Raw genomic sequence first — 144,179 nt, 5'->3', positions numbered from 1 at the left:
GTGTGCTGTCTCATTAGGGGGAGAGCAACTAGGAGTATATAGCAAGGTGTATATAAATTTTTGTATGAGAGACTGGCTTGAATTGTAAACTTTCACTTAAAGCACAATAAAAATTAAAAAAAGAAAAAATGCATGATTAGAAAAATTAGCATAGTTAGGTTAATGCTGATTCTGAACCAATTCATGATACAGAATGTAAAATCACCTTTCTGGATTTTTGTACTTAAGTGATAATATCAGCTTTTGATATTTACACTTAGCAAAAGCAGTAATATCAATTGATGTCAATGATAATCTCCAATAGCAGATGATAAAATAAAAGAGCCACCTCAGTGGTATCAGGCTTTGAAAAATATTGTATGAGTTATTTTATAATAGCCTTGCCTGCCTGATTCTTAGTTTTCTTAAGTTAATATTAAAATTCCACTGTTACTATTTCAGCACACACAAACTGAAGGTGGAGAATTGGGTCAGACATATTGGCAGAAAGGAGCCCCTGAGGGTAAATGTTACCCTCAGCTACAGGACTGGCAACAGACACAATCAGGCTTCACCTTTGTCTTCTTGCCGTTCTTTTCCATATCAGCCTCGCCTCAATAACCAGTCGCTGTCATCGATTGAATTATATACCCCCCAAAATGAGTGTATTAAATTGGTTAGGCCATGATTCCCAGTATTGCGTGGTTGTCTTCCATTTTGTGATTGTAATTTTATGTTAAAGAAGATTAGGGTGGGATTGTAACACTACCCTTACCCAAGTCACCTCCCTAATCCAATGTAAAGGGAGTTTCCCTGGGGTGTGGCCTGCACCACCTTTTATCTCTCAAGAGATAAAAGGAAAGGGAAGCAAGCAGAGAGTGGGGGACCCCATACCACCAAGAAAGCAGCACCAGGAGCACAGTGTGTCCTTTGGACCTGAGGTCCTTCCGCCTGAGAAGTGCCTCGGCCAGGGGAAGATTGAGGACAAGGGCTTTCCGCCAGGCCGACAGAGAGAGAAAGCCTAAATTTGGACTTTTAATCTATTATATTAGACTGTGAGAGAATAAATTTCTCTGTTAAAGCCATCCACTTGTGGTGTTTCTGTTATAGCAGCCCTAGATGACTAACACAGTTGCCATCAAGTCAACTCCAATTTACGGTGACCCCATATGTGCCAGGGTAGAACTGTGCTCCACAGGGTTTTCAATGGCTGATTTTTCAGAAGTAGATTGCCAGGACTTTCTTCTGAGGTACCTCAGGGTGGACTCAACCTCCAACCTTACGGTTAGCTGCGGAGCACGTTAACTGTGTGCACTGCCCAGGGACTCCGTCAGCCATCATAGGGATATTTACAATTTATTTTCACCTTTCCCATTCATACCTCCTTCAAAATAATCATTGCCTGTAGGGCTGGAGTTAGCCATATATGACAGTCTAGCACTGCAGTTAAAAGGGTGGGTGTTGGAATAAAGCCGACCTGGTTTGTTCTCCAATCCTCTTTCTAGGCTGTTACTTACCCTCTCTAAGCTTCAGTTTCCTGATCTATAAAACTGGAATCCTGAAACCTCTTAGCCCACAGGAATGTGTGACAATTAGGTGAGCTAATGTATGCAAAGCTCTTGGCACAGTCAGTCAGCCTTAACTATTATTATCACAGGTAACGGGAGAATAACAGAACTGAGCTGCGGTAGCTTAGCCAATCACGTGCCCGAATCCCTTTAATCATTACCTTCTCTTCTCTCTCCTGCCAGTTTAATCATGAAAAACAGTTCTAATGAAGTTCCTCTTTTGTTCAAAAACCTGTGACTGAATCAAGTTCACACCCTGTTAGTTAGCATGGCCTTTAAAGCGCCTCCCGAGGGCTTCACTCTCCCCACCTCTGCCCCCTTGTCCCCACCCCCAGCCACTTGTCAGCCCTATACTCCAGGCCCCCAGAAATCATTTCCCATTTCCTGAATGAGCCAGATACCATAAGGCCTCTCTGTGATTTAGCTTTTGAATTTCCTCAACCACAATGCCTTTTCTTCCCATCTCTGCCCAGAGACTAGTTCTCATCAAAACCGATTGAAACTGGAGGCCATTTCTCGTGGGGTGGTCAGTCTCCTGATGCTTTCTTGTGCCTTCATTACAGCACTTACCGTGCTCACTTTGTATTAGGCCTCCTGTGTTACCTAACAAACTCTTTGAAAATTGAAACTAGATCTTGTTCATTTTTGTGTTTCCTGTAGCACTTTGCAAGCCATTTTGCACATAACCAAACAGAAAAGGTTGGCTGGACTGAATTGAAAGATTGACTCTCTAAAGGATTATTGTCAGTAAGTCAATACAGGACAATAGAAAGAAGACTTGGTTGGGGTCAGAGGAACTGGCTACACACACACACACACAACTGTCTACACACACACACACACACACACACACACGCCCCTTGTTAGCTCCTGTCAAGTTGGCCCCGACAAGGTGGCCCCATGCATAACAAAACGAAACGCACCCGATCCTGCACCATCCCCATGATCAGTTGTGGATTGGACCATTGTGATCTATAGGGTTGTCCTTGGCTGAATTTCAGAAGTCGATTGCCATGCCTTTCTTCCTAGTCCACCTTAGTCTGGACGCTCTGCTGACACCTTTCAGTATCATGGCAAGAAGCAAGCCTCCGCTGACAGATGGTTGGTGGTTGCCCATGAGGTGAATTGGCCAGGGATTGAATCTAGGCTTCCACATGGAAGATGAGAATTCTACCACTGAACGTACAAACCTAGATTTCTTCATCTGTAAAACTGCCTATATGATGCTGAGTTACTGGCCTTTATGTCTTTACACTACACTTTTAAATATTATAGAACAACCCGGGCTCTACCATCTAGAGCCAGAGGGACTTGACTAGATGGGTGGGGAGTCAGCAGGAGCTGTGTAAAGTGTGGGACACCAGCTCACCCTCTGGCTCACACAGGCCTTTCCCAGTGGAAGCCACAGTAGACTCTGCTGTTTTATCCAGCCTTGCTTCTGAAGTCAGAATTTTGAAGTCTATTTTTTTTGCATTGTGCCACTTCTCATATACTTTATAGTATTTCCCCACTATAAACAGGCCATGATTTACAAAGTCATCATTTCCACCAAGAATCATGAGCTTTTCCAAGTATTAGAACAAATGTAGATTTTTTTTCCCTTGTATGTAGTTATTTATCATATAGCATTGTTTGCAGAGCTTATCAATATATAAAATTAAATACCTGTTCATGTGTTAATTATTCCTCTCCCAGTAAAAGGTAATCTCCATGAAGGCAAGGATTTTCTTTTCATCTTATTCATTGTCTCCTAGGACAGCAACTGGCACAGAGTAGGTTCTCAGTATCGTCGTTGTTGTTAGGTGCCATCAAATCAGTTCCAACTCATAGTGACCCTACGTACAGCAGAACAAAACACTGCCCAGTCCTGCTCCATTCCCACGATTGTTGGTATGTTTGAGCTCATTACAGCCACTGCCCCAATCCATCTCCTTGAGGGTCTTCCTCTTTTTTGCTGATTCTCTACCAAGCATGATGTCTTTTTCCAGGAACTGGACCCTTCTGATAGCATGTCCAAAGTACATAAGATGAAAACTCGCCATCCTCACTTCTAAGGAGTATTCTGGCTGTACTTCTTCCAAGACAGATTTGTTCATTCTTCTGACAGTTCACGGTGTATTCAATACTGTTGGCCAACATCATAATTCAAAGGCATCAATTCTCAGGTCTTCCTTATTCATTGTCCAGCTTTTGAATGCATATGAGACAATTGAAAATACAAGAGTTTGAGTCAGGCACACCTTAGTCCTCAAAGTGACATCTTTGCTTTTAAGAACTTTAAAGAGATCTTTTGCAGCAGATTTGCCCAATGCAATATGTCGTTTGATTTCTTGACTGCTGTTTCCATGGGCATTGTTTGTGGATCCAAGTGAAATGAAATCCTTGACAACTTCAATATTTTCTCTTTTTATCATGATGTTGCTTATTGGTCCAGTTGTGAGGATTTTTCGTTTTTTTTTTTTATGTTGAGGTATAATCCATACTGAAGGCTGTGGTCTTTGATCTTCATCAGTAAGTGGTTCAAGTCCTCTTCACTTTCAGGAAGCAAGCAAGGTTGTGTTGTCTGCATATTGCAGATTGTTAATGAGTCTTCCTCCAATCCTGATGCTGTGTTCTTCTCATACAGTCCAGCTTCTCAGATTATTTGCTCAGCATACAGATTGAATAAGTATGGTGTGATGGTTAAGATTTTGTGTCAGCTTCGCTGGGCCATGAGCCCCAGTGGTTTGGCAGTCATATGATGGTGTGATCACGCCCATGATAGGATCTGCTGTGAGTAGCCAATCAGTCGAAAATGAGCTTCCTTGGGCCTGCGGCGTGCATCGAATATAAGTGGACATTCTGGCAAGGCTTTTGCTCACTTTGGATCCTACAGCTGGCTCCTGTTCGTCTAGCCTCTGGTTCTTGGGGCTTGAGCTAAGAGCTTACCTGTGGTCTTGCCTTCCAATCTTGGGATTTGTTGATCTTCTCAGCCTGTGAGCAACAGCCCTGCTCTCTAATCTGCCAATCTTGGATTCTCCACACCTACGGCTACATGAATCAGGAGAAGCCTCTAGCCTGACCCACAGACTTGGGATGTTCCAGTCTCTACAATTGTGTGAGCCATTTCCTTGATATTAATATCTCTCTCTATATATTTATACACTTGACTGGTTTTGCTTCTCTAGAAAACCCAGCCTAAGACATATGGTAAAAGGATACAACCCTGACACACACCTTTCCTGACTTTAAACCACACAGTATCCCCTTGTTATTTCTGGATGTCTGCCTCTTGGTCTATGTACTTGTTCCACATGAACACAATTAAGTGTTGTGGAATTCCCATTCTTCATAATGTTATCCTTAATTTGTTATGATTCACACAGTTGAATGCCTTTGCATAGTCAATAAACATCTTTCTGGTATTCTCTTTCATACAAGATCCATTTGACATCAACAATGATATTTCTTGTTCCATGTCCTCTTCTGAATCTGGCTTGAATTTCTGGCAGCACCCTGTCAATGTACTGCTGCAACTGTTTTTGAATTATCTTCAGCAATATTTTACTTTTGTGTGATATTAATGACATTTTTTGATAATTTCCACGTTCTGTTGGATCATCTTTCTTTGGAATGGGCACAAATATGGATCTCTTCCAGTAAGTTGGCCAGGTAGCGGTCTTCCAAATTTCTTGGCATAAACTATTGAGTGCTCCCGGTGTTGCATCCATTTCACGAAACACCTTAGTTTGTATGCTGTCAATTCCTGGTGCCTTGTTTTTCGCCAGTGTCTTCAGTGCAGCTTGGACTTCTTCCTTCAATATTATCAGTTTTGATCATATGCTGTCGCCTGAAATGGTTGAACATCAACCAGTTCTTTTTGGAATAGTGTCTGTGTGTATTCCTGAGATCTTTTTAATATTTTGCCCATAGAATTCTTCAATATTTCCTCTCAAGGCTTGAATTTTTTCTTCAGTTCTTTCAGGTTGGGAGATGCCAAGCATGTTCTTCCCTTTTGGTTTTCTAATTACAGGTCTTTGTACATTTCATTATAATACTGTCTTTTCGAGCTGCCCTTTGAAATCTTCTGTTCAGCAATTTTGCTTCACCATTTCTTCCCTTCCCTTTAGCTACTCCACATTCAAGAGCGAGTTTCAGAGTTTCTTCTGACATCTGTTTTGGTTTTTTCTTTCTTTCCTGTCTTTTTAATGAGCTTTTGCTTTCTTCATGTATGATGTCCTTGATGTCATACCACAACTTGTCTGGTGTTCAGTCATTAGTGTTCAGTGGGTCAAATCTATTCTTGAGATGGTCTCTAAATTCAGATAGAATATACTCAAGGTCATACTTTGTCTCTCGTGGATTGTTTTAATTTTCTTGAGCTTCAACTTGAACTTTCAGATGAGCAATTGATAGTCTGTTCCTCAGCTGGCCCCTGGCCTTGTCTTGACTGATGATTTTAGCTTCTCCATCATCTCTTTCCACAGATGTAGTCAATTTGATTCCTGTGGATTCCATTCAGTGAGTACCATGTTTATATTCACTGTTTGTTAATATAAGTATTTGCTAAAGAGGATTATAATTCATGTCAAGAATTTGGGACTAAATAAGATCTATTCAAAAAGCGTCTTAGTTTCCTTGTGCTACCTTCGCACAAATACCACAAGTGGGTGGCTTTAAAGAGCAGAAATGTATTTTCTCATAATTTTGAAATCTAAAAGCCAAAGCAGAGTCTCAGCCGTATTGAATCCTTCCCTGTTGGTAGCCCCAGGCATTCCTTGGTTCCTTGGAGATCCTCACATGGCATCTATCTGCCCTTGTATGTCCATGCCTCTCTGTGCTTATAACTCTGTGTTTTATACTCAGAGGTGATTAAATTTAGAACTGACCTTACTCAGTTATCTAATTCACATGGCAAAGAAAATCCTATTTCCAAACAGGATTATATCCACAGGTACAGGAGCTAGGATTCTAACACATGTTTGGGAGCAGGAGGTACAATTCAATCCATAACAAAAAGTAAAACTATTTAACAAGTGAAGAAAACTCATTCCAAAAAGAGAGCAAAGCCTGAGGCACAACTACTTGATTGAGTTGAGGGGAAATAAGAGGAATGAGAGTCTTTTCCCCTGACTTGTTTAGAAGAAAAATGGAATGAGACAGAAAAGTTGGGGATCTCCTGAAGTTTTTGAAATGATTAAGTGAGCCCTTTCTTTTGTAATGATGTTTGGGAGATAGAGTATGAGAATAGTTGAGAATAAGTTTAGGTTTCATTTTCCCCATTTTAAAATAGTTTTCTTTAAAAAGGAAAGAATAAAAAAATAGAAAGGTTGAAGATTCAGAGGAAATCTATGGAAGAGATGACAGAAAAAGAATGGGTGGAAGGTAAACTAAAAACTCCAGAAGACCAGGTAGCTTTCCTGGAAGAAGAGTAAGCACGGGTGCAGCTGTGAGGCTATCCGGGAAATCAGGTGAAGGAAACAGGGAAAAGATGAAGAAAATCATGTTGCTAAGCAAAGAATCACAGATGCGATTCACTTGGCAACATAAGCTCCAACTTGAGATGCAACGGTTTAAAACGGGAAGTGTTTTGGACGGAAGTCGTAAGTGGACCAAATAAGGAGTAAGTGGGTGGAATTTTAAGATTGAAGATTTCATAATGATGAACTATCGAACTGTAAAAACTTTTGAATGGCACTTGTCTTAGTTATCTAGTGCTGCTATAACAGAAATACCACAAGTGGGTGGCTTTAATAAACAGAAATTTATTTTCTCACAATTTAGGAGGCTGGAAACCCTGGTGGTATAGTGGTTAAGAGCTATGGCTGCTAACCAAAAGGATGGCAGTTTGAATCCGCCAGGTGTCTCTTGGAAACCCTATGGGACAGTTCTACACTGTCCTTTAGGGTCACTATGAGTCAGAATAGACTTGATGGCAATGAGTTTAGTTTTTTGGTTTTTAGGAGGCTAGAAGTCAGAATTCAGGGCGCCAGCTCTAAGGGAAGGCTTTTTCTCTCTGTTGCCTCCGGAGGAAGGTCCTGGTCTTTGAGCTTCTGCTTCTGCGGAATTTTTATGTGGCTTGGCATCTCTCTTCCCCATCTTTGCTTCTTTAGCTTGCTTGTTTAATCTCTTTTCTATCTCAAAAGAGATTGATTTAAGACACACCGTACACTAATCCTTTCTCATTAACACAACAAAGACAACCCATTCCCAAATGCGATTATAAAATATAAAATTATAAAATCAAACCCAATCCATTGCTGTCAAGTCGACACTATAGGGCAGAGTAAAAAACTGCCCCACAAGGTTTCCAAGGAGTGGCTGGTGGATTCCAGTAGCTGATCATTTGGTTGGCAGCTAGGCCCTTATGAATCCATCCGCAACAGCACTTAAAGAGAGTATGAGTCATCCCAGAGACTAAAGAAATTTTATAAGAAGGTGTGCACATTTACTCATCCTCAACTAGGCACATGGGATACAGAGGAATCAGGCCAAACACAATCCCTGCTTTCTTGGAGTTAACAGATGAATAAATCAGATAATCTCCCTGATGAAGACACAAGTACATATTCAAGTAGGTGCTCTACCCAGCGGGAAGGAATTCAGATGAAAGAGGTAATAACAAAGGAGCCAGGACTAGATGGTGAGGAAGGTGGAGGGCATCAGGAAGCCTTACCAAGGAAGCTGCCTTTGAGCTAGATCTGCAGGGTGAGCAGGAGGTGGCTAGAAGAGAGGGAAGGGGTGAGGTGGAAGAATCTTTCCAGATAGAAGGAACACCACATGCAAGGTCCTGTGGGGGAAGGATCATGACACCTTCAGGAAACAGCAGGAAGTCCAGCATAGCTGGAGAACAAAGAGTGGGTGCAATGGTATGAACTGAGGCTGGAGTGGTGGACAAAGCCACAGCAAGCAGCCCTGAGGGCCACGGTAATTATTTGGGGTTTTATCCCAAGAGCAATAGGACATCATCCAGTCCAGTCCAGTTGCTGCAGAGTTAACTCTGACTCATAGCAATCTCACGTGCGACAGAATAGAACTATGCTCATAGGGTTTTCAATGGCTAATTTTTCAGAAGTAGATTGCCAGGCCTTTCTTCAGAGGTGCCTCTAGTTGGACTCGAACTTCCAACCTTCGGATTAGCAGCGGAGTTTGTTAACCGTTTGCACCACTCAAGGTCTCCACAGACATCATAAAAAACTCATTGCAGTCAAGTCGATTCCAACTCATAGTGACCCTATAGGGAAGATTAGAACTGCCCCATAGAGTTTCCAAGGAGTGGCTGGTGGATTCAAACTGCCATCCTTTTGGTTAGCAGCCATAGCTCGTAACCACTGTGCCACTAGGGCTCCATAAACATCATAGGGTACTATAATGTCTTGCTGAATGAGATGTGACCAGTAACTTGAATCTCCAGATAACTGAAAGCCACCTATGTGTGTGCCAAAGCTGTTTATATTTTTACCACCTTGGGTGGACAAATGTCTGGATTAGGTTTGCTCATTGTTATGAATTGAATTGCATCTCCCAAAAATACGTGTTGGAATCCTAACCCCTATACAGGCAGTCCCCAGATTTTGAACAAGTTCCATTCCTAAATCTGTCTTTAAGGTGAATTTGTACGTAAGTCAGGACAGGTATGGTCCATTTGTCTTAGTATGTAGTATAGAGAGTAACTTTCTACGTATAAAATAAACACTTCCAGATACCCTCAAACATCTTTAATATAACAACACAGTAATAACAATAATAATGTTTTGATGCATGTCTCAAAGTAGCGCCTGTTTGTTACCTGGAACCAGTGCAATACCTCAAATTTTTAATATAATAGGTTTTACGGGGGTGTTGGTTTGTAAGTACGGGTTCTATGTAAATCAGACATTTATAACCTGGGGGCTCCCTATACCTGTGGATGCAAGCCTCCTTGCATAGGGTTTTCCTTGTTATGTTAATGAGGTTGTATCAGTGTAGGCTGTATCCCAAACCTAATCACTTCTGAGTTACAAAAAGAACAGATTAGACACAGGAGCCAGTACAAACAGGAGGAAGACAGATGCTAATGACGATCGTCAAGGATCTGAGCAGCCCTGAGGCTACAGAAGCTGAAAGAGATAAGGGCCTTCCCCCAGAGCCAAAAAAGAGAGTCTTTCCCTAGACCCAGTGCTCTGAATTCTGGCCTCTAGCCTCTTAATCATGAGAAAACAAATTTCTGTTCTTTAAAGCCACCCATTTGGTGGCATTTCTGTTACAGCAGCACTAGGCAACCAAGACACTCATTTTCTCTCTATCTCTTTCTGAAGACTATGTCCTTGAACTAATCATTTTCTTGATGGCCCAAGGCATCACATACTATACTTTTGAGGTATAAAGTCTGCTTGTCCTTATACTCCATAAACCTAGGCTGTTTTGCTTTTTTGAGTTCTACTGTGTTTTCCAACTTTTTTGGGTTGCTGCCATCATACCTTCTTCTTCCTAGTTGGGTGCTTCTAATCTAGTATAGGATAAGAACCAAATTAATAGATTTCCAGTGAGCTGTAGTATATGGGCTTTGTAACAATTTCTCATGGTCCCCTTGTGCCTGTTGGGATTCCTACTAGCCCTTTGGGAGCCTTGGTAGTGCAGTGGTTAAGCACTTGGCTGATGACCAAAAGGTTGGTGGTTTGAACCCACCAGCTACTCTGGGAGAGAAAGATGTGGCAGTCTGCTTCCCTAAAAATTACAGCCTGGAAACCCTATGGGGCAGTTCTACTCTGTCCTATAGGGTTGCTGTGAGTTGGAATTGACTCAATGGCAAAGAGTTCAGTTTGGTTTTCTAGTCTTTTTAGCACTAAGTTTGGTCTGACCCAAGCCATGGTATTTTCAATTGCCTCAAACGCATGCGAAAGCTGAACAATGAATAAGGAAGACCCAAGAAGAATTGATGCATTTGAATTACGGTGTTGGCAAAGAATATTGAATATACCATGGACTGCCAGAAGAACAGACAAATCTATCTTGGAAGAAGCATAGCAAGAATTCTCCTTATAAGCGAGGATGCCAAGATTTTCATCTCACCGATTTTGGACATGTTATCAGAACGGACTAGTCCCTGGAGAAGGACTTCATGCTTGGTAAAGAAGAGGGTCAGAGAAAAAGACGAAGACCCTCAATGAGGTGGATTGACACAGTGGGTGCAACAATGGGCTCAAACATAGGAATGATTGTGAGGATGGCACAGGTCCAGCCAGTATTTTGTTCTACTGTACATAGAGTCACTGTGAGTTGGAACCGACTCAACGGCACCTAACAACAGCAACAACATCTAGTCCTCACTGGTGCTTCAGGTGGTCGAGGTTTCTAGACTGAGCTCCATATATCTTACAACTGGATACTGGTACAATAAGTAACCCCTAGCCACATGTGGCTATTTAAATTAATTAAAATTAAATAAAGCTAAAAATTTAGTTCTTTCATCACACTAGTCACATTTCAAGGGCTTGCTGGCCACATGTGATTGGTGGCTACCATATTAGATAGTGCAGATCAGGACATTTCTATTAGTACAGAAATATTTGTGGAATAGGACTGTCTGAGTGTATTGGTGGAGACCACAAGCCAGACGATCTACATTCTTGTCATTCATATTGTTAAACGCCTGTTTGATAGCAACTCTAGGCATGCATGCACCAAATACAGCTTTGGGTCTATTTGTTCCACTACAGCTTACAAAAATACATCTTATAAATTATTCCTTTTAGAATTATAATACTATTGACGAAATGCTCAGAGATTTGCTATTTCCAGCAGAGAAATGGACTCAGAGCTAATTAAAATTCCACAGTTGCTGGCTGGAAAAGCTGAGTTCTTGCTTGATTCACCTTCCCACCGTGTCTCCAAATAGATACAAGCCTCCTTCATGTCATGCAGCCTTAACAATCTACTTGAGAATTTCTATGACACCAGCTAAGCCTTTGTCAACTCATACCTCAACTCGAAGACCAGGTACATTTCAGAACTGGAGGCTTTGGTACAAAGAAATTTTTTTTTTTCAAATATGATTAGCTCATGGAACTGATGAGCTGGTTATCCTATGTTCTGAGCTCAGAATAGCAAATGAAGAGGAAACAGATCGAAGATATTCTGGCTGAATGTTATATAAAAGTCATGTCAAGGTGTGATGAATAATGCATTAGTGATGCCTTCCTTGATTTTCATTTATGTGCCAGCTTGAGAACATGATCTCTGCCTGTAAGTTTTTTATCATAACTGTAATAGCACTTACACCTTATCACTAGCCCCTGTAACAATTCTGCAAGGTAGCTAGTGTTTTCCACATCTTAAAAAACCGGTTACTGTTGAGGTAACTCTGACTTACGATGGCCCTGTGTGTGTCAGAGTACAGCTGTGCCCCATAGGGTTTCTGATGGGTGATTTATCAGAAGTCGATTGCAAGCCTTTCTTTCGAGGCACCTTTAGGTGGACTTGAATCTCCAACTTTTTGGTTGGTAGCTGAGTGAGTTAACTGCACCACGCAGGAACTCAGTCTTACAGAGGAGGAAACTGAGGCTCATGGAGGTGGGGTAGTGATATAGTGCTCAGCACTAGGCCGATCTGAGTTTGTATTACATCCATAGCTTAAGAGAGTAACAGCGATGCTACCGATGTTATTCTGCAGACCCATACCCTCTGTTCTAGCACCTTTGGTGGTGGTGAAGGCTGGAGAGGGTGGGTGATGAAGATGCAGTGAGACAGAGCAGCAGGGTGAGGAGACCTTCATCGCCCAGGCTGTTCAGTTCTTTCTACCAGCTTCTCTACACACTAGCTCTGCTGGGGAATGCGTGAGCTGCTCATGTGGATGGAATCTTGACTTTTACTGACAAGGCAAAAAAGTGGAACAGAGATTTTTTTTTTTTTTTTTCCTGACTGTTGTGGTCAACATGACACGAATTTCAAAGAGTAGTTCCACTTTCCTTAAAAACAAACAACTAAGGAAAGAGAAACAAGCAAAAGACCTGCAAAATGTCTGTAGGATGAATGGCAACAGCTTGACTCTGACTACTTTGGTCATTTTTTATTACCACTGCTCCATCCAAGGATAAAGTACTTTCATGGTGAGCCTGGACTCACAGTCTCCCGTAAGGTTTCTCCCCTGGAGAACCTCAGCTGTAACCTACATATTTCCCAAGGGCCTCTCATGTGCCATGCTCTCATGATCCAAAGATGAGTGAGATGCAGTCCCTGCCTCCAAGGAGCTTGTAGTCTGACATAGGAGACCAGCAGGTCAGTAAATAAGTAAGAGACAGCAAGGTGAATGCTATGATACAGGGACGTATGAAGTGCAAACAAGTGGAGAAAGAATGTACAATTTCAACCCAAAATAAAAGGTTATGGAAGATCTGATGGGAACAGAAATGGGGAGATAGAGATGGAACTGAGGCAACACAGACAAGATGCCTGGGACACTCATTATCAAGGCCACAGGTCCACTGGTCAGACTGGCCCAGGAATTAATTTAGGACAATAGGTAAAAAACAAACCATGATTCACCAGCGGTAGAATCAGCTTTAATAATTGGCTGCTAAATATTATCAGGAAACTGAACTAAGAGAGACCAAATGGGCAACTCCTGACCAAAAGCAAGACGAGAAGGCAGGAAGGGACAGGAACTGGACGAGTGGACACAGGAAACCCAGGGTGGAAAGGGGGAGCATGCTGTCACATTGTGGGGATTGCAACCAATGTCACAAAACAATATGTGTATAAATCTTTGAATGAGAAAATTAACTTAAGCTGTAAACTTTCACCTAAAGCACAATAAAACTAAAAAAGAAAACACAACTAGAAGTGAAGAAATGGGTCAGGAATCAGAAAATAATGCCAAGAGATGAGAGCCTTGGCCTCATCCATCAGGGGCAGAATTGGGAACAGCAAGTGCAAGACAGGGCAATCTGACACCCAGGGGAGAATGAGGAGGGAACCCAGAGTTCTGGGGCAGTGGAGGGTGGACATTGAGTTCGTCCGAAGACCACAGGGAACACTAGGGAACGGAATGAAGAAGGTACGCTCAAAGGACTCAGAGCCACAGACAGCTGTTGGTGCACCAGCTGAAGCCAGACCAGGATGAAATCTGAATCACGTGGTCCAACATCCCACTCAGGCAATTTGAGTAAAACTCATTTCTGATGAGAGCTCCATGTTCTCCTTTGTACTCTCTAATGGAGGAGTTGTGTGCTTGTTTCAGAGAGGGTGTGGGAGGAGGAAGAGATGGGAAAGTACTGCACACCTCAGAGAGATGAGGGGAAGAGAACTTTGGGCAGGAGATGGGGTAATGAATATGACAGACAGTGAGTGGGCTGGACCTGTGAGGTGTGTGGGAAAGAGAGAAGGTAGGAGTGGGCAGCTGGTTTTTAAGAAGGCTAAGAATGGTGCCTTAATTTACAGCAGTAAGAGAAACTATTTTTTTCATGAGGCCATCATCCAGCCCCCAAGGACGGCCTAGGTGAGAATGCAGGTAGTAGCCATGCGCCTCTGCTCCCAACAAGCATCTGAGTTGAATTGTCCTTCCAGCAGCCCATGGGGCCTGTGAGTCTGACTTGTTCATCTTCATAATCTAGCTTGCGTGTTGCTATGATGCCAAACAGGCTTCAGCACAGCTTCCAGACTACAACAGACTAGGAAGTAAAGCCTGGAGACCTACTTCTGAAAATCAGCTATGAAAACCCTACGGAGCACAATGGCCCAATCTGCAACCTGTCACGGGGATGGTGCAGGATTAGGCAGTATTTTGTTCCATTTTGCATGAGGTCTTCATGAGTCAGGGCCAACTCAATCTATCTAACAACAGCATCAATATTTCATAGTAGACCTCCAACCAAAAAAACCAAACCCTTTGCCATCGAGTCGATTTCGATTCATAGACCCTCAGATTGACATCAATACTAGTGATGATAAAGCAGGAAGGCAAGTTCCAAATAACTTCCTATAACAACCCAAAAGTAAGTATCACATTCTTTCCTTTCATTTGGCAGCAACCATCTCACACTTGGACCCCTGGTGGCATAGTAGTTAAATGTTCCGCTGCTAACCAAAAGGTTGGCAGTTCGAATCTACCAGCCACTCCTTGGAAACCCTATGGTGCAGTTCTACTCTGTTCTTTAGGGTTGCTATGAGTTGGAATCAACACGATGGCAATGGGTATCACATACTCAGTAAATTCTCATAGGGCCTAGCGCAGGGCTGTATAATAAAGACAAATCCATGAAGGGCCTCTCTTAGTTTCCTAGGACTGCTAACGAGGTACCACAAAGCGAGTGGCTTGTTAAGAACAGGAATTATCGTCTCACAGTCCTGGAGGTCAGGAATCCGAGATCTGGGTGTCGCTATGTTGATTCCTTCTGAGGCTCTGAGAGAGAATCTGGTCTATGCCTCTGTCTAGCAGCTGGTAGCTTTGGGCATTCCCTGGCTTGCAGCTGTGCCATCACGTGGAGTTCTTACCTCCCTCTCTCTGTGTCTCTTATCCTCTCTTACAAGGTGTCACTCAGGCTGGATTCGGACCCACCCTGCTCCAGTACAACCTCAGCTTAACTTAATTGATCACATCTTCAAAGACCCTATTTAAAAACAAAGTTTTGTTCACAGGTACCAGGGTTAAAGATTTTAATATTTATTTTAGTAGGACACAATTCAATCTATAACGGGCTCTAACCTTTTCATAACAAGATTCCCACCCTCTCAGGTGGGGACCTAATTATTGCAAGCCAGAGTCAATAAACCAATATTCCACACAACCACAGAGTTTAGAGTTTACCTTGGAGACTCTTACAGAAGAACATTTACCTGCAAACACTTGCTGAATCTCTAAGCTGTAACTCTACCCCTGGGGTCCCCTTGGCTCCAGGGCAGCCAACAAGAGTTAAGGCCTAAATACCAGAGTGCTGCTCCCCTAATAAATCAAAGCTGCACTCGAGGGCCTAGAGTTCAGGAGCCATTTGCAGGTGCTCAGGAATGGAGAGCACTGAACCAAAAACCCAACCAAACCCATTGCTCTCGAGTCAATTCCAACTCATAGCCACTCTGTAGGACAGAGTAGAACTGCCCCATAGGATTTCCAAGGTGGAAATCTTTACGGAAGCAGACTGCCACATCTTTCTCCTCGGAAGACACTGAGCGATCCTGTAATAGACACCCGTCACTGTCTCAGCAACCACCCAGGCGTGCCCTCTATTTGTTGGGAGCGGTGAAGGGAACCAGGTGTGGGCTTTATGGTGTCTTATGCCTCTCCACAGGCAGCTCACACACACCAGTGATTTCACCGAAATGCCATTTCCAAGCTGTGCAAACAGACATGGGAGCACTGAGGTGGAGGGCAGGGGGCTTGTAAGCACATGAACACCAAAAGGTTGTTGTTACAGAATCAGATGCCCCTTGGATCTGTGTGGAAGAACTAGGAGACGATCTATGGGTTTTATCCACATTTAAGCCATACCCCATGTGAGCAGAACCTCAGATATGGCTGAAGGTAGAAGAAAAAAAAAAAAAAGAGATGCCTTTTATTACCTGCTCTAACTATCTTCGCAGACAGCTTAGCTCCTTCACATCTCAAAATCCAAAAGTACCATAGACTCAACATCCAGGAACTTTGCCAACTGGCAAAGTGTCAATTCTCTATACAGCATATATCCTCCATTATCTTTTTTGTTGTGGTTGTTGTTGTTAAGTGCCCTCGACTCTACCCCTGACTCAGGGCAACCTCGTCTACAATGAAACCAAATGGTGCTCAGTCCTGTGCAATCCCTATGATTGCTTGCGGATCAGACCCTTGTAATCCATGGGATTTTCATTGATTGACTTTCAGAAGTAGATTGCCAGGCCTTTCTTTCTAGTCCCTCTTACTCTGGAAGCTCTGTGAAAACCTGTTCAACATCATAGCAACAGGCAAACCTTCAGTGACAGAGGGTGGGGGCTGCGCATGAGGTACATTGGCTGGGAATCAAACCCAGGTCTCCAAAACGTCTACTTTCAGGCTAAAACCCATGACTTACTTAGAGCATCTTTACATCCTTTTCATTGTCAAATTAGCATGATTATTTCGCTTTCCTTTAGGGAACTTTCTCCACCAAGACACAGTTTATTTTTCAAGCACTTCACAAGAGTGACAAAGTGTGAGTTGAAATGTCGATACTCGGCAGTGAGCTAGGCCCATTCACTGGCTAAATGACTTGTTCTCGCCCTCAGCCATCATGGTCACCCCATTCCAATCTGTGCCTCAGTAGAAGTACAAAGTATTGTGTGTCCCAGCTTTAGGGATTGTTCACAATAGTGAGAACTAGGAACACAAAAGCTTCAAGTAAGCTTCTGATGCCCGGACTCCAGCACCATTATCCATGTCGCTCGACTCTTTCTGCCAGTAGGAAGGAAAACACTTCCTTCTTGAAGCCTCCAAGACGTGGAGCCACTAAGCCATTCATTGCGCAGCTGTGTTATACACAGCATTGCACTTCGTGCTTCATGGTGAGGCTTTTGCCCATGATGTCATCCACATGAGAGCAAGTGTCTCTGAAAGGAGACATCAGGTGTTTCTTCCCACAGGGGTAAGCTAAGTACCAGACTTGGGGTTGCTGGCTCTTATTTGCAGAACCTAGGGCTGGATACAAGGGGTTGTGATTGTTTGACAACTATGGAAGCTCCCAGCTGCTTTGCTTTGCTTTGCCTGACATCAGTTGCCAGGGGCTGCCACTTGGCACCAACATTCAGATATTTGTCTTCAGCCCACCCTACTGCTTTTGATTTACTCGAGTTGCCATACACGACCTGCTTGGACAACCCACTGCCCACCCTCTGTTTCTATCCTCTTCCTTCTCCTTCTAGAAGATTCCTGTGTGCTATAGACTATGTTGTTGCTCTTAATTGGTCTCAAGTGAGCTCCAACTCCTGGCAACCTTATGTATATAAGAAAATGAAATGTTACTTGGTCCTGCACCATCTTCATGATCACTGGAATGTCTGAGCCCATGGTAGCTTTGCGTAGTGCCTACTAACCTAGGGAGCTCATCTTCCGGTGCTATATCAGACAATATTCTGTTGTGATCTATAAGGTTTTCACTGGCTAATTTTCAGAAGTAGTTTGCCAGGCATTTTTTCCTAGTCTGTCTTCCAGAATAACTGGAAGCTTCACTGAAACCTGGCCAGGTGAACCTACTGGTATTTGAAATACTGGTGGCATGGTTTCCAGCCTCACAGCAACACACGAGCCACCACAGTTCAACAAACTGACAGATGGAAGGTGGTAAGGACATTGACTTTGGGCCTAACATTGACTGACTTTAAAGAACTTGGACAGAGTTTAAAATATAGTTATTGCCATCATGAGGATTTTCGAGCAGCTGATAAAATTGTCTTTTTGCATCTTTCCACCTTCTTAACTCCTACATCTCTGTAGGAAAGCCTGACGTCAGTTCCCATGAGCTAGGACCCACTGTCTTTAACTATACTCTCAGCCCTGTTTTTGACAGGAACTTCCTCTAAAGATAAATTTAAGCAGAAATTCCTATTAGAATCTCATCCAGAATCACATCTATTTTTGAGAAGTTTTTTCTTAGCTCTGTTCAGTGATCTTTTAATTATGCCAAACAACTGTCAGCAATCAGATGGCAAAGCTTCTCGCAAACCTACCAGTAAGTCTCCTTTTAGCCACCAGATTGTTGCTCCTGTGGATTTCAATGGTTTTATTTAGCCATGAAGATTAAGAGATGCCTGTGCACCTGTGGTTGGAGTCCCTGGGTGGTGCAAACTTTCAACGCACCTAACTGCTAACTGAGAGGTTGGAGGTTCGAGTCCAGCCAGAGGCACCTTGGAAGAAAGGCCTAGAGATATAAAAAAAAATCAGCTACCGAAAACCCTATGGAGCACAGTTCTATTCTGACACACGTGGGGTCTCCATGAGTCAGAATCAACTGGATGCAACTGATCCTTTTAACGTGCCTGTGGTTAGTGGGTCTGAAAGGAGATTCATGAGCTTGGACACCCTGGCTCAGCAAGTCAGGAGTGAACGTGGGGCATGTGCTCCATGTTTTCCAAGACTGTCTCAGCATCAGGCTGGCATGTCTAATCTTGTCCAGCTGTCTGGCTCTAATTCCCTCCCTGCCCCCACCTGATTTATCAACAGGGTGTGAATTACAGCAGATGTTCCGCAGACAATGAGCTCACAGTGGCCCATCTTTCTGCCTTGCGACTCCTGTCGCAGAGGTCCAGTTGCCCTACATTCTACAGTGACTTGATTTCCACTTTCCAGGGTTCTGCTTGTCATGGTCTGATAGGACTTCTGAATGAATATGGAAGAGGGTTTTGGGGCAGACAAGGAAGAAATCTAGAATTTCATATTTTTCTTCTCTTAGCCACCTAGTCTACCCACCTGCTCTCCAGTGGATGCCTATGTCTTGTGTATATATTTTCTCCTTAAAAATCCATCAAGAAATTGGCAAGTAAGCAGACAGTGTGACCAAAACCAAACCTGATGCCGTTGAGTTGGTTCCAACTCACAGTGATCCTATAGGACAGAATAGAACTGCCCCATAGGGTTTCCAATGAGCAGCTGCTAGATTTGAACTACCAACCTTTTGGTTAGCAGCCAGGCTCTTAACCACTGTGTTACCAGGTGTCATAGATTGAATTATGTCCCCCCAAAATATCTGTCAACTTGGCTAGGTCATGATTCCTAGTATTGTATGATCATCTACCATTTTGTCATCTGATGTGATTTCCCTGTGTTGTAAATCCTATCACTGTGATGTAATGAGATGGATTAGTGGTAGTTAGATAGTGTCTTGAGCCAATCTATTTGGAGATACAAAAGAGAGAAGCAAGCAGAGACTTGGGGACCTCATACCACCAAGAATGAAGAGCAGGAGCGCACATCCTTTGGAACCACGGTCCCTATGCTGAGAAGCTCCTCGACCACGGGAAGATTGATGACAAAGACTTTCCTTCAGAGCTGACAAGAGAAAGCCTTTCCCTGGAGCTGATGCCCTGAATTTGGACTTGTAGCTTACTAGGCTGTGAGAGAATAAATTTCTCTTTGTTGAAGCCATTCGTTTGTGATATTTCTGTTAGAGCAGCATTAGATAACTAAGAAGCAGGGCTCCAGATAGTGTCCAGGAGTTTTGAACCTTGCCTTTTTTTTTATTAACTGTCATAGATTGAATTGTGTCCCCCCAAAATGTGTCAACTTGGTTAGGCCATGATTCCCAGTATTGTGTGATTGTCCTCCATTTTGTAATTGTAATTTTATGTTAACAGGATTAGGGTGGGATTGTAACACCACTCTTACTCAGGTCACCTCCCTGATCCAAGGTAAAGGGAGTTTCCCTGGGCTGAGGCCTGCACCACCTTTTATCTGTCAAGAGATAAAAGGAAAGGGAAGCAAGCAGAGAGCAGGGGACCTCACACCACCAAGAGGGCAGGACCAGGAGCAGAGCATGTCCTTTGGCCCCGGGGTTCCTGTGCCTGAGAAGCTCCTTGACCAGGGGAAGTTTGAGGACAAGGAATCTTCCTCCAGAACAGATAGAGAGAGAAAGCCTTCCCCTGGGGCTGACACCCTGAATTTGGACTTGTAACTTACTGGACTGTGAGAAGATAAATTTCTCTTTGTTAAAGCCATCCACTTGTGGTATTTCTGTTACAGCAGCACTAGATAACTAAGACATTAACTATCCAGCACACTTAACCAGTTGTCATTGAGTGGACTGACTCGCGACAACCTCATGTGTGTCAGAGTAGAACTGTGCTCCATGGGGTTTTCAGTGGCTAATTTTTCAGAAGCAGACTTGCTTCTGAGGTGCCTCTGGAGTGGACTCCAGCCTCCAACCTTTCAGTTAGCAGCTGAGCGTGTTGACTGTTTTTACCACCAGGGGACTCTTCCAGTATTCTTAGGCTCTTTTTAATGTCATAAGCTTTGGAAACAAAGGAATAAACATAACCCCATTTATCACATTGCTGGGCTCGGCAGATCTTTTGGGGATAACCCCTAAATTAAAGATGATAGCACTTAGTTAAATAAGCATTAATTGGATTGAGAAGGAAAATGTCAGTATATTCCCTAGTGGTTGGGGAAGGTTAACCAGGTTATAGCTCAGGCGCTAACTGAGACATACACCTGCTTTCTGATCATTTTGATAAACATAATTAGGAATGAAACCAGCCAACCATTTCAGATTTATTTTAAACAGATGGGTGTGTTTATGTATGTGTGAATAACTTTTATACAGCGCAGCTGAAGAGTGTGCATGCACTTTAAAAACCTCAAAATGCACAAAAGCCTTGCTGTTTGCTAGACACACAGCAGCTGCCGCTCTATTCTGAGGGATTAACTCATCCGCAGCAGCTTCTTAGCTCTTTGGATGAATAAGACAGCCTCTCTGGCCACAGGAATGATGGCAGTCATCCTGTATTCTATGCAACCAGGATCTTTTGAACTCCAGATATTTTTACGTTTCAGAAGGGACTCCCAAAAAAGGTCTTCCAAACTTCCCATCCCTAGACAGCCATCAGCAGCAATTAAAAAAATTGGAAGAAGCATCGGCATTTCACACCCTTTATCCCTGATGTTCCACTGAGATTTGACAGATGGACACACGGCAGTAGTTTCGGGAGTGGCTGCCAAATAGGGCAACCAGACCAGGTGGGAAGAGGGGAGGAGCTGCTCAAGAGGCTGAAAAGACTGATGTTCCTCTCCCAGCCCCTGCTTGCTCTCAGGTAGCCATTCACTGAGCCTCCGCCATTCATGTCCCTTGCCAGCTAAACAGGGCTTGAGCTGGGAGGTCCACCCTCACCACCAATGGAAGGAAGCTTCTTAGCCCCTTCATTTTACAGAGGAAGAAACCAAGACACAGAGAGGGGCCATGGTTTCATCAAGGATACAGAATGGTTTGTAAGGGGACTGGCCTAGAATTCCAGCTTCTTATCTCCCAGCCCAGTGCTCATTCCATCCCTCCCCAGTACATCATCTTCACTGTTGAACAGAAACGGGGGTTTAGGGGCCGTAAACCCTTCTGTCATCACTGGTTTCTGAAATTTGACCTGAAGAGTGAAAGTAAAACTTCTCTGTTTTGGTTAATGAGCACTGTTTTTGCCCCTAGCCTCCCTCCTTGGGGTACAGATCAGTTGCCTGTGCTTTGCCTTCTTTTCTTCCCAAACCAAGGCTTTGAAACCCAATGGACTTCATCCAGTTCCTGCCTTTTGGGTCACTGTCATTCTGAACCTTATTATTTTTTTAAAAGAGAAAGACTCTGAAATGGAATCAGGGCTTTCATCTGGCTATCTCCCAAACGATTTGATTTAAAACCTGAACACTGAGCTAGCAGATCTCTCTCCAAGTGAACAAGTAGTCCGAGAGGTGGGGTCTGCAGGCAGAACGAGGATTCCTCCAGCTCTGGTGCAGACCCACAGACTTTGAGAACAGGGGTGTGTTCTGGGACTCCTAAGAGTGGCATTTTATCCTGCATTTCCCATGGGGATAATGACTGCCCTGTAATCTACTCTAATGCTAATGATCTATCTCTGGGAATCTGAAGCTGGATCAACCCTCAAACTGCCTTTCTATTTATAATTTTCACACTCAGCCTACTCCATTTTTTTCACCAGACACACTCTCCATCTGCACTCATTTTAAACAAAACTTGCTGAAGACCAGCAAGGTGCCAGGTACTGTGCTGGGCCTTTTCACATACATTATCTGGGACAAACAAATAACAGTCCCCTTTCCCCTTCCCAAGTTAAGAACCAATTGAATCAGGCAAATTATTACTGATAAAATGATATCATATCGGGGGAGACATTGCTTCAGTCTACTGGCAAAGTGGGCTTGCTAATACCATGCCCTTAGAAACAGGAGTCTCTGGGTAGCCCAAATGGTTAAGCACTTGGCTGCTAACCAAAACGTTGAAGGTTCAAGTCCACCCAGAGGTGTCTTGGAAGAAAGGTCTGGTTATCTACTTCCAAAAAGTCAGCCATTGAAAATGCTAGGGCACAGAGTTTTGTCTAATACACATGGGGTTACCATGAGTCAGGGTTGACTTGACAGCAACTATTATTTGTTTTTGTTTTTTTTTTTAATTAGATATACTTTCACAGCCATTGACAGTGTCACTGCTGAACAACACAGGTCTCCCACCTTGAGAACTGGCTGAGAATGTGTGCTGACTGATAGATTCAGAGGGAGGGAGGAAGGTGCTGGGCCGAAGGTGATCAACTTCTTGTTCCAAACTTAACAATGAGAGGCCACTTCTCCTCCTCGTCTGGGGGTGGAGTGTGTGAAGGAGTTTAGAAGAGCGTGGAATGTTACTCTATGTCTTGAGTGAGAAATAAAGGTCTCCCCTATAGCATATGTGTTCCTCATTGGCCCCAGGTTATGGGGCTATCTTTTGGCAGAGCCACGCTTCACACCCAAGGCTCTGGACCTCAAACCTGGGGCTCATCTGCTATACCTATCACTCTTATTCTGACAGGTAACAATGGGATTCTTTAGCAAGAAACAAAAATGTACCAGACTCAAGAAATTTGCTCTATACTTTCAAAAAGAGAGAGAACTGTATCAGCATACTATTTATGACTTCTGGGGGTTGATATAATTTCTTTGCTTGTAAGAAGTATACAAATATTTTTAAATCATATGCCTTGGATGGGAAAGAGGTCAGGTCTACTGGTTTGAAGAAGGTTGGTGAACACTCCCACCACCTCTTCATCCAGTGCATGAGTGATTGGAGGTACCGTAGCTACAAAAATAAGGATAGCTTTTTATCAGTTGGAACAAAGCATTGAAGAATTATTTTCGATAGGATTGGACTTCCACCCACACTGGTAGAAACTAAAGATCTGGATTTGTGATGTGGCTTTCAGCAGGCAGAATTCACTGTTGAAATCCCAAAATTAAGGTAAGTGACACAGTCCAAGCATAGACAGAATTTCCTACCTTGGGACATAGTCCTCCAGGTGGCTGCGAACAAAAAGAAGTAAACTCTTGATTGTATTGTCTCATTCAGCTCATTGCAAACTCAACAGTGGACTCTGTTTTCTGCCCTGTCATTGCAATGCATCCTGTGGGTTAATGCCCTGGACAACCAGCAGGCCATTTACACTGACTTGCCTGCCAAAGTTGTCGAGGGGAAAAGTTCAATACACAAAAAGAGGGCACACAGTACATAGACTTTGTTTCTAGCTACTTTTCTGGATGGTTTATTGGTAGTGCACTTTGTACATTCCATTTTTACTTGAGAAAAATCCTTTAAAAAAATTAATACACTTTTATTTTTCAGTGATGATTTAATGCTGAAAAAAATTCTCAATTTCCCACTTTCAAAGGAGTCAGTAGAGTTATAGAGTTTTATAAATATTGTCTACAACCCACCAATTTGCCACATAATTTCAAATTTTAACATTTAAAACAGCTCATTTAAACAAACAGATTTTCTAGAGACAATACCAGATTAGGTTTAGAACTTGACTAAACCGAACTCTCTCTGACGTCATAGATCCCTGCTGTGCAGATGAACGGGAGATGCATTAGAGTCCCATGGACAGGACAATATCACCTTTAGTTCATGAACACACTTAAATAGAACAAGTGAACCAAGCCATCAGTATGCCAGAAATTAGGCTTCTAGAAGGCAACTAGATGACTAGAGACATCTTCAGCATCAATCCATCACTCCCCAACCTCCATTCTCAACCCCCACATACAATTTCCAACTTGCAAATTTGGGTTTTGAATACGGGCATACACTTCTCTGGCTTACAACTCTTATTGCCCCTCACTGGAAAGCTCTTTCGTCTTCCCTTTCCCCATCCTGTAAGGGCACTTTTTCTCCTGCATGCAGCCTTTCCTGACTATACAGCTCTTGTTGGCCTCTGCCTTCTCAGAGTGCCTGCAAAACCTGTGACCCACACTGCAATCGAGTGTGACTTCTAACTAGACGATAAATTTATGGAAAGCGAGAATCATGTCTTTTACTCATTACGGAATTTCTGAGCTAGAAGAAATATTATGGTGCAGACTAACTGACAAATGCAAAAATACCTTTGGGATGTAAAGACCAATACAAGGTCATATAAAAAATAGTGGTAAATAACTCCTATTTAACATTGCACTGGAAGTCCTAGCTAGAGTGATAAGGCAAGAAAAATAAATAAAAATAAAATACTTGGGAATAAATCCAATCAGGGATTTAAAAGACCTATACAAAGAAAACTACAAAATACAACTGCAAGAAACCAAAAGAGATCTACATGAATGGGAAAACATACCTTGCTCATGGATAGATAGACTGAACATTGTGAAAATGACAATTCTACCCAACGTGATTTACAAATACAATGCAATCCCTATCCAAATACCAAAGAGATCAAAAAACATATCATTTACTTTATATGGAAAGGAAAGAAGCCCCAGATAAGTAAAGTACTACTGAAGAAGAAGAATAAAGTAGGAGGACTTGCACTGCCTGACCTCACAATGTACTACACAGCTATGGTAGTCAGAACAGCCTGGTACTGGTATAATGACAGAAACATTGACTAATGGAACAGAATTGACTACCCAGATGTAAACTCATCCACCTATGGTCGCCTGATCTTCAACAAGGGTCTAAATTCATCAAACGGGGAAAAGACAGTCTTTTTAACAAATGGTACTGGCAAAACTGGATGTCCAGCTGCAAAAAAATGAAACAGGAACCATATTTCACGCCATATACAAAAACTAATTCAAAATGGATCAAAGGCCTAAATATAAAGCCAAAAACTATGAGGTTCAAAGAGAAGAAAACGTAGGATCAATGCTAGAGACCCTAATACACAGCATTAACAGGATACAAACCACAACCAGCAACACATAAACTCCAGAAGATAAGCCAGATAACTGGGATCTTCTAAAAATTAAATACTTAGGCTCATCAAAAGACTTCACTAAAAGAGTAAAAAGAGAACATACAGACTGGGGAAAATTTTTTTTGGCTATTACAAGTCAGACAAAGGTCTGATCTCTAAAATCTACAAGAAAATCCAACACCTATACGACAAAAAGACAAATAATTCAATTAAAAAATGGACACAGGAAATGAACAGATACTTCACCAAAGAAGACATTCAAGTGGCCAACAGATACATGAGGAAATGCTCACAATCACTAGACATTAGAGAAATGCAAATTAAAACTACAAGGAGGTAACATCTCACCCCAGCGTTACTGGCACAAATATTAAAAAAAAAAAAAAAAAAGGAAATAACCAATGTTGGAGAGGCTACAGGGAGATGAAACTCTTATGCAATGCTGGTGGGAATGCAAAATGATACAACCATTTTGCAAAACCCTATGGCCCTTCCTTAGAAAGCTAGAAATAGAAATACCATATGATCCAGCAATCTCAGGAATCCTAGGAATATATCCTAGGGAGATAAGAGCCATCACACAAATAGACATACGCACACCCATGTTCATTGCAGCATTTTTCACAACAGCAAAAAGATGGAAACAACCTAGATGCCCATCAACAGATGAATGCATAAGCAAACTATGGTACATACACACAATGGAGTACTGTGCAAAGATAAAGAACAATGATGAATCTGTGAAGCATCTCATAACATGGATGAATCTGGAGGGCATCATGCTGAATGAAATACGTCAGTCACAAAAAGACAAATATTGTATGAGACCACTACTATAAAAACTGGTAGAAAGGTTTACACACAAAAATAAACAATCTTTGATGGTTACCAGGGAGGGAAGGGGTGGGGATGGAAAAACACTAAATAGACAATAGATAAGTGGTAACTTTAGTGAAGGGTAAGACAGTACACAATACTGGGGGAGGCAGAACAACTTGTACAAGGCAAGGTCATGGAAGCTCCATAGACACAACCAAACCCCCCGAGGGACCGAATTGCTGGGCTGAGGACTATGGGTACAATGGTCTCTGGGAACATCTAGCTCAACTGGAATAACATAGTTTATAAAGAAAAGTTCTACATTCTACTTTGGTGAGTAGCATCTGTGGTCTTAAAAGTCTGTGAGTGGCCATTTAAGATACAACACTGGTCTCACCCCTCCAAGAGCAAGGGAGAATGAAGAAAACTAAAGATATGAGGGAAAGATTAGTCCAAAGGACTAATAGACCACATCTACCAAGGCCTCCACCAGGCTGAATCCAGTACAACTAGATGGTAGCCAGCTACCACCACTGACTGCTCTGACAGGGATCACAATAGAGGGTCCCAGACAGAGCTGGAGGGGAATGTAGAACAAAATTCTAATTCCCCCAAAAAGACCAGGCTTACTGGTCTGACAAAGAATGGAGGAATTCTGAGAGTATGGCCCCTGGACATCCTTTTAACTAAGCGCTGAAGTGACTGCTGAGGTTCACCCTTCAGCCGAAGATTAGAGAGGTCCATAAAACAAAACGAGGCTAAAGTGGCACACCAGCCCAGGGGCAAGGACTAGAAGACAGGAGAGGACAGGAAAGCTGGTAAAAGGGAACCCAAGGTCAAGAAGGGAGAGTGTTGGCACGTCGTGGGGTTGATAACCAATGTCATAAAACAGCATGTGTACTAACTGTTTAATGAGAAAGTAGCTTGTTCTGTAAACCTTTATCTAAAGTACAACTTTTAAAAAAAAGTGTTAAATAAAGCAGGCGATCCGCAAAGAATAAGGCTTCAATACGTGCTCGTTTTTATAACGAATCATTTTCTTTAACCCTTGCCTTTCTCCTGACTTCACAATCCGAGGGGCTTTCTCTTTAACACCGAATGTATAGGTCATACCAAAAAGAACAATTACCCTTCTGAAAGAGAAAAATGTAAAAACTGAGATTCAGTATATAAATAAACCAGAAGATTAAAACAAAAAAGGTTATTATGTAACCGGAAGATCAGGAACTAGTGAAAGGCAGGATACCTAGTGTCCTAGTGTCAGGACTGTTACTTTATTTTTATGGAGGAAGGATATCAGGGCAAAGCAATCTGAAAGCTGAAAGTAGAGAAAAACAATGAATGTGGGCTAAGTGACTGTGAGGCTATTCCCAAGTGCAAATTACTGCTATATTTTATATTAAGTCAATTTCATTTACCCCTCCTGCCTCACAAACGATAGAAGTTCTCAAATTCTTTAAAATTGCCTTGTCCATTTGCATATTTTCTTTCCTATGGCTTAAACGTCTGTGGTTCTGTTCTACTCATGACTGACTTGTGCTAAGGCAGATGGTGAGATTTCATTTTATCTCCATGTAAAATTATGGGTATCAGTACAGTATAAGCTGCCATCGTGTGAACAGGTACCCACATGTGAAAGAGCAGAGCTGTGCTCCATAGGGTTTTTAATGGCTGATTTTTCAGAAGTAGATCACCAGGCCTTTCTTCCAAGGTGTCTCTGGGTAGACTCCAACCTCCAACCTTTCAGTTTGCAGTGGAACACATTAACCATTTTACACCACCTAGGGACTCCAAACTTACGGATAAAGTTATTAAAACACAGATTTGATGGCTCAGTAAATAGGCATTTAAGCTTAACAATAGCCACAAGCAATGAGCTCATACCAATAATCATGAAGATGACACAGGACCAGGCAACTTTTCATTCTGTTATACATAAGGTTGCCATGAATTGGAGCCAATATCATGACAACGAACAACAACAAATCGAAGTTCTCATATGTATCTGTAGACACCACGTCCTGGGGGCACAAAGAGAACTCTGCTGCTTCCATTGAGTAGAGCAGGACACCACAAATACATTTATCTTGAAAACTTTTACCAGTCAAGTAAAATGTTGGTAAAGAAGTCTTTATCTAAACGTCTTTCTTAGTAGATCCACGTGAACATACACATACCGAAAATCTGACATGGGTGATTATCTACAGAAACGTTCCTTTAGAAAATGATTTCTTGGCGTTTGATGGGGGTAACAGAGGCAGCCTGGAGACGAGTCTGTGTTTTCAGCTCTAGCTTTCCGGTCTGTCCTTGGGCAAGTCACTTGTTTCCTCTGTAATGACTTAAAAGGGTTTTTCCAGTTCTAGAAAACTCTACTTTCTCAAAATAAGAGATTATTTCTTCCTCTTTCATATGTTTAACAAAAAAGATAAAAAGTTCCTGCAAATGAGAACAGGGAAACTATGCATATCTGGGAATGTGTATCATTTGGTCCTGGTTCAGCTGTGTCATCTTTTAAAATACATTTTGAACCAGGCTTTAAATCATTTGATCAGAGAAGCCATCCACTCCCGCCTTTTTTTTTCCAGTTTGTGACATTTATTAACAGTGAGTTGTCATAGACTTTACATGTCAAAATTTTTACAAAAGAATCCATATCCCAAGGTATTAGAATAAATGAGAGTTTTTCTCAGCACTACCTGAGAAGTGACTGTATTTTTCATCCTACGGGAAGCTGAATTTGATAGCTAATGTATCTGTTTTGTTCTAAAACTACCATCTGTTCCAAGGGATTTCTTTAAGGTTTATATCATCACCATCATATGGGTATACACATATATATCTCATATATATATATAAATATAGATTTATAATTATTCATTTCCAAGAAAAAGCACAATTACACTCAATCTTAAAAGATACAATCTTTAAACAAATGTAGTTAAATTTAAATTTTAGCAAATTAAGAAAGTTGATGCAGCCACTGACCCTGTAGCTCTCTGAACATTTGATATCTCTAAAAACTAAGGGGGCTTTTTATTGTAACAGAATTGTAGGCAGCGCTGGAGATGGCAGTGCTATGGTCAGCTTCCAGACAAGTGCTCGCTAATTGTAGTAGCTGCTAGATACCAGACGTGTCTGCTATCTTCAGGGGAGTGCCTCAGTGAGGCCGGTTAATTTCCTAGTTAGGGGTATGCTGGAACCCCCGGAAAGCATGACTTACATAATGAACTGGTTGGACCTCTTTTGACTAAGAGATAAAAGAAAGAAAAATTCACCGCATTTGAAACTAAACTAGCCCACTCTGAAATTGAAAAAGAGAATCTGTTCTTCTCCGAAGTCAGGCCCCTCGCAAAGTAAAACACAGGAACTCGCGGCAACTCTGAGGAGAACAAAACATCCGAACAGAGAGAGCGAGCGAACTTCTGCCCAGAGAGGAACAGAGATGGGAGCTCCACAGAGTCCTAGGGCATCTGAATGCCTGGCTCTCACTCTGCTTTAAGCCTTGCCTTATCAACATGTTTGTTCAACCCTTTCTTCAATCCCCTAATCCAATTAAATGGCCAAACACCTTGCTCTCAGCTACTTAACCTGAAGGTTGGTGGTTTGAACCCACTCAGCAGTACCACAAAAGAAAACCCTGGTGATCTGCTTCCATACAGCCAAGAAAACGCTATGGAGCGATTTTGCTTTGATACATTTGGGGTTGCCATGAGTTGGAATTGAGTTGACGACAATGGGTTTAGTTTGGTTTATATGACCAAGCTAGTTGAAACTGACTTGCTGTTATTTGCAACCAAAAAAGTCTCGGCTGATATATAAAATATCAAAATGTAACTGCCCTAGTTTCTATTCCTTCATTCCTTACTCTCTGGCTAATCTGGTCAACTAGTCCACCGTATGAATTCACTAGGTGCCAACAATGTCTTATCCTTCCCAGGTAACACAGATACCTTTTTAACTGGGATGTCAAGAAGCATTTCCTTACGCTGGGGAACCATGAGCGTCAGCAGTAAGGAGATTTTGGCCAGGGTAAGTGTACCTTGTTCTTCAAGGCACATGAGCACATTCCTAAGCCCAGAACACATCTTGGTAGACTCCTGGTCTCGTAGAGGAGAGGAGCTTAGGGAGCCAACTGAACAGCAGGCATCATGGAGTAGAAGACACTGGCTAAGTCATAAAAAGGGCAGTTAGAGGAAAGCACTCAGAGTGTGGGGGCCTGTGGAATAATGCTGGGGGATGCCACTGGAATTGGTATTGAACAGGGCCCAAAAAACCAGTTGCTGTGGAGCCAATTCCAACTCATGGCGACCCCGTGTGCGTCAGAATAGAATTGTGTTCCACGGGGTTTTCGGTGGCCGATTTTTGACAAGCAGAGTGCTAGGCCTTTCTTCTGAGGTGCCTCTGGGTGGACGCAAACCTCCAACATTTTGATTATCAGCTAAGCACGTTAGCCATTTGCACCACCCAGGAACTACTGATCAGGTCCAGGAGGGTTATACTTGGAGAGTATGTTGGTGACAGGGAGGATTCTAGATGGTCCGGTGGCCTACAGCAAGCTTGAGAGGGGGAGCAAGCCTGGCACAGAGACTGCAGAGTGGTGAGAACTGGGGTTATCCAACTGAGGTAGAAGTAAGGTAGATAGGAATTTTAATTTGATGTAGGCTTTACCATACATTTCCAAATCGAGGTATGATGTGACCAGAACAAGACTTGGGTAAAGATGGTTCTTCATGCTGTATGTAGGAAATCTGAGGAAGTATAGAAAGGACAATGGCAGAGCCCCAGGTGGGAGACCGTTGCTAAAAGTGCAGGACTGGAAGTGGTAAGTTGAAAAGGATACGAAGACAGGATTTAGTCATGACTGCCTGTTGAAAGAGCGTAATGGAGGAGTTTGGGGCTGAAGTTGACTCAAAGCTGTGAGCCTAAGGAACTGAGAGGAGTGTGCTATTGATGCTGTTATTTCAAAGTGGGAAGGAAGGAAGAGGTAGGCGGGAGAACTGACACTGAAAGTTCAAGAAGAAAGCTGCAAGTGATGCTTTGCCACTTGGTAGTTCGAAGACTCAATGACTATCTTAGTTACTTAGTGCTGCCATAACAAAAATACCACAAATGGGTAACTTTAAAGAACAGAAATTTATTTTCTCACAGTTCTGGAGGCCAGAAGGCCAAATTCAGGGAGTGGCTCTAGGGGAAGATCCTTCTTTGTCTCCTTTAACTTCTACTGTTGTTCTTGTTGGCCGTCCAACTCATACCCACTCTATATAACAGAGTAGGGTTTCCCAGGCTGTAATCTTTACAGAAGCAGATCGCCAGGTCTTTCTCCTGTGGAGTGGCTGGTGGGTTCAAACCCTTGACTTGTCAGTTAGCAGCCAAGTACTTAACCACTGCATCACCAGGGCTCTTTCAGTTTCTCCTAGCTGCCAGCAGTCCTTGGTGTTCCTGGGCGTGTCAATGCATCTGTCTCCATCTGCACATGGGGTCTTCCCCCTTGTGTGTGTACCTCTCTATTTTCCCTTGAGGGCAGTGTGGTTGGTTTTGGTTTTTTAGAGACCACTTTGGCGAGTGGCATCTGGGGTCTTAAAAGCTTGTGAGTGGCCATCTAAGATGCATCAATTGGTCCCAACCCACTTGTAGCAAAGGAGAATGAAGAACACCAAAGGCACAAGGAAAATATTAGCCTGAGAGACAAAAGAGTCACATAAATCAGAGACTGCATCAGCCTGAGACCAGAGGAGCTAGATGGTGCCCAGCTACCATCAGTGACGACCCGAGAGGGAACACGACAGAGAGTCCCTGACAGAGCAGGAGAAAAGTGTGAAGCAGAATTCAAATTCATGTAACAAGACTTAATGGTCTGACTGAGACTGGAGGAACCCCTGAAGCCATGGCCCCTGGACACTCTGCTAACCCAGAATTAAAATCATTCCCGAAGCCCACTCTTCAGACAAAGATTAGACTGGACTATAAAACATAAAATAATACTCATGAAGAGTGTGCTTCTTAGTTCAAGTGGATACACAAGACCAAATGGGCAACTCCTGTCCAGAGGCAGGATGAGATGACAGGAAGGGACAGGAACTGGCTGGATGGAGATGGGAAACCGGGGTTCGAAAGGGTGACTGTACTGTCACATTGTAGGGGCTGCAACTAGTGTCACATAACAGTGTGTGTATAAATTTTTGAGAAATTAACTTGAGCTATAAACTTTCACCTAAAGCACAATAAAAACGACAACAACAAAAAGAATTCTAAGAAAGCGAGGGTTATTATTACTGGACAAGGCTAATGATTTAGGGAAAAAATGATGGAGAGGACACCTACAGGTTAAAAGATACCTAAGATATACAAATTGCAAAGTATAAAATTTTATATAGCAAGGGTTTCCATAATGTTGTTGTTGTTAGGTGCCGTCAAGTCGGTTCCGACTCATAGCAACCCTATGCACAACAGAACAGAACACTGCCCAGTCCTGAGCCATCCTCATAATCATTGTTAAGCTTGAGCTCATTGTTGCAACCACTGCATCAATCCACCTCGTTGAGGTTCTTCCTCTTTTCCACTGACCCTGTACTTTGCCAAGCATGATGTCCTTTTCCAGAGACTGATCCCTCCTGACAACATGTCCAAAGTATGTAAGACGCAGTCTCAGCATCCTTGCTTCAAAGGAGCATTCTGATTGTACTTCTTCTAAGACAGATTTGTTCGTTCTTCTGGCCCAACACAACCCAGTGCTGTCGGTTCTTCTGGCAGTCCATGGTATATTCAATATTCTTCACCAACAGCACAATTCAAAGGTGTCAATTCTTCTTTGGTCTTCCTTATTCATTGTCCAGCTTTCATATGCATATGATGAGACTGAAAATACCACAGCTTGGGTCAGGCACACCTTAGTCTTCAGGGTGATATCTTTGCTCCTCAACACTTTGAAGAGGTCCTTTGCAACAGATTTGCCCAATGCAATGCGTCTTTTGATTTCTTGACTGCTTCTTCCATGGCTGTTGATTGTGGATCCAAGTAAAATGAAATCCTTGACAACTTCAATCTTTTCTCCGTTTATCATGATGTTGCTCATTGGTCTAGTTGTGAGGATTTTTGTTTTCTTTATGTTGAGGTACAATCCATACTGAAGGCTGTGGTCGTTGATCTTCATTAGTAAGTGCTTCAAGTCCTCTTCACTTTCAGCAAGCAAGGTTGTGTCATCTGCATAATGCAGGTTGTTAGTGACTCTTCCTCCAATCCTGATGCCCCGTTCTTCTTCATATAGCTCAGCTTCTCGTATTATTTGCTCAGCATACAGATTAAATAGGCATGGTGAAAGAATACAACCCTGATGCACACCTTTCCCGACACTAAACCAATCAGTATCCTCTTGTTCTGTCCGAACAACTGCCTCTTGATCTATGTAAAGGTTCCTCATGAGCACAATTAAGTGTTCTGGAATTCCCATTCTTCACAATGTTATCCATCATTTGTTATGATCCACACAGTCGAATGCCTTTGCATAGTCAATAAAACACAGGTAAACATCCTTCTGGTATTCTCTGCTTACAGCCAGGATCCATCTGATATCAGCAATGATATCCCTGGTTCCATGTTGCTGCAGCCATTTTTGAATGATCTTCAGCAGAATTTTGCTTGCGTGTGATATTAATGATAAAAAAAATTAATGATATTGTTCTATAATTTCCACATTCGGTTGGATCACCTTTCTTGGGAAAAGGCATAAATATGGATCTCTTCCAGTCAATTGGCCAGGAAGCTGTCTTCCATATTTCTTCGCATGGACAAGTGAGCACCTCCAGCGCTGCATCTGTTTGTTGAAACATCTCAACTGATATTCCATCAATTCCTGGAGCCTTGTTTTTTCACCAATGCCTTCAGAGCAGCTTGGACTTCCTCCTTCAGTACCATCGGTTCCCGGTCATATGCCATCTCTTGAAACCCTTGAACATCGACTAATTCTTTTTGGTATAATGGCTCTGTGTATTCCTTGCATCTTCTTTTGATGCTTCCTGCATCATTTAATATTTTCCCCATAGAATCCTTCACTATTGCAACTCAAGGCTTGAATTTTTTCTTCAGTTCTTTCAGCTTGAGAAACACCAAGCGTGTTCTTCCCTTTTGGTTTTCCATCTCCAGCTCTTTGCACATGTCATTATAACATTTGGTCTTCTTGAGCTGCCCTTTGAAATCTTCTGTTCCATTCTTTTACTTCATTAATTCTTCCTTTTGCTTTAGCTGCTCAACGTTCCAGAGCAAGTATCAGAGTCTCCTCTGACATCTATCTTGGTCTTTTTTTTCTTTCCTGTGTTTTCAATGACCTCTTGCTTTCTTAATGTATGATGTCCTTGATGGCATTCCACAACTCGTCTGGTCTCTGGTCACTAGTGTTCAATACATCAAATCTATTCTTCAGTTGGTCTCTAAATTCAGGTGGGATGTACTCAAGGTCATATTTTGGCTCTCGTGGACTTGCTTTGATTTTCTTCAGTTTCAGCTTGAACTTACATATGAGCAATTGATGGTTTGTTCTACAGTTGGCCCCTGGCCTTGTTCTGACTGATGATATTGAGCTTTTCCATCATCTCTTTCCACAGATGTAGTCAATTTGATTTCTGTGTGTTCCTTCTGATGAGGTCCATGTGTATAGTCACCGTTTATGTTGGTGAAAGAAGGTATTTGCGATGAAGAAGTCATCGGTCTTGCAAAATTCTATCATTCGATCTCTGGCATTGTTTCTATCACCAAGGCCATATTCTCCAAACTACTGATCCTTCTTCTTTGTTTCCAGCTTTCACATTCCAATCGCCACTAATTATCAATGCATCTTGATTGTGTGTTTGATCAATTTCAGACTGCAGCAGCTGATAAAAATCTTCTATTTCTTTGTCTTTGGCCCTAGTGGTTGCTGTGTAAATTTGAATAATAGTCATATTAACTGGTCTTCCTTGTAAGCCTATGGATATTTTCTTATCACTGACAGCGTTGTACTTCAGGATAGATCTTGAAACATTCTTTTTGACAATGAATGCAACACCATTCCTCTTCAGGTTGTCATTCCCAGCATAGTAGACTATATGATCGTCTGATTCAAAAAGGCCAATACCAGTCCATTTCGGCTCACTAATGCCTAGGATATCAATGTTTATGTGTTCCATTTCATTTTTGACAATTTCCAATTTTCCTAGATTCATACTTCATACATTCTAGGTTCCGATTATTAATGGATGTTTGCAGCTGTTTCTTCTCATTTTGAGTCATCGCACATCAGCAAATGAAGGTCCAGAAAGCTTTACTCCAACCACGTCATTAAGATTGACTCTACCTTGAGGAGGCAGCTCTTCCCCAGTTATCTTTTGAGTGCCTTCCAACCTGGGGGGCTTATCTTCCAGCACTATATCAGACAATATTCTGCTGCTATTCATAAGGTTTTCACTGGCTAATGCTTTTCAGAAGTAGACTGCCAGGTCCTTCTTCATAGTCTATCTTAGTCTGGAAGCTCAGCTAAAACCTGTCCTCCATGGATGACCCTGCTGGTATCTGGATACCGGTGGCATAGCTTCCAGCATCACAGCAACACACAAGCCCCCACAGTATGATAAACTGACAGACATATGGGGGTTTCCATAATAACATGTTTAAAAGGAATAAAAACTTTAAAAATATGGGGACCCAGGCCCCATCATTGGAGATTCTGGTAATTTGGCCTAGGGTGTGGTCTGGGCATTGGTAACTCCTTAAAGCTTCCCAGGTGATTCAAAGGAACAGCCAGAATTGAGAAACACTGGCTCAAAACAAATCAACTTAATTGAACAACAACAATAAGAAAAAGAAATGATTAGGTTTAGAACCCACCCTACTCTAGTATGACCTTATTAACATAACAAAAGAAATCTCTATTCCCAAAGAAAGCCATATTCACAGGTACAGGTGTTAGGATTTCAACATATTGTGTTGGGGGACATAATTCAATCCATCACAACAACTATTAGAGCAAACTCCTGGGCAGTAAGAAAATTAATTCCACCTGGGCTTACTCCAGGCGCCATCTAAGCTCCTCAACTCTGGTAACTCATTAAGGAAACCATTTTATGGATTTTTTCTGCCTAGAGATTTATATAGAAATTCCTTCTCATCCTTGCTTTTTCTTTGCAAGGAGGGATTGTTTGAAAAATCAAATAAACTATGAACAATGAGGCTTAGGAATAACTGTGCAAGAAAGACTTAAGCTAGATGCTTTTTAAAACTTATTCTGAAAATCTGTAGAAAGTGGTCTAAATTTTATGCAGGTGAGACATATTCGAAGTCCTAGCATCTGGCTCTTAAAAGTGCAGAGGCAGATCTGAATGCATTGGACCCATCAGTCATAGGCCTTTTACACAGGCTCCAACTCTAGGAACCTCTCCTTCCCACTGGGCCAGTCTGTGATGAGGAGTGGCCATGCCCCTATACGGTGCAACCAAGCCCCAGCTCCAGCTGATAGGAGCCTGTCAATGACCTAACCTAAGGGCAGCCAACCCATGGCTAGTAATTTGGGAAGAAGATGAGCAAAGGAGCTCTGCCCAGTCAAAGCAAATGGTGACTAGGTAAACTAATCAGATTCTTTTTCTTGGAAATTTCGCTCCTAAAAGCGCCTTGAAAACAGTTAAATACCTCCATCCCTCTAAAGTTCAATTTTCCCTTTCTTGACTCTGCAGCCAGTTAGCCAACACCTCTTGTAATTATTGCCCTTCCTGACGTACTCACAAGGTAAATCAGACCCCTAGACCAGCATCACCATGACAAGGTGAGTTTCACTGTTGTCAGCTCTAACAGCCTCTCCTGAGTCTGATGGCTAGAGGTTACAGCCACATTTATGGAGCCCTTGCCGCTGCCACTCTGATTCCCTGCATCTTTAAAACATCAAATAACGTTTCCAGCTCAACAGGCATACAAAAGGAGGTGACTATGCCTGTAAATCACTATGACCTTGACCATTCTTTAGCCAGTAAACCAGTTATCATCGAGTCATGGCGACCCCATATGTGTCAGAGTAGAACTGTGCACCACAGGGTTTTCAGTCTTTGATTTTTCAAAAGTAGATCTCCAGGCCTTTCTTCCAAGGTGCCTCTAGGTGGACTCGAACCTCCAACCTTTCAGTTAGCAGCTGAGCACATTAACCATTGGCACCACCCAGGGACTTCACGACCGTCATTTACCAACATGTATTTAAGAACACCGGCCACATCCCTCCTCTCATCAATATTGCCAGCATCAATCAGTTCCCTTCACCGGGGTACCATTTCTCCTAAGTGTCATCAAGGAGAAATACCTGCTGCAGCATGGATAGCTAGCTATGTCTAGTTCTAAAAGGGAGTTTACCATTGTTCCGTAGCCTTTTTATGTAGTAGTATAAAGGGGGTCTACAGCCATCAGCCAACCATTAGAGAAGTGACTTCTCTGACTGATCTTCTAAGATCCAGCTCTTTCCAGTTATCACAGATATAATTTACTGGTCTCGCTGTCAGGTCAGAGCAATCATCTTTTCCCTCAAAAGCAATAGGCTCGGAAAAGGAAGGCTTCGCCCAGGTATCCAGCATTAGAGCTTCTACTTCCACCACCTTCACAGGCCTGAGGGATGAATTGGCTGGTTTGCACTAAATGGCAGTTCTCTGATGTTGCTGCATTAAAAAAAAAAAAAAAAAAGACACTCTTCATCCTGCCCCATAGAGAGTGCAAAGTGCCCTTCTAGATTCGATGTTTGCCTTTCTTCAATTCCAATTAGCCACTGTGTACCATGTGGTTGTGACAGTTACAAGGTGAAACCCAGCCAAGCAGCTCTGTGAGATTGCTTAGGAAATAGGCCTCACGTGCACATTTTCTGGCTAACAGAGGGAAGGCCCTGTAATAGCCTTTTCTTAGTGACTAAAAATTGCAATCTCTGGGTGGTACAAACAGTTAACATGCTTGGCTGCTAACCAAAAGTTTGGTGGTTGCAGTCCACCCAGAGGCACCTCAGAAGAGAGGCCTGCAGATCTACTTCCAAAAATTCAGCCATTGAAAACCTGTGGAGCACAGTTCTACTCTGACACACGTGGGGTCAGTCATCAGAAGTTGGAGTTGACTCAATGGCAACAGTTTTTTGTTTTGTTTTTTAAATTTTTTTAGTGACTAAATTATAAAAGTATGGAAAAGTAAATTTGGTTTGCTTAGCCAATGACTTTGGCAGATCAGTTCCTGTAGACCGTCTTTTGCCTAGGTCAGGTTTGTAAAGAAGTCTACACCCCTTGTGTTGCTACCTTTTAGCAAAGAAAACTAAAACTCTGGCTGTGGGATGCAGGTGTCACAGGGTATGGCCCATTCAGGCCACACTCTGCAATTCAAGGTGTTGTACTATATTTTTCCGAGTTCAAAAAAGTCCATATTTTTTTCTGTCTGCCATTCTGGGCAACTGAGTTCTACTGGGGAATGTGCCTTCTTCCTCTCCCTGAGAAACCCTTTAAAAATGAATAAAACATGGGCCTAGCAATTCAGCTTTCCCAGCTGGTTCTCACCAACTTACAGTATGTCTTTTGTTTCCTTCTATCCTTGACAAACACGATGGCTTTGCTCTCATGCTGACTTTATTATATGCAGTTGAGGATGACAGACGGGCTGTCGGTTCATCACACCAGACTTTAATTTAGATTTTCCAATGATGAGCCTGGAGCCCTGGTGGCATAGTGGCTAAGAGCTTGGTCGCTAACCAAAAGGCCAGCAGTTCGAATCCATCAGCTGGTCCTTGGAAACTCTATGCGGCAGTTCATCTCTGTTCTATGGAGTCGCTATGAATCGGAATCGACTTGACAACAACGGGTTTAATAATGAGCCATTCCACGCTATCCAGGACTGCACGTGCGTCCTCACGTTGTTACAGGTACTCATAGAAAGCCTTTCACAATTTCACCAAAGAGTTAGAAGTGGAGTGTCTTAACTATCTAGTGCTGCTGTAACAGAAGTACCAAAAGTGGGTAGCTTTCACAAACAGAAATTTATTTTATCACTTTTAGGAGACTAGAAGTCTGAAATTCGGGTGCCAGCTCTAGGGGAAGCCTCTCCCTCTCTATCCACTCTGGGGGCAGACCCTTCCCTCTTTTCAGCTTCTGTTCCTTAGTTCCTTGGTGATCTTGTGGCTTATACCTCCCCCTTCATTTGTGCTTGCTTGTTTGCTTGCTTAATCTGCTTTTTTATATCTCAGAAGAGATTAAGACACACTACACTCATATTGCCTCTTTAATATAACAAAGAAAAGATTCCCAAATGGGACTATAACCGCAGGCACAGGGGTTAGGATTTACAACACAATTCAATTCACATTAGGTGGTATCCTGGGAGCCACTGGGACGCCATCCCTCACTAAGTCATGTTTTTATATCTGGCTGTGCGTGAACCACAGTTTTGAGGAACCAGGAGTTTGAAATGCAGTTTAAGCTGTGGCTACTGCACTCAACAAATACCTATACATTGTAACAATTTTGATAAAATAAAATCGTGAGTTTCTAACTCTCTAGAAAGAAATAACTCTGTCAGATTTCTGTGTAGGTACCAAGTTGCTCAAAAAGTCTGTCTGAACTGTATTTATAAATTAGAAGTGAAAACATGTATGCCCCAGGAAGCATCAGGCTAACTCCATTTGTCATCTTAGTCTAGAAGATTCAGAACGAAATGACAAAACTTGGAAATAAGTGTTATAATTAGGATGCCATAGTGGCAGACTAGAAAACAGAGCAGACCCAGATAGAGATTCAGCTTCTTTGCTTTTTACCCTAATTCTTCCAGGGAACTTCTTCCCCTTTATGCAGATATTACATAAACAATATAAAACCCACCTCTAAGTTCAAATGCATTTTTCCCCTTCTTTCTTCAGATTTTTCCAGGCTGTCGTTCCATGCTCTGATGGCATGATTCTCATAGGTTAGTATCTGCTGGCGTTTGGTGTTTGACACTTCTTTTTTTTTAATAATTTTTTTATTTGTTGTGAGGAGGGGGTCGCAACGACTACTCCAAACGATTTGCGTCTTTCCACATCTTTATTAGTTATTAGGCACACAGGTTCTTGGCTACCCCAGACGCCAGAGATCTCAATTCACCAGGAGGAAGGAGAGGGAAAGCAAGGAGACTTACGGCAAATGAGGACGGTGTTTGGGCGTTGTTGTTTTCTGGTCCAGGCCAACTCTTGACCATCCTGTCATCGATGGCTCGGATGTCAAATCAGCCTCAATCCCCGAGAATCTCTCATGGATTTCTGTCACATCTCTTGAGCACAAGGGCTTATTACCCCTTAGCTCTCAACATATGACCAAAGCAACGTGTGCTGGGCCGGGAGTGAACAAAGAGTAAACCCGGGTGAGCTGCTGCAGCCCGCTGCTTCCCGACCTCCTGAGCCCTAGTCCTCAACGTATGACCAAGACGGGCGACGTCTCTAGGACTTGGGAGTAAGCCCGGGCGAGCTGCCGCAGCCCACTGCTTCCCAGTCCACAACATATGACCGAGGTGGCTCTGGTTATGACTCCAGCAAAGCTGAGTCTTAGTGTCCCTTCTTTTATACACGTTGGAGTTCTTTGAGCCCGTTTGGTTGGTGTTGATAAGTCCTCGTTTACAACATAGTTGGAGCTCTTTGAGCCTGTTTGGTTGGTATTGATAAGTCCTTGTTTGTGTCTTAGTTGGTCCCAGTGTCTTCTGTTGATAAGGTTGTTTTTCTTCTTTACGTTGCATCATCTTATCTCCTTTCATTACATGTTGTTTACTTTTACCTTTGCTTTTTTCAGCTAGCTTGCTCTCCACATTATTGTACTTTAGATGAAGGTTTACAGAACAAATTAATTTCTCATTAAACATTTTTTTTACGCATATTGTTTTATGATATTGGTTAACAACTCGACATGTTAACACTCTCCTTTCTCAACCTTGGGTTCTCTATTACCAGCTTTCCTGTCCCCGCCTGCCCTCTAGTCCTCGCCTCAGACTGGTGTGTCCCTTTAGTTTCGTTTTGTTTTATGGGCCTGTCTAATCTTTGGCTGAAGGGTGAACCCCAGGAGTGACCTCATTATTGAGCTGAAAGGGTGTCCAGGAGCCATACTATCAGGGTTTCTCCAGTCTCTGTCAGGCCAGCAAGTCTGGTCTTTCTTTTTGAGTTAGAATTTTGTTCCATATTTTTCTCCAGTTCTGTCCGGGACTGGAAACCCTGGTGGTGTAGTGGTTAAGTGCTGTGGCTGCTAACCAAAGGGTCGGCAGTTCAAATCCACCAGGTGCTTCTTGGAAACTCTATGGGGCAATTCTACCCTGTCCTATAGGGTTGCTATGAGTCAGGCTTGACTCAACGGCAACGGGTTTGGTTTGGTTTTTTTTGTCCGGGACCCTCTGTTGTGATCCCTGTCAGAGCAGTCAGTGGTGGTAGCCAGGCACCATCCAGTTGTACCAAACTCAGTCTGGTGGAGGCCGTGGTAGACGTGGTCCATTAGTCCTTTGGACTAATCTTTCCCTTGTGCTGTTAGTTTTCTTCATTCTCCCTTACTCCCAATGGGGTGAGAACAGTGACTATCCTAGATGGCCGCTCACAGGCTTTTAAGACCCCAGACACTACTCACCAAAGTAGAATGTAGAACATTTTTTTTTTAATTATGTTAAGTCAATAGAACTAAATGTTCCCTGAGACCATGGTCCCCACAGCCCTGAGCCCAGCAATTTGGCCCCTCAGGAAATTTGGATATGTCTATGGAGCTACCATGGCCCTGCCCTATACAAGTTGTGCTGGCTTCCCCAGTATTGTGTACTGTCTTATCCTTCACCAAAGTTACCACTTATGTATTGTCTATTTAGTGTTTTTTTCATCCCCACCCCTCCCCTACCTGGTAACCATCAGAGATTGTTTCTTTTTGTGTGTAAACTTTTTCGGTACAGTAGTGGTATCATATAATATTTGTCCATTTGTGATTGACTTATTTTACTCAGCAAAATGCCCTCCAGATTCATCCACGTTATGAGATGCTTCAGAGATTCATCGTTGTTCTTTATCGTTGCATAATACTCCATTGCGTGTATGTACCACAGTTTGTTGATCCATTCATCTGTTGATAGACATCTAGGTTGTTTCTATCTTTTTACTTGTGAACAATGCTGCAATGATCACGGGTGTGCCTATGTCTATTTGTGTGTTGGCCCTTATTTCTCTAGGATATATTCCTGGGAGTAGGATTCCTGGATCATATGGTATTTCTATTTCTAGATTTCTAAAGAAGCGCCATATGGTTTTTCAAAATGGTTGTATCATTTTGCATCCCCACCAGCAGTACATAAGAGTTCCAGTCTCCCCATTGCCTCTCCAATATTTGTTATTTCCTGTTTTTTTGATTCATGCCAGTAATGCCAGGGTGAGATGGTATCTCATTGTAGTTTTGATTTGCATTTCCCAAATAGCTAGTGATTGTGAGCATTTCCTCATGTGTCTGTTGGCCACTTGAATGTCTTCTTTGGTGAAGCCTCTGTTCAAGTCCTTTGCCTATTTTTTAATTGGATTATTTGTCTTTTTGTTGTAGAAGTGTTGGGTTTTCTTATAGGTTTTAGAGATCAGACCTCATCTGATTTGTAGTAGCCAATTTTTTTCCCCCAGTCTGTAGTTTCTCTTTTTTACTCTTGGTGAAGTCTTTTGATGAGATTGAGTGTTTAATTTTTAGAAGATTCCAGTTATCTAGCTTATCTTCTGGAGCTTGTGTGTTGTTGGTTATGGTTTGTATACTGCTAATGCCGTGTATTACGGCCCCTAGCTTTGATCCTATTTTTTCTTCTATGAACTTCATAGTTTTGGACTTTATATTTAGATCTTTGATAATTTTGAATTAGTTTTTGTATGTGGTGTGAGATACAGTTCCTGTTTCATTTTTTTGCAGATAGACATCCAGTTTTGCCAGCATGATTTGTTAAAAAGACTGTTTTTTCCCCATTTGATGGACTTTGGAAGCTTGTCAAAGATCAGGTGACCATAGGTGGATGGATTTACATCTGGGTTCTCAATTCTGTTCTATTGGTCAATGTATCTGTCATTGTACCAGTAGCAGGCTGTTCTGTCTACCATAGCTGTATAGTAAGTTCTGAAGTCGGGTAGTGCAAGTCCTCCTACTTTATTCTTCTTCTTTCGACAGTGCTTTACTTATCCTGGGCTTCTTCCCTTTCCATGTAAAGTTAATGATATTTTTTCAATCGCTTTAAAGAACGTTGTTGGTATTTGGATCGGGATTGCATTGTATTTGTAAATCACTTTGGATGGAATTATCATTTTCACAATGTTGTATCTACCTAACCATGAGCAGGGTATGTTTTTCCATTTTTTTGCAGATCTCTTTTGGTTTCTTGTAGTAGTGTTTTGTAGTTTCCTTTGTATAGGTCTTTTACATCCCTGGTTAGATTTATTCCTAAGTATTTTATGTTTTTTAGGGGCTATTATAAATGGTATTGTTTTCCTGATTTCCTTTTCATCATTCTCTTTATTGGTGTATAGGAATCCAACTGATTCTTGTATGTCTATCTTGTATCCTGCTTCTCTGCTGAATTTTTCTATTAGTTCCAGCAGTTTTCTTGTGGGGTCTTTTGGGTTTTCTATGTATAGTATCATATCATCCACAAATAGGGACAGTTGAACATCTTCATTGCTGTCTTAGTCATCTAGTGCTGTCGTAACAGAAATGCCACAAATGGATGGCTTTAACAAAGAGAAATTTATTTTCTCATAGTCTGGTAGGTTACAAGCCCAAATTCAAGGCGTCAGCTCCAGGGGAAGGCTTTTTCTCTCTGTCAGCTCTGGAGGAAGGTCTTTGTCCTGAATCTTCCCCTGGCCAAGGAGCTTCTCAGGCCCAGGGACCCTGTGTCCAAAGGATGGACTCTGCTCCTGATGCTGCTTTCTTGGTAGTATGAAGTTACCCACTCTCTGCTTTCTTCCCTTTCCTTTTATTTCTTGAGAAGTAAAAGGTGATGCAGGCCACGCCCCAGGGAAACTCCCTTTATGTTGGATCACAGAGGTGACTTAGTAAGGGTGGTGTTACAATCCCACCCTAATCCTCTTTAACATAAAATTCCAATCAGAAAATAGAGGACAACCACACAATACTGGGAATCATGGCCTAACCAAGTTGACATATATTTTTGGGGAGACATAATTCAGTCCATGACAGGTACCAATTTGGATGCTCTTTATTTCTTTTTCTTGCCTTATTGCTCTAGCTAGGACTTCCAAGACAGTTTTAAATAGGAATGGTGTTAAAGGGCATCCTTGTCTTGTTCCTGTTCTCAAGGGAAATGTTTTCAGCCTCTCTTCATTATGATGATGTTGGCTGTTGATTTTGCATAGATGCCCTTTATTATGTTGAGAAATTTTCCTTCAATACCTGTTTTATTGAGAGTTTTTATCAGAAATGGGTGTCAGACTTTGTCGAACGCCTTTTCTGCATCAATTGAGATGATCATGTGATTCTTTTCTTTCTTTTTATTTATGTGGTAGATCACACTGATTGATTTTCTAATGTTGAACCATCCTGGCATACCTGGTATGAATCCTACTTGGTCGTGGTGTATTATTTTTTTGATGTGATGCTGAATTCTATTGGCTAGAATTTTGTTGAGAATTTCTGCATCTGTATTCATGACAGGTACTGGTCTGCTATTTTCTTTTTTCATGGTGTCTTTGCCTGGTTTTGGTGTCAGTGTTTATGCTGGCTTCATAAAATGAATTTGGAGGTACCGCTTCCTTTTCAATGTTCTGAAATAGTTTGAGTAGTACTGGTATAAGCTCTTCTCTGAATGTCTGATACAATTCTCCAGTGAAGCCATTTGGGCCAGGGCTTTTTGGGGGGGGAGTTTTTTTTTTTATTATTATTATTACCTTTTCAATCTCTTCTTTTGTCATGGGTCTGCTCAGATTTTCCATATTATTTTGTGTTTGTTTGGGTAGGTAGTGTGCTTCTAGAAATTTGTCCATTTCCTCTAGGTTTTCAAATTCGTTGGAGTATAGTTTTTCATAATACTCTGTTATGATCCTTTTTATTTCAGTTGGGTCTGTTGTAATGTCTCCCATTTCATTTCTTATTTAGGTTATTTCTGTCCTCTCCTGTTTTTCTTTTGTCAGTTTGGCCAGTGGTTTGTCGATTTTGTTTATCCTTTCAAAGAACCAACTTTTGGATTTGTTGATTCTTTCCATTGTTTTTCCATTCTCTATTTCATTTATTTCTGCTCGATCTTTATTATTTCCTTTTTTCTGGTGGCTGTGGGATTCTTCTGATGTTCTCTATTTGTTCAAGTTGTGTAGCTAATATTTTGATTTTGTCCCTTTCTTCTTTTTGATGGGTGCATCTATTTTTTTAATTTTTATCTATTGCTATAAATTGACCTCTGAGCACTGCCTTTGCTGTGTCCCAAAGGTTTTGGTATGATGTGTTTTCATTCTCATTTGATTCTAGGAATTTTTTTACTCCATCTCTGATTTCTTCTATTACCCAGTGGTTTTTAAAGATGGTGTTATTCAGTTTCCATGTAATTGATTTTTTTTTCCCCTTGCTCTTCCTGTTGTTAATTTCTACTATGAGGGTGTTGTGGTCAGTGAAGGTATTTTGTATTATCTCAATGTTTTGAATTTTGTTGAGAGTTGTTCTGTGGCCTAAGACGTGGTTTATTCTGGAGAATGTTCCATGTATGTTGGGAAAGAATGTGTGTTTTGCAGCTGTTGTGTGGAGTGTTCTGTATATGTTGATGAGGTCAAGTTGGCTGATTGTGCCCTGTAGCTTTTCTGTATCCTTGTTGAGTTTCTTCCTAGATGTTCTGTCCTTTACTGAGAGTGGTGTGTTGAACTCTCCTACTGTCTTAGTCATGTAGTGCTGCCATAACAGAAATACTACAAGTGGATGGGTTTAACAAATGGAAATTTATTTTTTCACAATCTAGTAGGTTACAAGTCCAAATTTAGGGTGTTGGCTCCAGGGGAAGGCTTTCTCTCTCTGTTGGCTCTGGAGGAAGTTCCTTGTCCTCAATCTTCCCCTGGCCAAGGAGCTTCTCAGGTGCAGGGACCCCATGCCCAAAGGACATATTCTGCTCCTGGTGCTGCTTTCTTGGTGGTATGAAGTCTCCAACTCTCTGCTTGCTTCCCTTTCCTTTTATCTCTTGAGAGACAAAAGGTGGTGAGGACCATACCCCAGGGAAACTCCCTTTACATTGGATCTGAGTAAGGGTGGTGTTACAATCTCACCCTAATCCTCTCAACATAAAATTACAATCATTAAATGGAGGACAACCACGCAGTACTAGGAATCATGGCCTGACCAAGTTGATACACACATTTATGGGGGGACATAATTCCATCTATGACACCTACTGTTATTGTGGAAAGGTCAATTTCTCTTTTCAGTGCTGTTAAGAGTTTGTTTTATGTATTTTGGAGCCCTCTCATTGGGTGTGTAGATGTTTATTATGGTTAGGTTTTCATGATGGATCGTCCCTTTAATGATTATGTAGTGCTCTTCTTTGTCTTTTATGGTGGATTTTGTTTTAAAATCTATTTTACCTGAGATTAATATTGCCACTCCTGCTCTTTTTGGGTATCTTTTTTTTTTTTTTTTTTTTTATTGTACTTTAGATGAAGGTTTACAGAGCACACTAGTTTCTTTTCAAACAATTAATATGCATATTTTGTGACAATGATGGCTGACTCCACGACATGTCAACACTCTCCCTTCTTGACTTTGGGTCCCCACTATCAGTGTTCCTGTCCCCTCCTGCCTTCTTGTCCTTGCTCCTGGGCTGGTGAACCCATTTAGTCTTGTTTATGGGCCTGTCTAATCTTTCACTGAAGGGTGAACCTCAGGAGTGACTTCAGTACTGATGTGTTTGGCATTTCTGATGTGATATCAGCTTCACTTTATGCAAGGATTTTTATCCAGAATAAATGTAGGCTCCTAGGGTGAGTTAAGGGTACAGCTTCTGACCAAAATCTAACAAACTCAGAGGAAACTTGGATTATTCTATCTCCTTAGCTGCCCATTGGCTCTGACACAAACCTTAAATCAATTAAGCCATTCCATGCATTTGGGATAAAGCTGTGTGAAATGTCACTAGACTGACAAGTTTAACAAGAAGAGAGTACCTTTCTCAAGAGTGTTACTGAAAACCTTGAAAGTAGCGTGTAGCATTGTCTTCTCTGTTAAAGAGCACTGTTATTGTCCTAACAGATTAGAGAAATCCAATTCTAGTCCATTCTGGATTCCAAGTCCTTTTTCTTCCTGGGAAGATAAGATGTGTTATAGAAGTCTATATAGGTTTCTTATTTGTGTAACCAGAAGTGAAATAATCCAACTCTCTGAAAACTAGTTTGGAGTGGGGAACGGAAATGAGGGGGCCTACCTGCCTTAGAATAGACAGGTATTCGTTCTTATATGAGAAAACAATATTTTGTTGAGATGCAATGGATAAAGTGGAGTACCTAGATGGTGCAAACAGTTAACATGCTCACCTGTTAACCGAAAGGCTGGAGGTTCAAGTCCACCCAGAGGTGCCTTGGAAGAAAGGCCTAGGGATCTACTTCTGAAAAATCAGCCATTGAAAGCCCTAGGGAACACAGTTCTACTCTGACACACAGGGTCACCATGAGTCAGAATCGACTTGATGGTGACTGGTTCATGGATAAAGTAAAAGGGATGGTGGGTATGCCACAGTAATCTTCCCCTCCCACCACTCACTCTGTGGATTGCAGTCATGCCCTCTGAACCCGTTCTGGATTCTCCCTCCTTATGGAGATCTCTGGCAGCTACAGATCCTGTGTTCTTTCCCAGGAAATCATTGCTATTATCTGTTTTGGGTGGATGCCAAGCGATGCCTATCAGCACTACCCCTGCCAGGACCCACTGAATTGTGAGGTGAGCTATGATCAGCTTGGGAACCCAGGGGGGAAAGCCCCAGATAGCCAGGTGGGCTCCAGATACGCAGAGAGAGAGTACTCGAACTTGAAATCACTGAAGTCTCAGCGAGTTTATAATATGGTCACATTACTTTCCAGTTGGCCAGTTATCTGCTTGGCACCCCCCATTTGGAAGAGAAAGGTGAAGGGCAGGGAAGGATTGTCCTATCCACAGGTACAATATGCATCAATGTCTAGAAAAAGTTGTGCCAACTTGTCATGCTCCTGTAGGCCTCAAGGAATGTTCTTGATTTAGTATCAGATGGCTATTTTTTCCATTCCACCCTTTTTAAGATTTCCAAAATGTTTGTTCATCCTCTTGCCATTGGTCCAAAACTACTTTTCTAAACTCTGAAAGCTAGTGCTTTCAGGCATGTGTGCCCTCTTCAAACACACATGTGCATACACACACACACACACACACACACACACATGCTCAGATTAAACTTTAAAACTTCACATTTCACATTAAATAAGAATCCTCTTATTGAAGTGTTCTCCTGAAGCCTTGTGATATTTGGGATTCCTGGCAGAAAAAAGGTAGCTCTGAATACACTGCCTTACATACTCGGGAGCTCTGGTGGTGCAGTGGTTAAGTGCTATGGCTGCTAACCAAAAGGTCAGCAGTTCAAATCCACCAGCTGCTCCTCGGTAAAAACTATGGAGCAGTTCTACTCTGGCCTATTGGGTTGCTATGAGTCAGAATCGACTCAAGGGCAACAGTTTTGTTTTGACACAGTTGAGGCTCTTTACGATATTTTCATAGACTGGAGGAGCTCTGACACTTTGTTTTAATCTGAAAATACAAATACTCTTATTTTCATCAGAAGGAAGGAAGGGAGGGAGGGAGGGAAGGAGGAAGGAAACCACAATCTTGTTTTCCAACTAAAAGGCTAAGTGGGATGGTCCTTCCTAAATTTCTTAATCATCTGTTATCTCTCTAATACTTTTCTGAAAAGAGAAAATAAAAAAGGAAATAGTTTCCTTCTTTGGTTCTCAGCAAATGAAGGAACTATGCTGGTAAGTTATATTTAGCCACCAGAAATTGAAGATACTAATAGCTCCCGTTTGCAGAGTGCTCTGACATGCCACGTGCTTTGCATTTCTCCCATTATTTCTCACATGAAGCCCATGAAGGGTGTGGCAGAACAGCTGACGTTTACAGAGTGTTGACTGTGAGCGGAATGCTCACATGCAGCATCCCATTTAATCCTCACAACCAGACTGTGGGGTGTTCTCATATAAGCCATCTGAGGCTCAGAGAACTGAAGTGCTTTGCCCAAAGACACATAATTATTTAAATACAGGATCGAGAGCCAACTGAATCCAAAGTCTAAATGCTCTTTCCTCCAGATTATATTACCTCCTGACAAGCAGGAAAAATGTGGAAAGTACCTCACTGTGAATGCGTTCAGTTCCCCAAAAGTGGCAGCAAGTTGCTTTGTAGTTAATGAGATCTGCTGAGCCACTGAACAGGTATTACTAAGAGAATGTCGTCTGTATCAAGTTAATATTGTTGTTCTTAGCTGCTGTCGAGTTGGCCTCGACTCACGGTAACACCACGCACAATGGAATGGAACACTGCCAGGTCTTGTGCCATCCCTGTGATGGGTTGCAGATCGGACCGTGTGGGATTAGTCAAAAGCTGTGGTTCTCAAATGATGGTGCAGGTCGAATCAGGAGAATTAGTTCAAAATGCAGATTTTTGGGCCCCACCGCTAGGTTCCTAGCCAATAACAGCAAAAAGCTTGCATTTATTTCCCCAAATGGTCCACAAATGTGCTGATTCATACTTTGATAGAGTGGGACTATGACATTTCCAGTCTTAATGGTCTATTTTGTGAATGGCACTTGTCATCAGGCATCTTGCCATTAAGAAACTTACCACCTGGCATGATGAATGAGGCCTTTATGCATGTAGCTATGCCGCAAGGAGGCAGGCACTTATTTTGAGATATTAGTAGAAACAGCATCTAATATAGTGTGGAACACAAAATAAATCATGTAACCTAGAAAATGAGAATGTTAAATAATTATACTTTACAGAGTAGCAAGGAACTAAAGGTGTTTTGTCGCCCTTAATTTATATGCCAGGCAAGTGCCCGAGTCCTATGACTGGTGGTGCAAATGGTTTGTGCTCCTGTATTAGCCTAAAGGTTGGTGGTTTGAACCCACCCAGCGGTGGCATAGAAGAAAGGCCTGGCAATCTGCTTCTGTAAAGATCACAACCAAGAAAACCCTGTGGAGTAGTTCTACTCTTACACACATGGGATCACCATGAGTCAGAATTGGCTTGACGATGATGGGTTTGGTTTTAAGTGCTTATGCTACTAGACTCTGGTCACAGGCCTTTATGAAAAAAAGAGTTTATTTCTCTGTCTCTCTTCTCCCAAAGAAATGATGTATTGGTATCTGTGGGATTCTTTTTTATTGTCTTTATGTTAAGGTTTCAAATCTAAATGTAAAAAAAATCTACCTGTCTTTTAACTTTTATGTATATTTCTTAACTAGAGTTATTAGGACCTTAAATTTTTACATCAAGTGGCTGAGATCAGATTTACCCTCCTGCAATTGCTTTGACATTATAATATTTGTCCTCGCCTTTCTCAAGTTGTTACCATCACCCATTCTCCATGTTCTAGGGCCTTGTTTTCACTACAGTTCAACAATAGAAAAGCTGGCAGAAGTAAAAAAAAACAAACAAAAACCTATATAATGTTTATATATAAAAGCCCTCAGCTGCTAATTGAAAGGATGGTGGTTCAAATCCACCTGCTGCTCTGTGGGAAAAAGATGTGGCAGTCTGCTTCTATAAAGATTTACAGCCTTGGAAACCACGTGGGGCAGTTCTACTCTGTCCTATAAGGTCACTATGAGTTGAAATCAACTTGACAGCAATGGGTTTACATATATGTTAGAAATAATGTACTGGAAGGCTATCAGGTAGCAGCAAAAACTAGCAATTGGGAAATGTTCTTCTACATTTTTTATTAATTCTTCAATCTGCAAAATCAATCAAACTCCATATTCAGATATGCCTACTGACTAAATAAACAGGTGGCCCTGACTACACGTAAGGCAGTCTTCTCTGGGAAAGGTAGCCGTATTAGGACTTTTCATGTTATGGCTCCAGCGTATGCTGTAAAAGAGGGGGGGAAATAGGAGTGGATTTAATACTACATCTGTGACGAGTTAAAAAAACTCCAGGTATTTGGTGGTTTCAGCAAAAAGTTCTAATATACATTCTAGGCATCAAAAAGTATAGGGAAAACTGTCAAAACATTTAGACAAACAATTAATGCATTCACTAGCTTGAGAAAATGAAGAAGTACCTGCAGTCCCCTGCAGACTTGAAAACAGCTCTCTGATCATCCTTTCACAGGCCAGCGTGCTGTAGCCACTGCCCAGGTTCCCACAGGGGGAATGGAGCCTTCAGTGAGGACATGTGTGGAAATGGCAAGTCCCGTTACCTTGTCAGCCTGGTTGGGAAGAGCCTATAGGTTATCATAGGAGCAGGGGAGGGGGCCTGACAAAGGAAACAGAGTTATCTAGGAGCTTAGAGACACAGTTGCTCCAGCTAGATGAGACACTGGGTTTCAACTTTTGTTATTATTTTTAAACTATTACTGGTGAAAAGTTGATTCTCATTTGATTTATTTTCTTGTCTCTGAGTTACATTTCCTGGCTCTTAGTCACCTTCCTGCAAACCACTGATTTTCCTCTTTGCCCTCTGTCATTTGCATGCTTTGATTTTATTTGCTTTTACAAAATTTAATTTTGTTGTATTAAGCAAAACACACAAATAGCATGCAATCTGCTTAATGAACACATTATCCAGAGACTTGGGAGGCAAAAAAACAAACCAAGCAATCAAAAATAATAAAGGAAAAAAAACAGAATTTTTGGACAGTGTACTGAGTTTAAGACAGAACATGGAAAACACAAAAGTAAAGCCCCAATCACATTTAAATCAGGCAAAGAAGTCAAGAAAATCTAGGTATTTTCCTTACATGCTGGCCATTTTGTGTCTTCTTCTTTGGTAACCCTTGGCCCTCGGCTGATACCTTTTTTGACCCCCTTCATACGGTTAGGATTAGATATGCATAAAAATTCCCTGTTTCCATAATGTGAGTTTGTAATCATTTTTTACTTCAAAAATATTCAACAGTTCAATTCAACAGACAGTTGTTTCATCAGTCTGTACAAAGGAATGGTGCTAGGTTTTGGTGAACATTTCACCAAGGAATGAAGAATCTAGTTGTTGTTGTTGGGTACCATCAAGTTGATTCCGACCCCACGTAACAGAGTAGAGCTGCCCCATAGGGTTTTCTTGCCTGTAATCATCACAGAAGCAGATTGCCAGGTTTTTTTTTTTTCCCATGGAGCCCTTGAATGGGTTCTAACCACCAACCTTGAGATAGTAGCCGATAGCTTAACCATTGTGCCACCAGGGCAGAACTCAATATGTACGTAAACAACTACAAGATATGGCATGATAACTGCTGTACCAGAAGTATAAACAAATTGCTATGGGAGTTTTAAGGTGGCAGATAAGTAAAGATCTGGGAAGTTTTTTTTGATATAGATTTATATTTTCATCAATACTCAATTAGAATAACTACTTCAAAAACAGACAACCCTGTTAATAAATGCTACCTTATATATATATGTAGAGAAGCCCTGGTGGCAGTTAAGTGCTCATCTGCTAACCAAAAGTTTGGTGGTTCAAACCCACCAGTAGCTCCACAGAAGAAAGATGTGGCAGTCTGCTTCCATAAAGATTTATAGTCTTGGAAAACCTATGGGGGAAGTTCTACTCTGTCCTATAGGGTAGCTATGAGTTGGAATCCACTCAATGGCAATGGGTTTGGTTTGGATTATATTACATGCAAGAACATAACCCAAAGCCTAGCTTGGTGTCTGGCATATAAGAAACATTAAAACAAAATTAGTTTTTATCTCTCCCTTCCCCCTTGATGTCTTATTTCTGTTGCTAGCCATCACTGACTTAATGAAAGCCCGATACATCACTCTTTCCCCCAAATGGAAGCATTTCCTTACATTTAATGTTGGTAGCCAACTTGATTCATAGTTGTTCCTATAGTTCCCATCTTTTAAATAAAAACTCACTGGGTTGAAGAAAGTACTCTGGTTAATTTTGTTTGGTTGTTGAACAGCTGGTGTGTGATAGCAGGAGAGACGGCCCAGGGGTGCCTGGTGTCTGGACCACTCTTGTGCTGGCCACATCTCAGTTTTCTTAAGGCCACATTGGCATCTCCTTTGTGCCAATGGGAACCCAGCCAGCCATTGTTTTTCCCAGAGGGCAGCAGCACCACTCAAGGGTTTTCCTTAAGAATCTGGCAAAGCATTGCAGACTGCAGGCAGGGGACATGCTTTGAATGTTCTGTCAACCATGGATGAATAGCAGCCCTTTGCTATGGGTGAGTGGTGACAGCAATTGGGAGTGAGGCAGAGAGGCTGGTTTCTAATAGTGTGTAGACTTATGGGGAGAAAAGGGGACAAATAGATAGCAATAATTAGGAAATAATTTTGCTCATGTAGTAACCGTCCAGATTCAGTCTCCTTGGAGTGAAAGTACATGATTGAAAAAAAAAAATTGTTATGCTTTTCTTAATTCCCAGGGTTGTAAGCTTTCTGTTTTTGGTTAGTGTCAAATCTTCTAAGTCACTTTAGTATTTGTTCACAAGGGGCATTGCTATGGTATTTTTTATCATCATATAATGATGTTGATGCTACTGTTTTTTGAGGGTTTATTATGTGCCAATCATTCTGTTAGGCTCTTGACACACATTATTTCTATTTCCTGTGCTCTGTCCCTGCTTCTCAAACTTTAACATGTGTAAGAATGATCTAGGCATTCACTTAAAGTACAGATTCCAGGGTCTCACATGTACAAATTAAAAATTCTGATTCTGTGCATTGTTGATGGTACTCAGGAATCTGGCTTTAACCAAATCTCCCAGTGGATTCTGAAGTTGGTAGCCCATGGAGTATATACACTTTGAGGAACAGATTTCTACTTCATGGTAAAATGTAATTATGTAGCATAGCTGCTGAATTAATATAAAGCAAGTCGATATCTAAAAATAAGTTTGATTAACACATGTTGACATAAAAAAAACCTTTCTAGTTTTCATATAACCTTCATTGTCTGACTTCCTAGAAGAAGCCAACAAGAAGGACTTCTAGATTTTCTTAAGAAAACTAATCTTTTAAAAATAAGAATGGATATTGCTTTGTCATTGTTACTGCTGTTGTGTGCCACTGAGTCTATTTCAAGTCATAGTGACCCCATATGACAGAGTAAAGCTGCCTATTGAGTTTTCTAGGCTGCAATCTTTATGGGAGCAGATTGCCAGGTCATTCTTCTGTGGAGCCACTGGGTGGGTTCAGACTACCAACTTTTCAGTTAGCAGCTGAGAGCTTAAACATTGTGCCACCAGGGCTCCTTTGATAGTGATTTACAGACAAAGAAAACCATTGGGGGATATCTTAAGCAGCTAAAGGAAACCTTGAGTAGGTCATCAGAGAAGAATTCCAAAGCAAGAAGGATGAGGGTTATTCTAGGTCCTTTAAAGAGTAAAGAGCCATGTTAAAGAACCAAGGGGGTGTAAAAGACCTATACAAAGAAAACTATAAAACAGTACTGCAAGAAACCAAAAGAAAACTACATAAGTGGGAAAACATGCCACGTTCATGGATAGGAAGACAACATTGTGAAAATTTCAACAGTACCCAAAGTGATCTACAGGTACAATGCAATTTTGATCCAGATTCCGACAGCATTTTTGAACTACGTGGAGAAACAAATCACTGACTTTATATGGAAAGGGAAGAGGCCCTGGATAAGTAAAGCATTAATGAAGAAGAACAAAGTGGGAGGCCTCATACTACCTGATCCTAGAACCTATTATATAGCTATGGTAATCAAAATATCCTGGCACCAATACAACAAACACATAGACCAGTGGAACAGAGTTGAGAGCTCAGACATAAATCCATCCATCTATAAGCAGAAAGGACCAAAGTCCATTAAATGGGGGAGGAGACAGTCTCTAACAAATGGTGCTGGCATAACTAGATATTCATCTGTAAAAAAATGAAACAGGACCTATACCTCACATCATGTACAAAAACTAACTCAAAATGGATCAAAGGCCTAAATATAAAACCTAAAATTATAAAGATCTTGGAAGAGAAAATAGGGCCAATGTTAGGGGCCCTCCAAAAAAAAAAAAAAAAAAAAACCATTGCTGTTGAGTCAATTCTGACTCATAGGGGCCCTAATACATGGCATAAATAGCATAAAAACCACAACTAACAATGTACAAACACCAGAAGAAAAACTAGACAACTGGGAGCTCCTAAAAATTAAACACGCTCATCAAAAGACTAATCTACAGACTAGGAAAAAAAATTTGGCTACAACATATCCGACAAGGGTCTAACCTCTAAAATCTACAAAATACTTCAACACCTCGACAACAAAAAGACAAATAATCCAATTAAAAAATGGGCAAAGGATATGAACAGACACCACCAAAGAAGACATCCAGGCTGCTAACAAATACATGCGGAAATGCTCAAGATCATTAACTATTGTTAGGTGCCGTCAAGTCGGTTCTGACTCATAGTGACTCAATGTACAACGGAACAAAACACTGCCCAGTCTTGCATCATCTTCGCACTTGTTGTCTCTGCTTGAGCCCATCGTTGCAGCCACTGTGTCAACCCACCTCGTTGAGGGACACCCTCTTTTTCACTGACCCTCTACTTTACCAAGCATGATGTCCTTCTCCAGGGACTGATCCCTCCCAATAATGTGTTCAAAGTATGTGAGACAAAGTCTCACCATCCTTGCTTCTAAGGGGGCATTTTGGCTGTACTTCTTCCAAGACAGATTTGTTCTTTTTTTTTTTTTTGGCAAAAAAAAAAAAAAAAAAAAAAAATTTTTTTTTTTTTATAATATATTCAATATTCTTCCCCAATACTATAACTGAAAGGCATCAATTCTTCAGTCTTCATTATTCACTGTGCAGGTTTACACACAGAAAAAAAATTCTTTGATGGTTATGAGGATGGAGAGGGAGGAGGAGGGGAAAACACTAACTAGGTAGTACACAAGTATCAACTTTGGTGAAAGGAAAGACAACACACAATAAAGGGGAAGTCAGCACAACCTGACCAAGGCAAAAATGTAGCTGTTTCCTAGACACATCCACACAACTTGAGGACCAAGTTGCTCGAGCTGAGGGCTGGGGACCATGGTCTCCAGGGACATCTAGGTCAATTGGCATAACACAATTCATAAAGAAAATATTCTACATCCTACTTTGGTGAGTAACATCTGGGGTCTTGAAAGATTGTGAACAGCCATGTAAGATACATCTATAGGTCCATACTGTCCAGAGTAAAGGAGAATGAAGGAAACCAAAGGCATGAGGAAAAATATTAACCCAAAGGACTAAAGGACCACATGAACCAGAGCCTTCACCAGCCTGAGCCCAGAAGAACTGGATGGTGCTCAGTGACCACCACCAACTGCTCTAACAGGGATCACAACAGAGGATTCTAGACAGAGAGGGAGAAAAATGTACAACAAAATTCAAATTCATGGAAAAAGACTAGACTTACTGATCTGACAGAGACTGGACCAACGCCAGATACTATGGCCCGGACACTCTGCTAACTCTGAAATGAAACCACTCCCAAAGCATACTTTTCAAAGATTAAACCAAAAAAACCAAACCCAGTGCCGTTGAGTAGATTCCAACTCGTAGCGACCCTACAGGACAAAGTAGAACTGCCCCATAGAGTTTCCAAGGAGTGCCTGACGGATTCGAACTGCCGACCCTTTGGTTAGCAGCCGTAGCACTTAACCACTACGCCACCAGGGTTTCCTTCCAAAGATTAGGCAGGCCTATAGGAAATCAACTTGATGGCACTGGGTTTGGTTGTTTTCTTTTAATAAAACAAATAATAACATATGTGAGGAACATGCTTCTTAGTTCAATCAAATATACGAGACCGAATGGGCAACTCCTGCCCTAAAACAAGACGAAAAGTCAGGAAGGGGCAGGAAACCTGGACAAATAGACACAGGGAACCCGGGGTGGAAAGGGGGAGAGTGTGGTCACACTGTGGGGATTGCAACCAATGTCACAAAATAATATATGTATAATTTTTTTAATGAAAAACTAACTCGAGCTATGAACTTTCACCTAAAGCACATGCAAAAAAAGGTGCAAGGGTTTTGTCTTTTGAAGCATGTTGTTAAACATTCTCTTTCTCTGGTCATCGCATATCTGCCTCTGCTGACTCAGTAGCCCACGTTCCTTCCTGAGTCTGTGAAATCCCTTCTCTAGGAGTCCGACGAAGGTGGGTACATTTGGGCATCCAGGGAGGGATCCCTGCCTGTGTTCCCAGGCAGTGTTAGGTTTCTAACAGTTTCATGTCGAACATTGTCTTAGATCTTATTTTATAGTTTACATCATATAAATAATAGGTGTTTTTTCTATGTTTAAAATTCCCAAATCAAGTAGGTGGGAGAAAGGGACAGAAGTTGCAGGATGGTGGGAGTGGGCAGGGATTAGGAGAAGGGATGTGTTTCTTCTTATGATCAAAATAAAACTTACACAGGTGCTTTCTGAGGTACAAAGACCTGACTTGTGAAAAAGTTCTTTTTTTGTAGGCATTATTACATATGTATATGTGTTGCTATGAGTCGGAATTGACTCGACGGCAGAGTATTTTTTAGATGTATATGTATGTGTGTCTTTATCTGCCATCAAGTCAGCTTTGACTCATGGTGACCCTATACATAGTGTGTGTATACATATATAATATGTTATATATAACATGTTACATATATATAACACACATATATGTGCCATCTTCATGATCGTCGGCATATTTGAGTCCAGTTGGACAATATTCTGTTATGATCTATAGGGTTTTTATTGGTTAATTTCCAGAAGTAGATTGCCAGCCCTTTCTTCCTAGTCTTAGCCTGGAAGATCAGCTGAAACCTGTTCACCATTGGTGATCCTGTTTCTATTTGAAATATTGGTGGCATAGCTTCCAGCATCATAGCAACACTTAGGCCACCACAGTGTGAGAAACTGACAGATGAGTGGTGGATACACTCACACACACATTGGTTTTTCACATCTCTTCCACACTATCCTATCTCTATGCACTGGTAGACCAGTGTGGGAAGTTGTCTGACCCAATTGATGTTCCTCACCGTCTCTTATCTTCATTGCCATGGTCCCCTTTTCCTCTTCCTCTCTCCATTTAGAATTCAGATTATTGCTCACTCACATTCGGGTAGTTTTTAAACCCTGCCTTCCACCCTCTTCATAATTGCTCCCCTTTTCTATCCTCATTTCTTCATTCTGCTTGTTCATTTGAAATGGCCTTAGTCATGGCTGGAAAGCCTTAGAGCAGAGCTGATAATGTATATCTGTACTGAGGAAAGAGGGAAGTCAAACATTTTGAAATAAGGCCATCATAATAAAGAACCACGAAAATCTTTGAAATGGTGAAGTCATCTGTTATGGATTGAATTGTGTCCCCCAAAAATGCGTGTCAATTTGGCTAGGCATGATTCCCAGTACTGTGTGATTGTCCACCATTTTGTCATCTGATGTGATTTTCCCATGTATTGTAAATCCTACCTCTATGATGTTAATGAGGCAGAATTACAGGCAGTTATGCTAAGGAGGCAGACTTCAATCTGTAAGATTAGGTGGTGTCTTAAGCAAATCTCTTTTGAGATATAAAAGAAGCTAGCTAAAAAAAAAAAAAATTTTTTTTTTTTTTTTTTTAGCACAGAGATGGGGCGGGGGAGGGGGTGTGGGGGGGCTCATACAGCCAGGAAAGGTGCAAGGGGCAGAGTGTGTCCTTTGGGCCTGGGGTCTCTGTGCTGAGAAGCTCCTAGAAGAGGGGAAGATTGATGACAAGGACCCTCCTCCAGAGCTGACAGTGAGAGAAAGCCTTCCCCTGGAGACGGCGCCCTGAATTCTGACTGGAAACCTCCTAGACTGAGAGAATAAACTGTTTGATAAAGCCATCCACTTGTGGTATTTCTGTTATAAGCAGCACTAGATAACTAAGACATCACCTTTTTCAGAATCTCCAGTATCTCAATCTTACCTTCACCTAATTAAATTTGCCTTTACCAATCTTTCTGCTAAAACACTTGTGGTAGGATGCTTTATTTGGTTTGATTTAGCTTAGTTCCTAGCATTGCAACGATGTTGTTTTCTAGTGCAGCTATACCACATTTCAGCTACATTGTATAACTTGTGTGGGGTTGACCCAGAAACACAACAATATAACATTGTTCTACCCAGAAGCAGTTTCTAATCTCAATTCACTGGCCCTTAAGAGATTTTGAGGGAACTTTTGGCTCTCTGTCTATGTAGCTACACAGTTCTGGGTAATACAGGTATCCCACAACAGCAAAAGTTATTACATTGAATTGACAAATTGAGAAGAAATAGGAATCAGATGTTATTGAAGCAATCCAGCTTTGAAAGATGCTTTTATAATAAGTATTGTCACCACTGCTAATGACTGTGACTCCCCAGAAAAAACCTCCTGCATTTCATTTTCCACTTCCCCCCTCATCATTCCCTAGCTTGGAGATGATGCCCTTTGTGTTTCTGCCTGGCAACAACTTACCTGTCCTTTAGTTCACTCCCCAAAAGCCTTCCCTGGTGGCTCCAACCCAAGTGGCATAAGTAGTACAAACATTAGCAGTCAAGGCTAACATTTTCAGCATTCTTAATATGCGCCTGACACACTGCTAATTTATTTAAAAAAAAAAAAGCTGTCACTGATTTCTCCTGATTCCCCTATGAGGTGGCTACTGTCATCAACCCTGTTTTATTAGAGAAGAGATGGAGGCTAAGGGAATTTAGGTAACTCATCTAGAAAGTGGTAGAAGCAGCCAAAATTAGGACCTAAGCTACCTGATACTTGAACACTTGACTGTGCGGCCCACTGTCAACTCTTCATCTGGTTTTCTCAGATGCACTGTTGATAAAATGCACAATACAGCACTTGTTTACAGTGTTCTCTCTTTTCCAACAATAGCGTGTTGGCTTTTTTTTTTCTACTAGACTATATACACTCCTCATAGTTAAAAGCTGTATGGTGGTTCTTCCGAGTAAAGGTCTTAAGCCAGATTCTGCAAGTTGCTAGCTAGGTGCCTCCCTGAGCCTCAGTTTCTATAAAGTAGCACCCACCTCATGGGATGGTGGTGAGGATTAAGACCTAGGAAAGGTTCAGTCTGGGGACGCACATGGTGACAGCAGAAATAATTTGAGGAGTTATTGCAGTTAGCACAGTCCTAAATCCATGCTGTGACTAAATGGCTTTCTGAAAACTCAGCTTGCAGGAAAACCAGTCTGCTCGCCATCCATTTTTGCTTTGGCGGATTTGACGTAACCCAAACCCTTCTGTCTCTCCCCAGCAATTTAACATTGTATGTCTTCTCTCTGCCTTCCAAAGCCCAAGGACTTTTGCCCCTGATCAGGCCCAGATAGCAGTCTAACCTTTCTGCCCTCCACTACTGCAAGAGAAACCTGGAGTCGGGGGTGGGGAGTCAAGAAACGTTCATTCCTGTGTGAACTCTCCCACTGATCTCTTCCTACTCTCGCCTTGAGGAAAATTATACTTTGGGCAGGCTCAGTGTCCTCATCTGTCAAGGAGAGGACAGGCCAGCTGACTTCTAGAGTCCCTTCCAGCTCTGCAGATGACTCTTAGGTGTCTAGCTGTTGTCAGCTCTGTCCTTGTTTTCAGCTCTTCATTCACCCGCGTGTGTGTGTGTGTGTCTGTGTGTGCGAGTTTACATGTATCTGTGTTTATGTGTGTGACTGTATGAGTGTGCTTGAGTTGTGTGTTGAGTAGGTATGTCTCTGTGTTACTGTTTGTGCATCTGAGTACAAGTATTTGTGTGTGTGAACACTCACAGAGGGTTGAAACTCCCCAAGCCCAAGTGACAGGAAACGAGAGGGGAGTGGACAGGCCACCTGTGCCTTCCCCAAGACCCAAGAGGCGGGGAGGGCGGCCCGCGCACGTCTCTGGGCTCCCCTACCGCCCTCCCGTGGAGAGAGCTGGAGCTCCCGGCCAAGGCAGCGGGGCCCGGGAGGTGGGCGGGCGGTAGGCGGGGTCGGGGCGATGGGTGGGGCCGATGGCGGCGGCTCCGGGCTGCTCGGCAGCAGGGGCGGGGAGATGGGCGGGGCGATGGGCGGGACCGGAGGCTTTGGCTCCGGGCATGCTCGGCAGCGGGGGCGGGCCGTGGGCGGGGCCGGGGCGGTGGGCGGGGCCGGCGGCGGCGGCTCCGGGCATGCTCCGCAGCGGTGGCTGCAGGCGGGCGGGTCGCGCTGGTCCCCGGCCGGCCGGAGCGGCGGCGGCGGCGCTGGGCAGCATGAGGGAACCGCTCGGTAAGTCCCAGCGTCTCTCGTCCTAACTGACTTCCACCCTCCATTTGACCCCCACCGACGGCGCTTCGCGGGCCTCGCCCGCAGCCTCCGGCGCTTTCCCCAACTTCTGCAGCCCAGGATTTTGCTCCTTCCCTCCCCTTCCTCAGGGCTGGGGGGTGTCAGGTCGCACCCACCCAGAGCCCCCGCGCGGTGCCCCAGCTCGGCAGTCGGCCACGGTGGGCCCCCGGCGCCCGCAGCTGTGGGGTGGGGGCGTCTGCTGTGTTGGGGAGGGGAGTCCCCCGCCCTCAGGTGCCCATCCCAGGGCGGGGGGACGGGGGTCCCCGGCCCCCACGGTCGCTCCGCGGACCGCCGCTGGCGTTGGCGCTCGCGTCGCCCCTCCGCGCGGGGAGGGCCCTGGAGGGCGGGGTCGCTCCCTGTCGGAGCCGCCCCCCCCCGCAGCCCCGGGTCCAGCCAGCCTACTCTCTCGCCTGCGCGCCGCCACTTCGCTGACATCTCCACCCCAGGAAGTGTCATGACAGCCGGTCCTTGGAGTCCCGGTGGCCCCCCGGTTCCCACGCCAGCCAGGGAAGCCGTGCGGCCGGCAGCCGGGACCTGCGCGCGGGGCGTTGGAGCCGCCTGTCTCCGCGCGGACCCCTGGTGGCCGCGCCCTGGGCGGGGCTGGGCGGTCAGTGCCCGGCCCCGCGCTCGCCCACAGTCCCGCGGGTTAGAGCTGGGGATTAGGGCGCTAATCGCTCTGTGCCTCCCAGCGAGTGCCCGGTGCAACTCGGCCGCGCGGCTGCCTGTGGTTGTTTAAAAATAAAAGGGGGTGGATGGGGAGAACGGCCTGAAAGTGCTGTAAATCCCGTTAATCAGCTCGTTTACGGGATCTGGAGCATGCCGGCGGTCTTGGCTCTTAGATCCCCGCGAGTACCGCTCCGATTCCCCCTATTCTCTATCTCAGTGATTTCACCATGAAATGCCAGGGTTTTCCTGCGCGCCCAGACCACAGCCGCCGCTCAGCACCTACAGTTAAAAGCGCGGCTTTGGCTCTTCGTCACTGGCAATGGAAGCTGAGCGCCTCGGATTCTTCTGGGGGTTTGAAACTGAAGCTGTGATTTCACTGCTGTAGAAAAATAAAAAATAGAACAAGAACTTTACGCCAGCACAACCTGTGCACGCCCTAGTCCTTGCACGCCCCCACTTTCTAGGATCAGAGAATTTGGGGGAATTAGCTTAGGCAAATATATCTGCCAGCACCACCACCTACTCCACCATCTCCCTCACCAAGTCCCATTGCCTGGCTCTGCCTTAGGGAGAGGGGTGGGGCAGTGTGGACCACACAGCTCCAAGGTTTTTCGTGCCCCTGACAATCTAAAGTGATGTTTCTCCCACGCTTTGTGTTTTCCTGCTCTGATTTTTGTCTTTTCAAATTTGCAAAGAATAGGCATCTCAGGGATTTGGGGTGAGGGTGGGAAAATGGGGGAATCCTGAGAGGGGTGGGTGGTGGGATTTCAGGCCGTGAGAAATGCTCTGACAAAAATAGCAGACTTCACAGTGTAAACTGAGTGGTCAGGGGCTGTCCAGGTAAAATTTAAGAAGAACTGGGCTTTATGTGAGTAGTTTAGGGTTTAAGATGACTGGATTAAGGCCATTCAGCAAGGCAAGGGCATGTAAAGTATTTTTTGAAATCATACCCCGATTCTGTTTCTTGAGACTTGGATTGGAACTTGGGAGCTTGGTAATTCATTTGGCTTTCTAGAGTGTTCTGTGGGTTTGGATTTAATTGTTTACCTTGATAAACCCACTGCCTTCGAGTCGATTCTAATTCATAGTGACCTTGTAGATATTAGTGTCTAATCTTAGCCACCATCTAAACAAGCTCCCTGAAGGTTCTTCAGTGTTTCCCTGGGCAGGCAGCATGTAGCAAACTGTTTTAACTCTGGCTGGAGTGGGCAAGCAAATATTTGTTGAACAGAGGCCTTTAATCTGCTGAGCTTTCCTTGGGCAAAACTTCACCCTTTGCTGCAGAGACTGGAAGGTCAGGCCCTTGGCGAGAACCAAGGGATTTAGGAGGATTGGGTGGGTGGAGGAAGCTTGTTTCAGGAAAAGAAAAAAAAAAAAAGAAGTTTGTGTTTCCACCCCCTTGGAACATAATTTAAGATGTCTGAGTATCCACATGCTTTGGAGGGCTTGACAAGCTGATCAGAGTTTATCTCTTAACCCATCTGAGTGGTCACAGATTCTGGTATTGTTCAGTAGCTACAAAATTTAACTGGAGATCAGGAGTGAACAAGGAAAATAAACAAGGACCGATTTTTCAGTAAAAAGGAAAAAAAAGCAAACATGGTAAGAACATGGGGGTCTAATAAAAAAAAAGGCAGTTTAAAAAATGAATCCTGGAAATACTATCAGTAAGTAAAGAACTCCCAGGATTCAGTGGTTCTCCCACGTTCTCATTGTACTTGCTGCAAGAGCCCGGTAGTTTGGGAGGGCAGTAAACACAGCCAACTGTCCTGCAAGAGTCCAGAGTTTGTTTTAATGAGCTTGGCCAGACTCCATGCTAATTAATCCAGAGAGAGTTTAGAACACAGAGTTTAGAGTGAAACAATTGTTCTGTTGTGGTTTTTATTTTGATAAGCAAAGACTATCTCTGAAATCCTCTGGCCCTAATGCTGAACCCATTACTGCAGTTTATTTGGTTTTTAACAGATGTTGTTTTTCACCGTTAGGATGGAAAGGGTTATCTCGCTCATTAAAACCTTGCTATTGTGCTTTGTTTCAAGGGTCTGCTGACTTCAGGAATGTCGAGGGCCCCTCACTGGCGAAAACCAGCCGTCCAAGGAAGGGTAGGTCTGTCTTCCAGTACTTTGATATAGCCCTTAAACACTAAAAGTCGTTCAGATAATACCGGAAGCCCCAGAATACTAAAACTTCATTTATCTTGTTTTGCATTTGGGTTATTACCTTTATTTTCTTTACGTATATTTTTCAACAACTTTCGGTAGAGAGTATGGTTGGCTACATTGGCAAAGATTTATTATCAGACAACCACATATCTTATAGTTGGCTTATTGGTTATCTATTTAGAGCTTACCTATTACGCGTGTTTCCTCTGTATGTAGATGAAAGAATTTAGATACTTTTATGAAGGGACACCAAGAATATTTCATACAGCAGGGAAAATAGCAAGTACATGTATAGGAAAAATAGTTGGAGAAATAGAAACCTCACTGTTAACTGGTGGCTATCTCTTGGTAGACTGGGATTCCTGGGAACTTTTACTTTTTGCTTAAGTAATGAACTTTGCAGTGTTTACTTTTGGAATAACTTTGTATGAATTTTGTAATTAGAAAATTAATAAGAATATAAAAATTATGTGAAATAATTTAAACTGTCCCAGTTTTATAAGACCTTGACTGTTTTATTCTAAAGAGATTTAAAAACAAAACCAAAACTAGTGAAAGTTTAGTAGAATATTTTAGAAAACTTTACATGTGGTCCTTGACATACATGATGATAAAACCAAACCAAACTGATTGCCATCAAATTGATTCTGATTCATAGCGACTCTATAGGACAGAGTAGAACTGCTCCATAGGGTTTCCAAGGAGCCACTGGTGGATTTGAACTGCCGTCCTTTTGGTTAGCAGCCGTAGCTCTTAACCACTACGCCGTCTATATGATGATAATGGAATAAAATTCTAACCTATTATAAATTTTACAGTTATTATTGCAAATAGCCAAAAATCCCAGAAGATTTAAAAAAAAAACCTCATCCAATTTCTGTCCTTTCTTTAATGACTTCTAATCTTTCAGAAATGTTAATGAGGTACTTAGGGCCTCATAAAAATGGGATGAGGAAGCCAAAGCAATAATTGTGTGATACAGAATTTAGAGTCGAACGAGAAAGCAGGAATGTGTGTGTATTCACGTAAGTTGTGGGGAGAAAAGCAAAAAAGAGGAGTTAGAAGAAATACTGTTTATGAAAAAAGTAAAGGGCATAATACTGGGCATTTTCCCTCTTTGCTGTCTTTTTGCATCAATGTCTTAACCCTGACCCAATCCAGCAAGATTAGCATTCGAGGATCTTAGACCCAAGTTTCTCGTCTCTCTCTCTCTCTTTTTTTTGGTCACCTTTAAGAAATCTAACTTGGTGATGGATGGATGCCCTATTAAAATGATGACTTCACAGATTAAATATGCTTTATTATGAGATTTTTAACAGCTTTTGGGCCCTGGCAGCACTGCTTTTTGCCCTGTGGTATGGGAACAACGGTCTGTAAGAACTTATTGTCCCAGGACTTCAACTGGAACTGTGGAGTTGCTTTATTTAATCATTAAGACTGAAAAGGGAAATGGCAATCCTATTGCTCATAATAAAATACGCAGTTCTCCCGTTTAAAAAAAAAAAAAAAAAGCTGTAGGAAGCATCAAAAATCCATGTATCAGCAACCTACTTTGTTCTGGCTTGTTTTATGTCTTGGCTATTTACCTCTTGTATAAAGAAAGTACTTTGTTAAATATTAATCATAACATTAGACCTAAACGTTGTCAGTTGAAGAGCTATTTACACCAAACTGCCAACAATTTAAGAAACCAATTACATCTTAAGTATGGAATGTCAGTGAATACAACTTAGAAGTTGTAAATTTTTTAGAGGAGTGACAGTGTCTAATCAAGACCTTTAGAATACTGTCTGAAATTTTGCATTAGTTTTTTGCAAGCAGCAAAAAAATTCTAGGCTTACTAGGAACAGGTTAAGATTTTCTATAGCAAATAAGATGCGTTTACTATGTACAGGAACTTATGTAATTAGCTATTCATGTATTATTTTCTTCAGTGTTGTTTGTCAGTTGTCAATGAGTCTTCCAAATACGTAGTATATTTTCAAAGACATATTTTCCTAATCCCACCTAGGCAATTCTTTCTTTTTAAATGCCCCCCTCCCCCATGATGAAATAACATTAGTTTAAATTATACCAAATTGTCAGTATTTGATCATTTTTGACCTAGTACATTTCAGGGCAAACAACAAAAAACCAAACCAGTTGCCATCCATTCAATTCCGACTCATAGCAACCTCCTAGGGTTTCCAAGGCTTTAAATCTCTATGGAAGCTGACTGCCACATCTTTCTCCTGTGGAGGTGCTGGTGGTTTCAAACTTCTGACCTTCCTGTTAGCAGTCAATTGCCAGAGTATGGTAAAATACAGTAAAGTCTAAAGGAAAAAAAAAAAAAAAAACAGTCCGATAACACTGCTAATATTTTGGCGTGTTTCCTTTTAGTGTCCCCCACCCCATGCCTCTGTGTGTGTCTGCATGTGCACATGCACATGTCAGTATATATACTTGTATATGTGTATATATGTATATGTGTATTTATGTATGAAATTGGGATCACATGGAATCTACTGTTTTGTAGCCTGTCCTAATTATTTAACATGGTATTGTGAACACTTCCCTGTTCCATTATGTATTTGAAACAGTAATTTTATACATGTGTACATATTATAGTCTACCTTCTGAATATATCAGAATTTTTTAAACCATCCCTTAAATGGATATTTAGTCTAATTTTCCATTATTAGAAATGAAACTTGGATAAGCATCTTTACATAAAATTGTATGTATCTGATTATTTCATTAGCATGGATCCCAAGAAGTAAAATTACTAGTTCATAAGATTTCAAAAAATTTTAAGATTTTATTATATATTAATAATTTTTGAGGAAGAAAATTATTTCCTTAAAGGAAACACCCAAACCCCCACGTTTGTACACCCACAAACAGGATAGCCCATGTAGCTCACCATAATAAATATTACTCTCTAAAAGCTTTAATAATTTGATAAGTGAATGATGGTATTTTGGTTTAATTTATATTACTTTGGTTATAGGTAAGGGTGAACTTTTTTTTTTCCATATTTATAATTGGGTGTTTGTTACTTTATTAATTTTCACTTCATATTCAGGGCAAATTTTTAAAAGGAGGGGAAGGTCTAGCTGATTTAATGAGCTTATTAATATTTTGTTTCATCTCAATATCTTGAGGAACCCTATAAGTATAAATATCAGAATAAAAAAATTATTTTTATACATGGAAAATAAAAAATTTTTTTTTTTTTTTGAGGAGAAAATGGTACTTGTCAAATAGCATACACTCATTTGTCTCAACCTCTAGTGATGAGAGTATCCATAACTGAAATAACACCACTTAGACCATAACAGAAACCCTGGTGGTGTAGTGGTTAACAGCTACGCCTGCCAACCAAAAGGTCAGCAGTTCGAATCTACCAGGCACTCCTTGGACACCCTATGGGCACGGGTTTGTGTCTTTTTTTGTTTGATTGTTTGTTTTAGACCTTAAGATCCATAAGGGAAGGTGTTGGTTGCATCTCATCTGTCTTTACATTCCCTAGCACAGAGCTCAGTGCCTGGCACATCCAGTGCAAAACACGTCCTTTGATCAATTTAAGTTGGAAGGAGTGTGCAGCACCTACTTCCTTGGCCTGACTCCCCTGCCCGCCCCAGCCCCCCAGTCCTTGCCTCCTCCTCAGCCCTGTGGCTGTTCGGCTCTGTTCTCCTGGTTGGCCTCTGCAGGGTGCTAATGAGGCCAAGGTCAGAGATTCTATCTTCCTGTGACCTATTTAGCTTTGTTCTGTGTCGGGACCACAAGCTGTACTCTCTTTGCTGTGGCCAGCTGTCTTAGAAAGATATGTTGTTCATCATAATGGAGAACACACTAGAGAGAGTGGGTAGATTTCTACAGCTAGGGGAACTCTAAAGAACCTCTGGTTCAGCCTTCTCATTCTCCTCTTTCAGGACTGAGGTCCAAAGGGGTTCTCTCCTTTTCTCTTGTGTGGCACCTCAGGCTCAACTCAACCCAACAGATACATAGGTGGAGAAACAGAAATTCATTCCTACAATGAGGAGGGTGGACGAGTCAACTCCATGTTTAGATGCTACAGGATTGTTAATAACTTCCTAAATTTGCAGTCCTTTTCATTTGAACATAAATGATACATCCACTATTTAAAGAATAAAGAAGTCTGCCACACAGTAGGATTACTTTAAGCGGTATCATTCAGGTTCTTTGGAAGGGACAAATAATTTATCTTTGATAAAAATCCATATGACAGTGATTTTGGAAAAAGGAAACTTTGTCAGAGTAGCCTGGTTAAAGCAAAATTAAATTACCTATGATCCTCTCAAACCCGTAAGTATTTCCTCTTTCTGTATTTCTCTCAGTGAAATGACCATTACTCCAGTCACCAAGGTGAAAACCATTGTAATTCTTCCCTTGAAAATTACTCTTTTGTTCCTTTTTCCCTCTTCTCCCTGTACAGTACAGTATAAGGGGCTTTTAACTACTTGGCCTCCCTTATTTCCTTGCTCTAATCACTTTCCTTCTATGCTTTCCTGCCAGATTCATCTTAAAGCAACTTTCTCTTGCCCAAACCCTTTTGTGGTTTACCATTGTCTACTCAAAGTCCAAATTGTATTAATATTGCAGATAAGAGTCGCTATTTCTATATATTTTTTTCTTTCAAAAAAAAATTTTTTTATGTGGCTGTTACTCATTGCTCCCTGACTTATCATAGATGTAGTTTATTTGTTTTTCAGCTTCACACAACAAATTCAGGGGTAGCTGCATGTTACCAACGAAGAGCCTGAAACCCAAGGTCTGCTGCAGGTCACAAAGCAGTTGCGTGGTATATTTGTGAAGTAATCGTAGTTTTGAGTGTTTAAAAAATAATACTAGTGTTGCAGTCAAGACACTGCCCGCAAGTGAGGCATCAACCCTTGTATATCTGTGTGTGTGTCTGTATGTGTGTAAGGAAAGAAGTCAACTCGAAGAGCCACCCCAGTCCCAGAAAATAAAGAATTCTTTTCCTTTTTGGTACACAGTTTTTATTTTACTGCCACCATTGTTTCAGTCTTTTCATGTTTATATTTGTGCATTATTTGGAAAATTAGGAAACTTTTTGTTGCTGCTAAGGAAGGAAATAGATGGGTAATCCTAAAATAGTAGCATGTGCTTTGAAGCTAGACAAATCTGGGTTCAAACCTTGGGTGGCTGCTTGGAAATCATATAACCTGAGATTCTCAGCCTCAGATTTGTTGTCTGGAAAATGGGCACAGTCATATCTGTATCAGCAAATTTTCTGGAGTATAAAATGAAATAAAGCATGCAAAGCAACTAATATAGTATTTGGCATATTTGAGGTACTCAATGGGTGGTTGCTATTATACCTTGCATGTATATTGCTATTCTGAGCTTATAGGGTAAGCTTTTCCATGTGATTTGTGTGTGTGTGTATATTTTTTTGGGGGGGGGAGGGTGGTAGATTAACCATGAATTGGAGGATGGCCTTGGTGAACAGAGACCTGTGTGTCTACTGGCGAGCTATTTTGAACACTTGACAGCTTGTCATAAGCATTTTCAAGGGGGGCAAAAACTAAGGGTAGAACACAAACCCAGCGATGGCATGAAATCAATCAAACAAACAAAAAGCCTATCTGGAAAAACCTGACTTTTCAGCACCGTCATTCCTACACCGTCCTTTAAACCATCTAAATTAGAGACTGCATGCTAATAAGTATTTCTTTTTTGGTCTCATCCCATGAAAGGGTGATTTAAACTGTCCAACAGAGGTGAGCAAGAGAATTGTCACTGACCCTGTCTCTCCCCCCCCCGCCAGTTGAGTGTCACTCGTACTTTGATGCCTTCACTGCTTCTTCAAATACAAGTTCTAAAGGTTGTCAGTGTGTATTTTAATAACAGAAGACAGGAAAACCCCCAAAAGTTTACATTTGTCTTAACTATTTTTTTCTGCAAATGTTGCACACTTGTCACAAAATCTACTACGAAAAGAGAATTTTTATAATTCCAGGCTTTCCTCTTTCTATATACCCCATTACAAAGTTTATTTTAATCAACAGCTTGTTTCGCATACCTCAATTTGGGCAATACCCAACGAGGGAAGGACACGGCTGGAGGCAGGTAAGAGGTTCTCTGAGTCAGGTGGCTGGGTCTAGCCCTGACTGCTCTCTAGTTGAACAAACATTACCACTCTCTTAGCTGTCTAGGGCTGCTATTAACAGAAGTACCACAAGTGGATCATTGCGTCTAGTTTTTGAGATAAGTGGCAGACCCATCCATTTTACAGATGAGAAAACTGAGGCTCACAAGTTAAGTAACCAGATAAAAGTCACCTAGCAAGTAGAAGAGCCAGGGTTTTCGGTTTCCAAGTCCATGGTATGTTTACTGTACTCTGTCTCCTCTCTCTGTGTGTATGTAGGAGAAAGACTTAAGTAACTTCCACCTGAGATGAGAAGATGCTGTTTAATATACATTGTGGTTCAGTGGTAGAATTCTTGCCTTCAATGCAGGAGTCCTGGGTTTGATTCAGGCCAATGTACTTCCTATGTAAAACAGTACAGTGGTACGGTGGCTAAGCATTCGGCTGCTGTGCAAAAGATTGACAGTTTGAATCTGCCAGCTGCTCCTTGGAAACCTTGGAAACCCTGCTGGCATAGTGGTTACGAGCTAAGACTGCTGAAAGGTCAGCAGTTCAAATCCACCAGATGCTCCTTGGAAACTCTATGGGGCAGTTCTATTCTATCCTATAGGGTCGCTATGAGTCGAAATCAACTCGATGGCAACAGGTTTGGTTTTTTTGGTTTTACCCGTCTCTCAGTGGAGGCTTAGGTATTGCTGTGATGCCGAACAGGTTTCAGCAGAGCTCCCAGACTAAGGTGGACTAGGAGAAAAGGCCTGGTGATTGATTTCCGAAAAACCAGCCACTGAAAACTCTATGGATCACAATGGTTCGGTCTTGTGCATGGGGTTGCCATGAGCTGGGGGCCAGCTGAACAGCAGCTAACAACAACAACCAGTCAGAGAAATAGATCCCTAAGGATACATATCTCATTTACTGGATTGTCAGTGTTTATCTAGAGTTTTAAAATTGCCATATGATTTTTTTTTTTAATGGTGGACTTATTCTATGAATATATGGATTAGCAAATAACAAGAAAACCTGAAAAGAAAAATAGTGAAGCCAAAAGGGGGAAAAAAAAAAGCTGCCATCTGGCTTTCTCAAACCAAAGAGGAAGAGAGAATACAAGTCTCAGCATTGAAGATCCAAGTGGTTTCAAGGGATTTCAGGTTTCCCTTTTGCTTCAGCAGTTTGGGTTTATCTGACAGCCGGTGAAACAGTGGTTAGAGGCTTTGGGGTGCCAAGGCCCTAGTAAGCTGTAGGTAAAGTGAGGCAGGAAGCAGAAGACAGCACTTTGCCTTAAGGAGATTGATTTCTTTTTATGCTATGCTCTCAGAACTCTGAAAGTAGCTTCGGTTAGTAGCTGGGAATTTTCTTGGAAATGATAGACTAGCCAAGTTTGCTATAGAGAACAGAGCAGTGAACTTGTTAGACGAAGGAGTTTCTCACAGGTCGATGGGATCTTTGAACCTGAAAACTGTTTCGGAGATCATCTGGTTCACCCGCCTGACTATCGCAGGAATGACTTCTGTATCAGTGATTTTCGAACTCTAAGTGGGGACCCACTAGTGGATCATGAAATTTGTTTAGTGAGTGGTGACCATCATTTTTAAAAAATTAAATAGAACAGAAAACAGGACAGTGCATTTCAGGCTGTAAAGGTAAAATATTTTTCATTTAATGTCTCAGTTGATGTGTGTGTACACACCTACATTGGGTTGCTATAAAAACAAAAAAGTTTAGTATCCACAGTTACCTGAACAAACCAGTTGTTGTCCAGTCGATTCTGATTCATGACACCCCCATGTCTATCAGAGTAGAACTGTGTTTTCCGTAGCTCATTTTCTGGAAATAGATCACCAGGTCTTTCTTCCAAGGTGCCCCTGGGTGGACTTGAACCTCTGACCTTTCGGTTAGCAGCCAAGTGTGTTAGCTGTTTGCACCACCCAGGGACAGTGACCGTAACCTCTGTTTAAGAATCTCCTGGGTAGCGCGCTCACTGTTTTCAGAGGTAGACCCGACCTTGGTAGACTGTGCTGTTAAAGTATTTGTTCTTATGTGAAGCTTAAATGTTTCCTCTGCATTAGTGTAAAAGAAGATATTGCCCATTAGATATTTAAGTTGGTAAAGTGGGGCCATTTGTCTTTTGTAGTTGTATCCTTGCTCAGCTAATACCAGAACTTTCTTGCTTATCTGAGATTATATCTAGGCATCCACACTATCTTGGCCAGTCTCCTAGATGTTTTACTGAGTATGTGATACAGTGGAGTAGGAAAAAGTAAACATAGTGAAGAAAAAAGTTCTTAACTGGCTGGAAAATTATACTTACAAGGTGATCTTACAGCAAAGCCTGGAGGTAGAGCATTTTTGACTTAGAATTAATCTTCCAGAAGCCTTCTGTGGCCTCTTGGACAGGGTCCCTTACATGTCATCCTGTTCTTACCACTATCATCGTGCTGTGACGTCATGGACAGGTTGCGGGCTCCCTGCCACTAACAAATGTGTATGCTGTGTTTTCATTGCCTGTTTTCCAGTTGTCTCCTCAGCTAGACAATAAACTCCTCATGGGCAAGGAATGTGTCTTATTCACTATTACAGTCTTAGTGCCTGGTGCTTTATCGGCACTCAGACTATGTGTTTTAAAGTTTGGAACTATATAAAAGAATGTTGTTCTAGGTGATCTCTTATGGAGGTTGAAATGTCCATTTACAAAAGACTAAATATGTGGGTGATGTAAAGCTGGCCTGAATTTGGAAATTGAAAGTAACCTACCAAATGATATGGAAGGAATTAGGAAATGGTCTAAACTACATGGTAAAAATTAGTACTAATGTGAAATCTTTCCATAAAGCAAGTAGCCCTTCAAAGACAAACTAGAACCATTGTTGCATAATAAGTCCATGATCTTATATATGCGTGGCGATTTGCACTTTTGCATATTCCTATGGGGCCTCAGGATGGCCTCGTGAGATGGGAAGATAGTGATATCCCATTTCGCAGATCAGAAAACTGAGGCTTGGTGAGGTAAATGACCTACTCCAGGGGCCATAGCTAGGAGTGAGTGACAGGTGCTGTTGTTACGTGCTATCCAATCGGTTCCAACTCATAGCAGCCCTGTGTACAACAGAAGGAAACACTGCCTGGTCCGGCACCATCCTCACAATTCTTGCTATGTTTAAGCCCATTGTTGCAGCCACTGTGTCAGTTCTTCTGGTTGAAGGTCTTCCTCTTTTTCACTGACCCTCTACTTTACCAAACGTGATATCCTTCTCCAGGGACTGGTCCCTCCTGATAACATGTCCAAAGTATATGACACAAAGTCTCGCCATCCCCACTTCCAAGGAGCACTTTCATGTACTTCTTCCAAGACACATTTGTTTGATTCTTCTGGCAGTCCATGTTATATTCAGTATTCTTCACCAACATCATAATTCAAATGCATCAATTCTTCTTCAGTCTTCCTTATGCATTGTCCAGCTTTCACATGCATATGAGGTGATTGAAAATATCATGGCTTGGGTCAGATGCACCTTAGGCTCAAAGTAACATCTTTGATTTTCAACACTTTAAAGAAATCTTTTGCAGCAGATTTGGCCAATGCAATAACTTGTTTGATTTCTTGACTGCTGCTTCCACGGGTGTTGATTGTGAATCCAAGTAAAATGAAATCCTTGACAACTTTAGTCTTTTCTCTTTTTATCGTGAAGTTGCTTATTAAGCAAATTGTGAGGATTTTTGTGTTCTTTATGTCGAAGTGTAATCCGTACTGAAGGCCGTGGTCCTTAATCTTCATCAGTAAGTGCTTCAAGTCCTTTTCACTTTCAGCAAGCAAGGTTGTGTCATCTGCACATTGCAGGTCGTTAATGAATCTTCCTCCAGTTCCGATGCCACATTCTTCTTCATGTAGTCCAGCTTCTTGGATTATTTGCCCAGCATACAGATTGAAAAAGTATGTGAAAGAATACAAACCCTGATGCACACCTTTCCTGATTTTAAACCACAAAATATCCCCTTGTTCTGTTTGAATGACTGCCTTGTGGTCTATGTACAGGCTCCTCATGAGCACAATTAAGTGTTCTGGAATTCCCATTCTTCGCAATGTTATCCGTAATTTGTTATGACCCACACAGTCAAATGCCTTTGCACAGTCAATAAAACACAGGTAAACATCTTTCTGGTATTCCCTGCTTTCAGCCAAGATCCATCTGAAATCAACAATTGTATCCCTCCTTCTATGTCCTCTTCAGAATCTGGTTTAAATTTCCCGTGGTTCCTTGTCGATCTATTGCTCAACCACTTTTAAATTATCTTTGGCAAAATTTTACTTGCGTGTGATATTAATGATATTGCTTGCTAATTTCCGCATTCTGTGATATCACCTTTCTTTGGAGTGGGCACAAATATGGATCTCTTCCTGTTGGTTGGCCAGTTAGCTGGCCACATTTCTTGGCATAGATGAATGAGCACTTCCAGTGCTGCATCCATTTGTTGACACATCTCAATTGGTATTCCGTCAATTCCTGGAGCCTTGTTTTTCCCCAGTGCCTTCAGTGCAGCTTGGACTTATTTCTTCAGCACCATAGGTTCTTGATCATATACTACCTTGTGAGTGATTGAATGTTGACCTGTTCTTTTTGGTACAGTGACTGTGTGTGTTCCTTCCATCTTTTTTTGATGCTTGCTGTGTTGTCCAATATTTTGCCCATAGAATCCTTCAGTATTGCAACTTGAGGCTTGAATTTTTCTTCTGTTCTTTCAACTTGAGAAATACCGAGCATGTTTTTCCCTTTTGGTTTTCTAACTCCAGGTCTTTGCACATTTCATTGTAACACTCTGCCTTCTCGAGCCACCCTTTGAAATCTTCAATTCTTTTACTTCATCATTTCTTCTTTTTGCTTTAGCTAGTCTACATTCAAGAGCGAGTTTCAGAGTCTTTTCTGACATTCATTTTGATCTTTTCTTTCTCTTTCCTCTTTTTAATGACCTTTTTGCTTTCTTTGTGTATGATGTCCTTGATGTCATCCCACAACTCATGTGGTGTTTAGTCATTTGTGTTCAGTGTGGCAAATCTATTCTTGAGCTGGGTTCTAAATTCAGGTGAGATATGCTCAAGGTCATGCTTTAGCTCTTGTGGATTTATTTTAATTTTGTTCAGCTTTAACTTGAACTTGTATATGAGCAATTGACGGTGTGTTAGTCAGTCCCTGGTCTTGCTCTGACTGATGATATTGAGCTTCTCCGTCATCTCTTTGCACAGATGTTGTCGATTTGATTCCTTTGTTTTCCATCTGGCGAGGTCCACGTGTAGAGTCACCGCTTACGTTGTTGAAAAAGGTCTTTGCAATGAATAAGTCATTGGTCTTACACAATTCTATAATGAAATCTCCCGCATTGTTCCTGTCACCAAGGCCATATTTTCCAAATACAGATCCTTCTTCTTTGTTTCCAACTTTTGCCTCCAATCACCAGTAATTGTCAGTACATCTTGATTGCATGTTTGATCAATTTCAGGCTGCAGAAATTGGCAAAAATCTTCAATTTCCTCATCTTTGGCATTAGTGGTTGGTGGATAAATTGGAATAATAGTTGTATTTAGTGGTCTTACTTGTAGGCCTATGGATATTATCCTGTCACTGACAGCATTGTACTTCAGGATGGATCTTGAAAAGTTCTTTTTGGCTATGAATGCAATGCCATTTCTTTTCAATTTGTCATTCCTGGCATAGTACACCATATGATTGCTTGATTCAGAATGGCCAATACCAGTCCTTTTCAGCTCACTAATGCCTAGGTTAAAGATCTTTATGTGGTCCATTTCATTTTTGATGACTTCCAATTTTCCTAGATTCATACTTTGTACATTCCATGTTCTGATTATTAATGAATGTTTACAACTGTTCCGTCTCATTTTGAGTCATGCCACATCAGCTAACAAAGGTCCCGAATGCTTGACTCCATCTACATTCTTGAGGTTGACTCTGAGGAGGCAGCTTTTCTCCAGTCGTATTCTGAGTACCTTCCAACCTAAGGGACTCATCTTCCAGCACTATACCAGGCAGTGTTCCGCTGCTATTTGTAAGGTTTTCACTGGCCAGTTTTTTCAGAAGTAGACTGCCAGGTCCTTCTTCCAGTCTGTTTTAGTCTGGAAGCTCCACTGAAAACTGTCTACCATGGGTGGCCCTGCTAGTATTTGAAATACCGGTGACATAGCTTCCAGCATCACAGCAATACCTAGTCCTCTGCAGTATGATAAACTGACAGCATTTGTCAGCACTAGAGCTGGGATTAGAACCCAGGATCCCACCCAGTACTGTGCATTTTAACTATACATGCAACCAGGTTGTGAAGTGTAATGTTACAGTAACAGTCACGATAACTTACATTTTGTCAATTTTGGGGGTATGTGTACTCTGTACAGCAATCCTTTGAGTAAGTTAAAATGGGAATTATGAATACGCTATTTTTTTTTAATTAGGTAGTGGTTGGATAATAGAGTTAAATGCTGTTGATTTAGAAGGCTGGTATCTCAGATTGGAAACAGTTTATTTTTATTTACTCAAATGATTTATTTTTTGTTGTTGAAAACATACCCAGCAGAACATACACCCATTTAACAATTTCTACGTGTATAGTTCAGTATCACCGATTACTTTCTTCAGTTGTGCAACCATTTCCACCCTCCTTTTCTGAAATGTTCCTCCACCGTTATTATAAACTCACTGCCCTCTGAAGCTTCCTAGCTAACCTTGGAGAGAAACTTTAAAAGGGCTGTCCTTCTAGTCCAGGAACACTTTGAATGCCCATGTCCTCTCGGAGTCTCAGCATTCCCTCATGGGGGCTAATGTAATTGATGTGTTAGTGATGGGCAGCTTGCTACATCTTGAGGTAGCCCATTCCATCTTAAGTAGATAGAGATGCAGTGCAAAGCTAATGATAGTAAGGATTAGCACAAGCGTGGGATTGTCTGTTAGGGGAGGAGGTTAAAGTTAGTGTGGGTGTGGAGATGTTAGGATGGAGAAGGTAAGAGTGTAAGCCCAGGGATGAGAAGCCATCTATGAATTTGAATGGCGGCTAGGAAGGGGCTGCACTAGTGGGTTCTCCACTAGGGCTGTGGCTGTCCCCCACGTGCCTTCTCCCTGACCTGCCAGCTCTGTGCACTGTGGGCAGAGGCACTTGTACTTCCTACTGTTGTGTCCCACTGGCCTTTGAGAGATGAAAACAAATGAGTTTCCAACAGTTAAAACACTTTTCACCTTTAAGGTCATAGTGTGCCGTTTATGAGTTTAAATCATTTTTGAAAGATGTTTTTAGCTCCATGCCATTTAAGGTAGTATAATTATTGTGCAACCTTGTCCTTATTGGACCAACTTGCCTAGCCCCAGCGATTAAGTGCTCAACTACTGTACTAGCCGAAATGTTGCCGGTTCAGACCCAGCCATAGGCACCTCAGAAGACAGGTCTGGCGATCTACTTCTGAAAGATCACAGCCTTAAAAACTTTATGGAACAGCTCTACTCTGCACACGTAGAGTCATATGGGGGCACCAAGAGTCAAAATCAACTCAACGGCAACTAACATCATACATATTTTGTGGGGCAATTTCTTCTTTAACACCCTAACAAATGGACTGCATCACCAGCCAACTATGGGTTGGATTCTGGCCTGGTCCTTGGTGTGTTAGGCGTCCAGTTTGAATGCAGTGTAATTTGCTGTTCTTTTAAGAGCCTGAAGCATTAAGAGAGAGAAACTCTGTGTCTAAGGCCTAAACTGTGGTGTGGACTGCACGTGTGACACTGAGCCAGTGGGTCTAGGGACCTTGGCCTACCAAAAAACAAAAATACCAAACCTATTGCCATTGAGTCGATTCTCACTCATAGAGACCCTATGGGATAGAGTAGAACTTCCCTGCAGAGTTTCCAAAGAGCACCTGCTAGATTCAAACTGCCAACATTTTGGTTAGCAGATGAGCTCTTAACCAGTGCACCACCAGAATTCTGTTGCTCAGTGATTTCTTTACTCCTGGTGTAATTGTACCCAAAGTCTATTCTAGATGCCACCTCCCCCTCTCATACACATGTACACACAATTTATTTAATGAAGTCCTAATCATCCTTTAAAACCCAGGTCAAATATCACTTTCTTTCATCTGTGCATTTAGTTAACGTTATTTATTGAAAGCATACTGTGAGAGAAGCTAGGGATATAGGATTGAACCAAACATCACGCTCGCATTCCATATGCCACAGCATTATCTACACGCCCCTCTTATAGGACCTGCATGGTGTTCGTAATAGGATTTCTTACCTCAACAGTAGTAGCCCAGTGACTTGCTCAGCCACACAAAAGAACAAGTGCTTGCTTCCCTGGCACTTCCATTTCTGTCTAAGGGAATGACCCAAGCCAGACAGCACTCTAAAAGACATAGCAGAAGACATGGGGCCAAGATGGCAGAATAGCCAGATGCTTCCTGTGATCCCTCTTACGACAAAGACCTGAAAAAACAAGTGAAATGATTGTATTTATGACAGACTATGAGCCCTGAACATCAAAGGCAAAGTTAGAAAATGGACTCAGCGACGGGGAGGGAGAGACGGTTCAGAAGCGGAGAGGAGTTGCCAGACCTGAATTGCTGGGATTCCTCAGGCACCATTCCCAGGAGTGGGTGCAGCTGCCTGGTGGTAGCATTTGGCCGCGGTTTCCTCAGGGAGAAGCAACCAGCTGCACAGCCCACTCACACCTCCGGAACCAGAGAAGAATAGTGCTCTTGGCAAAAGCTAAGTACTTGTGTATATTTTAACATGCCCCCAGCCTCCAAGCCAGCTTCAGTGGCTGTTGATTTTCCTGGGCCTGAGATAGGCCCTACTGAGCGCACTGAGCCATCCTCCTGGCCTTGGAGTAGGAATAAATTCACAATTGGGGGAAAAGATAATTTGCCAGCTCCACAAATCTGGGGAGCTCAGGACAGAAGCGGATCCTGTGCAGGCATAAACGGTCCGTGAACTTTGAATATCTTTCCCCCTGCATGGACCTCTGTGGGCCTATTATCAGGAGAATAGGCCCTTGTTGGCAGACTAACCATTTCAGCTGTGAGGTGAAGAGGTGGGTGTTTGATATTTGAAAACTGCTTTGCCTGTTGAGCAGGGTCCTCATCTACCCACATCAGGGTCCTAAGGACTGGTGGCTCCACTCAGATCACCCAGCCACCTGCAACAGAGGTCCAGGGATAACTTGTACCCCTTGGTCCTTACAAAAAAAGCATTGGGTGCCCATGGTCTGTCTGCAGAACACACCCACCTGTACACCCTAGGGAATAGGGACATGCTTTCCTCACAGACACTCAGGGGATGGTTCTCAGCCCCCTGCCTTGTTCAGAGTGTGACCCCTTGCTGCAGCCAGACACTGGTACCTACACCAATCACCCCTGCCACTCTAAGACTGTAGGACAGAGCCTGTACCGCACACTTGATCAGTTACATAGACACCTGAATTGAATTCATATAAGAAAAGTGAATGGACTCCTAGACTGATATACCTGATAATAGCTCTAGCCATCTGGTGACAGGACGTCAGAGCTTCAAAGGTGAAAATAATCCAGCTAGCTCACTCACGCAACCCATTTTGGTATGTCAACACAAAACAAAGCAATAAGCCAGGATACAGTAAGCAAGCATGAAATAAACTAATACAATAACTTAAAGATGGCTCAGAGACAACAGTCAATATCAAGTCACATAAAGAAACAGACCATGATTGCCTCAACAAGCTCTCAGAACAAAGAATCAGTGGATCTTCCAGATGAAGGTACCTTGCTGGAATTACCGGATGCAGAATTCAAAAGATTAATATACAGAACTCTTCAAGACATCAGAAATGAAATTAGGAAGGATATCAGGCAGTACGTAGAACAAACCAAGGAACACTCAGATAAAGTAGTTGAAGAAATTAAAAAGGTTATTCAAGAACATAATAAAAACTTTAATGAGCTGCAATAATCCATAGAGAGAGAGCAATCAGAAATTCCGAAGATTAACGATAAAACTACGGAATTAGACAACTCAATAGGAAGTCAGAGGAGCAGAATTGAGCAAGTGGAAGGCAGAATTGGTGAGCTTGAAGATGAAGCACTTGGCACCAATATATTTGAAAAAAAAAATCAGATAAAAGAATTAAAAAAAATGAAGAAACCCTAAGAATCATGTGGGACTCTATCAAGAGAAATAACCTATCAGTGATTGGAGTACCGGAACATGGAGGGATAACAGAAAATACAGAGAGAATTGTTGAAGATTTGTTGGCAGGAAACGTCCCTGATATCGCGAAAAATGAGAATGCTCCTCGAACTCCACATAAGGTAGATTCTAAAAGAAAGTCACCAAGACATAATCAAACTTACCAAAGCAAAAGATAAAGAGAGAATTTTAAGAGCACCTAGGGGTAAACGAAAAGTCACCTACAAAGGAGAGTCAATAAGAGTAAGCTCAGACTACTTGGCAAAAACCATGCAGGCAAGAAGGCAATGGGGAGACTTATATAAAGCATTGATGGGGAAAAAAATTGCCAGCCAAGAATCATATATCCAGCAAAACTTTCTCTCAAATATGAAGGTGAAATTAGGATATTTCCAGATAAACAGAAGTTTAGGGAATTTGTAAAAAACAAACCAGAACTACAAGAAATACTAAAGGGAGTTCTTTGGTTAGAAAATCAATAATATCAGGTATCAACCCAGGACTAGAACATAGGACAGAGCAATTAGAGGTAAACCCAGACAGGGAAACCACAAAAATAAATCAAGATTAAAAAAAAAACAAAACGCTCAGAACAGGGAAACAGCGATGTTATGTAAAAGAAGACAACATTAAAACAATAAAGAGGGACTAAAAAATGTAGTCATAGATCTTTCGTATGGCGAGGAAGACAAGGCGATAAAAAGAAATAAAAGTTAGGTTTAAACTCAGAAAAATATGGGTAAATATTAAGGTAACCACAAAGGAGACTAACAATCCTACTCAACAAAATGAAATACAAGAAAAAAATAGAGACACAGCAGAAACAAAATCAATAACAAATAAGAGGAAAAGGCAATATATAAAGATAACCTACTCAGCACGAAACATTAAGTGGGAAAAAGAAACTGTCAACAACACAAAAAAAGACGTCAAAAGGACAGAACTAAGCTCATACCATTTTGTAATTATGCTGAATGTAAATGGACTAAATGCACCTATAAAAAGACAGAGAGTGGCAGAATGGATTAAAAAGCACGATAGGTCTATATGCTGCCTAGAAGAGACACACCTTAGACTTAGAGATACAAACTAAAACTCAAAGGATGGAAAAAAATATATCAAGCAAACAACAATCAAAAAAAAAGCAGGAGTGACAGTATTAATTTCTGACAAAATAGACTTTAAAGTTAAATCCACCACAGAGGACAAGGGGCACTATATAATGGTTAAAGGGATAATATACCAGGAAGATATAACCATATTAAATATTTATGCACCCCCAATGAAAGGGCTGCAAGATACATAAAACAAACTCTAACAGCATTGAAAAGTGAGATAGACAGCTCCACAATTATCGTAGGAGACTTCAACACACCACTTTCAGTGAAGGACAGGACATTCAGAAAGAAGCTCAATAAAGACACGGAAGATCTAAATGCCACAGTCAACCAACTTGACCTCATAGACATATACAGAACACTCCACCCGACAGCAGCCAAGATTACTTTCTTTTCTAGTGCACATGGAACATTCTCTAGAATAGACCACATATTAGGTCATAAAGCAAGCCTTAGCAGAATCCAAAACACTGAAATATTGTAAAGCATCTTCTCTGATCATAAGGCCATAAAAGTAGAAACCAATAACAGAAACAGCAGGGAAAGGAAATCAAACACTTGGAAACTGAACAATGCCCTGCTCAAAAACAACTGGTTTATAGAAGACATTAAGGATGGAATAAAGAAATTCATAGACTCCAATGAGAATGAAAACACTTCCTATCAGAACCTTTGGGACACAGTGAAAGCAGTGCTCGGAGGTCAATTTATATCAATAAACACCCACATACAAAAAGAAGAAAGGGCCAAAATGAGAGAATTATCCCTACAACTTGAACAAATAGAGAGCAACAGAAGAAACCCTCAAGCACCAGAAGAAAGCAAATAATGAAAATGAGAGCAGAATTAAATGAAATAGAAAACAGAAAAACAATTGAAAGAGTTAACAAGACTTAAAGCTGGTTCTTTGAAAAAATAAACAAAATTGATAAACCATTGGCCAAAAACTGGAGAGGAAGCAAATAACCCGAATAAGAAATGAGATGGCTGATATTACAACAGACCCAACTGAAATTAAATAATCAGATTACTACGGAACATTATAATCTAACAAATTTGAAAATCTACAAGAAATGGATGAATTCCTAGAAACGTACTACTTACCTAAACTAACACAGACATTGGCAGAACAGCTAAAAAAGACCCATAACAAAAGAAGAGATTGAATAGGTAACCAAAAAACTCCCAACAAAAAAAAAGCCCTGGCCCTGACGGCTTCACTGCAGAGTTCTACCGAACTTTCAGAGAAGAGCTAACACCACTACTACTAAAGGTATTTCAGAGCATAGAAAAGGACAGAATACTAACAAATTCTATGACACCAGCCTATCCTTGATACCAAAACCAGGTAAAGACTCCACAAAAAAAAATTACAGACCTCTATCCCTCATGGAGAAACCCTGGTGGCGTAGTGGTTAAGAGCCATGGCTGCTAACCAAAAGGTCAGCAGTTCAAATCCACCAGGCGCTCCTTGGAAACCCTATGGGGCAGTTATACTCTGTCCTATAGAGTTGCTATGAGTCGGAATCGACTCGATGGCAATGGGTTTGGTTTTGGTATCTGTCGTGAGCTTAGAAGCAAAAATCCTCAACAAAATTCTAACCAATAGAATTCAACAGCATATCAAAAAAATAATTCACCATGACCAAGTGTTGTTCATACCAGGTATCCAGGGATGGTTCAACACTAGAAAAATAATTAATGTAACCCATCATATAAATAAAACAAAAGACAAGACCCACATGATTTTGTCAATTGATGCAGAAAAGGCATTTGACAAAGTTCAACACCCATTCATGATAAAAACTCTCAGCAAAATAGGAATAGAAGGAAAATTCCTCAGCATACTAAAGGGCATTTATACAAAGCCAACATCATCCTAAATGGACAGAGTCTGAAGGCATTCCTCTTGAGATCAGGAACCAGACAAGGATGCCCTTTATCACCACCATTATTCAACATTGTGTTGGAGGTTCTATCCAGAGCAGTTAGGGTAGATAAAGAAATAAAGGGCATCCAGATTGGTAAGAAAGAAATAAAAGTATCTCTATTTGCAGATGACATGATCTTATACACAGACAACCCTAAAGAATTCTCCAGAAAACTACTGAAACTAATAGAAGAGTTCAGCAGAGTATCAGGATACGAGATAAACATAGAAAAATCAGTTGGATTCCTCTACACCAACAAAAAGAACATTGAGGAGGAAATCACCAAATCAGTACCATTTACAGTAGCCCCAAGAAGATAAAATACTTAGGAATAAATCTTACCGGAGATATAAAAGACCTATACAAAGAAAACTACAAGACACCACTACAAGAAACCAAAAGAGACCTACATAAGTGGAAAAACATACCTTACACATGGATAGGAAGACTTAACATTGTAAAAATGTCTATTCTACCAAAAGCCATCTATAGATACAATGCAATTCCGATTGAAATTCCAAGGACATTTTTTAATGAGATGGAGAAACAAATCACCAACTTCATATGGAAGGGAAAGAGGCCCTGGATAAGTAAATCATTGGCACTGGGTTTTTTTTTTTTTTTTAAACTGAGAAAAAAGAATAAAGTGGGAGGCCTCACTCTGCCTGATTTTAGAACCTGTTATACTGCCACAGTAGTCAAAACAGCCTGGTACTGGTACAACAACAGACACATAGACCAATGGAACAATTGAGAATCCAGACATAAATCCATCCACATATGAGCAGCTGATATTTAATAAAGGCTCAAAGTCTGTTTAACAAATGGGGTGGCATGACTGGATATCCTTCTGCAAAAAAATAAAAACCCATATCACATACCATGCATAAAAATGAACTCAAAATGGATCAAAGACCTAAATATAAAATCTAAAACAATAAAGATCATGGAAGAAAAAATAGGGGCAATGCTAGCAGCCCTAATACATGGCATAAACAGTGTACAAAACATTACTAACAATGCAACAGAGAAACCAGATAACTGGGAGCTCCTAAAAATCAAACACCTATGCTCAATCCAAATACTTCACCAAAAGAGTAAAAAGATTACCTACAGACGGGGAAAAAGTTTTTAGCTATATTTCCTATCAGCATCTGATCTTTAAAATCTAAATGATACTGCAAAAACTCAACTACAAAAAGAGAAATAACCCACTTAAGAAACGGGGAAAGGATATGAACATGCATTTCACTAAAGAAGACATTCAGGTAGCTAACAGCTACATGAGGAAATGCTCAAGACCATTAGCCATTAGAGAAATGTAAATCAAAACTACAATGAGATTCCATCTCACTCCAGCAAGGCTGTCGTAAATCCAAAAGACACAAAATAATAAATGTTGGAGAGGTTATAGAGAGACTGGAACACTTAAACAGTGCTAGTGGGAATGTAAAATGGTACAACCACTTTGGAAATGGGCTTGGCGCTTCCTTAAAAAACTAGAAATAGAATTACCATACGATCCAGCAATCCCATTTCTTGGAATATATCCTAGAGAATTAAGAGCCTTTACACAAACAGATATATGCACACCCATGTTCATTGCGGCACTGTTTGCAGAAAGAAGATGGAAGCAACCAAGGTGCCCATCAATGGATGAATGGATAAGTAAATCATGGTATATTCACACAATGGAATACTACGCATCGATAAAGAGCAATGATAAATCCCTGAAACATTTCATAACATGGAGGAGTCTGGAAGGTATTATGCTGAGTGAAATTAGTAAGTTGCAAAAGGACAAATATTGTATAAGACCACTATTATAATAACTGGGGAAATAGGATAAACAGAGAGGAAAATATTCTTTGATGGTTATGAGAAGGGGGAGAGAGGGTGGGCCGGAGAGGGGTTTTCACTAATTAGATAGTAAACCCACTGCTGTTGAGTCGATTGCAACAATTAGATAGTAGATATGAATTATTTTAGGTGAAGGGAAAGACAACACACAGTACAGGTGAGGTCAGCACAACTATACTAAACTGAAAGCAAGGAAGTTTCCTGAATAAACTGAATGCTTCGAAGGCCAGCACAACAGGGGCAGAGGTTTGGGGACCATGGTTTCAGGGGACATCTAAGTCAATTGGAATAATAAAATCTATTAGGAAAACTTTCTACATCCCACTTTGGAGAGTGGCATTTGGGGTCTTAAACGCTAGCAAGTGGCTATCTAAAATGCGTGATTGGGTCTCAGCCCACCTGGGGCAAAGGAGCATGAAGAACACCAAAGACACAAGGTAATTATGAGCCCAAGAGACAGAAAGGACCACATAAACTAGAGACCTGCGTTGGCCTGAGACCAGAAGAGCTAGATGGTGCCCAGCTACAACCGATGACTGCCCTGACAGGGAGCGCAACAGAGAGCCCCTGAGGGAGCAGGAGAGCAGTGGGATGCAGACCCCAAATTCTCGTAAAGAGACCAGACTTAATGGTTTGACTGAGGCTGGAAGGACTCCGGAGGTCATGGTCCCCAGACCTTCTGTTAACCCAAGACAGGAGCCATTCCCAAAGCCAGCTCTTCATACAGGGGTTGGACTGGACTATGGGGTAGAAAATGATACTGGTGAAGAATGAGCTTCTTGGATCAAGTAGACACATGGGACTATGTTGGCAGCTTCTGTCTGGGCAGGAGATGAGAGAGCAGAGGGGGTCAGAAGCTGGCTGAATGGAGACAAAAATAGAGAGTGGAGAGAACGAGTGTGCTGTCTCATTAGGGGGAGAACAATTAGGAGCACATAGCAAAGTGTATATAAATTTTTGTATGAGAGTCTGACTTGATTTGTAAACTTTCACTTAAAGCACAATAAAAATTAAAAAAAAAAAAAAAGACATAGCAGGAGTGGGTCAGGAATGGCACAGTTGCTATGGAGATTTTTTCCATTAGTGCAGTAACTGCCAGAGCTTGTCCACCTTCCATAAAATATGGGTACATAATGGAAAGTTACAGACCTCCAAAGTCTGACATGCTCCATGCTGACAACTGGGGCGTTTGTCCAGTTGTAATCTAGCATGTGAAGAGCGGGAACACGCACAGTCAGCAGAGTTGTGTGATGGACCCCAGCAAGAATTCCCACCGACAGGAAGCGCATGCGTCTTCCTTTCACCTGCGCACCAGCCAGCAGGCATTTCCTGGCCATTGTTCTTGGTGCCTGCGGCAGCTCTATTTCCCTCCACTAGCCTGCTGTGACTGGAGCTGGCCTCGCTCTCAGGAGAGCCTGACTTTGGTGTGCATCTTGCTCATGCCAGGGTCACAGCCTCTGTGGAGTGACTCACGCACTCTGTGGAGGCTGTGGCAGATGCCATCCAACCAAAACCTGTTCCTGCTCTATTAACAAAGGGAAGACTTAGGAAATTAGGCTCCCTTGTGTGAAAATAAACATGGCTGCCCCACCTCTTTTCACACATGCGCTCTTAAGTACATTTCTGTCCATTTTTATTCTTCTCGGTACTATTGCCTTTGGGTGGCTTACTGCCGGGAAAGTCGCTGCTGTTGAATTATGGACACGCTTGACTCAGAGATGCCAAGCTTTTCCAAAGCCAAGACCCATAGGGGCAGAATTTGATTCTTAAAGGTTTCATGTGGAAAGGAGAACTTTCAGATTGTGTAGTGGGCTGGGTGTGTATGCTTGATGAGTGTGCTGTTTGTTTTCTCATTATGAGCCTAAAGCCTTAAAGTCTATTTTCAGATGCTAGTTAACCACCATGTGGTAGAGTCCCTGGCAATTTCCATTTAGACTGCTTTCTCCAAATTTGAGCATGGCTATTTGTTGATTAAATATCGCACTCTGCCCTTTTTGAGCAAAAGGTATGTTTGCGACATGAAAGCAGGGAAGTATAGTTAAGATTAAGCTGGACGTTGGCAGTTTCCGTTTTTAGAAACATGAAGCAGTAATTGCAGGTTCGGGGCCTGTATTTATTTTATCCTCACTCCACATGCCTGTTGTTTTTAGATGAGTGGGGCAAGGGGATGGTGGATACGGTTAATCATTTCATTGCTTAAACACTATTCTGGAATCTTCTACAAGAGGCATTCATCAGACAGTGAAATCCTCAGAATTACTACCACATCCTGTAGAGCCAATGTGGCATCCACCCACTCTACTTGAGAAAGATTGAGTGTGGCTTCAGGTAGAGCAACCCACATTTCTTCTTTACCTGCAGAGATGCTGTGGTCATCAGCCCTGGTTTAGTTTGGTGCATGTAGAGGGAGGAGGAGGGGACAGACTCAATTTTAGGGAAAACTGGTGACACAGGAGTGGTGACTCCTCACAGACAAAGCTCTCTGTCTTCCCCCCTCAGTGATGGATCCTGCCACCAAGATGTTTCTAGTGACTGAGCTTTGATAGACCCAGTGCACCATGTACAGTGTAGAAGACCTCCTGATCTCTCATGGATACAAATTGTCACGGAACCTTCCTGCACCACGAGAGGACAGCAATGAGGGGCATCAGCCTGAGGTGACGAGAGCTAGAGCCGGCCGCAGCTTGTTGAACGGGTATGAGAACGATTCTGCAGCCTTTGCACCAAGTAAGAAATCCCTGGGGAGAGGATGCCTGGGTAGCTCCGAGAGCTGCTGTGGCACCCCTAGAAGCTACAGGGAGCCCCAGAGTTCTTCTGCTTTCAGAGCTTCGGAGGCGGGGTAAGTCTCAAGCTTAACCCATCATTTTCTTTTGATTTGGATTTTTGCCAGTGGATTATTTATGTAAGTAAACTCCTCCAGCACCTTATATTTGACTGGGGTCTGGGAGGCAGAGAGGAGCTCAGGGACAAGAATCTTTTTTTTCACGGAGGCATTTGGAATGTTCTGGCAGCACCTAGCACAGGGCCTGGCTTGGAGCAGGCCTTGAATAAATAGTAGTTGAGTACCAATCGCTAGAAAAAGATATCCTGTTTGGTAAAGTAGAGGATCAGCAAAAATGTAGGAAACCCTCGATGAGATGGATTGACACAGTACCCACAACAATGGGCTGAAACATACCAACGGTCAGGAAGGTGGTGCAATACCAGGCAGTGTTTTGTTCTGTTACATATAAGGTCGTCCCGAGTTGGAGCTGACTCAATGGCAAACTAACAACAACATCAAATGAATCCTATCATGCCAAACACTGTTATTTTAACATTTGGCTTCTTTGTTCCTTTATAATTTCTTCATATGGCCTCAGATAGGTATCATTTTAAAACTCTACAAAAGCTAGTTCATGTCATACACACATTCATAGTACATTTGGCTTTTTAACAGTTTCAGTATTTTGTACGTTACAGGGAGTTGAAAGGGGGTATGTATTCCCCTCCATTTGTGAGAAAGAAAATCTGTCTTCTGATATATTCACATAATTCTGTTGGCTTCCAACCCATCTTTCTCTTGCACACACACTGGCCCTAATATGGGTATCCCATCTGAATACCCATATTAAACATCTGTGGGTGTTTCTTTACATAAAAAAAGAGGGCAGTTGGTGGGGTGGACAGGGTGGATGAAAAAAAAAAAAAGGAAATTTAGGCAGCTTGCTGCAGAGCCAGCCTGGGAGAGGAGTCTTGAAACTCCATCAGAGCAGTTTTAACCTAGAGGAAACTTTTGTCATCACTTCATAAAAGAGTGTTTGTGCTTTAGTGCTGCCTTGCGAGCAGGCACAGATTGGACAAGAAGGGCTGTGGTCATATACAGCATGTTATGTAACTGTGTGTAACAGGCAAAAAATGGACAGAGGAAACAGATTGAAGCAGAGGCCTAACTTTAAGAGCAACAAATAAACAAAAACGGTAACGAATTAAGTCCAAGAGGACTGACCCTAGTCTGCTATGGTGGTGGTGGTTGTTAACTGCCGTCAAGTCAACTCCAACTTATGACGCCCTCATGGATAACAACGAAATGTTGCCGGCTCCTGGACCGTCTTCACGATCGTTGTTACAGCTCCATTGTTACAGCTACTGTGTCAGTCCATCTTACTGAGGGTTTTCTAGCAACTGGTACTCAACCACCTTCTCACAGACAGGATCTTCGTTGTTGGTTGACAACTTTCAGGCAAAAGTGGGAGGGATTTTGTTCTTAGAGTTCAGAGCACTCAACACCTTGGTTATGGAGTCAAAGCGAAGGCATCAGCTGTTTCTTCACACTCAACGTAGTAAAAGCAGGTTCATGTTGCCCAGTCAGAACTACTTCTCCATGAAGGGCAAGTGTTGTTATTGATGGTGCCAGGTTAAGGAGGAAAACGCAGAATGGAAAAGGACTTGTAGCCACTTTTATTTAACTCTGCCCTTCAAAACTTGTATCTGTGTCCACACCACCTTGGGCGTAACTCTGTTAACCACATTCCCTGCAAAACATGCCCACCCTGGCTCCTGGAAAAGGGAGCTTATAGATGAGTTGGCTGTGGGTTAACACAAAAAATCACAACAGTTGCTGTTGAATCGATTCTGACTCAGTGACCCATGTATGTATGGAAGAACTGTTCTCCGAGGGTTTGCATGACTGTGACCTTTCAGAAGCAAATCCCTAGACCTTTTCTTCTGAGGTACCTTTGGGTGGGTTCAAACTGCCAACCTCTCAGTTAGTAGTCCAGTGCTTAGCTGCTTGGGTGACCCAGGGACTCCTGGCTGTGGTTTAGGACAGCCTGAATTACTGCTACATAAATTTATGCTTGATTTTATCTCACCAGCTGTTGTTTGTAGCTTGGTGCTGAGTACGTCTGTGCCGTCCCTCTTGGATTTCAGGGTACTGAGGTTGTACTTTGTCTCCTCTTTCTTGTTGTGTTTCCAGCAGAGCTTGTCTCAGTACTGGGTCCCCAGTGGTTGTTTAACATATGCTAATGGATCCAATGTATTCTTTCCACCATTGTAACAGCTGTTGAAAAGCAGGAGGCTCAATTTATAATGAGGTAAAGGCAGTGACCGTGGAGTCCCTATGAATGTGCCCGGTAAACTTGAGGGAGCACATCAGAGTTGGGTCCTGGAGCGGGAGGCCATACATAGAACCTGCTTTAGAATTCTGTGTTGGAAGTATGGCTTCCAGCCTCTTCCACAACTTGCTTAGAGGTTTCTAGCCCAGGGACCACAAGAAGCCATGAGCTGGCCTCTGCATGGCCAGACATAATCAGATCTGAATGAGATCTTTTCTTTATGTCGTTAGCGAAGCGCTCAGATTAGTGGCTCTGAGTAGCACTGGGATGTGTTTGTATAGATGACAGAGCATTCAACAGATCTGGCCTATTTTCTGTGTTTCTGAGGTTTGCTGATTAACCTGGGAGGTGGATAGTAGCTTTTGGATTGAAGGTTGCCTTGTAGAGGAGAAAGAGAAAATGCATACGTGTTTGCAAAACTCCACCCCAGTGCCCAAAGTCTCAGATAACAGCTGCAAGGCTTGGTGGGCTGAGATGAAAAGGTGTTTCCTTTCTTTAGTAGACGGTAGACCACTTGGCCTTGAGAAAACAGGAGGCAGACGGAAAGTTAGGCGTGGAGCACATTTACTTTTTCCATCAGAAAAGACATGCTTTGGGAGGTGATTAGTAGGTGCTAACAGATTTTTTTTTTTTTTTTAAAGATTAAAAAAAGAAAAAGGGAAATCTACTTTGGTTCCCATGAATTCTGGATCAGAATGAATAAAGATACTTTGCCGGATCCCAGCTCCAGGCACTGGACAAATGCAGCTGCGTTCCCGCCGCCCGGCCCGCACAGCAACCTCTGTGGGCTGGCTTCATGGTCTGGGGGCGGATGGTCCCTCATGGCTCTAACTTCAAGCCATCGGGGTGACTGGGGTGTGTCACAGGTCTCCTCTCCCTGCAGTTCTTGGGTGGGTTGAGGCCTGCCCTAGACTGTATCTACCACAGGACAGGATAGTCCTCAGGCCCCACTAAGTCCCCAGGGAAGATGGAGGTCAAAGCTAGGGAGGGTAACGGGCATCCAGGGGCAATCTCTAAGTTTGCGTTCCCCCCTCCACCTCATCAACAGGGGTGGGGTGGGGGGGTTGATTCACCAGCCCGCCTCGTCTGGCACCCCCTCGGACTCCCACCTAGGCAAATGCCCCCTCTAATCCCCTATTCACTACGTCTCTGGGTCGAGGTGGTTCGGAAGGTCCCAAGGGCTGAACACAGGTCACTTTGTTTTATTTTGGTCGGGTGGCTGAGGTGTAGGCAGGAAGGCAGTATCCTTACTTTATAGATGAAGAACGTGAAGCCTAGAGAATGTCCGCAGCTCTTCAAAGGTCACCCAGCGAGGTTGTGGAACTCGAGTCCAGGCCTCTGGAGGCTGCTGCGCTGAAGCAGTGCTGGCCTGGCTGACCTCTCTCTGCAGGAACCCTCGTCCAGGTGTTAAGGGACGCACAGCTCTGTGAGGTCCTTCTGCCATTGCCCTGTGTCGGGCTGACCAGCTCGCTTCCTTGTCCTCCTCCCCCTCTATGTGCCATGGATGTGTAACAGCTCTCGGACACACTGTGGCCCTTTCCTGCCTGTGGGAGCTGTATGAGGAGTTCATCCTGCCCTGCCTCTGTTGGCTAAACGTACACAATACTGCTTTGGGCACATGGTTGAATGCCACATAAGTGGAAAGCCGTACTGTCTGCAGTCAGGCTTCACTAGAACATGAAGATTCTGTGGGGAGAATGATCAGAACTTGCTTTTCCTCTGAAAATTAGCATCATCTTAGATTGGTGTTTCCAGTTTAAGGGCCAGTTATAGTCAGAAGATGCACTCAACTACTAACCTAAAGGTTGGTGGTTCAAACCCACCCAGTGGCACCACGGAAGAAAGGCCTGGCAGTCTGTCTCCATAAAGATTACAGCCAAGGAAATCCTATGGAGCAGTTCTACTCTGTAACATATGGAGTCACCATGAGTCAGAATTGACTTGACAGCAGTGGGTTTGGTTTTGGTTTTGGTTTCTAGCCAGGAGACCTTTTAAAAGCAGGGCTTCATCACTCTAAATGGAGAGAGCCTGAAAGCATTTCCCTTGAGAACGGGAACCAGACAAGGATGCCCTTTATCACCGCTCTTATTCAACATTGTGCTAGAGGTCCTAGCCAGAGCAATTAGGCTAGACAAAGAAATAAAGGGCATCCGGATTGGCAAGGAGAAAGTAAAATTATCTCTATTTGCAGATGACATGATCTTAATACACAGAAAACCCTAAGGAATCCTCCAGAAAACTACTGAAACTAATAGAAGAGTTTGGCAGAGTCTCAGGTTATAAGATAAACATACAAAAATCACTTGGATTCCTCTACATCAACAAAAAGAACATCGAAGAGGAAATAACCAAATCAATACCATTCACAGTAGCCCCCAAGAAGATAAAATACTTAGGAATAAATCTTACCAAAGATGTAAAAGACCTATACAAAGAAAACTACAAAGTACTACTACAAGAAACTAAAAAGGACCTACTTAAGTGGAAAAACATACCTTGCTCATGGATAGGAAGACTTAACATAGTAAAAATGTCTATTCTACCAAAAGCCATCTGTACATAGAGTGCACTCCCAATCCAAATTCCAATGACATTTTTTAACGTGATGGAGAAACAAATCACCAACTTCATATGGAAGGGGAAGAAGCCTCGGATAAGTAAAGCATCACTGAAAAAGAAGAAGAAAGTGGGAGACCTCACTCTACCTGATTTTAGAACCTATTATACAGCCACAGTAGTCAAAACAGCCTGGTACTGGTACAACAACAGGCACATAGACCAAGGGAACAGAATTGAGAACCCAGATATAAATCCATCCGCATATGAGCAGCTGATATTTGACAAAGGCCCAGTGTCAGTTAATTGGGGAAAAGATAGTCTTTTTCACAAATGGTGCTGGCATAACTGGATATCCATTTGCAAAAAAATGAAACAGGACCCATACCTCACACCGTGCACAAAAACTAACTCCAAGTGGATCAAAGACCTAAACATAAAGACTAAAACGATAAAGATCGTGGAAGAAAAAATAGGGACAACGTTAGGAGCCCTAATGCAAGGCATAAACAGAATACAAAACATTACCAAAAGTGATGAAGAGAAACCTGATAACTGGGAGCTCCTAAAAATCAAACACCTATGCTCATGTAAAGACTTCACCAAAAGAGTAAAAAGACCACCTACAGACTGGGAAAGAATTTTCAGCTATGACATCTCCGACCAGCGCCTGATCTCTAAAATCTATGATTCTATTAAAATTCAACCACAAAAAGACCAACAACCCAGGCAAGAAGTGGGCAAAGGATATGAACACGCACTTCACTAAAGAATATATTCAGGCAGCTAACAGATACATGAGAGAATGCTCTCGATCATTAGCCATTAGAGAAATGCAAATTAAAACTACGATGAGATTCCATCTCACTCCAACAAGGCTGGCGTTAATCCAAAAAACACAAAATAATAAATGTTGGAGAGGCTGCGGAGAGATTGGAACTCTTATACACTGCTGGTGGGAGTGTAAAATGGTACAACCACTTTGGAAATCTATCTGGCGTTTTCTTAAAAAGTTAGAAATAGAACTACCATACAACCCAGAAATCCCACTCCTCGGAATATACCCTAATGAAATAAGAGCCTTCACACGAACAGATATATGCACACCCATGTTTATTGCAGCTCTGTTTACAATAGCAAAAAGCTGGAAGCAACCAAGGTGTCCATCAATGGGTGAATGGTTAAATAAATTGTGGTATATTCACACAATGGAATACTATGCATCGATAAAGAACAGTAACGAATCTGTGAAACATTTCATAACATGGAGGAACCTGGAAGGCATTATGCTGAGCGAAATTAGTCAGAGGCAAAAGGACAAATATTGTAAAAACAGGGCTTCAAACTAGTTCCTTCCAGTTCAAAACCCTGCTGAGAATTTGCGTTTCTAACAAGTTCCCAGGAGATGCTAATGCTGCTGGTTAGGGATCGAGGCTGAGAACTCCTAGTAGAGCAGTGGGTCTTGAAATGTATTATGCATAAGAATCACCTGGGGATCTTGTTAAACTGTAGATTCTGATTCAGTATATCTGGGGGTGGAAATACAAATCTTTCGCAGGGATTTGAACTGGAATGAACCAGGTCAAAGCCCTTTTTAAAAACAAAAAAGGAACACAGACATGGAGCATTGGGTAGCTTTCCCAACATGAAGGATTCTTGTTTCATAACTTGTTGAAGACACTGTGCTTTGTCTTACTAGATCAAGTGAGACTGAGCACCGAAGATGGGGAAGAGGGCAGTGGTGGTCCACTGGCAGAATTTTTGTCTTCCATGAGGTAGACCCGGGTTCAATTCCCAGCCAAGGCATCTCGAGCAGCCACCACCCACCTGTCAGTGGAGGCTTGCATGTTGCTGTGATGCTGAACAGGCTTCAGCGGATACCTTCCAGACTGAGAAGGACTAGGAAGAAAGGCCTGGTGATCCATTTCTAGGAAATCAGCCAGTGAAAACCTTATGCATCACAACGGCCCGATCCCATTGTGCATGAGGTTTGGGAACTGACTTGACAGCAGCTAACAACAACTACAGAGATGGGGAGAGAATGATGCGTCCACTGTGAGATGCAAAAGAGCTAGTGAACTTGCCGGAAAGTTCTTAGGCTCAAGTGGTAGGGGCAGGACAGTGAAGCACCTCTGTTTGGACACAGTTTATACCAATTAATGATTAGATCATTTTCCAAAATTAAATATCAGAGTGTTTCCTGCCCAGTCTTACAGACAAACACTTTATGAACATTGAAAGCACAGTGTGGACCCTAAGCCCTGGCTGTGCAACTCCCACCAGTGGTCGTGATGGTTATTTCATGTGTCAGCGTGACTTGGCTGTGGTGCCTAGCCATTGGGTCAAACCCCAGTCTAGACGTTGCTGTGACGGTATTTTGTAGATGTGATGAACATTTACGGTCCACTGACTTTAAGGAAAGGAGATTACCCTCAATGTGGGCAGGCCTCATGTAATCAGTTGAAGGCCTTAAAAAGCTGAGGTTTCCCGGAGAAGGAATTCTCCAAGATTGTAACATAAAAATCCCGCCTGAGTTTCCAGCCTGCCGCCTGCTCTGTGAATTTTGGACTTGCCAGCTCCCACAATCACATGAGCCCATTCCTTGCTAGCTCGTTACACTCTCTCTCTCTCCGTGCGTATGTATGTGCGTACATATATATGGAGCCCTGGTGGTGTAATGGCTAAACACTCAGCTGCTAACCAAAAGGTCATCGGTGGGAACCCACCAACAACCCAACAGAAGAAAAGACCTGGTGATCGGCTCCTGTAAAGATTACAATCTAGGAAATCCTATGAGGCAGCTCTCCTCTTTCCTGTAGGGTCGCTATGAGTCAGAATTGACTCAACGGCATGAGCCAGTGGCACAGAACAACTATCTGTGTGTGTGTGTGTGTGTATATATATATATATATATTTTTTTTTTTCTGTTTCTCTGGAGAACTGTGACTAATACAGGGTCTCCTGTGCCCTCCTTTCCTACATAGCCAAAACCCAGTGTGTCAGCGGAGCACTGCTGGCTACCCCCCAGAGCCTGACCGGCCTTTCCTGCGCCTGGCCCTGACTCTGTGTTAGTGGGGCACTGCTGCCCTCCCAGAGCCCAACAGGGCTTTCCTGTGCCAGCCCCCGACTCAGTGTGCCCCCCACACTCTAGCCCCCCTGCCTAGAAAACACCCACAAGCCTCTATACCCCAGCTGCCGCTGAGAACCCCAACTTGTCCCCATGGGCCTCATGAGGTTCAGCAACTTTTCCAGGTTCCTTTAGTTGAATGAATGATTTTCTCCTCCACATTCTTCCAGCACTTTCTCCTGGCTCCAGCATTGTCAGTTTCCTGAAGACTGGTGCCTTATCTAATTCCTCTCTGACTTTGCTAATTCCTGATACAGGATTTTACGTTTAGGAAACACTCAACTTTTTAAAAAATAAACCCCGTGGACCAAACCTAGTATTTATATGCAAGGCAGTTGTATTAGTGCTGAGTGCTTCAAATCACTGGGCTAAAATAGAAGTAGAGAAGGTTGTCCAGGCAGAGGGCCTGTGGGAGGTGAGTTTGGGAAGGGCCATTGGCTTCTACGTTGTTCCCAGTGGCTTCCATCCTTACCTGCCAACTCCTTGGGGAGGAGTAGGGAGCACTGGAGGGAAAATAAGTCAGAGACACGGCAGAGCTTGGAATTGGCTGAAGAGTACCTGGTGCTTGTTTCCCACCTCTGTAGATCTTTTGGATGCAAGAAACTGGGACCCACCTGAATGAACAGAAAGGGAGGGGCTGTCGTAAGGACACAACAGAGAATCTCATCGAGTCTCTGTAGGTAGAAAATGAGGATGGCCCAGACTCATCAGAAGTGGGATTGAGGAAGCTGGGAACCAAGATGGCTCTGCCCACAGATGTCTCTCTAAGTTGTGGATGTTACTCTGTGGGATTCATTCCAACTGTCCCTGTCACCATGCTGTCGCTTGTCTCTGCATCTCTCTGCCCTTCCCTACCCTCCTCTGCTAAACAGCCTGTTCACCTCGCTGATGGCTACTCCTCCTCAGTCATTGGCTGATGATGACTTTTATACTTCCCTTGACTTTGGTTTCATTGATGGTTTAGTTGCAAAGCCCACCATGGACTACTGTCCTTGTCTCTTGGTTTAAATTTCTGAGAGAAGGAATCAGAGGGCCAGTGGATGCTCTAGCCTTGATCAGGGTGTCTGTCCTACTCTACCAGTGGGCAGAATGGGAGAAGAGGGACTGGCCCTGGGAGGAGAGAATGACCAGACATCACCAGACATGGATGGCTGGGCCTGACACTCACGAGGGCTGGGAGGAGGACAGTAACTGGCCAGCAGGGTTACTGTCAAAACAGGCTGTCATCTCTCTTCACAGACCATTCATTCTGTAACTCTAAAGACGTGGCATAATTCCCTTTTAAAGTCATTTACTTCACAGAGAACTCATTTAGACAGTAGACCTCTTGTAAATAGTCTCAGTAACAGATTGCAATGATGAAACGGGCCGAGGCTTTGCACGAAAATCACTCATACAGTACGGGGGAAAAAAACCACAGGACATGTCAGATGTCAGTACCGTATTATTAATAGGCTTATAGCTAGAAAGCACTGAGTGTCTGTAAAGCTGCAGACAGTTTGCTACATATGAAATGATTTAATGCTAGATTTTCAATGTATTCAGACTTTTGCCAGGTAGACACTGACAGATACTTACTAAATGTATTTTATATGTACCATTCCTGGCTTCTCTCTGGCAATATGAAGAGAGGATGCTTCCGAAAGCTTGTGTTTATATCTTCACTCAAAGATGACCATGGGAAGTATTCTTTCAGTTCAGCACTTCTGTTGTTTTTGTTGTTGTTAGATGCCGTCAAGTTGGTTCCGATTCACAGTGACACTGTGCACAACAGAATGCCCACAGTCATTGTTATGCTTGAGCCCGTTGTTGCAGCCACTGTGTCAGTCCATCTTGTTGATAGTCTTCCTCTTTTCCGCTGACCCTGTACTCTACCAAGCATGATGTCCTTCTCCAGGGACTGATCTCTCCTGACAACATGTCCAAAGCATGTAAGACATAGTCTCATCATCCTTGCTTCTAAGGAGCATTCTGGTTGTGCTTCTTCCAAGATAAATTTGTTGGTTCTTTTGGCACCCCATGATATATTCAGTGTTCTTCGCCAACACCACAATTCGAAGGCGTCAGTTCTTCTTCTGTCTTTCTTATTCATTGTCCAGCTTTCTCATGCATATGAAGCAGTTGAACATACCTTGGCTTGAGTCAGGCGCACCTTAGTCTCCAAGGTGACATCTTTGCTTTTCAACACTTTAGAGAGGTCTTTTGCAGCAGATTTGCCCAATGCAATGCGACTTTTGATTTCTTGACTGCTGCTTTCATAGATACTGATTGTGGATCCAAGTAAAATGAAATCCTTGACAACTTCAGTCTTTTCCCCATTTATCATGATGTTGCTTATTGGTCCAGTTGTGGGATTTTTGTTTTCTTTATGTTGAGGCGTAATCCATACTGAAGGCTGTAGTCTTTGATCTTCATCAGTAAGTGCTTCAAGTCTTCTTTCTTCACTTTCAGCAAGCAAGGTTGTGTCATCCACATAACGCAGGTTGCTAATGAGTCTTCCACCAATCGTGATGCTGCATTCTTCATTGTATAGTCCATCTTCTTGGATTACTTGTTCAGCATACAGATTGAATAGGTATGGTGAAAGGATACAACTCTGACACACACCTTTCCTGACTTTAAACCACTCGGTATCCCCTTGTTCTGTCCAAACAACTGCCTCTTGGTGAGGTTACTCACTAGCACAATTAAGTGTTCTGGAATTCCCATTCTCCCCAATGTTATCCATAATTTATTATGATCCACACAGTCGAATGCCTTTGCGTAGTCAATAAAACACAGGTAAACATCCTTCTGGTATTCTCTGCTTTCAGCCAAGATCTGTCTGACATCAGCAGTGATATCCCTGGTTCCATGTCCTCTTCTGAATCCAGCCTGAAATTCTGGCAGTTCCCTGTCGATATACTGCGGCAGCTGCTTTTGAATGATCTTCAGCAAAGTTTTACTTGCATGTGATATTAATTACATTGTTCCATAATTTCTGAATTCGGTTGGCCAGGTAGCTCTCTTCCAAATGTCTTGGCATAGATGAGTAAGCACTTCCAGGACTGCATCCATTTGTTGAAACATCTCAATTGATATTCTGTCAATTCCTGGAGCCTTGTTTTTTGCTAATGCCTTCAGTGCAGCTTGGACTTCTTCTATCAGTACCATTGGTTCCTGATCGTATGCTACCACTTCAAGTGGTTGAGTGTTGACCAATTCTTTTTGGTATAATGACCCTTCTTTGATGCTTCCTGCATCATTTAATGTTGTTCCCATAGAATCCTTCACTACTGCAACTCAAGGCTTGAATTTTTTCCTCAGTTCTTTCAGCTTGAGAAATGCAGAGCATTTTCTTCCCTTTTGGTTTTCTATGTCCAGCTCTTTGCACATGTCATTATAATACTTAACTTTGTCTTCTCGAGCTGACCTTTGAAATCTTCTGTTCAGTTCTTTTACCTCATTATTTCTTCCTTTTGCTTTAGCTACTCGATGTTCAAGAGCAAGTTTCAGAGTCTCTTCTGACATCCATTTTGGTCTTTTCTTTCTTTCCTGTCTTTTTTAATGATCTCTTGTTTTCTTCATGTATGATGTCATTCCACAACTCATCTGGTGTTCAGTCTTTACTGTTCAGTGGGTCAAGTCTATTCTTGAGATGGTCTCTAAATTTGGGTAGAATATACTCAAGGTCATACTTTGGCTCTCATGGACTTGTTCTAATTTTCTTCAGTTTCAACATGAGCTTGCATATGAGCAATTGATGATCTTTTCCGCGGTCGGTCCCTGCCCTTGTTATGCCTGATGATATTGAGCTTTTCTATCACCTCTTTCCACCGATGGAGTCGATTTGATTGCTGTGTATTCCATCCAACAGTCGCCATTTATGTTGGTGAAAAAAGGTATTTGCAGTGAAGAAGTCTTTGGTCTTGCAAAATTCTATCATGCGATCTCTAGTATCGTTTCTATCACCAAGGCCGTATTTTCCAACTACTGATCTTTCTTCTTTGTTTCCAACTTTTGCATTCCAATCACCAGTAATTATCAATGCATCCTGACTGCATGTTCAGGCAATTTCAGACTGCAGAAGTTGGTAAAAATCTTCAATTTCTTCATCTTTGGCCTTAGTGATTGGTGCGTAAATTTGAATATTAGTCATATTAACTGGTCTTCCTTGCAGGCATGTGGATATTATCCTATCACTGACAGCGTTGTACTTCAGGGTAGATCTTGAAATGTGCTTTTTGAAATCAATGCAACGCTATTCCTCTTCAAGTTGTCGCTCCTGACATAGTAGACCATATGATTGACCCATTCAGAATGGCCAATACCAGTCCATTTTAGCTCACTGTTGCCTAGGATATTGATGTTTATGCGTTCCCTTTTATTTTGATAATTTCCAGTTTTCCTAGATTCACACTTGTACATTCCATATTCCGATCATTAATGGATGTTTGCAGCTGTTTCTTCTCATTTTGAGTCATGCCACATCAGCAAGTGAAGGTCCTGAAAGCTTGACTCCGTCCACGTCATTAAGGTCACCTCTGCTTTGAGGAGGCAGCTCTTCCCCAGTCATCTTTTGAGTGCCCTCCAATCCAAGGACTCATCTTCTGGCACTGTATCAGACAGTGTTCCGCTGCTATTCGTAAGGTTTTCACTGGCTAATTCTTTTCAGAAGTAGACTGCCGGGTTCTTCTTCCTAGTCTATCTTAGTCTGGAAGCTCAGCTGAAACCTGTCCTCCATGGGTGACCCTGCCGGTATCTAAATACTGGCGGCATAGCTTCCAGCATCGCAGCAACACACAAGCCCCCACAGTACAACAAACTGGCAGACACACAGGGGCAGTTCTAACTAACTATCTAGTTATGCACCTACTGTCTTTTTGCAAGGCTTGCTTGCCTAAACACACAGACACACACATGTGTGTATATGCACACGTACACATGAAGATTAAGGTGGGGAAAAGAGGAAGTGGGCAAAGGGGGGGGAAGCTAAGTGTTATCTGTACGTGAAGGAAACTGCCTGCTTAGAATGCAAGTCGCTGCAACTGAATAATACTGAGCTACCGTGAAAGCTTGTAAAAGCCTGTTATCAGACATTCAGGGCTTCCTTAATGTGTTTCCTTTAGAATATTATAATCAGAGGAAGCTGTAAAATAACTTAACTTAGCAGAGGTTTGAATCTGGAAGTCACACCATAATAGGTTCTTCTCTACTCAGCCCCAGGAATTCTGGTAAAAATGTTTGTTAGTTAACCATGAGAATGACTTGTAATTATCTCACGTCATCAGCGGCGGTTGTGCTAATTGCAGACTTAGCCATCTAGAAGAGTCTCTGATGTCGTGGTCTGGGGCCCTCATCTTGGGCGGTGCATACTTGATCAGTAAGCATCTATTCTCCACGGTGCTACTGGATATGGTAAACAGTTGATTTTCAGAAGCTTTGTTAGCTTCTCTCAAATCATATCCTGCTTATAATGATTTTCCAAAAAAGGAACGCTTCAAGTTGAACATCTGTTTCTAGGTATCTCTTTCTCTTTATAAAATTATAAATCCATAAACATTATTCATCTTTTAGCTGCTTGTTTCATATCTTAAGTTTCTTTCTTTTCTTTTTTTGCCATTGAGTTACTTCTGACTCATGGCAACCCTGTGTGTGTCACAGTAGGACTGTGCTCTGCAGCATTTCCAGTGACTGATTTTTTGGAATTAGATCGCCAGACCTTTCTTCTGAGGTGCCTCTGAGGGGACTCAAACCTCCAACCTTTCTAATTAGCAGCAGAGCACTTAACCATTTATACCACCGAGGGATTCCAATCATACATATATATACATTTTTTACTCTCTTTTTGTTATCCTGAAGTGAATGGAATAATGTAACCTATCTCACACAAATCCACATAACTTAAAGCCCAGAGAATGCCAGTGACTTGTCAAAAGCCCAGTCAGTGAGGCAGTGGAGGGATGTCAGGCTCTGTGGACACACACCCCAGGCCACCAGGAGGCTGCTGTGCTAAATCAGCGATGTCCTGGCCAAACTCTCCCCCTGTGAGGCCTGTTGCTATTTGAACCGGTTGCCAGTTGCCATCAACTCAGTTCCAACTCATGGCAACCCCTTGTGTGTCAGAGTAGAACTGCGCTCCAGAGGGTTATCTGTGGCTGATTTGTCGGAACTAGACCGCCAGGCGTTTCTTCTGGGACACCTCTATATACTCGAACCTCCAAACTTTTGGAGAAACAAGCACATTTACTGTTTATATCAGCCAGGGACTCAAGTGTTGTTGTTTTTGTTGTTAGGTGCCATCCAGTCACTTCTGACTCATAGCGTCCCTGTATACAACAGGATGAAACACTACCCAGTTCTACGCCATCCTCACAGTCCCTTGCTTTTTGAGTCTGTTGTTGCAGCCACTGTGTCAAGCCATCTCGTTGAGGGTCTTCCTTATTTTCTCTGACCTTCTTCTTCACCAAGCATGATATCCTTCTCCAGGGACTGATCCTCCTGATAACATATCGAAAGTATATAAGATGAAGTCTCACCATCCTTGCTTCTAAGAAGCATTGTGGCAATACTTTTTCCAAGACAGATTTGTTCGTTCTTTTAGCAGTCCATCGTATATTCAGTATTCGTCTCCAACACCATAATTCAAAGGCATCAATTCTTCTTCGATCTTCCTCACTTACCGTCTGGTTTTCACATTCGTGTGAGGCGATCGAAAGGCTTGGGTCAATACACCTTAGTCCTCAAAGTGATATCTTTGCTTTTTAGCACTTTAAAGAGGACTTTTACAGCATATTTGCCTGGTATAATGTGTCATTTCATTTCTTGACTGCTGCATCCTTGGGCATTGATGGTGAATCCAAGTAAAATGAAATCCGTGATAACTTCAGTCTTTCCTCCTTTTATCATGATGTTGCTTATTGGTCTAGTTGTGAGGATTTTTGTTTCCTTATATTGAGGTGTAATCCATACTGAAGGATGTAGCCTTTGATCTTCAGTAAGTGCTTCAAGTCTTCTTCACTTTCAGCAAACAAGGTTGTGTCATTTGCTATTGCAGGTTGTTAATGAGTCTTTTTTTTTTATTTTATTTTTGTTGTGCTCTAAGTGAAAGTTTACAGCTCAAGTCAGTCTCTCACACAAAAACTTATATACACCTTGCTATGTACTCCCAGTTGCTCTCCCCTTATTAAGACAGTCTGCTCCCTCCCTCCACTCTCTTTTCGTGCCCATTCCACCAGCTTCTAACCCCCTCTACCCTCTCATCTCCCCTCCAGACAGGAGATGCCAACATAGTCTCAAGTGTCACCTGATCCAAGAGGCTCACTCCTCACCAGCATCCCTCTGCCCAGTCCAATCCCATTGTCCAGTCCAATCCCTGTCTGAAGAGTTGGCTTTGGGAATGATTCCTGTCCTGGGCCAACAGAAGATCTCGGGGCCATGACCGCAGGGGTCCTTCTAGTCTCAATCAGACCATTAAGTCTGGTCATTTTACAAGAATTTGGGGTCTGCATCCCACTGATCTCCTGCTCCTTCAGGGGTTCTCTTTTGTGTTCTCTGTCAGGGCAGTCATCGATTGTATCTGGGCACCATCTAGTTCTTCTGGTCTCAGGCTGATGTAGTCTCTGGTTTATGTGGCCCTTTCTGGCTCTTGGGCTCTTAATTACCTTGTGTCCTTGGTGTTCTTCATTCTCCTTTGGTCCAGGTGGGTTGAGACCAATTGATGCATCTTAGATGGCCGCTTGCTAGCATTTAAGACCCCAGTCGACACTCTCTAAAGTGGGATGCAGAATGTTTTCTTAATAGATTTTATTATGCCAATTGACTTAGATGTCCCCTGAAACCATGGTCCCCCAACCCCCGCCCCTGCTATGCTGGCCTTTGAAGCACTGAGTTTATGCAGGAAACTTCTTTGCTTTTGGTTTAGTCCAGTTGTGCTGACCTCTCCTGTATTGTGTGTTGTCTTTCCGTTCACCTAAAGTAGTTCTTATCTACTATCTAGTTAGTGAATGTCCCTCTCCCACCCCCTCTTGTAACCATCAAAGAATATTTTCTTCTCTGTTTAAACTATTTCTTGAGTTCTTATATAGTGGTCTTATACAATATTTGTCCTTTTGCAACTGACTAATTTCACTCAGCATATGCCTTCCAGATGCCTCCATGTTATGAAATGTTTCACAGATTCATCACTGTCCTTTATCGATGCGCAGTATTCCATTGTGTGAATACACTGTATTTATCTGTTTATCTGTTGATGGGCATGTTGGTTGCTTCCATCTTTTTGCTATTGTAAACAGTGCTGCAGTGAACATGGCTGTGCATATATTTGTTCTTGTAAAGGCTCTTATTTCTCTAGGATATATTCTAAGGACTGGGATTCCTGGATTGTATGGTAGTTCTATTTCTAGCTTTTTGAGGAAGCGCCAAATCCATTTCCAAAGTGGTTGTGCCATTTTACATTCCCACCAGCAGTGTATAAGTGTTCCAGTCTCTCCACAATCTCTCCAACATGGATTATTTTGTGTTTTTTGGATAAATGCCAGCCTTGTTGGAGTGAGATGGAATCTCATTGTAGTTTTGATTTGCATTTCTGTAATGGCTAATGATCGTGAGCATTTCCTCATGTACCTGTCAGCTACCTGAATATCTTCTTTAGTGAAGTGCATGTTCATATCCCTTGCCCATTTTTTAATTGGGTTATTTGTCTTTTTGTAGTTTTTTGCAGTATCATGTAGATTTTAGAGATCAAGTGCTGATTGGAAATGTCATAGCTAAAAACTTTTTCCCAGTCTGTAGGTAATCTTTTTACCCTTTTCGTGAAGTGTTTAGATGAGCACCGGTGTTTGATTTTTAGGAGCTCTGAGTTATCTAGTTTTTCTTCTGCATTGTTAGTAATGTTTTATATACTGTTTATGCCATGCATTAGGGCTCCTAAGTCCCTATTTTTTCTTCCATGATCTTTATTGTTTTAGATTTTATATTTAGGTCTTTGATCCATTTTGAGTTCATTTTTTGTGCATAGCGTGAGGCATGGGTCTTGTTTCATTTTTTTGCAGATGGATATCCAGTTCTGCCAGCACCATTTGTTAAACAGACTGTCTTTTCCCCATTTAACTGATTTGGGGCCTTTGTCAAATATCAGCTGCTCATATGTGGATGGATTTATGTCTGGATTCTCAATTCTATTCCATTGGCCTGTGTATCTGTTGTTGTACCACTACCAGGCTGTTTTGACTACTGTGGTGGTATAATAGGTTCTAAAATCAGGTAGAGCCAGGCCTCCCACTTTGTTCTTCTTTTTCAGTAATGCTTTACTTATCCAGGGCGTCTTTCCCTTCCATAAGATGTTGGTGATTTGTTTCTCCATCTCATTAAAAAATGTAGTTGAAATTTGGATTGGAATTGCATTACATCTATAGATCGCTTCTGGTAGAAGACACATGTTTACAATGTTAAGTCTTCCTATCCATGAGCAAGGTAGTTTTTCCACTTCTGCAGGTCTCTTTTGGTTTCTTGCGGAAGTGTACTGTAGTTTTCTTTGTATAAGTCTTTTACATCTCTGGTAAGATTTATTCCTAAGTATTTTATCTTCTTGGGGGCTACTGTAAATGGCATTGATTTGGTGATTTCCTCTTCGATGTTCTTTTTATTGGTGTAGAGGAATCCAACTGATTTTTGTATGTTTACCCTGTATCCTGATACTCTGCTGAACTATTCTATTAGTTTCAGTAGTTTTCTTGAGGATTCTTTAGGGTTTTCTGTGTATAAGATCATGTCAGCTGCAAATAGAGATACTTTTACTTCTTCCTTGCCAGTCTGGATGCCCTTTATTTCTTTACCTAGCCTAATTGCTCTGGCTGGGACCTCCAACACAGCGTTGAATAAGAGTGGTGATAAAGGGCATCCTTGTCTGGTTCCCGATCTCAATGGGAATGCTTTCAGGCTCTCTCCATTTAGGGTGATGTTGGCTTTGTATAAATGCCCTTTAGTATGTTGAGGAATTATCCTTCTATTCCGATTTTGCTGAGAGTTTTTATCATGAATGGGTGTTGGACTTTGTCAAATGCCTTTTCTGCATCATGTGATAAAATCATGTGATTCTTGTCTTTTGTTTTATTTGTGTGATGGATTACATTAATTGTTTTTCTAATGTTGAACCATCCCTGCATACCTGGTATGAATCCCACTTGGTCATGGAGAATTATTTTTTTTGATATGTTGTTGAATTGTTATTGGCTAGAATTTTGTTGAGGATTTTTGCATCTAAGTTCATGAGGGATTTAAGTGTGTAATTTTTGTGTGTGTGTGGTGTCTTTACCTGGTTTTGGTATCAGCGATATGCTGGCTTCATAGAATGAGTTTGGGAGTATTCTATCCTTTTCTATGCTCTGAAATGCCTTTAGTAGTAGTGATGATAACTCTTCTCAGAAAGTTTGGTAGAACTCTGCAGTGAAGTCATCCGGATCAGGGCTTTTTTTTGTTGGGAGTTTTTGGATTACCTTTTCAATCTCTTCTTTCGTTATGGGTCTATTTAGTTGTTCTACCTCTGTTTGTGTTAGCTTAGATAGGTAGTGTGTTTCTAGGAATTCATCCATTTCTTCTAGGTTTTCAAATTTGTTAGAGCACAATTTTTCATAGTAATCTGATATGATTCTTTTAATTTCAGTTCAGCCTGATTTAATATCGCCCATCTCATTTCTTATTCAGGTTATTTGCTTCCTCTCCTGTTTTTCTTTTGCTAGTTTGGCCAGTGGTTTATCAATTTTATTGATTTTTTCAAAGAACCAGCTTTTGGTCTTGTTAATTCTTTCGATTGTTTTCTGTTTCATTTAGTTCTGCTCTAATTTTTATTATTTGTTTTCGTCTCGTGTCTGAGGGTTTCTTTTGTTTCTCTTTATTTGTTCAAGTTGTAGGGATAATTCTTTGATTCTGGCCCTTTCTTCTTTTTTGTATGTATGCATTTATTGATATAAATTGACCTCTGAGCACTGCTTTCACTGTGTCCCAAAGGTTCTGATAGAAAGTGTTTTCATTCTCATTGGATTGTATGAATTTCTTTATTCCATCCTTAATGTCTTCTGGAAACCCTGGTGGCATAGTGGTTAAGTGCTATGGCTGTTATCCAAAGGGTCGGCAGTTCGAATCCGCCAGGAGCTCCTTGGAAACTCTATGGGGCAGTTCTACTCTGTCCTATAGGGTCGCTATGAGTTGGAATCAACTTGACGGCACTGGGTTTGGTTTTGGTTTTGGTAACGTATTCTATAATCCAGTCTTTTTTGAGCAGGGTATTGTTCAGTTTCCAAGTGTTTGATTTTCTTTTTCCTGCTTTTTCTGTTATTGATTTCTACTTTTATGGCCTTATGGCCATAGAAGATGCTTTGTAATATTTCAATGTTTTGGATTCTGATGAGTCTTGCTTTATGACTTAATATGTGGTCTATTCTAGAGTATGTTCCATGTGCACTAGAAAAGAAAGTATACTTGACTGCTGTTAGGTGGAGTGTTCTGTGTATGTCTATGAGGTCAAGTTGGTTGATTGTGGCGTTTAGATCTTCCATGTCTTTGTTGAGCTTCTTTCTGGGTGTTCTGTCCTTCACCAAAAGTGGTGTGTTGAATAATGTGGAGCTGTCTATCTCACTGTTCAATGCCGTTAGAGTTTGTTTTATGTATCTTGCAGCCCTGTCATTGGGTGCATAAATATTTAATATGGTTCTATCTTCTTGGTATGTTGTCCCTTTAATCATTATTTAGTGTCCTTCCTTATCCTTTATGACGGATTTAACTTTAAAGTCTGTTTTGTTAGAAATTAATATTGTCACTCCTGCTCTTTTTTGATTGTTGTTTGCTTGATATATATTTTTCCATCCTTTGAGTTTTAGTTTGTTTGTGTCTCTAAGTCTAAGGTGTGTGTCTTGTAGGCAGTATATAGACTGATAGTGTTTTTTCATCCATTCTGCCACTCTGTTTCTCTTTATTGGTGTATTAAGTCTATTTACATTCAGGGTAATTATGGATAGGTATGAATTTAGTGCTATGATTTGGATGTGTTTTTTTGTGTATGGTTGACGGTTTCTTTTTCCCACTTAATTTTTTTGTGCCGAGTAGATTATCTTTATATATTGTCCTTTCCTCATATTTGTTGTTGTTGATTTTGTTTCTGCTGAGTCTCTATTTTCTTTCTTGAATTTTATTTTGATGTGTAGGTGTTTGTCTCCTTTGTGCTTACCTTATTATCTACCCCATTTTTCTAAATTTAAACCTAACTTTTATTCCTTTGTATCACCTTGTCTTCCTCTCCATATGGAAGATCTGTGACTACATTTCTTAGTTCCTCTTTATTGTTTTAATATTGTCTTCTTTTACATGATAACATTGCTGTTTCCCTGTTCTGAACATTTTTTAATCTTGATTCATTTTTGTGCTTTTCCTGTCTGGGTTGACTTCTGTTTGTTCCACCTAGTATTCTAGTCTTGGGTTGATACCTGATATTATTCATTTTCTAACCAAAGAACTCCCCTTAGTATTTCTTGTAGTTTTGGTTTGGTTTTTACAAATTCCCTAAACTTCTGTTTATCTGGAAATGTCCAAATTTCACCTCCATATTTGAGAGACAGTTTTGCTGGATATATGATTCTTGGCTGACAATTTTTTCCTTCAATTTTTTATATAATTCGTACCATTGCCTTCTTGCCTTCATGGTTTCTCCCAAGTAGTCCGAGCTTATTTTTATTGACTCTACTTCGTAGGTGACTTTTCGTTTATCCCTACCGGCTCTTAAAATTCTTTCTTTCTCTTTGGTTTTGGCAAGTTTGATTATAATATGTCTTGGTGACTTTCTTTTAAGATCTACCATATGTGGCATTCCATGGGCATCTTGGATAGATATCTTCACATCTTTCACCATATCAGGGAAGTTTTCTGCCAACAAGTCTTCAACAATTCTCTCTGTAATTTCTGTTATCCCTCCCTGTTCTGGTACTCCAGTCACTCGTTATTTATTTCTCTTGATAGAGTCCCACATGATTCTTAAGGCTTCTTCATTTTTTAAAATTTTCTTATCTGATTTTTCTTCAAATATATTGGTGCCAAGTGCTTACTCTTCAAGTTCAGAAATTCTGCCTTCCACTTGCTCAGTTCTGCTCCTCTGACTTTCTATTGAGTTGTCTACTTCTGTAATTTTATTGTTAATCTTCTGAATTTCTGGCTACTGTCTGTCTATGGATTTTTCCAGCTTATTAAATTTTTCATTATGTTCCTGAGTCTTTTTAATTTCTTCAACTGCTTTATCTGTGTGTTCCTTGGCTTGTTCTGTGTATTGCCTGATTTCCTTCCTGATGTCTTGAAGGGTTCTGTATATTAATCTTTTGTATTCTGCCTCTGGTAATTCCAGGAAGGCACTTTCATCCAGAAGATCCCTTGATTCTTTTTTTTTTTTTTTTTGAGAGCTTCTTGAGGCGATCATGGTCTGTTTCTTTATGTGATTTGATATGTACTGTTGTTTCCGAGCCATCTGTAAGTTACTGTATTAGTTTATTTTATGTTTGCTTACTGTGTCGTAGCTTCTTGCTTTGTTTTGTTTTGATATGCCCAGATGAATTGCTTGAGTTAGATTAATTATTTTCACCTTTGGATCCCTGACGTCCTGTTGCCAGATAGCTAGAGGTGTTATCAGGTATATCAGTCTAGGAGTCCATTCACTTTTCTTGTATGAATTCAGCTCAGGTGTCCAGGTAGCTGATCATCAAGTGTGTGGTACAGGCTCTGACCTATAGTCTTAGAGGGTCAGGGGTGATTGGTGTAGGTACCGGTACCTGGTTGCAACAGGGGGTCATGCTCTCAACAAGGCAGGGGGCTGAGAATCGCCCCCCAGGTATCTTTGAGGAAAGCTTGTCCCTCTTCCCTAGTGCATACAGGTGGGAGGGTTCTGCAGATGGACCATGGGCACCCAGTGTTTTTGGTTGTAAGAATTGGAAGGTAGCAGTTATCCTCAGACCCCTGTCGTGGGTGGCTTGGTGAGCTGAGTAGAACCACCAGTCCTTAGGCTCCTGATGTGGGTAGGTGAGGTCGCTGTTTAATTGGCAAAGCAATGTCAAACATCAAATACCCACCTCTCCACTGCACAGCTGAAACAGGTGTAGTCTGCCAACAAGGGACTATTCTCCTGAAATATGCCCACCCAGGTCCATGCAGGGGGGAAAGTTATTCACAGTCCATGGACCGTTTAGCCTGGACAGGATCTGCTTCTGTCCTGAGCTCCCCTGGTTAGTGGAGTTGGAAAATTATCCTTTCCCCCAATTGCGAATTTATTTCTTCTCCAAGGGCAGGATGATGTCTCTAGGCACTCAACAGGGCCTATCTCAGGCCCAGGGAAATCAGCCGCTGAAGCCGGCTTGGGAGCGGGGGGCACAGTTAAATATACGCAAGTACTTAGCTTTTGCCAAGAGTGCCGTTATTCTCTGATTCCAGAGGTGTGAGTAGGCTGTGTGGCTGGCTGCTTCTCCCTGAGGAAACTGTGGCCAAACATTAGTACCAGCTTGCCGCAGCCGCTCCAGGGAATGGTGCCTGAGGGCTCCCGGTGATTCAGGTCCGGTAACTCTTCTCCACTTCTGAACTGTCTCTTCCTCCCCCTGCCCCTCAGTTCATTTTCTAACCTTGCCTTTGATGTTCAGGGCTCCTAGCTTGTCATAAATATATTCGTCTCACTTGTTTTTCGGGTCTTTGTTGTAAGAGGTCTCGCCAGAAGCGCCTGTGTATTCTGCCATCTTGGCCCCTCCTCCCCTGTTAATGAGTCTTCCTCCACATGTTATGTGTTGTTATTTTGAGCTCTTCGACAGAGAAAAGTGTGTATTTCTTGTGCTGGTGTGCTCATGAACACACATGAAGACTAGACCCCCATTTTCCTCAGTGTCATTTTGTAAATTCTTCTGAGTTGCTTTGTTCTCGTTCATAAGCATGTAACCTCCAAGGAGTGTTTTCGCTGGTTCTCGCTCCTGCACATTTTCCCAGGTTGCTTGACCAATACCAGTTTCTCCCCGCAAGAAGCAGGTTGGACCTTTTGAACCTGTGATCCTGGAGTACAGTGGTAAGAAAGTACTTTGAGAGTCTGTGCAAAGACTTGAGCAGCAGCACAGCCTGGAATTTCATTTGTCCGGGTAGCCATGTCATCACCCAGAGGAGAGTTACTAGTGCTGAGTTTCTTCATTGCTTAGAGATTTGGCTTTGCTAATGAGCTAGGAAGTACCCAAGTGAGACACACTGGGTGGTAAGGGCATGAAACATGGGTCTAGGAAAGACCTGAGTTGGTCTTCAGGGCCATTCACTTTGCTTCCAAGAGGGCTGTCCCTCGGAGTTCTTGACCATGAAAAGCCTGGACTAAAGTCTGGTTGACATACTGATATGTACTAGCTGTGTGATGTCAGGGCCATTCTTTAGCTTTCCTGGGGCTTTTGTCCTCATCTATACACTGGAGAGAGCAACTAGAGGGTCTCTGCAGCCCCTCAGACGTTCTGCTGTATTTGCTCCCTAGTGGCTACCCCCCTCCACTCTTCATGACTCTAAGTTAGCTTCCAAAGCGCTCAGTAAAGTGTTCACTGAATAAATTAAAGTAAGAGGTGGTGATAGTAACGTGGAAGGGAAGTGAGAAACTAGGGCTTTTTGATTGCTGTTATATTTTGTTTTTTCTCTTTTATAGTGACAGTATATGGACTATAAGAGTGAAGACATTTTAACATGGTATAAATCTGATATAGCCTTACTAAAGAAAAAAAATATGAAAATACTGAAACCCTCTGCCTTACCAATTGAATTTACACAGGAGAGAATAGATTAGAGCTTGTGCTTCCTGCTTTGCTTTAATAAACTAAATATTAGTTTGTCCTGCAGCATCACTATGGAAATGGGTGGAGCTTTTTCCTTAGAGACCAACCATCACCCGGGAGTGGCAGTCACGTTCTGACAGCTATATCATTGTTTCCTGTTTTTATTGATTACAACTTAGGAAAAGACAAAATGGATCTAAAATAATCATCAGTAAGATAAACACTCAGTTCTTCTCCTCTCTTCCCTTTGTGCTGCCCGTGCCCCAAGCCCTGGGTGATGAAAGGCAAAAGAGTTTCAGAATTATCTCCACCACTGAGAATTTAAAGGTCTAGTCCCTGGATGGTACAAATGGTTAACACACTTCGCTGTTAACCAACATGTTGGAGGTTCGAGTCCACCCAGAGGTGCCTCAGAAAAAAGGCCTGGTGATCTACTTCCAAAAACAAAGCCACTGAAAACCCTATTATGGAGCCCAGTTTTACTCCAGAACACGTGGGGTCGCCATGAATCAGCACCGACTCAATGGCAACTGGCTTTTTGGTTTCAGGGTATTTTAATGGGTTAATCATGATAATAGCTAAAATCAAGTGTTTGCTATGTATTAGAGACTATACTTAAATGTGTCATCTCATTTAATCCCTCTCAACAAACCCACAAAGGGAGCCATGGTTGCCATCCCCTTAACACAGGTGCAGAAATGGAAAGAAGTTGTAAAGCTGTGGTGTTGGCATGTAAACCCAGGCAGCCAGGCCCCAGGGCAGACACATATGCCCTCAGGACAAATTTACCACGAAGTGGTCCCTTGTTGTTGTTATTGTATGCTGTCAAGTTCATTCTGACTCACAGTGACCCTATAGGACAGAGCAGTATTGCCCCATAGGGTTTTCTTTGCTGTCACCTTCTTGGGAGCGTATTTCCAGGTCTTTTCTCCTTCGAAGTCAGGACAAGTGGCCCAACCTGTGGCAGTTCTGTTTGACCTGGCTCAGCTGCCTTTGGGGGTTGGCTGCATGTCACTAGGCTCCCCCAGGCCTAACCCAGGCAATGTCTTTTCCTTCTACTTTTTTCAGCCTAAGCCCTTCCTTGCTAAAGCTAGGAGATTAGTTAGAATGTGATTAGGAACCTGTGCTAAATGAGGGTACAGCTACTAAGCAGCCAGATGGGAAAGCCCCACATCTGGGAAGGAGGAAACAGCATCTGCTGCTACTTCTACTGGGGCTTTCCCTGGTGACATGGGCAGGGAACCATTTCTCTGCTGATTCCTGTCCCTCACTGGGAAGACATTCCCTGAAGGTATGGCTTTCTCATAGGCTCTAAGGATGAACCTATGTCATGATGGTAGACCAGGTTATTTTTTCTGTAGCTGCAGAATGGTAGAAAGGTCTCTCCTTGGGCATCCTTGTGTGGATAGGAATGTTTGGGCATGTCCTTCTGGGGAGGCTGCTGCTGGAATGAGGAGGACTCCAAAGTGGCTTCTTGCCTTCAAATGCAAAGTCATTAGTGCGCCCTTGCCATTTTAATCAGGAAAATGGGTGGTATAATTGAGACAACTAGAGGTCCTTGGTGGTACAAACAGTTACTGCACTTGGCTGCTAACTGAAATGTTGGAGGTTTAAGCTCACCCAGAGGCACCTCAGAAGAAAGGTGTGGTGATCTACTTCTGAAAAATCAGCCCCTGAAAACCCAAGGAGCACAACTCTACTGTGACACACATGGGGTCATCATGAGTTGGTGTCAACTCCACCACAGCCGGTTGTTTTTATTGAAGTAACTGGCTTGAATCAGAGATGGGACGTTTGTAAAATAGGTTCCTTCTCTCATAAGTGAAGCTGTAGGAAGGATGTTGTTCAAAGGGGGACAGGGGTCACTACCAGAGGTTCTAGCACTTTCTATTGAGGATGACTCAGTTCATGAAGTCAGTGGCTCACACCATGGGTGGTCCTCCACCAATTCCTACCTACCTGTTCTCTGTGTTAATATTTTTCTTCTTCCATGCAGATCTTATACCCCTCTTCCTTCATTTTTATTCTTTTGCCCCCTCCCACTTCCCATTTCGTTTCTCTCTCTATGGGTGGGTTTGTTAATGGTTCACATTGTTGTTGTTGTTAGTTACTGGTGAGTTGGTCCCCGACTCATGGTGACACCATGCACTGCAGGATCAGTCCATTGTGATCCATAGGGTTTTCAGTGGTTCATTTTTCAGAAGTCGATTGCCAGGCTTTTCTTCCTAGACTATCCTGTCTGGAAGCTACTCTGAAACCTGTTCAGCATCATAGCAAGATGCAAGCCTCCCCTGACAGATATGGTAGTGACTGCACATGGGGCACGTTGGCTGAGAATGGAAACTGCTCTCCACATGGAAGGTGAAAACTCTACCGCTGTGTTGTTCACACAGATGAAGCTTAACCTCAGCAATACCCTTTTCAGTGGGTGGTTTTCCTAGTCACAGATTTTGTTGGTATTAAAAAGTTATAGTACTAGGATTTTCAGCACAGTTTATAAAATGGGTCAGTATTTCACCAGCAACAGCAGTGAATTTACTAATTTATGAAAAACAAGCATCAGCCCCAAACCACATTGCCTGAGGTGGGGCCTCTCGAGTGGAGTCCCTTACCTTACCCTGCAGACATAAAAGGTCTTTACGAGATCTTGCAAAATGGAATGTCTATTAAATTCCTTTCCCAAAGACGCTTCAGAACACTGCTGGCAACCACAAAAGAGTAATTTGTGCCTGTTTCTAGCCCTCAAGGCTTTAAAAATATTATGGACCTGTGGCTAAGTGAGTTGGGCCTGCTTTAGGGATGCCTTCCAACATGACTTCTTCCATTCTGAGCTTTAAAGAGCCCAGACCTAAGCTTAGGAGTTCAGATGCCTCTGCTGTTGTGTAGCTGTGGCTCCAGGTGCTTCTGCTCAGGTGCGTGAACAGGTGCCTTTCCAAGGTGAATCCCATGTGGCTACCATTGTGCTCATTGTTGCCTTTAGTGACTTTGAATTGTTTTCTTGTTCTCCTTGTTCACATGTCTACATTTAGCATCATTTGCAAGTTCCAGTAGTTTATTATGCTTCCTCTGCCAGACTCATTAAGTTTATGTCTTTTTAAGAATAACAAAGCATTAATCTCTTGTAATAGTCCACCAGTGCTTTATTTCAACTGAATCTATGCCGTTTATTATTAATATTCATTATTGTGACATTGTAAAAAGCAGGCATAAGAGTATCTCAGCAGCCTGACCAGGCATTTGGGTATTTTCTAGTTATACTGCTGTTCTTGTTCAAATCGAACTTTCTAAATAGAGATATTTACCCATTGATGTTTTCAGGGCGGCTTTATCTTTTCTCATAGACCTTTACCTCATGTAACCATTAAGCTTTAATCTCTTGACCCCATATTTTCCCTTTCCCAAATTAACCTATTTGTTACTCTATTCCAGAGGGTTATTTCCACAATATAGTATATTGAACATGCTAAGGCATGCTGAAAAAGAAAATTGCAGGCTTCCCGGCCTGAAGAGCACAAAGCACAAATTCTGTAGGGAAGGATGGCTGTCACCATCACAAAATCATATCAGACATCGCACACCAGGGCTGGTGAACATGAATCACTCTGAAGAGATGCCCAAAGAGTCCCTGGGTGATGCAGTTAATACAATCAGGTGCTAACTGAAAAGTTGGAAGTTCGAGTCCACCCAGAGGCACCTGGCAAGAAAGGCCTACTATCTACTTCCAAAAAATCAGCCATTGAAAACCGTATGGAGTGCAATTCTGTTCTGACATATGTGGGGTGGCCATGAGTTGGCATCGAATTGACAGCAACTGGTTAGAGATGCCCCAAATCCTTCTGCCAATTCAGCAGAAGGGAGTTACTTGTTGGAAGAGTATGCTGTTCTTTAAGTGACACGTGCAACCTTTATGCTCATGTTGCCTGAGTAAGAACGACTGGCCCATCTGGAGCCAGGAGGAGCATCTGAAGCGAACAGGTTGTCAAAAAGGGTGGTAGCTGTCCACTGGTCCAGAATGTGACTCCTGGGTGTGAAGGCCATTGAGAACAACCGGCATCTGCCAGGCCCCAGTTGCAAATGGAGAGGACCTCACTGGACCCGGAGACCACTGTAGTGAGGCAGCCTACATCCTGACCTACACAGTGTCATATATCTGACTAGGCTTTTGGACCACCGATGATCCAAATCCAGACCAGGTTAAGGGATTTTGCTCACAAGTCCTCAATGACATATATATGCCTATGTTTCACTTCCAAGGGATTTTGCTCACAAGTCCTCAATGACATATATATGCCTATGTTTCACTTCCCACTGAGCCCCCAGTCCAGTCAGACAGGCAACACAACTCCATCCAATTTTTTATTAAGCCACATGTCTCTCCATGCTCACAAGGACCTTGCAGGCTCCATGAACATAGTCTTAGAGCGTGTGAAACAATGGTTAAAAGTCATTCCAAATATTGCCACTCTTGAGTATGCTTTTCCTTCTTTAAAAGAAGAAAAAACAGTATTTTCTATTGTGGCTGAAAAGGAGTCCCATAGAAAAGCTCACCTCTTTCACAATTCACTTTTGTACGTTCAGTGAACAGTTTTGCTCTTTTTCCTTTTAGCCATGTTGTCTCCCTCGTGCTCGTATCGCAAATATTTTCCAGATGGTTTTTATCAGAGATTTTGTTGGCATCAGGTCCCTCTCCTGTGATAAGGCAGGGGTGCGACCTGGGTCTTGTCGCATAGAGACCCTGCACAGAGACCCTGCTTGTCTTGTCGAGCTTGTCAGCACCATTGATTTGTGCTCTGGCCTTCCACTTTGCTTTCCTTATCTTTTTCCCACTATGTTTTGGTGTGTTCAGTGTGTTTTCCTAAAAAGTCCTTTTGTTGACATTTGTTTTTAAATGTAAATCATTAGCTTCATTTTTTAAAAAAAAAGAAAAAATGACCTCACCTTATTTTCTCAAAGGCATTACGGAACATATTCTTGACTTGAGACCACATGTGGTTGCACATGGATGTTGTCCATGGAAGCCAGTAGAGTACTCACACTTGATAACTTGTCTGGAGGAGAAATTTACCCTATTTGGAAACCCTGGTGGCGTAGTGGTTAAGTGCTACGGCTGCTGACCAAAAGGGTGGCAGTTCAAATCCACCAGGTGCTCCTTGGAAACCCTACAGGGCAGTTCTACTCTGTACTATAGCGTCGCTATGAGTTGGAATCAACTCCGACAGCAATGGGTTATCTCCATATGAAAGGAGCCTGGTAGTGCAATGGTTAAATGCTTGGCTGCTAACCAAAAGGTTAACAGTTCGAACCTATCCAGCCACTTTGTCGGAGAAAGACCTGGTGATCTGCTTCCTTAGAGATTACAGCCTAAGAAACCATATGGGACAGCTCTACTGTGTCTTACGGGGTCACTACAAGTCAGAATCGACTTAATGGCATCCAGCAACAACAACCTTACCATGTGGGGTCCATATGTGCCTGTCAGAGCCTGGCTCATACTAGTCCAAAACAGATGAATGCTTCATAATTTTCTATGTAATGTTACTATATTGTTTAACAAATTCTTTAAATTTTCCCAGATGACCAATATTTTCCTTTAACTGGGATTTGGTATATTGTGTAAATAGGGGGGAAAAGAGTTTAATTTGTAATGCTTAGTCTTTTTTTGATAAAGTATAAATGGCAGTTTTGACAAATGTAAGGTAATAATGTAACATTTTTGGGAGAGAAGACAGATTGACTCTGTAGAAAACCCTCCACATTACTTCTCTAGGAAAGGAGCTTTTTATAGTGTGCTTGTATTCTTCTTGTCCTATTTATGTCATTTTTTAAATTTTTCTTCTGATTATGTGCCTAGCACACACATAGACAAATAACACTTTGGGATTTCAGCCACCTCTCTTGAGCGGGTTGAGTGTTTACTACTGTGAAACCAATGTATTGATTGTGAAAATGAGTAAAGCCACATAGTGAGTGTTGTTTCTTCCATAAACTTGAGAACTTTAGGAAAATTTTTGTAGGGCTGTGAGGAGTGAGAATGGTATTTAATAAAGCCTTGTGCTATATAGCATACTCACCATTGGCTGAAGAATAGCGGAGACCATATGCTTCCCAAAGATTTATTTTAATCTCTCTTTAATTGGGTCTGTGACAATTCTGCATCTGTTAACATGCTTGGCTGCTAACTGAAAGGATGGAGGTTCAAGTCCAGCCAGAGGCACCTCAGAAGAAAGGCCTGGAAATCTACTTGCAAAAAATCAGCCATTGAAAACCTTATGCAGCACAGTTCTACTCGGACACACATGGGGTCACCACAAGTCAGAACTGACTCGACAGTAACGGGAATGAAAAGGAATTAATTGTAATAACCAGGGTTGTGAAAGGTTCAGCAAGAGAAGCTCTCCTCTGCACGGTAGCTGGAAGTGTAGATTGGAATGGTTTGTCTAAGGTCAAGACTGGCAATACGCACACAACAAATTAATACACCATGATAGACTCATTCCTTTTCTAAGGATTTGTTCTAAATAATTGAAGCTATGGATAAATAAATGTTCGTGAATGATTGTCGTTAGTTGCTGTTGAGCTGGTTCTGACTCACGGTGACCCCCTGTGTGCAGAGTAGAACTGCTCCATAGGGCTCTCAAGGCTGTGGCCTTTCGGAAGCAGATTGCCAGGCCTGTCTTCTTAGGTGCCGTGGGTGGGGTTGAACTGCCAACGTTTCGGTTAGTAGTGCACCTCTTATCCATTTGCAACACCAAGGGATTCCTTGTAGACAATAGTATTCATGAGAGCGTTCCAGGAATGAATCTACATAAATGACAAATAATGGCACAGTGGTTAAATAAATCTTGTAACTATGGGTAGAATACTACTTATCCATTAAAATTATGCATTTGAAGAATTTTTTCATTACCTGGGAAGAAGTAAAATGTACCTTAAGTTTCTATTTCTTGGATTTGAATCCGTTTTTTAAAAAAAATACTATGCTTTAAGTGAAAGTTTACGAATCAAGTGAGTCTCATACAAAAATTTATATACACATTGCTATATACTCCTAATTGCTCTCCCCTTAATGAGACAGCCCGCTCCTTCCCTCCACTCCCTCTTTTTGTATGCATTCTGCCGGCTTCTGACCCCCTCTGCCCTCTCATCTCCCCTCCAGACAGGAGATGCCAACATAGTCTCAAGTGTCTCCTTGATCCAAGAAGCTTATTCTTCACCCGCATCTTTTTCTATCCCATTATCCAGTCCAATCCCTGTCTGAAGAGTTGGCTTTGGGAATGGTTCCTGTCTTGGGCTAACAGAAGGTCTGGGGGCCATGACCACTGGGGTCCTTCCAGTCTCAGTCAGACCATCAGGTTTGGTCTTTTTATGAGAATTTGGGGTCTGCATCCCACTGCTTTCCTGCTCCCTCGAGGGCTCTCTACTGTGTTAGATTTGAATCCTTTTCCCTCTACTTAGAAGCTGTGTGACTTGGAAAAGTTATTTAACCTCTGTGCCTCAGTTTCCTTATCTGTAAAATGGTGAACGTAATGGTGGTAGGAAGTTTAAATGAAATAATTCCTTTGGTGAGCTCAGCACAATGCCTGACACAGCATACGTGCCCAATAAATGTTAGTGTTAAGCAAGTTAACTTCTGGTCCTCAGTTTCTTAATCTGTAAAATGGGAATGACAGTAGTATCTACCTCAGAAGAATGCTTGTGAAGCTTAAATGAGTCACTATATAGACAATATAGACCTATTGTTGTTAGTTGCCATTGAGTAGGCTCCAACTCATGGCGATATTATAAATAACAGAATGAAACATTGCCCAGTCTTGTGCATCAGCATTTGAAAAAGGCTCCCAGGGTAATTCTAATGCCCATTTGTGTGGCATGCAGCTAGCTGGAACTAGGTTGCATTTGTTACTACCATTTCCTGCCTCAGAGCAAGTTTTGCCCCATAAAAAGAGCCTCCCACCCCTTCCTTTGCGTCAGCCTCCAAGTTGGTCCTAGCTGTAGTTCCCAAATCACCTGAAGATAAGAATCACCTGGAATGCTAGTTAAAACTACAGATTCCTGGGCCCTAATCCAGACCTACAAGGTCAGAATTTTCCGGGCAAGAGACCTGGTAATATGTATATTTAACAGGCTGCCCAGGTGATTCCGACCATCAGGGAAATGTGGGAAATGGCTAGAGCTGTGTCTGTCAGTCCTGGCCACACTGGAAATACCTGGGGGGACTTGGGAAGACATGATGCCTCGGCCCCCCTTCTCCCTCTGAGGTTCGAACGCAGCCAGTCTAGGATACCTGGGCGTCAGGATTTTAGAAGCTCCTCCAGTGAGTCTGATGTGCCGTCCAGGTGGAGGACCACCAGCGCTGATAGTCCTCTAGGGTGCTCCCCAGCCAACAGCGTCAGCATCACCTGGGCACTTGTTAAAAACGCAAATTTTGGGCCCCACCCAGGCCTAAAATAGACTACTACACAATGAAAGCAGCTGCTGTGGAGTTGATTGTGAGTCATGGCAGCTCCACATGTGTCAGAGTAGAGGTTTGTCCTACAGGGTTTTCAGGGGCTGATTTTTCAGAAGTGCAGTCATTCCTTGAGTTACGAACTTCCAAGTTACAGGCAGCTCGTCCTTGTGCTTTAATGTTACATAAATTTGCCCTCACTTTGAAACGATTGAGCCAACCCCGGCTTGCAACAAACTCATCACAATCGCCTTCGCTTGCTGCACACCCACCTTTTAAGTCATTGAAAAGGCTTCGAGCCTTTTCTTGCACTAAAGTAGGGCTAAATAAGAACCATATGCACCTGTTCTGACTTACCTACAAATTCTTAAAGACATTCCTAGGAACGGATCTCGTTCGTAACCCAAGGACTGCCTGTAGATCACCAAGCCTTTCTTCTGTGGCACCTCTGGGTGGACTAGAACTTCCAGCCTTTTGGTTAGTAGCCGAACACGTTAACCGTTTGCACCACCCAGGGACTCTCTATCCAGACCTACTGAATCAGAAACTGGGCATGGGACCCAGGAACCTGTTTTAGCAATGCTCTCGGTGATTCCAATGCACGCTCAATTTAAGGGCCACTGCTGTACAGCAGTGTTGTTAGAGGAGTCTCCCAGACCTCTTTTCCAGAGATTGTGCAGTAGGTCTGGGCTGAACCAGGAATTTACACCTTTAATTGGACCTCCAAGCAGCCAAAGACCACACCTTGAGAAACCCTGCTGTAGGCTTCCTTTTGTTCCCTTGGGCATGTTAAAGTTCTCAGGGCCCTGGCATATCTCAAGTCCAGCCGACATCCCTGGTGTTCTTGTGGTCAGCCTGCTGCTGCCACGCCTAGGCCATTGATGGCAAAACACATGGCCTTCTTCCAACCATAATTATTGGGACACGTTGTCCTTAAAGGTGACAAGCACCATGGTTGGGATAACTTTTTTAAAAGCCACTGCCCTGATTTTGACTTGAATGCTGCTCACAGAAGCAGAGAAGTACGTGTTTTTTTTCCATGTGCTTCTTCTCTTCTTGTAACCTCTGTGTCTTTTTGTTTTGCAGGTTCTATAATCAACCACCATTAGCGCGGTCCTCTCAGCTGCAGACTGGGAACAGCCAAGCTGGTTGGAGAAGAAGGGGACAGGAGTACAGTGGCTTGCCAGGTCCGAGCGACCGAGAGGACCTGGAGGTCAGAGGATTGGCCCAAGCCCACAGCCAGCCTGGCCACTTGAGGGAGAGCCCATGGGATGTCGGAGCAAGGACAGAGAATGTGACAAAGAAGGCAGTTTTGGAAGAAGAGCTGAGAATGTCGGGTGCTGCCAAGTGGCAGAATGTAAGCCTGGAAAGCTGGAACCAGCCACGGAAGTTGGGGAGGCAGATGTCTGATGGTGGTGGGGAGAAGTTGTTTCAAGATCTGTATCCACTCATTCCAGGGGAACACGCACTGAATCCTCAAAACAAAGGGAAATCCCAGTTGTTGCCTAGAGTTCTTTCCCCTGAGAGCCTGAGTTGTGTGGAAATGCCGATCTCGCTAAATGATAGACATTTACCCAGTATCCCTAAGATGCCACTGTATCCTCCAAACTGTGCACCAAATTTGGAAACCACAAGGAACACCGAGAAGGGTGTCTTCATTGTTCCTTTACCACAACCTAAGTTTGGGAGACCCCTCAAGCCTCCATCTTATGAGCTACACCAGCAATCCAGGGGGGGAGTGGAAAACAGTGAATACCAGGATGGCCAGCCGATAGATGACCTGTATGTTCCCAGGCAGGAACACTGTGGGTTGGACTCCAGTTTGGAGCCTCCAGTCTATGTGCCTCCTCCATCGTACCATTCACCCTCCCCACACATCACAAACCCATACCTGGAAGATGCAGCGCCCAGACTTGTGTGTGGGGGTCGCAGTCAGCAGTACCCCCCGACCGAGAAGACCAGTGCCAGTTGCCAGCGTTCTGCTGGCTCCCTGGGAGCTGGGAACGAGTACGGTGCAAACCCACGCTCTCCTCACGGGCTTCCCCAACACCCCTGTCCCACCACTGCTCATGACAGCTTTGTTCAGTACATTCCCTTTGACGACCCACGCATACGACATATTAAACTAACTCACCCCCAAGGCTTCTGTGAAGAAACCAATCTTTATGAGAAGTTGTATAGCACTGGGCCCACTGCTCCCCAGGAGCCAGCTCATGGGAAAATACAACCTCGCGGTGCCTTTTTGAACGTGCAAAGCATGACACCCGTAGCCGGGAAGGAGTGGGCTCCTTCCATTTCTGATCCTGGCCCCCAGTGGCTCCTGGGCCGGCTCCCCAGGGGTGGAGAACCCAGTGACATTGCTGACCAAAGAGACAACTGTGCTATGAGAGGAGAGCAGCCTGACATGAAAGGCACCCAGCACGGACACTCAGAAGGCCACGCATCCTCCCCAAACCCACAGGGCGAGAGTACCTGCGAAACCATAACCAAGCTCAAAAAGTTTGAAACTGGGCTCCAGACCAAGAAAAGTTCAAAGAAAAAAAAGAACGAGACCGTATTTTGCTTGGTTTCCATCCCAGTTAAATCCGAATCACATCTGCCAGAGATAGATACGAACAACAATGACTTAAAGCAGAGCGCCGATAAAAAGAATGGGCTTGATAAGAGCCCAGCGTTGCAAGAACAAAGTCTCCTGAGCATGTCTTCCACCGACCTGGAGCTGCAGGCACTGACAGGAAGCATGGCCAGCAGAACAGACCTAGAAAAACAAGGTCTGGGGGAAGCAGAAGAAGACAAACAAACAAATGACCTCAGATTCGTTCACCCTACAGGACACAGAGCGCTCAAGTATGCTGGCTCCTGGCCAGGACACCAGTTCAGAGACCAGCAAACGCAAACCAGTTTCACTGAAGAATCCAAAAACTCCCATCTCCTGCCCAGTGCGAAACCAGGAGGTTCGACTGAAGCGGCACTGACTCCCCATTGTTTAGACCCCACTGCCGCCGGTGCCCCGACGCAGACAGCATTAGCTCCCAGTGACCAAAAGCAGAAGTCAAGTGTTCATTACTTAAAAGGTCAAACATGCCTCAGCCCATCGACCAACAGTGCTTTCTCCAGGATGTCCTCCGCCGTGAATCAGGCCCCTGCACCCAAAGCATGCCATAGTCAGCCCCACGTGGACGTCCATGGACGCAGAGCCAGCCCTGTGCCCAAGGACAAGGTGGTGAAGGGCGAACCGACTAGTCCATGCAACAGTCAGCAGCTATTTGGTCAGTTTCTTTTGAAACCCGTGAGCCGTCGTCCCTGGGATTTAATAAGTCAACTAGAAAATTTTAACAAGGAGCTTCAAGAGCAGAAAGAGAGCAGTCACAGTAGCAGTGAAGGTAGCAGTGAAGAGAGTGAGGCAGAGGGCCAGCAGGATGACTGTACCGACTCCAGACGGGAGAATTCCGCATTCGCTGGATACAGCCAGGCAGTGAGGGGGGAGCAGTGGCCAAGGATGCTGCTGCCAGAGGAGCCTGTGCTGAGGTCGGGAAGAGTGAAAAGTAGGTCCAAGAGCTGTAGTGAGGAGCAGAAGGCTGCCCCTCCATCCCAGGCTGTTTTGCAGGCAGAGGATAGCAGAGGGGAATTGTTCAGGTCGGCAGATGGAAACTGGATCACAGGGAAGAGAAACCAGGAGGTTGGAACTAGAAAAAGCCAGCTAGCAGTCAGCCCAGGTCCGGTGAAAAGAATGATGGCATTTAGATTAAACGACACAAAACCAGCCCCCCTACTCTACCCAGCTGAACCGAGGAAGCCACTGGAAAGCCAGAAAGTTACCAGTGATACAAGTTTTGTGAAACTGAGCACAGTGGTCACTCCAGAGGCAGAGAGCGGGGACGAGAGGGAGACAGTGTTTCCACTGTCTCTTGTGAACAAAAACCGAGGACTCTCAGCACCAGACTTGCGGTCCATGGGGCTTCATACAGGCCAAGAGCAGAGTGCCAACAAGTCAGATGGCTCTTTCGAAAAAGCAAGTGCAATAGAAATCCCCCCAAATGAGTCCCTTCAAGAAAGGGCTGAGCGGATCCTGGGCATCGAGGTTGCCGTGGACTCCCTCCTGCGGGCCAGCGGGAGAGGTGGACACAACCGGTGCCCTGTGTCTGACGATAGTGCCTTCAGGCCAGATTCACCCAGGGAAGAGCTGCTGACCAGCTCAGCCCAGCCAGATGGCCCCGCAGCATCCAAAGACGCCTTTTATGGCCGGAGAAAATGTGGCTGGACCAAAAGTCCTCTCTTTGTAGGGGAGAGAGACGTGACTAGACAGACTCCCCATGCGTATGCCCACTCAGGTCTGGAGGGGGCCATCACCTGTGATGCCCTCAGCCCTGAGCCCCAGCCCAGCCCCCTGGACCCCGAGTCCTTGGGTCAGAAGGACTCGGAGACAAAACCACCCTTCAGGTCCACTTTGTTCCATTTCATCGAGAGGAGCCCAAGCGTGGCAGGCTCAGAAAAGAGGTGCAGAAACACTTCCAAAGTGATTGAAAGTTTGCAAGAGAAACTAGCCTCCCCTCCAAGGAGAGCAGACCCTGACCGCTTGATGAGAATGAGAGAGGTGAATTCTGTGTCCAGGATGAGGCTCCTGAGCTCCAGGAGCACCGATTCCACAGAGGAGGCTGAGGAACTGAAGGCAGAAGGAGGCCAGGGGGAGCAGCCAAGAGGGTTTGCATCCCTCAACGGCGGGGACCTGCCGAGGAGAGCAGCCCCCATCCCCAAGGGCATCATCTTGCTGGAGGACAACGGGCATCTGGCAGCACAGAGCACAAGGAAGAAAGGTGATCAAGACTTCTGGTGCCCAGGTGAGGTGTCGAGCAAGAATGCAGACTTTGCAGTATTAATTTAGAATCCTCAAAGTCCCTGGGTGGTGCAAACAGTAACTCAGCTGCTAACTGAAAGGTTGGAGATTCGAGTCTACCCATAGGTGCATCAGAAGAAAGGCTGGTGATCTGCTGCCAAAAAATCAGACATTGAAACCCCTATGGAGCACAGTCACACTCTGACACGCATGGGGTCGCCATGAGTCAGAGTCGACTAACAGCAACCAGTAGACCTTAAAAACATGAGGCTGCTAGATAAGGAAAAGTTGTCTATACAGTAAAGATAAAGTTGAATTATTTTACCAAAATACTTCTCATTTTACAAAGAATTATCCAGAAGCTGCCTTTTAAAATTTAGATAAAATGATTATATAATTACAGAAATTATGTAGGCTACTTTTCAAGCCTGTATAGAGAAGTAAATCATTTAAGCATTCCAACATTGGTGCCGACGCCTTGATAAACCCTTTTGGAAACCACAGCATTCGTACTCTATAATATCCCCCTGAAATAATAGGCATTCACCCCAGTCTCCCTCATTGCTCTTTATTAACCAGATAAAAAGACACACACCAGACCCTTAAATTAACTATCCCGTTACGCTGTGACTTCCATTCACACCTTCCAGAATCTTTTTTTCTCCTTTTTTCACCTGTTTTCCCTACCACTCCACTGATGAAATTTTAAAAGATTTAGTAGACAAGATTGACATTTTGCACTCTCTCGACACTCTGCCCCAGGTCATTGTCTCCCCAGCCATGCTTCTTAAAGTCCCCTGGGTTTTGATCGCTAACGCTCAGGTGAGGTACTTTGGCAACAGCATCCTGCAGGCCCGTCAGCTTCTCCATCCTCTTAATGTATTCCCAGAGCCTTCTCTGCTTCATAAAACCACAAAGAAGTTTCCCAGATGGCAGTAAAAGTGATTTTCCACAAGCACAGTTTCACTATCTGAGCTCTGACACAAACAGGTCAGGAGAGTGGGACCTCCCCGCATCTGTTGCAGGTACCAGGCATTTGCTTCAGGGGCTGGACATTCATCATGAGCATTAATGATTCATCCTAGGAGTGATTAGAAGCAGAGCTGACATAGATGTCAGAAGGTCCACGTCATAAACCATGTGTACCTTAAATCATTTAGTCCAAGCCTTTATTTTTATAACACCTTTGGCTGCTAACCTTAAGATTGGAAGTTCAAGTCCACCCAGAGGCACGTCAGAGAAAAGCCCTGGTTATCTACTTCCAGAAACATGAGCCACTGAAATGCTATGGAGCACAGTTTAGTCTGACACACATGGGGTTGCCATGAGTCAGAATCAACTCAAGGACAACTGTTGTTTGGTTTGTTTTTTCAAAAAGCAAGGAAAGACTATAGCCCCAGGAGTTGTGCTTTACCTAGCTGCTGCCAGAACCCCCGCCTGCCTCCTGAGCCTACCTCCCTTCCTTTTTACTGTGCTGCCCCCAACTGGCTGCTTCCACCTCCCCCCACCCCCCCCAACTTTTCCCTTTTCTGTTTTGAAATCCAAGGATTCAAAAGTCGATGTAAAAGAGCAGTTGTTGTTAGACCTGGAAGAAGCCAGAAATTTGTTGTTAAACAAAAAATCTACTTGGGTACTTTTTATACTTTCTCCCAAATACAGTATGATTCTCAGGGGTGTTAGCCAGTGTTGTTCTGTTTCTCATGCATTACTGAAAGAATGTATTTGTCAGGGTCCTCTCGGCTTTTCTTGTTATGTATGGCACATTCACTGAGAGTATGAAGGCTTTGCCATTATGGTGGAAAAAGTTTTACATGGATGGGATTTATTGCAGGTTTAAGCATGGTCTATCTCCCTGCCCCCCATCCCCACCCCCAGTATATGCCCACTTGCTTTTAAGTGCTGGTTTAAGCTTGGTAGGCTCCTCGAGTGAGCTTTCGTCTCCCTAGCGCGGAGGCGAGCTGTTCGGTGTCCCATGTCTTTGTAACTTGGGGCTTGGTAGATGCTCATCCATAAGATTGAGATGGTTCTCTCAGTGCTACGTCTTCCTCAGAATTATAAGGATTTTAAAATAGAACAAAATCTGGCTGTAATTTAACACCAGTTTGTAAATATTTCCATGTCTTAGTCCACGGCCACGTATCTCAGGAAGTATTTCATAGCGTAAAATTTCTAGTTCAATAAAACGGTCCCTCAATTATTAGCTTGACCACTTGGCATGTGAAGGGGGTTGGGCAGCTATTCAGAAACATCCAGGTAATACAAATTTGATTTTAGCCAGCCATTAAAAGCTTACAATTATTTAAAAAATTAATTAAAAAAAAGTTAAAATTATGATTTTAACCATAGTTGCTAACAAGTAGCAATTGTAATTATTCTTTTTCGCCTCACTGTCTGATGCCTTTGTTAATAAACAAATAAAATGACCAAAACCCTGAGGGCAGAGGGCTACCCCTCTTGACAGTTGACCATAGTACCAGATGTCTCTGACATTCCTGAATCATTGGATAGCAGGGTACCACTTAGCGGCGAGTTCTCGCATACTCTGTTGCTCAGCTGGACGTCCGTGGACCTTTTCTGTGATGGTCACTAGGCCTCCACATTCAAAACTGATCACTCTGAGAGGAATATGGGTCATATAACTGAGCCAGTAATGCTTTTCCACTCACAGATTAGCAGGGAGCGTTTTTGCTATGCTGTTGATAAACTTTTGGATTTTTTTCTTTCCCTTTTTGATCACTTTATAATTTTCAACACAAGAGTCCTCCTCTCCATCTCCACCTCTCCCCCGTCCCCCACCACCCAGTGTGCTGGGACCACCTCATTGCTCCTGACTTTAGAGTCCACTTCAGATTTTCTTCTGGGACTGTGAAATAAGACTTTACTCTGTGTATCTGTATTCCCCCTACAGGCATATACGCACACTGCCACAACTTTATTATTTGTGTTGTATATATCATATGAAAGTATTTCCATTTCAGATGAAAGATGGTCATTTCAGCTAACATCATTTTAGTGGTATTTTTTGGCTCGGCCTAAGAAATCACCAGCTCAAAACTAATTCAGGTCACAGGATCCCGTCTCAGCTGGATGGATTACATTCCAGTTCCGAAGTGTTCTGACAGGCAGTGACTGCCCAGAACCTGCTAGTTCCATCAGCCTCGGTTGCATACCCTCTTAGTATGACGACTGGAGGCAAATGCAGAGGCTGTCTGTTCCAGGCTCCAAGTGGGGGAAATCTGGGCAGGCCAAATAATGCCAAATACTGCCATTTGGAGGCTAGGCATTTGCCCATCTTCAAGGGCAATAGCTGTTCAGGGTGTTAGTACCCAGCAGGGCTGACCTTATGAGATGTCATCAGCTGAAATAGAGCCCACAGGAACCAGGATTCTAAATATTCAAGGTGACCGACCACTCCATCTCTGGGCCTGTGCTGTCCCACCTAGTAGTCCCTAGTCACATGTGGCGGCTGCTGCGCATTTGAAACGTGGTAGTCCAAACTGAGATGTGCCATAAGTGAGCCCTGTGGCGCAGCGGTTAAGCACTTGGCTGCTAACTAAAATGTCAGTGGTTGGAACCCACCTAGCCACTTCGAGGGAGAAAAGACTTGGCGAACTACTCCTGTAAAGACTACAGCCTAGAAAACCTTATGGGACGGTTCTCCTGTGTCACATGAGGTCGCTATGAGTCATAATCAACTCAATGGCACCTAACGACAATAACAATGTAAGTGTAAAATACCAGATTTCAAAGACATAGTACTTCCCCCCAACAAAAAAAAAGAATCTAAACTATCTTAATTTTTATATTGAGTACATGTTGAAATGAGAATATTTGGATATATTTGGTGAAATAAAATATATTGCTAAAATTAATTTCACCTCTTTGTTTTAATGTGGCTACTAGAAAAATTTAAGTAATATATGTGTTTACATTATTTTATTGCGCCTAGCCCTCCCTGCTGTGAAAAGGAGCCCATTGTCCTACAGAATTCTTACCATGGCTTCCCTTAGCTTCCACCGTGGGTCTCTGGGGCCTGGGTACGTTCTGTGGCGTTGTCTCCAGTGTCCTTAACACTGAGGTGAGCTGTTCAGTGCCGTGTGTCTTTGTAAATCGGGGCTCAGCAGATGCCCAGCTTTATCCAGGCCTCCAGCCAGCTGAAAGTTTGACCTTCTCACATACCTACCCATTAGTGACTGGCCTGCCCCATTCTCAGTGAAGAGGAAAACACCTTTACTCACAGGAGGGCCCTCTCAGAACCAGCACACATGAGGCTGAGTTAGCACGGAAATGCACTGCTCAGTGGTCACTGTCCTGTCATCACATGGAGTGTTGTTAAGTGTCAGATGTCAGGAGAGGGTCAGCTCCTGCAGTTCTGCATTCTCTGAGCACAGACAGGCACTCGGTGCTGTGAGTCGTGTTGGAGGGGCAGCAGGCTGCCTTTCCAATCTGGTTTATAATGCCTGACTCAGAGTGCTGTACACATGGTTTTAGTCGTTGCAGAAATATATTGTAGATCAGTTGAGACGGTGTGAGGAGGGCATGGTAAAACCCATTTGCTGCTAGAGAGATTGGACTTTATGTGGTCTTCATAGTGCATGGCTGTACCGATGGATTTGGGAAGAGATTGCTTGGTAATTGTTTTCTAACTCTCAAATTGTACCATCCTTCCAGATTTCTTAAACATCTCTTCAAAAATTAGAGAACCTTTCTGCTGCTGTCGCAGACATTCTGACTGTAAAAGTAACATGGGTAAAGCTCAGTTTCCCTGTAGTCCGGAGACCTGTGGACCCAGACTTTGTCATGCTCTGTGATACCCAGCTGCAGCATGAATGGCCATTTAGGATTCTTTTTGTGTGGTATCCCATTTGGGAAATCAGGCCATCTGGGCACAGTGTGGGATTTTCCAGGATGGGCTGGAGAATGGATCAGTGTGTCAGCCCACATGTATGTGTGTGTGTGTGTGTGTGTGTGTGTGTGAAGGCCTTAGAAGACGGTACTTGCAGGCGTACTGCCAGCCCTCTGGCCTGGCTGGTGGCAGTCGGGGACAGGAGGCCTCTCGTTGCCTGCCAAACAGTCAGAATTTCAGGGTCCCTGCCTCCCAGAGAACAGCATTGGATCACAAAGGTGGACATTCTAATGCAAGCTTTCTATCAACTAGAATTGTAATTTACCAAAAAATAAAAGTAAAAAAAAAAATCCTCTTTAGCATCAGCCAAGCACAGCGTTGCCAGTTTAATAGGCATTGCATTAAAATGAATTATATTCCATTATAAGCAACAGGAAAAGATCATCAAAATATCAAGCAACTCACATTTTCCTGTCTGTGTTTGGGTATCAGTCCTACCAAAAGAACCAGACCGGTTGCCGTGGACTTGAATCTGACTTGTGGCCGCGACCCTGTGGGTGTCATAGTAAAACTGTGCTTCATAGGGTCTTCAGTGGCTGGTTTTTCAGAAGTAAATCACTAGGTCTTTCTGAGGCGCCTCTGGGTGGACTCGAACCTCCAACCTTTTAGTAAGCAGCCAAGCCCGTTAACTGTTTGCACCACCCAGAGCTGCAAACAGCCTTTAACTTCTTAGGAAAAACAAGATTGTTTTTCACTTCTTAGTAAAAATGAGATTGTTGACATATCTGAAGATTAACTTATAAAAGTTAATACCCTTGTGGATTTTGCTGCCCGAACATTTTTATTTACAGTCAGGATTAAACACAGAATGGACCAGTGGAATATACCACTAATTCTCTCTCTCTCTCTTTTTTTTTTTTTCTTTTTACAGATTCATATGATCCCAGCAGAGTGGAAAGGGTGTGATGAGATACTAGTGAGGTTTGGGACCACTTTGGTGTGCTGAGTATTCTCTGACTTGACTTGAGTCCATCAGCCCAACTGGCCCACGTACAAGCTGGGAACAGCAGGGTTTTAGTGTTGATGTGTCCATTACTACCGCCACTAGGAAACCAGCCATTCATTCAGTGTTGCTTTGTGCAGATAAAGCTCTAGTCCATTGAAACCATCTGTTTTTACAGCATGAAGATGTAATCTCTATATTTAGAAAAGAGTTTTCAGATAAACTCTCCTTAATGATGGATTTGGCCAGGTTGGTATATAGTTTGGTGTTAATCTGGCTCTGTGTGAACGTGTAAACATGGGAGATCTAGTGAGTGGTGTTGAAAGGATGGTGAACGTTATAAATTCCCCTTCCTCATCACCACAGCGTGTGCCCTGCCGTCACGTTCAGGAGTTGGGGGCACAGGCCTTGGCCTAGCGTTCCGCACTCTGTATGGGGGCGTGGGATGGATACATACGACCCACTTCTCATCAGTTTGGTCTGCTGCTGCTGGAAGTAACTTTACTTAGGAGTGACTTTCCATCAGAGAGTAAAAGCAGTATCTTTTAAGTTCCAGAAGGATTGAAAGCTGTGCTATATAGTGTACTAAGAGTATTATTTATCTGGCAATGAAATACTTTGAGATCATTTGCAAACATGCCATTGTCTGCTTTGCACTCAGTATTATCTATTTTTATTTTCTGTATGGATGTTTAGAAATTCTTTATATGAAAAATAATTGCTGGTTTAAAATAGACCATTTTAACAAAGTAACTATTTCTTTTTACAATAATGCTATTTTTCTATGATGTAAACAATTGTCAGGTGGCAGATTTTTAAGGAAGTATTATTTTATTTAAAAGAGTTGGTATCCCTTGGTGTGAAAGGAACCCACAAGGGGTTCACACTTGCTTTAAAGCATATACTCTGTCCCTTACCCACTGACAACACCGCTACTTTTATTGTAGAACAGAGATGTCAGTACATTACAGGGTTAATGAAACAGATTCTCACAAGAATGTTTTACAAACGTAGCTGTAAGGTTATATTTGAAAATAACCCTCCCAAAACCAGCCAACATCCTTACAACCGTTTTTGCTGTCATATGAACTATAATTACCAAAATGTCGTTTTACCCTTGTACGTCTGTGGGGGTCTACCCTGAGACTATGCTTTCCTGCTCCCTGCCCTACCCCTTTAAAGAAATATGTATTTTTTATCTAGAATGCTCCTGAGTTAGTCTTTCCATATTTTTACAAAGTGCTTGGAGACATTATATATATATATGCCTTTACAGAAGTATCCTGAGGCCTATGTAGTCTGCTGTGTTTAATATTGCATTTACCTGCACAAAGTTTATGCATTTTTTATGCGTTTATCCCCGCTTTCGCGGTAAGGTATTCCTCTTAGCTAACATTTCATAAAGTTTCAGTAATGTCCTTCCTTCCTTCCTTCTTCCCTCCCTCCCTTTCTTTCTCCCTCTCTTCCTTTTTTTTTTTTTTTTTGTGAAACCACCTTATCTATTTTTAGACTTCTCAAATTCCTAAAATGTGAACTGTTGGGTGGTCTGTAATTTGGCCCTAAAACAACTTTTCCTGGGTTGTCATGGCCTGTTTTTATCTGTACCGTATGATTTTATTTCACAAGAACGTCATGTATTTGGACTGTAATAAACAAAACAGACTCTACCTAAGTAATCCTGAAAAATCTTTTCAAATACACTTATCTGCATGCAGTCTTGGTTCTTACCTGTTACTCACAGCCGCCCCTTCCCAGATCTGGGCTCTTCCGAAAAGTACTAGCAGGCTGTAGTTTTCACAACGGCAATAATCTGCTCCAAGTCTCTGCTAGGAATGGCTGCAGTGGTCTTTTCTCAGGAAAGACTGAGTGGGGAAGAGGTCAGTGACGCTGCTATAGTTGGCTAATCATTGGAGTCATCTGGTAGAACTAAATGAGGGCTGAGCAGTCTGGAGGTCTCTGTGAGGTCGTCCTTCCCTCTTTTAATGCAAATAAAAGTAGGTGTATGTGTGTGTGTGTATATATATATATATGATATATACCTTCTTATATATAGTATATATATACACACATAGATACACATGTGGATCACACATACATAACTATACTTATACAGTAAAACCTGTGAAAGCCGGAACCTGTGTAAGGCAGAAACCTGTCAGAGATGGAAAACTAAAATATTTTCCACTATTATGAGCAATAGGAAAATGGTAAGACTGCACCCTGTCAAAGGCAGAAAACCTGCGAGACCCAGAAAAACAAGGCCGTCCCATTAAGTTCTAGCTCTCACAGATTTTACTGTATTGTTCATATATATATAAACTGTTTTGACTTCCTCCTCAATTTTGTTGACACCATCTAAAGACTTCTTTTATTCAAAAGAATAAAATTTTAATCTTATTCCTCAGGGGAAAAAATTATTGCACCTTATTGCACTCAGCTGGCAACCAGAAGGTTGGTGGTTCAAACCCACTAGTTCCTTACTCTGGAGCAGTTCCACTCTGTCTCATGTGGAGTCGCCATGAGTTGGGATCAGCTTGAAGACACAAGACAACAACCACATGTATATGTCAAGCAAACCAAAATATGATACTCTGCTGCTTTGTTTTACTCTAAATTGTCATATCTTGCTGAAGCCATCCTGAATTTATTTGAAGTTATCACTATTTATGCTTCTAAGCTTAATTTCTAGGTTCCAACCTGTGTATCTAGCTTCTGGGGTTAAAGAGAAAAGTAGCTTTAAAAATTTAAGCCACTTTAAAAATTTGATTTTTACATTTGTGTATTCTGAGATAAAGAAGACAGCCTTTAATCAGAAATACCTTTTCCAGAGGTTTTGAATTCCATGCTAATTATTGTTTTAATTGCATCTGTTTACCATACATACACAACTCTTTGTTATTATTTGTGGCTGGAAAAAAAGTTCTCATATTTTCTGTTTGTCATTTTTCCCTCCTATGAGTAACACTTGGTGTTTATAGTTTGGGATTTACACAATTAAAATTTCGGATTTGGACCACTTGTTCCAAAGCTGACATGAGAAATTGCATATGAAATCAATATGTATCTCTTGATGTACAAAAGAAGAAACAAATGATGGTAATGTGGCTAATTGCCTCTCTGAAGAAAAACTCTGAATGACCGAACACCAAATATGAGCATTATCATCCTCAGTCTTATGTTTCTCCAAAGCACAGAAAACTCCTCCCCAAAGAGGCAACCAGCCGCTGATTGGCTCTTCAGGATTCTTGTCCATGTTGTTCATGACTATTTGGATTTCTTTTTTAAAAGCCTTAAAAGTTGTATCTACTCTCTGAGATTCTGGTTTCCTGACTAGAATTACAGGTTGAGGTTTTGGTGCCCATGGAAATTCTAAGTGGAACTTTTTTTGTTCCGTTGTACTGTTGGTGAAGGGCCGCCACGCATAGGTCAAGTGTTTTAAACTCAAATGATTCTGAAACGAGGGCTCTAACCACTTTCTGCAGCAACAAAGTGATTTATTCTGGCAACAGCCTGGTTTGGGGCTTCTGCAGGAAAATGGTGAAGCAGATCACCGTTGAAACTGCTGCTTCCCAGCTCTCCGCAGCCGGGACTGATGGAAGATAACATTAACCCACCGTTTCCTCCTGTGACCCCCAGGGATTATGTCTGTGTGTTTTGGCTATTTTTTTTGTTTGTTTGTTTAAAATGATTAAATAATCTACAATTAAGTGTCAGGTTAGCATCTCTTGGAAAGGAGCCAGCGCAGCAGAATTCTCTCTATAAATATTTGAGGTTAGAGAAACACTCCTGATTTTCTAAGGTCTTTTTGTAAGCAATTGCTTCAGTGTTTGGGACCATTATTCTGCCAGGGAGACGGTGGGGGAGAGAATGTGTTTCTTAGGCTGAGCCCATGGCAGGCCTGGGCAATTTTGGCATTTCTGTTTTGTTTTTAACTGTAGAGTCTGTACATCCGTCTGCGGGAGGAGCGTTGCTACTCAGGACAGGATTTAAGAGACACATTCCAAATGACCTTTGACAGTTTGCATGGTGGGAGGTCCTTCAACAGCAGTGTGGGATGGTCCACTGTGGGACCCACCAAGCTCAGGGGGAGATGATAAAATAGTGTTAAAGGAAGAATGGTCTCAGCCTGTATATTTTAAGAAAAGGAGGGGTTAGTTAAGACTGTAATTCAGATCGAGGTTATTTGAAAAAGTTGATTGTGGTCTACCCACCTGTCCCTGGAAGCTGTCCTTGGGTGGCTCCTCAACAGTGTGGGGATAGCAGGCAGAGTGCCTGCAGATTCCTGGTTTGACTTAGGAGCCCCTGGCACAGTTGTGTGTACTGATACAGCAGAGGACAGGGTGGTCCTCGTTCTGTGGCCTCAGCTAAGTGACTGAGACATGAACCTGAAGGCAAGTCCAGCTTTTCGAGCCTAGAGTCCCAATGCCTTGACTGGGAGTGAGGAGGACACGCTCACCCTAACATAACCCCCATCCCCACAGGGAAGCCAGGCTCCACTGGGCCTTGCAGTCAAGCCAAATCAGCAGCACTACTCTCTCCTGCCTCCCTTCACCCCTACCCCACAGCCAGAGCCAAGATGTGTAACGTTCACTGTTCTGGAGCAAGGAGGAGACAAAAGCAAGTTCAAGCTGAGAAGCATATGGCAGAAATTAGAAATGAAAACCATATGTCCCAGGGAGAAAAGCAGTAACCTACAGATCATAAAAATCAATGAAGTACTCTCCACCTGGGTCAGCTAAAATTCTAGCCATCACATTCCCGTAAGAAAAAAACGGCATCTCAAAAAAATAAAAATAAGGCCTTGTAACCCCACAGAAACTGTATCAGCTCATTTCCCTGGGTGCCATTCATACATAAGGCGGGTGCAGAGGGGACCAGGAAAGACACAAGTGGCAACGAATGGCCGGTCGCCAGGCATGCAGCACAGGCCACCTGGTGATGAGAGGTGAGGGTGGGTGACGAATAATGAGCACTGGGAAGTGGAAGCAGAGGGAAGCAGTGGATAAAACAACAGCCAAGCAAAGATGAATGTCTTCAAGGCACTCTGTATTCTCTGCACAATGTAAATACTTGGTTGCTATTTCAGGGTGGCCAGCCTGCTCAGTAACACACATGTTCCAAATAAAGATTTTGCATGAAAGTTCCTACGTCCGTTGTCTTTAGCTGCGGAAGCAAGAGCTGCTCTGTTAATTTTAAAGGCTGGTCCCAGGAAAGCCACACCCCCAGGCTCTGAGGAGAGCAGCTCTGATGGGAGAGGTGCTGGGAGGGGGTTCATGCACCTTGAGTCTCCACCGGGTACTTCCGAGAGTTAACACGCCTGTGTGTGATTCCCTGAAAGCCTGGCTGACATGGCCGAAAGAGGACCAGAGTCATTTTGGAGACCGGCACTAACCACATGGCCTTGTACATGGCTTTTATTTTCTTTCTTATGGTTTGAAAAAAGAATGAAGCATATCTGAAAGCCTCTGGCACCTGGTGAGTGTTCAGCACATGTGAAATGAATCCACACCTGTACATGAGGAGGAAACACTTGTGGCAGCTTGTAGGTCATTGGTCTTCCTTTAGAGGTTTATTACCACGTTTCCGGTATTGCAGTGCTGGAAGCTGGTGCAGAGGCTCTGCACCCGTCATGCTTTCAAACTTGTTATTTTTCTAGTCATACCACAAGGGTGGTGGTGGTTCAGTGGTAGAATCCTTGCCTTCCATGCAGGAGGCCCAGGTTCGAGTCCCAGACAATGCACCTCACGTGCAGCCATCACTCCCCTGGCAGTGGAGGCTTGTGTTGCTAGGATGCCGAACAGGTTTCAGCAGAGCTTCCGGGCTAAGACGGACTAGGAAGAAAGGCCTGGCCATCTACTTCCAAACATCAGCCAATGTAAACCATATAGATCACAAGGGAACATTACCCAATTTGAAACAGATCACGAGGGTGACACAGGACCAGGCAGTGTTACGCTCCATTGTACGTGAGGTTGCTGTGAGTTGGGGCTGACTCGAGGGCAGCTAACAACAACAAATAGACCAATAAACTTACAGGTTGTTGCTTCTGGGTTATGAAAAACTTAGCCCTTCTTTGTAAGCTAGGCTTCTTTCTCTCACTAGCTTTTGCGAGCTGTTTTCCTTGTTTTGTACTCATCTCTGCGTGTGTGGCTTTCTTGGAAGGCTGAAATTTCAGATCACATTAAGAGGTGGGTTTTAAAGTAAGGACTCTTCCCAGTTGCTTGATGATTGAATCCACATTTAAAATATAACTCCAAAAGAGCTTACGTGACCAAATTGATGCTATAAGACTAAATACACCAGCCTGGGAATCGGGAGACCCAATTCTGACCCAATTCACTGGGCCTGGCTCTGCCATTAACTAGCTGTGACCTTGGCCACATCCCCGACCCTCCCTGGAACACTTCCCTCTGTACAGCAGACAAGGGGGAAGGAACGAAATTAGCTGGTTTCTTCCAACTCTGAGATTATATGACCATTTTTTTGGCAAAAGTGCAATTCCATAGGGTCTTTGGCCCTGCCAGGGGAATCCAAGAGAGAGAAATAACTTGAAAACCACAGATGGCTGTGCCTGAGACTGAGGACCAAGTCATTCCTGGGGTAGGGAGCCCTGCCTCTTTCACCAGGGTGGTCCACCACCCCCCCCCCCATTCCAATAACCAATCATGGTTCTTTTTTTTTTCATGTCTATGGACCAGCCCGGAGACTGACAATATTGACTTCTCCCTGGATATTTTCGTCCATTAGGGTAGGGCACTTGGGTGTCTATGGCCTGGCGGTCAGCCTGAGCATTAATCTACAGTGGCCTACATAGACCACTTTTCTCACGGTTTGGCTACTTGGGTTCCTTTTAAAGGCACTTAAGTTCAGAGACATTTGCGTTCCACCAGCTAAATCAGCCCTTCTGCTCGCACCCCACACATGGATCTTTCCTCGGGTGGCCAGCTCACATTTCACCGGCTGCAAAAGCTCTCAGTCACTCCATTGCACAGCATTTTGAAGACAACTGCACAGAAAACCGTAACACCAGCGCTCACAGGCCCAGTGGGCCGCTCGCCTCATTTCAGCTGGTGAGCCCAGGTCTTCTTTCAGTTAAAGGAAGTTTGTTCCGGATCATGCAGACTTCAGTTGCTGTTCCTTCCCTTGGCTAACCCTCTCTGCCCTGTGCTTCCTTCTGCCCCAAGTGTGGCTGTTTTTACCTAGCCACCAGGGTATTCCTAAGGGTATGATAGCAGGGTTGGCTTGTGTGGAAACAAGCCCAAAAGTGCATTTACCTAGAATTTTTTTCTCAGTACTTAAAATGTTTAACAAGGGGAAGACAAGGAAACTAATGTAGAGTCCCTACTGTGTGCCAGGTATGGTATGTGCCTTAATTAATTTAATGCATGCCATTTTACAGAAGATGAAACTGAGGCACAGAGAGGCTAAACAGTTGTTCGAGGCACACAGCTAGCAGCACAGCAGGGATTCCAGCCTATTTCTATCAACTCCAAAGCCCATGCTGCCCATCTTGGCTTGCAGCATCCCAGGAGGATGAGAGAATGAGCCTCCAGTTAATACTAAATATATTTGTTAGGATTGGGTTCACCTGCATATATGGTAAGAAAATTGGAAACACCTGTGGCTTAAGCAGGATGGAAGCTTATTTACCCCTCACTTAAAAGGAGTCGAGGCAGGCAATCGAACAGGGGCTAGGATGGTAGCTCCATGGCAGTTGTGGACTCCTGTATCTTTCTGTTCGAGCATCCTTGCATCATAGCTTCCATCCTCAAGGTGACCTCATGTTCCAAAATGGCTGCTGGAGTGCCAGCTATCTTGGACACTTTCCTGGTAGCTGATAGGAGGAAGGTTCTCTTCCCAGACAAGTCAGGTTCCTTTATAGAAGCTTCCAGGAAGTTCTACACTCTTCTGCTTAGATTCCATTGACTACAAGTTAGTGACACGGACAAACTCACCGTAAGAAAGGTTGGGAAAGACAGTCTTTTAACTGGGCACCATTGTGATTCTGAATAAAACCGAAGTTCTGTTACTAATAAGGAGAGTGACAGATATTGACTGGCAGCTAGTGTGTCTGCCACATTAAACTGGCCACAAGCATTAGCCCCAGGGCTGATGGGTGTTCACAGAGCAGCGACACAGTGCAGCTTGTGGGCCTCTCTCTGTGCCTCTGTGGAAAGGTTGTGCGACGGGAACTCAGAGGCAGCGCTGAGGATTTTGTCTCACAAAAGACAAAACAGGCCTCCAAAAAGGAAGTGGAGTTTTAATAGCAGCTTCAATCCAACTAGGGAGCAACCACAAGAACAAAAGAGCCAGCTTTAAGCAACTGCCTTTCCAGTCTGATCTTATGGTCTGTCAAATGGACACTCTAGCTTTCGTGGGAGATGCACCTTCAAGTGACAGAAATGACTTTGCCACTTTGGTGGCCCTTAGTAGTCACAAGGAAGTGTGAGGAGAGCATTGAATGGCAGACAAAGGGGTCTGGAGGCCAAGTTTCTAGGTTCTGGACATGACAGGCCTCGTGGCGAGGTCCTCTGTAAAGATCTCACCACATCTTCCAGCAAGGGCTGTCGCCGTCATGTGTCCCCAGCTGCCTTCAGGGGACAACCTCCCGCTGGATACGACTGGGGTGGAGGGAGGGCTGTGCTGGTGGGCCATGGAAATGGGATAGAGTCAGACCCCAGGAAGGGTTTATGTCGGTGCCTTCTGGCCTGAGATGAACTCTCCAGCCCTGAAAATCTTCCCCTTGACCACAAATGAACCAGAACCGAATGCTGGAGGGCTCTGGGTATCAGGCTGTACTGCTGAATATCCCGCCTTTCTAGGTAGCCATTTTAGCCAATATCAGTTACAGGGAAGTGTTATGAACCCTCTTTCCTGGTTAATGGGATTTTTGTTTATGGAGATTTCTCTATTAATGAAGAAAATACATCCAGAAACACTCTTTTTTTGGCAGAAACTTCATGACTAAAGGAGCTACAAGGAAGCATTTAAAGATGTGGGCGAGGGGGCAGGGGTTGGGTAGAATTGTGGTGGGCAAAGTTCACACAATACAAATTTAGGTTATGTTAATATTCTGGAGGACGCACACTCTGCCTCTCAGGTGGGCCCTCTGTGTGAAGGAGAAGAGTCGGGTTAAAGTGGGGAGTGGCTGCTGAGATGAAACTTTTGCTGAGCACAAAAGGACAGGCTGGGAGGGGGTGAGAACGACCTGACTTCAACAAATCTAGAAAACACGCAAGGAGCCCTGGTGGAGCAATGGTTATGTGCTTGGCTGCTAACCAAAAGGTCGGCGGTTCGAACATACCAGCTCCCAGCTCTATGGGAGAAAAGGCCTGGCGATCTGCTCCTGTAAAGGTGACAGCCTAGAAAACCCTGTGGGGCAGTTCTACTCTGTCATATAGGGTGGCGATGAGTCACAATAGACCGACAGCACACAACAACAGGAGATGTGCCATTATTTGTTCCATTCTGAAAAAGATAGAAAATGCTGTTGATTGAATTATGACTTGACTTCAGTTATAAGGAGCACTCCAATTCCAGAGAGATTAAAAATGTGAAAAAGAAATGTGCCATATGGTTGGTGAAATTTGACAACTCACGTTCCTTCACTCAAGTATGCACGGGGTCCGCGTACTCCCCTCCGCCTGTGAGGTGCCCGCTCTGCTGGTTCTGGAATGAGGGCGTGAAGAGCCTTAGGACCGTCCTCCAGGGGCCCAAGTAGCAGGGATGCCAGGGCTGTGGCTGTCAAACCTGGAGGTGCACCCCAACGCTGAAACTTGTTAAAAGAGAAAATGATTTAGTGGGTCTGCAGAAACCTTGGTTTTAACTAGTACATCACATGCTTTTAATACAAGCAGTCCGCATAGAGCACTCCAGGGAACACACCTGTAGTGCTCAGCCACAGTGTTTCAATGGACACCCAGCTCTTCTCTCAGCCCTTCATCCCTGCCAGCGCCTGCACATGTGGGCCCTCCTGCCGGACCGGCCTTTCCCTCCTTCTCACCTGGCAGGCCTCACCTGAAGCCTCTGGGTCCTGCAGCAGCCTGCCCTGACCACGTAGGCTCATGTCTCTGTGGCATGCTCTCGGAGCACTTTCTGCTTCTCCTTCCTGGCACTATGACAACTATAAAACCAGTTGCCATCGAGCCAACCCTGACTCATGGTAACTCCATGTGTGTCAGAGTAGAACCATGCTTCACAGAGTTTTCAATGGCTGGGTTTTCAGAAGTAGATCTTCAGGGCTTCCTTCCGAGGTGCATCTGGGTGGACTTGAACCTCCAACCTTTCAGTAAGCAGCTGACCATGTTAACCATTTGCACCACCTAGGGACTCCAGTAACAACAGTAATTAAGTGTCATTAAGTGCTGGATGTTGCTGTCTCTTCCTTCCAAAGGCGAGCTTCACGAGGGCTTGGATTGTGTCTGCCTCTTGAACCACAGGGCCTAACCCAGGTTCTGACACATAGCAGGCTATCAATAAATGTTTGTTTTGAAGCAAGAACACAAATGCTCAGGTGTTAGAAAAGGAAAGCAGAGTATACTAGATACTTTATTTCATTTTGGTTGGGCAAGAAGTTAACACTAGTACAACAGCAACACATTTAGGGCAAATCTATAAGTTTTTTCCATCCGCATTTTAGCAATGATTATCTCTGGAATTGGAATTATGGGCATTTGTTTGTTTTATCCATATTTTCTGTAAGAAACAACTATTGCATGTAAAAAAAAAAAAAAAAAAGGAAAAAATTGAACCAGATCCTGAAGCCCATGGAGAGCAGTTGCCTGGATTGAGGTGGGGACATTGGAATTCCAAACAGGGGAAGGTTGGGGAGCAGGGGGAGACCCAGGGCTGCCTTAGCAAAGCAGAGAGGGTCTAGGACCAGGTGTTCAGGAAGGTGAGCAGAGAAGCAGCTGCCAGCTGGAGGTGAGGAGGGCTGCCCGCCTAGCCTTACCTGCCCACTGTGGCTGCTCTTCCCTCAAACACAGTCTGGGCTCGGCCCACATTATCTTGACAGATGGGACCTGTGGGGATTTGCCAAAGGGAAGATCCCATTGCTGGAGAAAGCCAGGACAGCTCAAGGAGCCTCTTCCAACCCACTCACTCTCAAAAGGTCCAGTGAAGGTTTACCCTCAATTCTGACCTTATATATAAGGTCAGCAGAAGGTGACTTCAGGGGTCCCTATTCCTATTTGCTAATCCCGCAATTCTTTTAATATGGGGCAATGCCTTTATTACAATTAGAGATTAAAATTCAATGCTGGTTGAAGTAACTCTTGACTGAAACTCACACTGAAATCTAACCACTCAATGAACCTGTGTAAATCATTACTATAAGATTATTTTCAGTTTTAGCAGAAGAGAGGAGTCTTTTTTTTAAAGGCCCCTGAAAGTGACCTAAAGGTTCAGTAGCCAGCCTCCAAAATGGCCCCAATGAGCCTCACTTCCAGATATTCAAACCCTTGTGTAGTCTCCCTCCGCATTAAATAAGGCTGAACTTTGTAGCCACTGTTGTTGTTAGGTGCCATTGAGTCAGTTCTGACTCATCGCAACCCTATATGACAGAGTAGAACTGCCCCATAGGGTTTCCAAGGAAAAGCTGGTGGATTCAAACTGCTGACCTTTTGGGGAGCAGGCAAGCTCTTAACAGCTGCGCCACCAGAGCTCCCATTGTAACCACTAGAATATTGCAAAATAATGGTGTGGGAATGCTGAGGCTAGACCATAAAAGACATTATAGCTTCTACCTTGTTCCCTTTGAGGGAGACCAGTTGCCTCACACAGTCCACTGGAGAGGTCTACGTGTTGAGGAACCAAGGCCCCCTGCCAACAGCCGGCACCAACTTGACAGCTGTGTGAGTGAACCATCTTGGAAGTGGATCCTCCAGTCTCAGCTGAGCCTTCAAGTGACTTCAGCTGACATCTGGAATGCAACCTCACAGGAGATCTCACAACCATCAAGCTAAGCTACTTACAAACTTCCAACCCAAAGAAACTGTGTGAAAAGATAAATGTTTATTTTTTAAAACCACTAAGTTGGGGGGGGGGGCAATTTGTTATGCACAAGTAGAAAACTTAATCAGAAGGTTTGACCTCGAACCTAAGACAGGAAGTTAGAAAGCGAAAGGAAACGTGAGGTTTTTTTTGTTTTTTGGGGGGGAGGAAAGGAAAAAATACAAGACTGGGAACGAAGGGAAGGATTCATTTTGATAGCTTCATAATTTTGCCATAAGATCTGCTCTTTTTGCCTTCAACTTTGGAAGTTATAAGGAGAGTTATTTCTGCCTTGGGAAGCTCTATGTGCCTAAGCTTAGACAGAGTGCTGTGTTTGAGTCATGCCAATATTGTGGCACACAGTTTATACCAATATTTAAAAATCACTCCTTATTACAAAGGTTTTTACTCTCAGGAGATTCCCCATCAGAGCTGTAACTATTCAGATCCATCCCACATATATAAGGTTGCACCATGAAAAAAAAATAAGCTAAACTTTGCAGAATTTTTTTTTTAATTACAGTGTTGTTGTTGTGGTTTGTTAGCTACATCAAGTAGGCCCAAACTCATGGTGACCACATGTACAATGGAACAAAACCCTACCTGAACCTGCTATCCTCATAATCGGTTACAGTTGGGACCCTTGTGATCCATAGGGTTTTCGTTGGCCGAATTTCAAAATTAGGTCGCCAGGCCTTTCTTCCTGGTATGTCTTAGTCTGGAAGTTCTGCTGAAACCTGTCCAGCA

At 42.8% G+C, this 144,179-nt stretch overlaps 1 protein-coding gene and 1 long non-coding RNA gene across 4 annotated transcripts; one reads left to right on the top strand and one right to left on the bottom strand.

The window, feature by feature from the left end:
• Window positions 1-51,255: 51,255 nt before the first annotated feature.
• LOC126074885 (uncharacterized) lies at window positions 51,256-62,208 on the bottom strand. The gene is made up of 3 exons (XR_007517042.1): window positions 62,082-62,208; window positions 51,480-51,577; window positions 51,256-51,286 (listed from the first exon to the last, which is right to left on the bottom strand). It is a non-coding gene; the product is annotated as an uncharacterized LOC126074885 (long non-coding RNA).
• JCAD (junctional cadherin 5 associated) lies at window positions 61,514-132,925 on the top strand. 3 transcript variants are annotated; one of them, XM_049881723.1, is made up of 5 exons: window positions 61,514-61,622; window positions 64,385-64,447; window positions 88,239-88,434; window positions 121,845-125,596; window positions 131,370-132,925. In XM_049881723.1, the coding sequence occupies exons 3-5, from the start codon at window positions 88,298-88,300 to the stop codon at window positions 131,402-131,404; spliced, it is 3,924 nt and encodes a 1,307-aa protein (XP_049737680.1). In that variant the 5' UTR covers window positions 61,514-61,622; window positions 64,385-64,447; window positions 88,239-88,297; the 3' UTR covers window positions 131,405-132,925. The 3 variants fall into 3 exon arrangements, with proteins under 3 accessions (XP_049737680.1, XP_049737678.1, XP_049737679.1); XM_049881721.1 differs by having other exon boundaries at window positions 88,239-88,578; XM_049881722.1 differs by having other exon boundaries at window positions 64,385-64,451; window positions 88,239-88,578.
• Window positions 132,926-144,179: the final 11,254 nt, after the last annotated feature.

The sequence above is a fragment of the Elephas maximus genome, chromosome 4 (assembly GCF_024166365.1).
Source record: "Elephas maximus indicus isolate mEleMax1 chromosome 4, mEleMax1 primary haplotype, whole genome shotgun sequence".
In the NCBI taxonomy this organism is placed as follows: domain Eukaryota; kingdom Metazoa; phylum Chordata; class Mammalia; order Proboscidea; family Elephantidae; genus Elephas; species Elephas maximus.
This window is presented reverse-complemented; position numbering and strand designations above follow the sequence as displayed.

Excerpts from the sequence above, each read along its gene's own strand:
- JCAD (XM_049881721.1), top strand. The coding sequence starts at position 88,298 with ATGTACAGTGTAGAAGACCTCCTGATCTCTCATGGATACAAATTGTCA. Across the intron at positions 88,579-121,844 it reads TTCAGAGCTTCGGAGGCGGG|GTTCTATAATCAACCACCAT; the intron begins GTAAGTCTCAAG and ends TTTGTTTTGCAG. Across the intron at positions 125,597-131,369 it reads TCAAGACTTCTGGTGCCCAG|ATTCATATGATCCCAGCAGA; the intron begins GTGAGGTGTCGA and ends TTCTTTTTACAG.